At 38.6% G+C, this 144,179-nt stretch overlaps 5 protein-coding genes and 1 long non-coding RNA gene across 7 annotated transcripts; 2 read left to right on the forward strand and 4 right to left on the reverse strand.

Annotated features, from left to right (window-relative positions):
* Positions 1 to 25,036: 25,036 nt before the first annotated feature.
* Positions 25,037 to 62,822, reverse strand: scml4 (Scm polycomb group protein like 4). Of its 2 annotated transcripts, XM_053647200.1 has the most exons (9): positions 62,655 to 62,822; positions 51,949 to 52,189; positions 40,231 to 40,457; positions 38,679 to 38,808; positions 34,949 to 35,149; positions 34,476 to 34,676; positions 29,837 to 30,043; positions 29,505 to 29,650; positions 25,037 to 28,777 (listed from the first exon to the last, which is right to left on the reverse strand). In XM_053647200.1, the coding sequence occupies exons 2-9, from the start codon at positions 52,151 to 52,153 to the stop codon at positions 28,652 to 28,654; spliced, it is 1,443 nt and encodes a 480-aa protein (XP_053503175.1). In that variant the 5' UTR covers positions 52,154 to 52,189; positions 62,655 to 62,822; the 3' UTR covers positions 25,037 to 28,651. The 2 variants fall into 2 exon arrangements, with proteins under 2 accessions (XP_053503175.1, XP_053503184.1); XM_053647209.1 differs by lacking the exons at positions 51,949 to 52,189; positions 62,655 to 62,822 and adding an exon at positions 43,065 to 43,202.
* LOC128621442 (uncharacterized) lies at positions 43,865 to 45,167 on the forward strand. Its single transcript, XR_008388277.1, has 3 exons — positions 43,865 to 44,002; positions 44,266 to 44,437; positions 44,559 to 45,167. It is a non-coding gene; the product is annotated as an uncharacterized LOC128621442 (long non-coding RNA).
* A 2,384-nt stretch (positions 62,823 to 65,206) lies between the features above and the next one.
* Positions 65,207 to 80,643, reverse strand: sec63 (SEC63 homolog, protein translocation regulator). The gene is made up of 20 exons (XM_053647229.1): positions 80,354 to 80,643; positions 78,013 to 78,112; positions 77,248 to 77,362; positions 76,987 to 77,099; positions 75,666 to 75,727; positions 75,515 to 75,573; positions 74,621 to 74,671; positions 74,389 to 74,497; positions 73,938 to 74,032; positions 72,940 to 73,072; positions 71,952 to 72,044; positions 71,690 to 71,835; positions 71,400 to 71,547; positions 71,203 to 71,285; positions 68,938 to 69,000; positions 68,668 to 68,835; positions 68,419 to 68,580; positions 68,113 to 68,313; positions 67,552 to 67,656; positions 65,207 to 67,355 (listed from the first exon to the last, which is right to left on the reverse strand). The coding sequence occupies exons 1-20, from the start codon at positions 80,580 to 80,582 to the stop codon at positions 67,218 to 67,220; spliced, it is 2,373 nt and encodes a 790-aa protein (XP_053503204.1). The 5' UTR covers positions 80,583 to 80,643; the 3' UTR covers positions 65,207 to 67,217.
* A 2,525-nt stretch (positions 80,644 to 83,168) lies between these two features.
* On the reverse strand, positions 83,169 to 90,648 carry si:ch73-257c13.2 (putative nuclease HARBI1). Its single transcript, XM_053647239.1, has 3 exons — positions 90,429 to 90,648; positions 90,090 to 90,240; positions 83,169 to 86,019 (listed from the first exon to the last, which is right to left on the reverse strand). The coding sequence occupies exons 1-3, from the start codon at positions 90,524 to 90,526 to the stop codon at positions 85,084 to 85,086; spliced, it is 1,185 nt and encodes a 394-aa protein (XP_053503214.1). The 5' UTR covers positions 90,527 to 90,648; the 3' UTR covers positions 83,169 to 85,083.
* Positions 90,649 to 102,220: 11,572 nt separating this feature from the next.
* Positions 102,221 to 112,514, reverse strand: ostm1 (osteoclastogenesis associated transmembrane protein 1). Its single transcript, XM_053647252.1, has 6 exons — positions 111,104 to 112,514; positions 108,991 to 109,105; positions 108,125 to 108,219; positions 107,929 to 108,039; positions 107,553 to 107,718; positions 102,221 to 106,073 (listed from the first exon to the last, which is right to left on the reverse strand). The coding sequence occupies exons 1-6, from the start codon at positions 111,539 to 111,541 to the stop codon at positions 106,018 to 106,020; spliced, it is 981 nt and encodes a 326-aa protein (XP_053503227.1). The 5' UTR covers positions 111,542 to 112,514; the 3' UTR covers positions 102,221 to 106,017.
* A 22,871-nt stretch (positions 112,515 to 135,385) lies between these two features.
* nr2e1 (nuclear receptor subfamily 2, group E, member 1) lies at positions 135,386 to 142,984 on the forward strand. Its single transcript, XM_053647265.1, has 9 exons — positions 135,386 to 135,443; positions 138,574 to 138,719; positions 139,192 to 139,279; positions 139,430 to 139,665; positions 139,919 to 140,065; positions 140,148 to 140,244; positions 141,070 to 141,219; positions 141,698 to 141,803; positions 142,213 to 142,984. The coding sequence occupies exons 1-9, from the start codon at positions 135,386 to 135,388 to the stop codon at positions 142,373 to 142,375; spliced, it is 1,191 nt and encodes a 396-aa protein (XP_053503240.1). The 3' UTR covers positions 142,376 to 142,984.
* The last annotated feature ends 1,195 nt before the right edge of the window (positions 142,985 to 144,179 follow it).

Below are 144,179 nucleotides of genomic sequence, written 5' to 3' on the forward strand. Positions count from 1 at the left end.
TGATTTAGTATCAGCTTCAACCCCAATAATGACCTGTAATCAATTGTCTTTCACAGAGGACACATTTTTTTTGTGTGTTTGGGTCAGCTAGAAACATTATGGTTTAACCTTAAATTCTTTTAAAAAAAGTTTTTTCTGCTTTTTTTTTAAAGCACTCATTTCTAACTCATTTCCAGTCTTGCCCAGTACTGTATTCCTTCCAGCAATTATACTTGTTTACGACTTCCCAGGATTAGTCCTAAAAAATCTAAATTGAAAGCAAATATGCAGCAATGACATCCTCCAGCCTCAATAAATGATTTGCTTACTTGTTACTGGGTGTTTGTCTCAAAGGTCTGTATCATTATCTGAACACTCGACAGCACCCTAATACTCATCAGCTAGCCATTTACATGAAATAACAAGCAGTATAACCACAGATTTTTTTAAATGATTATTTTATCCCAAATGCATGAGCAATCCTTTTCCTTTAAGGTGAACATCAATAGGGAGACCTCACACTAAGACAGGTGAGTGTTTTTTTTTTTTCTTGGTTAACACCAAGTGCTTGGCCAATTATCCCCAAGCAGATGAATCACACCATGAAAAACACATCACCGATAACACTCGGCTTCTACACTCTCCTCATTCACTACGCCCCCAACCACCTAACACCCCTTGTCTGCCCTCTGTGGCTGTACTTACTTTCTTGCCACCCCATTGTCTCTTGCTCGCCCACCTGTCTCAGCAATCATCCTCTATTCATTCTGTGGTGGGGTTTTTTTCATGTCTTTCCTCCCTCATGCCCTCCTCATCCTTACTCCTACACTCTTCTCCCATGCTAAGGATCATCATGTTTCTCACTATATCCCTCTTGTCAGCTCCTTTTTGTCTCCAGATACATCCTAGTAGCGCTTCCCACTGCGCCTGTTCCTGAGGCTGTTTATTATCCTTCTACAAGCATGGCGTGTGTGCGTGTGTGTGTGTGTGTGTGTGTGTGTGTGTGTGTGTGTGTGTGTGTGTGTGTGTGGAGACAAATATATTGCATTAACTTGGTAAAGAAAGTCTTAATGGCTTTGAAATGGCAGTTTAGACCAAATGAAGAAGCCACACATTAGTGACCATATGAAGTGCATTGTAGTGGGGCTGAGGTCATGCTAGTGTCATGCTTAGTGGCAGTCAGAATGGGTGAGGTTTTTCTCAGTTGAGTGAATAATACTTGCAAATTGGATGGAAAACAATTGCTGCAAAAGACAGTTTAATAATACAACAGGTACAGCTACAGCATCTACATGACCTTGTCTGAGTCACATCATATCAACAGGCTTTAGTTTTTGTTGCTTTTAAATGTACTAAAGTATTAAATGTGTCTCTTTTAAACTGATGAAATTAAAATAATGTTATGTTTCCAATTGAAATATGTTCCAGTTTTCAATTCACCACTAACTACAATTTGACTTGAACCCTAGCCAATTTATTAGCAGGGTTAAGAGGGTTACTTTAAAAATGTATTCCATTACAGTTACAAATTACTTCATAATTTGGTGGGTGGGGGTGGGGGGGGGTCTTAATAGTGTTCAAAAGAGTGTTATTATGAATGTAGACTTTAACACTCTGAAAAACACACACTATTAGCATCACATACAGTATCTCACAAAAGTGAGTACACCCCTCACATTTTTATAAATATTTGATTATAACTTTTCATGTGACAACACTGAAGAAATGACACTTTGCTACAATGTAAAGTAGTGAGTGTACAGTTTGTATAACAGTGTAAATTTGCTGTCCCCTCAAAATAACTCAACACACAGCCATTAATGTCTAAACCGCTGGCAACAAAAGTGAGTACACCCCTAAGTGAAAATGTCCAAATTGGGCCCAAAGTGTCAATATTTTGTGTGGCCACCATTATTTTCCAACACTGCCTTACCCTCTTGGGCATGGAGTTCACCAGAGCTTCATAGGTTGCCACTGGAGTCCTCTTCCACTCCTCCATGACAACATCACGGAGGTGGTGGATGTTAGAGACCTTGTGCTCCTCCACCTTCCGTTTGAGGATGCCCACAGATGGTCAATAGGGTTTAAGCCATCACCTTCACCCTCAGCTTCTTTAGCAAGGCAGTGGTCATCTTGGAGGTGCGTTTGGGGTCGTTATCATGCTGGAATACTGCCCTGTGGCCCAGTCTCCGAAGGGAGGGGATCATGCTCTGCTTCAGTATGTCACAGTAAATGTTGGCATTCATGGTTCCCTCAATGAACTGTAGCTCCCCAGTGCCGGCAGCATTCAACCAGCCCCAGACCATGACACTCCCACCACCATGCTTGACTGTAGGCAAGACACACTTGTTTTTGTACTCCTCACCTGGTTGCCGCCACACACGCTTGACACCATCTGAACCAAATAAGTTTATCTTGATTATTTGTATAAACACTTGTTTATCTACAGGACATGGTTCCAGTAATCCATGTCCTTAGTCTGCTTGTCTTCAGCAAACTGTTTGCGGGCTTTCTTGTGCATCATCTTTAGAAAAGGCTTCCTTTTGGGACGACAACTTCTTTGGTCGACCATGGCGAGGCCTGCTCTGAGTGGAACCTGTCCTGTTAAACTGCAGTATGGTCTTGGCCACCATGCTGTAGCTCAGTGTCAGGGTCTTGGCAATCTTCTTATAGCCTAGGCCATCTTTATGTAGAGCAACAATTCTTTTTTTCAGATCCTCAGAGAGTTCTTTGCCATGAGGTGCCATGTTGAACTTCCAGTGATCAGTATGAGGGAGTGTGAGAGCGATGACAGCAAATTTAACACACCTGCTCCCCATTCACACCTAAGACCTTGTAACACTAACAAGTCACATGACACCGGGGAGGGAAAATGGCTAATTGGGCCCAATTTGGACATTTTCACTTAGGGGTGTACTCACTTTTGTCGCCAGCAGTTTAGACATTAATGGCTGTGTGTTCAGTTATTTTGAGGGGACAGGAAATTTACACTGTTATACCAGCTGTACACTCACTACTTTACATTGTAGCAGTCATTTCTTCAGTGTTGTCACATGAAAAGTTATAATCAAATATTTAACAAAAATGTGAGGGGTGTACTCACTTTTGTGAGATATTGTAACTACATATAAATAAAACTGTTTTTTTCTACGTTCTTTTGAATGTCCATGGAATAAAATTAATTATCAGATGTCACGAGTGAACCTTCTGCCATCATTTACACTTTTGAATAACCATGTAATACGAAGCAATGAGATAACATGAAATTAAAAATGGGCATTGTTTCGACAGCTGTTATTTGCTGCTATTGTCAAGCAACTGTTTGATGCCGTACACAACAGCACTTCACCTTTGCGCATTCACTGAGAGTAGGCTAACGGTTGAGAGGCATGAATTTGGCCAGTAGTTGCTGCAAGCCTTTTAGAATTGATGAATTGTTGTGTGAAAAGGCGGGAATTACAGAGTGGTTAAAGCAATGCAAATATGCGCTGTCACGTAAAGGAGGCACAGACATAAGCAAGTGCAGGTTAGGTAGTTTAATCCAAAAAACAACAAGTCCAAAGGGTAATGCAAAAATCCACAACGTTTAACAGGCAATGGTCATACAATCAGGCAAACAGGTCAAAACAGGCAAGACAGAGAATCGAGGTCAATGGAGTTAACAAAGTCAAAACCATAATATCAACACTTAGTACGGCTCGGTAACCACAGAGCCAATAGCAACTGAGCATCTACTTCGCAAAGACATTGTGTTTTAACAGTCTCTATATACTGTGGAGTGAGTGTGTGTGAGATTGGTAACAGGTGTGTGTGTGATTGGGAAGTGTAGTCCTCTTCGGCCATGTTTGTAGTTGTTGGTGCATCCTGGGAAATGGAGTCACTGGATGCTGTGATATGACATGCGCACACATGTTGCAGTACTAGACCATAAGCACGTCATAAATCCGGACATTTTCTCAAATTTAGATGCTTTTTTAAGGTCTGAGAAAGAGTACATATGGTAACCCTAACCAAAATATTTTAGAGAACAATTAATTTCTACCATATTAATGAGCCACGACTGGCAAGAGAGAAACAGAACCATAATCAAGCACACAGAGAGGTAGCCATATGGAAATGTACTTCATTCCCACGGTTAAATATGGTGGTGGCTCTTTAATGTTTTGGGGCTGTTTTTCTGCCAGAGGATCTGGACATTTTGTTAGGATACATGGCATCATGCACTAAATGAAATATAAACAGATATTAAATGATTCCCTAACTGCCTGTGGCTGGAAACTTAAAATGGGTCAAGGTTGGATCTTCTAGCAGGACAATGATCCAAAACATACATCAAAATCAACACAAAAATGGTTTATTGACCACAAAATCAAGGTCCTGCCATAACCATCCCAGTCCCCTGACTTAAAACCCATGGAAAATCTGTGGAGTGAACTGAAGAGGAGAGTCCACCAGCGTGGACTTTGAAATTTGAAGGATCTGCTGAGATTCTGTACAGAGGAATGGTCTCAGATCCCTTGCCATGTATTCTCCAACCTCATGAGGCATTGTAGGAGAAGACTCAGAGCTGTTATCTTGGCAAAGGGAGGTAGCACAAAGACTGTATTGTGTTTAGAATTTTTTTTTTATATCCACGAGAGCAGAGTAGTTTTGTGATATTTTTTTTTTTTTTAACAAAAGATCAAAAGGTTAAACAATAAAGACAATTTTTCACAGCCTTCTTTGCTCATATTTACCAAGGGTGCCAATATTAGTGGAGGGCATGGTATAGGTTGAATTCAGGTGTATTGGGACATCAGGTAAATTGGGACAGTTTAACTTAATGGCATTTTTTTTCTGGCCTGGTAAGTAAAAGTCAAAACTTTTGTTACTAAGAGCTTGGAATGTAACTGCTCAAATAACATAAACTAATTAATATATAACATATAACATAACATAACATAACATATAACATAAACTAATTCATATGGTATCATATTAATGCATCATATGATGCAGTGTGGTCTGCATCAAATAAACAAATTAATCATAAGGTAAGTTTAAATCATGTACATATGTTTGAAATGTAATCCTTTTCAAAGATTAGGGGTACAAGAAACATCCCACAACAATGGCTAAATGAAGCATTGTTGGATCTTATGTGGATAAAATGGTATTTTATGAAACACCTTAATAATTAGTTAGAAGGTATGAAGTTAGAAGATAACCTGGAAACATAGAGAATGTTAATTGGCCTATTACTGAGTATGCATAAATTTCTGTTTAGTGTATTGTGTTCATATAATAAGAATAAGCACTTAAAGAGGGCTTGTTGAAGAGAAACATGTAATCTATGGGGGGGTTAACACGTTTGCCTCGCACCTCCATGGTTAGGGGTTCGAAACCCACCTCCACCCTTTGTGCATGGAGCTTGCATGTTCTCTCCGTGCTTCTGGGGTTTCCTCAGGATACTCCAGTTTCCTCCTCCAGTCCAAATGCATGCATTGTTGGCTGATTGGCATTTCCAAATTGTCCATAGTGTATGAATGTGTGTGCGATTGTGCCCTGCAATGGGTTGGCCCCCTCTACAGGTTGTCCCCAACTTGTGCCCTGAATTCCCTGTGATATACTCCTGGCTCTCCTGCAACCATGTGCAGGATAAACAGTACGGAAAATGCATGGATGGCTAGATGGATGGATGTAATCTATTATGGTCCAGAGACTGATGTTGACTTTTTGTTTTAATCAATTATAAAAATGTTACTTTTTTGTTGTGTTTTTACTTTGATTTCAATCTTAATCTGTTCTCAGGCCAACATCTTAATATGTAGTAATTTTCAGTGAGTCACCCATGTGTGTACAATATTGTGTATTGAATATGGTGATGATGAATCTGGAGAAGGCTTTTCAAGTCCTGTTATTGAAATGTGATTTATTGGTGCCATTAATAAGTATGCTATGAATAAATAAAAGGATGAAAAGGATGAAAGTAAAGGCCTAAATCAATAAAATCATGCATGCCAAATTCCCAGGCATGTCTTAGAAAATGGTTTTCAGTCTCCCTTGACAAAAAACAAACAAACAAACAAACAATAAGCCATGCCTCTTTAGAATATCGTATTTTCATTCATTTGCATATAGATAGTTAACACTTTAAGGATTTCAGAAATATATCATGCATTGTGGGGTATAGGCTATATAGAGTATGGATGGAATAACAATAAAATTGACTTGTAGTGAAGCTTAAAATAGAAGCAGGTGTACTAACTAAAACCTATCACAGCTAAATGGAATCAGGGAGAAAAGTTTACAACAGAGAAAATTGCTGGCTAGTCCATTAACAGAAGCCTTCTGTTTTTATGAGGATCGATAAGGAGATCTACTGCTTCTCCGAGCCCAGGATGAGAAATATCGGGTTCAGCAAGAAATAAAAGCATGCATAAAGTATGCAGATTCTCACACACATTTATAGAGTTTATATACTGGATTATTAATGGTACATGTCACAGAGTGTCTACTCCAAGACATGTCACAGGCCACAGCTAGATAAAGTAGCACATTTATTTACGGCTTGTGTAGCCTGGACCTTTTAAACTACCAAAGCACTTTTCATTTCTGTCCAGTAGCACAAATCCGCAGGAAGGCAGAATATCCATTATAGCTTGATGTTGTGCCATGAGCTGAAAGAAATTTAAACATTCCCTCTGCCCAAATAATCTTGAACATTTAACACACACACACACATACACACACACACACACACATACACACACACTATAAGATATGCTTCCTCTGCACTGAACGTTTTCTAATGTGCCTGATTAACTAACCAAAATCCTTCAAGTAGAGCAAGATAGAGAGAATGCAAGAGAGGCAGGGAGAGTTATAGAAAGAGTGTGTATAAGTTATAGAGGGATAAATGAGAGAGGTTGTGATAGAAAAAGAGAAAGTGTGTTTAAAACAAATGAAAAGAGAGTGATAGAAAGAGTATTCCATGAGAATATTTTAAATTGCACTTTAGATATACATGTATGTGTATGTGAGAGAGAGATAGAGAGCTACTTACAATAGAGTGAGATAAAGTTTGCAAACTTTTGCAGTATAGGATTTCATTTTAGGAGTAATATGGGGCATAAATTGGAGCATTTCTATCTAAAGGTGTCAAAAAAAACCAGATCATTATTTATGCAAATGCATACAAAGTGAACAAATCATTACGACCAAAAGGCAGGTATTAAATTTGCACTTTTCAGGAAAGTTCCTTGAAATGAAGACATTACAGTGCTAAAGATCATGTTTCATAACTAAATTGCATGAAGTCAGTGCAATTTTCTAGCTATATATAGCCCTTTTAACAATAGGCATTGTCACAAAGCAGCTTTACAGAAATCCAAATGTAGAATTAGATCCCAAATAAGTAAACCAAAAACTCCCTGAGACAACATGAGAAAGAAACTTTGAGAGAAACCAAAAGGGAACACATCCACTTCTGGGTGAAACCAGATAGTGCGATTATTAGCCATTACTTTTCTACAATTGTATGCTATAACGTCAAACAGTATGAGCACCATAGTCTTTATGATTATAGCAGCAATTCTTAGTGTCACGTATCCACGTAAAGGAGGTTTAGGACGGATGCAAGTGCAGTAAAAGATGTTTATTAGAGAGATAGGCAGACAAATCCAAAACGGTAATCCAAAGTGTGGTCTAATAACATGCAAAAGGTCAGGCGATATACAAACAGGCATAAACAGGGCGAGGCTAGAACCAAAACGAGAAACGAGAAACAAGGTCAATAACATGAATCAAAACGAGAAACAAAGAACAACTGCTTGGTAAAGAGATAAACTTAATACTACTACAATAATAATGCACAGAGACACGAGGGGTTTATATAACAAACGTAATCATGGGTTAAACACGGAACAGCTGAAAATGATGACACAGATCCGGGAAAACAACCAATGACAAAACAGGGGCGGCGACAGAACATAACCATGACAAAATCACGTGTCCAATGTAAACATAGTCATTGTCATTGAAGACCAAAAAGCATGCGTTCGCTAAGGGCTGGCTCGTGCACGAGCTTCCGCTTCGGTTTTCTGAGCACGCTGCAATATTGCAGTGCTGACTCAAGGGGAAATCGTGACACTTAGGTACAAATCTACAGTATCCAGTTGACATATTAGATATTCACCTCGGTTAGCAGCTTAAGACCTTTATATAAACATTATGAACATAACATAGACTCATGTCTATACTCTTGTTTTATGTTCAAATCATGTCTTTAAGTTTTACGTCATGTCTTGTGGCAGATATTCAGAACAAATAGTTCACTTAAGAACGTTGTTTCCTTCCACTAATTTGCACACAGTTCTTTGTAAATAACATCTAACCCTGACGATATCTGTGTGCATAATGTATCCACTTACGGGTGCAAGTTAGCACTTTTTATTTGCAATCATAGTAAATGAGGGCCCAAGAGTATCAAAGTGAGAGACTTTACAGTTTAAAAGAGATCATCAGAAAGAGTAAGTAACTCTTGGTAGGGTCATGTGTAAAGGAAATTATGTACCTGAGAGCCATCTGAGCTGACAGTTATAAATCCATGTCTCTAACACTGGAACAGATAGGCCATGACAACACACTTATTAAAGTCGCACATACACTCCAGATCCTGTCATTATCTATAGTAGCAGGCCTGTCTCAGCGCATAGTTAACACTTCTGAGAGCGAGTACTCTATTAGGACACGGACATAAATTATACACTCGGATATTAACGTTAATTCATTTTGCTCCCTGTCTGCAATATTAACAGGCTTTGGAGGCAACCCAAGCTGGCCTCCTTCACGCATCATAAAGACCAACCTTTTCACTTTTATTATTAATGTTTCTTCGACACAATAAATGCAGTGCCCTGAAATCCACATCTCAAATTACTTCCACTGTCTCAACCCAATCTCAATCAACGCCCATAAGATTTCTGATGATGGGGGCGTTTTTGTTGGACTTCATACAAGGTAAAGAGGCATTTATACTGAATGTAATGACCAGTAAGTGTTTGGTGTGTGTAGCCAGTGCAGTTTGCCCACTTGTGGATCACAAAGTACGAATAAATAGACCCTGTCACTGGTGCTACAATCTTAGTCATTTAGAACTTTTCCTGGGTAAAATTATGTTCTTTTACTGCTGAATGTAAACCCACTAGTGCTAAATGGCACCTAAATGACACCTAAAGGTTATTTGAAACCCCATGACAAGCTTAACCACTGTCACGTAATGGAGGCACAGACAGAAGCAAATGCAGGTATGGCAGTTTAATAAAATAACAAGTTCAAAGGATCAGGCAGAAATCAATAAACATAGACAGGCAGAGGTCAGGCGACCAGGCAAACAGTCCAAACAAGGCAAGGCAGAGAGACGAGGTCGTAAACAAACAAAGTCAAAAACCAGAATAAACAAACACAGTATCAAGGCTTGGTAACAGCAGAGACAGTATGCAACTGAGAGTGTACTTCGCAACTAGATGAGTGAATGAAAGACTCTTAAAAGGAGTAGTGTGAGAGTGTGTGTGTGTGTGTGTGTGTGTGTGTGTGATTGGAATCAGGTGTCTCTAATTAGAACTCTTAGGATGGTGAACATGTCAGTGTGTGTGTGTTTGGGAAGTGTAGTTGTCGTGGGCCATGTTTGTAGTTCGTGGTGCATTCTGGGAAATGGAGTTGCTGGTTTGCAGCGGTATGACAGCCACCAGTGTTAAGATGCATATGAATTATATTATTGGCACCCTTCATGAATATGGCCTATTCATGGCCTATTACGTCCGGCTTTTTATCAGTGCTCAGTTCAAAAGCCTGCATCTCTGATGGTATGAGGGTGCATTAGTGCCTATGGAATGGACAGCTTGCACATCTGGAAAGGCACCATCAATGCTGGAAGCTATATACAGGTTTTAGAGCAACATATGCTTCCAGCCAGATTCCATCCCATCTATACCCAATCATGTTACTGACCTGTTGCCAATTAACCTCCAGCTGTTTCTTTTTACTAACACTCACTTTTCCAGCCTGTTGTTGTCCCTGTCCCAACTTTTTTGACACGTATTGTGGCCATCAAATTAAAAATTACCTTATTTTTTTCTTAAAATGGTACATTTCCTCAGTTTAAACATTTGATATGTTCTCTATGCTCTATTGTGAATAACATACGGGTTTATGAGATTTGCAAATCATTGCATTGCTGTTTTTATTTACATTTTACACAGCGTCCCAACGTTTTTGGAATCGGGGTTGAATTATATATTAAGCACAATTACAGTGACTCTGAGAAGAATTTACTTTTCAATTTACTTTAGAAAAAAACTCTGGTGCTCCACATGTTTTAGACTCATCTTGGGACTAAGAGGACGATTTTGTTTAAAACTGAAGAGTGTGATAGAAATGTGCCTCTGCCTATCAGTACCAATTTTTGCTCCTTGCTGGGTTTTTTTCTTTGTTTGTTTGTTTTTTGTTTTCCATATTGACTCTAAGGGCACGCATCTTCTTCAGTCCAATAGCTAATTAGAACATGTTTTTCTAGTCACTTGAGTATGTTTTCAATTCTCTGCCATTCTCATGAATCACACACACACACACACACACACACACACACACACACACACACGAGTATCGTGACTTTACTTTACTCTGTCTTACAGATTCTACATCATTTTAATGTAACTGGAAACAATGTGTTCATTGGCCAGAGTATAATGTGCCAAAATCGAACTGGTCCACAGTGAAAAGTCTCGGCTCTCTCTATTAACACTCTGGCACTGACATTTTCTACTGCACAGTTATTGTAGAATAATTCTTTCAACTGTTGAATATAATCTCCCAGCTCAGGGACCAGGCACTGGGATTAAAATATGCCTTAGCTCATCCAAAATCACTTTGTGCTACTGTACACCCAAAGCCTCACAGGTGAGACTGGAGTCTGCAATGAGAATTGTACCTGTCATTTCCACATATGTAAAACAGCTCATTTTTTGGCATTTCAATTAAGCTGGAAGATTGGTCTTCTCACCTTAGCTGACTGTGTGATCAGTGCTTCCTCTGCGAGCCTGAGATTTCTTTGCTGGGTTTGTTAATGCATAGCTCCTCTGTAGCCTAGGCAGCACATGTCTGATAATTCACACATACACTTGTTTGTAGACCAGCTGTAGTGTCATCAGCAGTTATTTCTGTCAGCCTCTGCCCTTTTCGGCTCAATTCAGTCTTCACTCATGCACTCACAGAATTTTAAGCTTGAACATGTCTTACAGATCATTCTTATGGATTGGTTTAGGATTCAGTCAACCACTGAGGTTTAAAAAGCTGATCTATATTATCATCTGCCAGTTTTAGTCCTGATCATGTCTATTGGAATGTCACGTCTGATTGGTCAGAAGCTGTTGATTTTCTAGAACCACAGCTCAGACACCAAGACTGCAAGGCAAACCATAGGTTTATATTAATGCACTAAATTTCTTATGTACGAAGATGTTTATTTAAGATTTAAGGAAGCATGTCAGTGCTTTCTATTGTCATGTTAGAATCTTCATGGCAGAGGGCTTTGCCCTTTACTCTGTCTCAGTAACTTGACAAGGTGTGTTTTTTTTCTTATTAGTATTAACTTCAAGAGAAAGAAAAAAGGAGACTGGTGAGGGAATGACATTTTATAGCTGTTACAGAATAAGGTAAGTGAGAACAGGAACTAAATTGTCTTTTGGACTTTTCACAATGTTAAATGTAACTATACGTGGATAAAAAATACAATGTGTCATTCTTGAATTCATGCAAAATTTCCTTGTTGTGGTATAAGAGGAATAAAACAGATTAGGATGCGCTGTTATAGGAAAAAAATATCTAACTTTGTAAGAGTAACCCCACTTCACACCATGCTATCTTTGATTATTTTCCAATTTTTCCTTTCGCCTGATGGTGGCAGCAGACTGCATTAAGTTCAAGTTCAAGTTCAAGTGGCTTTATTGTCATTTCAACCATATACAGCTGGTACAGTACACAGAAATGGAACAACGTTCCTCCAGGAACCTGGTGCTACATAAAACAAGATACTAACCACATGAGACAACACAGAACTAAATAAGACCTGCACATTTTTACATAAAGTGCACATGCAAACGTGTGCTAACAACACAGGATAGTACAGTACTACTAAAACAGGACAATGGGCACAGTAAGTGACAGTGTAGCGCCAACCAGTTTTTGTGTGGAAGTGTCGGTATAACAGGTTGTGCAAAAGATAGGTGCCAAAAGTCACAATATCATTTAAAATTGTATAAATGTAAACATAACTCAGTTAGCTAAAATACAAGGGTTATTTTTCCCCTCTGACTACATCTGCAAATTAATTTACAGAATAACATTTTGTCGTGGCTACAGACAAAAAGCGCAAAGTTAACAGCGAGAAGAGAGGATTTCAAAGGATCTGGAAACCACTATGCATGGAAAAACTTTCATTAACACTTGAAAGAGTCCTTACCTAAAGTGGATTTTCAACCAAGTAAAAAAAAATAAATAAAAAAAAAGACAATTTAATTCATGATTATTTAAGTCCAATTACTTTTGGTTCCTGAAATAGAGAGAGGCACATATAAAAAGTGCTGTAATTCCTACACCGTACACCTGATTTGGATGTAAATCCCCTCAAATTAAATCTGAACGTCTGCACTTTGAGCTCATAATCATTATTAATTTCTACTCCAATTTACTATGGAAGACATAGTTGCAAGTCATAGATGGTCTAACCTGGCCCCCTTTGTTAAATATTTGGACACCCCTGATTTAGGATGAACTTTACACCCTGAATTACCGTCAAACTTTGTACCAGCTGGCAAAAATAGGCTAGCAGGCCTAAGCTATATCCTGCTCTTTCAAGTAAGAAAGATGTCACATTAAGGTTTCATTTTTGGCATTCAGATTTGTCAACTGCAGCCTTTTAAACCCATGCCATTGAGTTTGGGAAGGTGCATGTAAAATAGAGTAGCGATATAACAAAAATTAACAACACCTTTGGATCAGAAAGTAACGAGGCTAAGCGCACACATCGTCCAATCAAAGAACAAAATGACAAACATGAGTTTTGTGCTTTGAAAGGGTAACCATAAGCAAGAATGAACTATCATGCTTGAACTATTTAGGCAGAATGGAGCAGTGTGTAGTCTCCCTACTCCAGGGTTCCTGGTTTGATCCTGAGCTCAGGTTACTGTCTGTGCTGTGTTTCACACAGGACTGTTGAAAATATTAATGAGTCCTGCAAAAAGGGTTTTTATTAGTCACTCATGAGCAGACATGGAGACTGGAGCAGCAAGATGAAGACTTAATTTTCAGGCGGTTCAGAGTGCTGCAATTTTCTGCAGAAACATCTAGAAGAGAATACAATGATTACAGAGCTAAACTGGCTATCAGTCACTGAGCAGATGTTGTGTCAATGTGCAACCAAGAAAAAAAAGATTTATCAGCTTCTGTAGTTTCTATCACAACTTCACTACAGCCAATACTGAGCAGATCACCAAATACTCATTACACAAACTCATGTATCATCATACCCTGCCTTTTCTCTTGCCATTTCTTTTTAATTACATCCATTCTGAACAGCAATAAGGATTTCTTAGACTAAAACAATTTATCAAGGTATACCATAAGAATCAAAGGGAGTCAGAAATAATTATTCTGTCCAAGTTATGCTGTAGCAGTGTGAATCATGAAATGCTAAAAGTGTGTGGGATTTCTTCTTTTTCGTCTTTGTTTGTTAGAAAAATGAAAACAAAATATACAGGTGCAAATCAAAAAATTTGAATATCGTGGAAAAGTTTTTTTTTTTTTCTAACTTAATTCAAAACATGGAACTTTAATATATTCAAGATTCAATACACATAAAGTGAAATATTTCAAGCCTTTTTTTGTTTTAATCTTGATGATTACGACTTACAGCTCATGGAAATCAAAAATCCAGTATCTCTAAATGTTAGAATAAAGAATTTATAATAGAGAAATGTCAACCTGAGAAGATCTCTAATAAGCTAATTAACTCAAAACACCTGCAAAGGTTTCCTGAGCCTTTAATCTCTCAGTCTGGGGAATCCCACAATCATGGGGAAGATGAAAGTAAATTTTGCATATCATTTGGAAATCAAGGTCCCAGAGTCTGGAGGAAGAATGGAGAGGCACAGAATCCAAGTTGCTTGAAGTCCAGTGTGAAGTTTCCACAGTCAGTGATGATTTGGGGTGCCATGTCATCTGCTGGTGTTGGTCCACTGTGTTTTCTCAAGTCGAGAGTCAATGCAGCGTCTACCAGGAGATTTTAGAGCACTTCATGCTTCCATCTGCTGACGAGCTTTATGGAAATGCTGATTTCCTTTTCCAACAGGACTTGGACACTGCCCACAGTGCCAAAACTACTAGTAACTGGTTTGCTGACCATGGTATTACTGTGCTTGATTGGCCAGCCAACTCTCCTGACCTGAACTCCATAGAGAATCTGTGAGAGACACCAGACCCAACAATACAGACGAGGTGAAGGCCACTATCAAAGCAACCTGGGCTTCCAGAACACCTCAGCAGTGCCACAGGGTGATTGCCTCCATGCCACGCCGCACTGATGCAGTAATTCGTGCAAAAGGATTAAAGCCCTGACCAAGTATCGAGTGTATATATTGACATACTTTTCAGAAGGTCGACATTTCTGTATTATAAATTCTTTATTCTAATATGTTGAGATACTGGAGTTTTCATTTCCATGAGCTGTAAGCCGTAATCATCAAGATTAGAACAAAAAAAAGTGAAATATTTCACTTTACGTGTAATTAATCAAGAATATATGAAAAAAAAGAAAACGCTACCTCAAGTCAGAATTCCTACTCAGGAATTCGGGACTTTCTCCTCAACCCCAAGTTCAGCAAGTGACATCAAATCAACATGGCCTCTCACAGCACCAGAAGTAAACACAGCAGCACTTCTTCATTTTAAATAAGTTACACTGTATATAAAAGTATTTCCTTTAAATACAGACATACAGACCTACAGTATTTGTTTGTTAAATCTATAACACTGACTTTACAGTTTGCTGTTTTGAGGAGGAAAATATACATCACAGTTAGCTGGCTAGCACATTGCTATCAAGACAAACATTGAGGCGTGTGGCAAACATCAAGGCCAAAAAGTATACTGTGTAAACCTAGCTTTAATCCAACGCTTGTCACTTGTGTTCACAAACAAATTATGTCAGAGTTATAATAAATCCACGTTTACACTCCCACCTGTGCACAAATCAGGAGGATCCTCAAACACAGTCTGTTATAGCACAATTATAGCTGTTTTTGCACTGTAGCTACAATCGATTTGCTGTGAAATCAAGAGTCATGACTAGGGATATACAATGCTAAGTAGTGTAAAGAAAATAGCAGCTTCAAAAGATCTAACAATCTTCACTTCTCTTTCAGGAAAACTCACTCGTTATCACCACATCCCTCTTGGGTCCCACTGGCAGCTTGAATTAGAACAGATCAGCCTAACAGCTCTGCTCCTTTTTTATCTTCTTCTCTCTCTCTTTAACGTCTTGTCTGTAATTATCTCTGGAATCAGTTATTTAAGAGTTGGTGTGTGTAATCACTCAAACAAACCACCACTCTTTGGAGACAAGCAACATATGAGTACACATAGATGCTGTCAGGCCTCAGCCCAATTAGGCTCATCAGATCAATCAGTGTGATCTTGTACTAAAAGAACAGACATTTCACTTCTCCCTGCTCTTCATCTTCATCCTTTTTCATTTCATTCTGACATGTATCTGTTTTTTTGTTTGTTTGTTTGTTTTTTTTTTGTAACATCTACTGAACATGAATAGCCAATGTAGAGTTCTATTAAATTTTAAAAACTGAAATTTAATGAACTATGATATTTGGAAATTAATGTAGGCAATCAGTTACTTAATTTATGTAAATCTGAATAAATCTATACAGTCCCCTCCAAAACTATTATAGAAAAAGTATAGAAGTGGTCTTGAAGTAAATTAAAGTAAATAACTCTTAATATTATGGTTCACGGTGACTTAGTGGTTAGTGGTTTGCCTCACACCGCCAGGGTTGGGGGTTCAATTCCTGCCAAAGCCCTGTGTGTGCCGAGTCTGTGTGTGTTCTCTCTGTGCTGCAGGGGTTTCCTCCGGGTACTCCAGTTTCCTCCCCAGTCCAAAGACATGCATGGTAGGCTGAATGGCATGTCCAAATTGTCCTTAGTGTATGAATGGGTGTGTGAATGTGTATGTGGTTGTGCCCTGTGATGGCACCCTGTCCAGGGTGTACCCAACCTTGTGCCCGATGATCCGTGGGATAGGCTCCAGGTTCCCTGTGACCCTGAAGGATAAGTGGTATAGAAGATGGATGGAACACTTAATATTTGGTTGCATATCCCCTTGCTTGCAGCAACTGCCTCAAGCCTGCGACTCAATTACATCACCAAACTGTTGGTTTCTTCTTTTGCTTTTCCAGGCTTTTATCACAGCCTCTTTCTGTTGGTGTTTGTTTTGGGGGGTTTCTTCCTTCAGTCTCCTCTTCAGGAGATGAAACGCTGATTAACTGGGTTAAAGTATGGGGATTGACTTGGCCAGTCTAAAACCTTACATTTCCCCCTGTGGAGGTTGTTAGTGGGGTTTTTCTTCACACCTCTCACAATGTTTCTGTCATCAGCTGTTGTTTTAGTTGGCTGATCTGTTCCATGTCTGATTGTTAGTACACCAGTGGTTTCTTCCTTTTTCAGAACATTCAAAATTGTTGTATTGGCTATGCTCAATGCTCATGCAATGCCTCTGATAGATTTTCCCTTTTTTCTCAGCTTCAGAATGGCTTTCTGTTCTCTCATAGACAGCTTTCTGGTCTTCCTGTTGGTTTAGCCTTTTTAACAACAAATGCAGTCTTCACAGGCAAAACCTAGGGCTCCAACCAAGAGTCGATATTCAGAGCTATTAAAATTCTTTAAACAATCAATCTAATAGGACAAACATGGATAACAAGAAACACCTATCTGTCACATGGTCCAATATTTTTGATCACTTGGAAAAAATGGGTGGGTTCATACAAAAGGTGCCATGTTCTAAATTGTTTAAGATGTGTTCATCTAGATGTAAATATGAGGAAATGAAAGCTGAAATTCTGATCTGTCGTCTCATTCCTCTTTTGATCTCAAACCCAAATATCTTCAATGTATAGTGAAAACAATAGTATCGGCCTTGCTCTTCTAATACTTTTGGAAGGGACTGTGTAACTGTTATTATTATTATTATTATTATTATTATTATTATGATAATGAGTCATTATTAATCACATATACATTTCAGCACAGTGAAATTCTTTTCTTCGCATACCCCAGCATGTCAGGAAGTTGGGGTCAGAGCGCAGGGTCAGCTATGATACAGCGCCCGTGGAGCACAGAGGGTTAAGGGCCTTGCTCGAGGGCCCAACAGTGGCAGCCTGGCAGCGCAGGGACTTGAACCACTAACCCAGAGCCTTAACCGCCAAGCCACCACTGCCCCTTAATAATAATAATAATAATAATTATTATTATTATTATTATGATGATGATGATGATGATGATGATGATGATGATGATGAAGATGATGATGCATGGAGAAGGATAAACGGTCTCTATGTCTCCACTCTACAATAATCATGCTATCAAAAGCTGTGTGTTTTGTGACAGAACAGCTGTAATAGGGAAAATACTGTATGCATCAGAGGCTTGTTGGGAAGGTCTCATTCGTTCTTCTCAGAATCAACTCCCTTTTCCATCCCTGTACATATGTAAGCATGTGTACAAATGTGCATATGTACATATATATGTGCATAATGTTTGAGAGCGACATTTCAAGATTGCTTCATCTGGTGTAGAACACTTGAACAATTGTTTTATGAAGCAGTCTATACATAAGAAAACATCATAATGTCATGTTGATTAGGATACAAAAGTGGTTTTAATAATGGTTCTATAGTAAATGTCACCAAAATGCCTTTCTTACAAAACAAAGAAGGTTTGGGGGGGTTTTTTGTATAACATATAGCACCTTGTTTTGGCTAAAATTGTAAGTCATTTCCACAATGTCTTCCATGATCATTTCAATGATAATAACATTTCTCAAAGCTTCCCCAGTACAATTTACTTCATTTTAAACATATCACGTGAAATAATCAAATTGTAAAACATAGTTTACTATAAATCCCACCTTGAATGGTAGCTGTGAAAAAAAAACCCAGAAACATTACTATTACCTAAGGCAGGAGAAATGTCTTTGGAATTGTCTTTTGGGATACAATTATAAATGATTATTGCTCAAACAGGAGCACAAGCATAAGGAACGCTGCTGGGAGGGGATGACATATTTCCCCATTTCGCTCTCCGTCTGTCAAAGCCGATAAGCAACTTCCCCTTTCGCCGTCTCCGTCTGCCTTTCTCATTTAAAACATCTCCAGAAGCATTCTACATGAAGCACAAACTAATGTGGCAGAAAAGGCTGCTGTGCTGAGCCCATAAAGATGAAAGAGTTTCACCATGAGCAGAAAGCCAGACAGAGCTGTGTTAATGTCCTTAAGTGACGTACACATGTCAAATTCTGATTTCCTTAAAGCCATCTTGTCAGCATGAGATGGAGATATGTCCTTTCTCAAGTAGGAGTGGGAAGCGGTACCAGCATGATGATATACCATCATAAGGAAATCTGAAATAGTTCAGCAATAAATTTTATGCCATCCAGAAAAATTCTTTAAAAAACTGAATATAATTATAGAAAAGCATTATTTTTCCATAAGTCATTTCATGGACAGCATTATTTGGCCTTAGAAATTTGCATAAAAAGTATTTACAAATACATTCAGGGGCAAAATGGATAAGCAGGGCTAAGCCGACTTTCCCTGCAGTTAAAACAAATAAATAAATTTTTTGACTTCCATATCATCTTATACACATCAATGCAAGTAAATATGCAAGTAATGGAGTGAAGTAAAGACTGGGGCTGATTTATTCATGTAGATAAATTCAGTATATCGCCAACACTCATGTCAAGCTACATATTACAGATATTTGGTGTCCACTGAGCCTTTTTTCACATTTTCTCTGCTAATTTGGTCACCTGAAACCTCCCACCCACTAGCTAGCTCTACCTTATCACATGACACTTGGGTTAAGGCTAATATATGCTTCTTCCAGGACATGTTATGCAAGCCAACCACATCCTTTTGAATATCTGCTGCGTTATTCAGAGGAAAACGCTATCCGTCCTAATCGGCATACACGAGCTAACATGATTGGCTACTGTAGCTGTGATTAATAGGAGAGAGAGAGAGAGAGAGAGTACCCCAGCCCCATGATTTTTAAAACAAATATACAAAAATGCACAATTAACTATCATTTGGTGAAAAGGTTTATGTATCCGGCAGTCACAGGGCACCCCTTTGTGGTGTAAGAGTAATAGAAACTGAACTAAATAACAGTCCGTACAGGACTTTCGGAGTTTTTTGTGATTGTTGTGGCCAAAAATGCTTGATTTTGCTGTGGCGTTTTTCAAACTTTGCGATGCAACTTGCTGAGTCTTTTGTGCTTTTTTGTGGAAAACTGCTCGAACTGGCGAAATCACAATCTCATGAAATTGTTTTGCACACTCTTTCGCAGTGACGTTTATTGATAAATGAGACCTTTTAGTTGTACTCATGTTCGACGCATGTGAACTGAAGAGGGCTTCGACTGAATGCACATTGTGATGACATCACATGACGTCTTGGTCCAAATCTGCAGAAAATCTTTAAAAATTGCAAGCTCCTTCAAATATTGTAGAGTTTCTTCATTTTGCATAATGAATCTAGAATTTCTGTGATCGTAAAATCCTGAAGGGGCTGAAATTAGGTAAGTAATATGAGATCACAAAGAAGCAGCTATCATGAAGTGACAAAAATGAAAGCTGAGGAAAAATACCCAAATGAAAAAAGTAGTAAGAAATGGATGCAAATTAATTATTTAGTCAATCTGTCTGTGTTCCTGCTTCTGCTTGTTGATGTAATTGAAATAGAAAATGTACTTGCTAGCTAGTATCTAGAATTATAAGTGGGAGGCTAACACATGTCAAGTTGCTAGCTTATAACTATTAGCTATGACAACAGTATCCTTTTGACTTTAAAGATAAACACCGCTCCGGTGGTCGAAACATCAATCACCTACGGTTCTTTTCAGATCTACAGCAACTCACATGATCACAACCAGTGACGACATTACATTCCTCAGTTCAAGCTTTTCACTATGCTAAGTAGTCTGTGCTAAGTAGCTTAATAGCCAAAAATATTTTGGGGCATCATCAGTGTAAGAACTAAAAATAACAGACTTATATTTTTCCTTGTGTATATGGTGTATATGGTTGCTCCTGGATGGCTGTGGTATTTTGGGGAATTCTCAATCTTCCAGCAAAATGGTGAAAGCGTTTCTGTTTTTAAGCACCACCGTTTTTAAGGCCGCTTAGTAGTGACTCTTTTCGGTAGTGACTGAGATGGCATGTTTACAACACAATAGCTGATGAAATATTCAAAAATGATCTGGATCACTTTCTCCATTGTTGATGTTCTTTTACATAACTTTGAAACTAGAACTAAATAGACTTAACAAAGTCTCAACAAAGCACAAATTATATATATATATATATATATATATATATATATATATATATATATATATATATATATATATATATACAGTATCTCACAAAAGTGAGTACACCCCTCACATTTTTGTAATTATTTGATTATATCTTTTCGTTTGACAACAGTGAAGAAATAACACTCGCTACAATGTAAAGTAGTGAGTTTACAGCTTGTGTAACAGTGTAAATTTGCTGTCCCCTCAAAATAATTCAACACACAGCCATTAATGTCTAAACCGCTGGCAACAAAAGTGAATACACCCCTAAGTGAAAATGTCCAAATTGGGCCCAATTAGCCATTTTCCCTCCCCGGTGTCATGTGACTTGTTAGTGTTACAAGGTCTCAGGTGTAAATGGGGAGAAGGTGTGTTAAATTTGGCGTCATCGCTCTCACACTCCATCATACTGGTCACCTCATGGCAAAGAACTCTCTGAGGATCTGAAAAAAAGAATTGTTGCTCTACATAAAGATGGCCTAGGCTATAAGAAGATTGCCAAGACCCTGACACTGAGCTGCAGCATGGTGGCCAAGACCATACAGCGGTTTAACAGGATAGGTTCCACTCAGAACAGGACTCCCCATGGTCAACCAAAGAAGTTGAGTGCACGTGCTCAGTGTCATATCCATAGGTTGTCTTTGGGAAATAGACGTATGAGTGCTGCCAGCATTGCTGCAGAGGGTGAAGGGGTGGGGGGTCAGCCTGTCAGTGCTTAGACCATATGCCGCACATTACATCAAATTGGTCTGCAGGTCTGTCGTCCCAGAAGGAAACCTCTTCTAAAGATGATGCACAAGAAAGCCCGCAAACAGTTTGCTGAAGACAAGCAGACTAAGGACATGGATTACTGGAACCATGTCCTGTGGTCTGATGAGACCAAGATAAACTTATTTGGTTCAGATGGTGTCAAGCGTGTCTGGTGGCAACCAGGTGAGGAGTACAAAGACAAGTGTGTCTTGCCTACAGTCAAGCATGGTGGTGGGAGTGTCATGGTCTGGGGCTGCATGAGTGCTTCCGGCACTGAGGGTGAAGGTGATGGACTGGCCAAGCATGTCTCCAGACCTAAACCCTATTGAGCATCTGTGGGGCATCCTCAAACGGAAGGTGGAGGAGCACAAATTCTCTAACATCCACCAGCTCTGTGATGTCGTCATGGAGGAGTGGAAGAGAACTCCAGTGGCAACCTGTGAAGCTCTGGTGAACTCCATGCCCAAGAGAGTTAAGGCAGTGCTGGAAAATAATGGTGCCACACAAAATATTGACACTTTGGGCCCAATTTGGACATTTTCACTTAGGGGTGTACTCACTTTTGTTGCCAGCGGTTTAGACATTAATGGCTGTGTGTTGAGTTATTTTGAGGGGACAGCAAATTTACACTGTTATACAAGCTGTACACTCACTACTTTACATTGGTGCAAAGTGTCATTTCTTCAGTGTTGTCACATGAAAAGATATAATCAAATATTCACAAAAATGTGAGGGGTGTACTCACTTTTGTGAGATACTGTGTGTGTATATATATATATATATATATATATATATATATATATATATATATATATATATATATATATATATATTTGTACAAAATCATTCATTTTGTATTGACTGAAAGAGCTGACTAATGGCAAGGACAGCTTTTTCTTTCTTTTTTTTTTTTTGCATGCTTGCTATTCAGAAGAATCACAGCATGATTATGGACTTGAAATACCTCACTTAAAAAAATAATTATTATACTAGGAAGCGCAAATGGCGCTGCCTATCTGTCATTCAGTGAGTTTTCCTATTAATATGTGTAATAGTTTTATGCATTTGATGAGACCATAATGGTTTCATAATAGTAACATCAAGTTACTGACAGGTTCTTTAGCGTGGGCATTTAATATCAGGACAAGCGGTTAGCCACCAAGCACTTAAAACTATTTGATGCACTTTTAAGGTTAATACCCACAAGGTATAAGGCTAGAAATGATCTACTGACTGTACAAATGTGTTTTCTTGTATGTTCAATTGTTTCTCTTTCTCCAACATCCTCAGTTTATGGATTTTTGTCCACACCTTGAGGGGATTTATTGTGTATTCTTGACATGCATTAAAGCACCATCTCCTGTAAAAAATCCTTCAGTTCTATATTTGTTCACGCTTTCTCCCCCTCCACCTTTGTTTTGGCTTAAGGCACTCCTTCATGTGTTTACACCCTGGTAGATGTTTTTCTCTTTTTTTCTTTTCTTTTTTTTTTTTACTTTATTGCTTTATTGTGACAGATTTTGTTTTTTTGGTTTTTTTTGCTTTACTGCTCCTCTGTGAGGAAAATGCTGTCCACTAAGCTGCTTGAGTATCATTGCTGTTCAGAAAGCTTTGAGAATCCACACAGAACCGCTCTAATAATGAGGCGAGCCTCAAGAAGACTCAGAAGGACAAGAAATACACATCCATGGACTCTTATAAAGATTTGCACTCTTGATGATGTGTAAGTATTGTGTAAATATGCGTGAATGTATGGATATGTGTGCGTTAGTTGTATACGTCTGTGTTTTAATCGACTCAAATGTGTGCATCTCTATATTGTAAAATGTGAATGATTGCTTGTAATGAGTTTTGAAACCACTCAATAAAGTTGATTTAAAAAGGAGAGCAGCTGGAGAGTATCCTTGGGCAGCGTTTTAAAGCTTATGTGCTGTCCTTTCACTATACACTTTTTCTCTGCATGCAGTTTTGAAAGACTTCTATCATAGAATTGATTTTCAGCCGTCCCAGTAATACAGTGTTGAGCCTGACTGCATTCCCAGCAGGCCAGCTAATGTCTCAGACGCCATACTTTGAAGCCTTTTCATCAGTAGTGAACAAACATAGTACCTTTACTATAAATTTGCATCCCTGTTCTCTAGTGGACGATCTGATCTTGAAAGTAGTATGGAAAATGTAGGGAAATGTATTTTTAATTTTCACAAAATGGATAGAATATATCATATCTATTATAATGAAATGTTCATTTTACAGAATTGTTGTCATCTCTTGGAATCATTACTGTTACAAGTGGTTCAAGTTGTTTATGTAATACAGCAGTAATGGGTAGTAATGTGCTACATTTACTTTATTACACAAAGAAACTTTTTTGAATAAATGCTAGAAAAAATGTACGTAGTTACATTTAGCCAGGCTCCTCCCAATACATACATACATACATAATGACTTTTTTGATCTTGTGCTTGTTTTGTTCACAATGTATGCCCTACTTGCCTCGCATCTCTGGGAGGTCATGATAAGTGGAAAGATAATTAAATCCATGATTTAAAATGTGATTCTTTACCAAATTTACAAGTTAAGGGGGAAAAAACGTGGTTGACGTCATCATTTCAGTTTTATACCTCAATACTAGTGGTAGGTAAAGCCATGTGTGAAGCAAGGGCACCATCTATGTGTAAAAATCCACAATGGCACCATCCAGCAGCTCCAAATGCAATTCAATGCGAAAATAAATAAATTAATAAATAAATAGTCTGTAATAATGTTTTTACAGTACCCCCTTTCAATGAGCCAAGTACCCCATTCCTGTAAGAAAACACAAAGCATGTTATTTGATGCTATGGTGGGGGATTAGTGCAACAGCTACCCGTTAACTAGAAAACAGAGTGAATGTGGTATGATGTAAAACATAGTCATCCCAAAAGTGCTGTAATGTAGGAGTTCTGACTTTCATTTTGAGATTCTGTTTAATGTTATTTGTCTTAGTTATGCCATCTCTTCTTCTTCTTTTTGATTACTATGCTACTTTCACTTCAGCATCTCATTTGTAATGAGGTTCTACATATAACCCCCCCACACACACACCCCCCCCACACCCCCCACCCTTATGTAGCTTCTGAAAGGTGGTAATAAATGAATAAAAACAAGATCTTTAAACAAATTAATAACAATTTTAAATCGATCATCCTGTTCAAAAGTTTACATAGCCCCCTCAGTTGTCCTCGATGTGAAAAAATGGATATGAACATTATATAGCCACTGTTGGGAACGGGTCACTGCCGGAAAAGTAATGAACCTGCAGGACCTGGAGGATTTTTCTGAAGAGCAGTGGGCAGTTTAACTGCTCAGGACAAACAAGGGACTCATGAACAACTATCACAAAACATAAAAACAGTCGTGGATCATCCAGGTAACGACACACAGTATTAAGAATCAAACATATGTAAACTGGTTCATTTGTGTAAATTCAGCTATTATTGTGTCTTGTGGCATATATGTAAACAAAATGCAATTTTAATGATCTGTTTTTCATTATTAACATTTTGCAGATTCTGCAAGGGGTGTGTAAATTTATGAGCACAACTGTATATTAATGTATATGTATATGTATATTAATGGTGAGTCAGGGTGTCAGGTAAAATGGCTGTAGTGAAAGTACATTGCATGTACAACAATTTACTAAAGAAAATACTATAAACATGATGATTTTATAAATAGAAATGACTTAGTATGTGATGCAGAGACAAATTAGTAACAGAGAAGGTATTAAGTGCTCATTAATGCTTTATTCAGGTGCTTCTGTAATTCTTTGTATACTGTATATCATCTCACAAACAGACAGACGGACCACGGCCTGTCTGTGATCACAATATTTCACAACACTGAAGCCACACTGTTGAAATAAAGGGAAAACAGCTGTAAACTAATATGGATCAAATTAGTTATTAAATACAGTCATATTTTAGCACCAAAATGGATGGTCCTTGTTGCAGCCTCCAAAGATGTACACACACACACACACACACACACACACACACACAGCCTCTTCTTTGAGTTAATATATGAACAGTTGTTTCTCTAAACATCACTGGCTCAGACTGTCTATAGTAGCATTCATAAACATACATTTACGTTATGTATTATACAAAATATGACACCGAATGACACGGCACAGAGGCGAACATAGAAAAGTGACAAAAGGAGGTGATGAACTTCTCCTCCAGAGCTGTAGGAATTAACAGAAATACTTCCCTTTAAAATAACAAGGCTTATAAGCCAAACCTTTAACCAAACCTTTAACATCAAGGCATTACACACTATGCAATAATAGCATCATTTGTCATAAACTGGATTGACTATAAACCTATGCTATGATAACGTTGTAGTTAAGTGAAGTCCAAGCAGAGAAAACCGGACAGGTGCGATGCCACTACGATGCTTCGCTGATTAAATAAAAAGCACCTCGAGCTGTTTTATTTTTTAACTTCCCCTGTCTAAATATTTCAGGCAAGTGTCAGACATGTATTGACCACCTACTTACCCGCTAAAACAGAAAGTTTTCAATCTGAACACAGCAATTAACCATGAATTTGAAGACACGCAGGCTGCTGGACTAACAGTTTCTTTCCAGTTACAGTATGATGTACAGTACATGGGCTATGTTCATTCACCTGAATGTGCTACATGAAGAAAATTCCACAGAAAGAAAGAGAAAAGACTAAACAGCCTGAACCAATTCAGAAATGTAGAAAAGGATTCTGTACAAGTGAGATAGCAGAGCGGCTTACAGTAAAACTGAGCTGAAATGCAGATTATACATTTTGGGCTGACTGCTTACTCTAAAATAGTGACTTTTTTTTTTTCCTCTTGTGCAGTTGAAACTGTTGATCTGATAAAAACACGAAATGACTTTTTGAATTCAGCATCCTCCTGAATTATTGGCACCCTTCATAAAATTAGTTTAAAAATGGTTATATAAAATTAACATACAATAACACACAATAATTCAAAAACAATTTTCTTACAAAAATTTTTTTCTTATTTGAACAACATTTTTAAATAATAGTATTTTCTCTCCAAAAAAAAAAAAAAAATGCAAATTGTAATTCCTAAGAAGAAAAAAAAGATCACTTGCCAGGAACTGTTGTTGCCTTATCCTGTTTCCCTGGGGTACAGATATGAGGCTACACACATCCCTTTGTAAAATCTCTTTGTCATCCATTACCATGGGACAAATCAAACTTTCAACACAAAAAAGGGGCTCTTGTGAAGATTGATGACATCATGAATTATGTTAAGTACCAGAATATTTTAGCCCAAAACCTGGTTACCAGGAGGTTCAGGCTTGGCCACAAGTTTTGAGCAAGATGATGAAACAAAAGTACTTATTACACAACATCAACACGGGAATGTTTAAAGAAACACAAGCTCAATTATTTGCAGTGGCCATGTCAGTCTCTGGATTTAAACCCTACTGAAAACCCTTGGTTTGAATTTAAGTTCACACGCACAAACCTCAGAATATAAAAGAGCTTAAAACGTTCTGTCATGGAGGACTGGACCAACATGTTCAACATTACAAGAGATGTACAGCCATAAACTGCATAAACATTTTCATGAATGGTACTGATCATTCTGGAGGGCATGGTATGCATCTGTGACTTGAAAATGTTGTATTTACACAAAAAGTACACTTTTGACTTTACACTTGTGTCCCATCACCACAATTGCTCTCTGAAGAAAAAACAAACACAAAATTGAAAACTCAGACAGTTGGGTCACTTCACAAAGGGAAAAAGAAGGTACCCTTCAGAGAAAAAAACACTGAAATGAGGCAAAAACAATCTTCTGTTTAAAAAGAAAAAAGTGTTTCGGGATGAGTCGGCATGCTAGCATCCAAAAATAACACACTATTTATGTACTCCAGTATAATATTGGCACTCATCAGTATGTTTAATAGTAAAACATCTTGTAGGATGTCTCCATGTAATATATATCTTGAGATATGTTTTGTTAACAGAAGGACTAATCCATTTTCCAGTACCCTTTAGATTAATATCACTGTTACATATAATATGTGCACCTTACAGAACAGAGGCAAGTGTGTGTGGGATTCAGTAAAGCAACTTGCCATGGTTCTACCTGGGTTTGGTCCTTTTAGTTAAACCATGATTGTGCCAGTGTTTTTGGTGTGCTGCAATGCATGCTCTTAGTGCTACTTTGCAATACCAGTTATTGTGTATTTATTGTCCTGCACTCGTCTCACACTGTTAGGTATTGTACCCTACGCAGTCTTGCGTACTTTTCTGTGTTGCACCATGGTCTTGGAGAAACGACATTTCGTTCCAATGTATACAAGCAATATAGATAAATGACTATAAAAACCCACTTGACTTGATTTGTCTTAAGATGTTTAGGTGAGTAGCATGTAACGGTGATACTTAAACTTGTGCAAAAACCCAAACACATACTGAATTTCATGATTGGTCCACGGTTTTATCAGTGCCTGTATTTCGCTGGTTACGGAGGTAACGGTTTTTGAATCCAGTAGTAGCCCTGCTGTGTGTTAGAATTTCAGATGTGACTCTACTCTAAAGTCCTGTGTCTGTACAGTTCCGTATGAATATAGGCTCAAGTCTTGTTTAGCTGCTCTTGGAAAAATGGGATCCAGCGTCACAGGAAGCTACAATGTCTCAGTTTAACCACAAGGTGGCCAAAGACCATCTTTAGATGATCCGTACATTGTGTGAAATGTATAGAACCTGTATGGGTCTAGTCCATGATAAATCATCACCCATCCCACTATCCATACTGAGCAGGATTTTTTTTTACATCCTTATATTTTCTTATCTTTATCTATCTTTAGTATGCATAATTCCAGAAGCTCTGTGGAAGTCCCAGCAATAACTTTTACCATGGGTGGCTCATCACGCTCTCAACCCATGTTAAAACAAGCTCAAGGGAATTGTCAATTAGTGTCAAGTCCAAAATAATCACAGATATTTAAAAAGTTCACGGGCACTTGGTAGGTGAGGGTCAAAAATGCGTATGAAGAACACAAACGAAAACGAAGAAAATCACATCTTGATATTGTGAAGTAGTCCGTCTCGGTGTGTGAGACCATGTATGTTTGTGTTTGTGTGTATGTGTTTGTGGGTGGGAGATAAGCATGCGTGCACAAGTGTGTGTGTGTGTGCGTATAGGAGTGGTGGGGGTTGGGGTGGTTTTGGCCAAGAGCATGTCAGAACTTGGTCTGTTTTAACTTGTCGATGTGGTAGCAGAGTTTGAGTGCTGGGCCGAGTTTTAGTCCCAGGTACTTCATGATCATGTCACTCTTCAGCAGCAGGAGAGCGTCTCCATCAATCTCCTGAAAGACGAGTTACACAGTCACACAACAAGCAAATGCTCTTTCAGTGTTTCAAATGACTATTTTCACTAATTTCTCACCTTTTACAGAAACATTCTAGTGCTATATCATTACAAGATGAAAATTCATATTGAATTTATCATACGGTATTGCATATTATGTATATACTGTACTGATTATTATGGGTGTACAATAATGTACTGATTACGATGGGTGTATACTATACTGATTATTGTGTATATACTGTACTGATTATTGTGGGTGTACTATACTGTACTGATTACTATTGGTATATAATGTACTGATTATTATGTATATATACTGTACTGATTACTATGGTTGTACACTGTACTGATTATTATGTGTATTATACTGTACTGATTATTATGGGTGTACTATACTGTACTGATTACTATAGGTATATACAGTACTGATTATTATGGGTGTACTATACTGTACTCAGTATTATGGGTATACATTGTATCGTATATTCTCATAATTCATATATATTGTACTGATTATCATGGTATATGCTGTGCTAAATGTCATTTATGGATACCATACTGAATTTTATGGGCATACATGGTAATGACTGTACTGCTTACCATGGGTATTCATTAAAGGATTCTTATTATTAAAGGATTCCACTCAAACATACTTTTGGGTTTCACATTCTATGTTCTCTCATGGTTTATCATGCTGTAATAAAACTACAGCCAACACTTACATGTTTTCGAAAGAGTTCCACATGTGGACCAAGGGCCTGAGGGTCTGCATCTTTGATAAACCACACCACTTCCTCTACACTCCACCGGGATGGGTCTTTACTCGGAGGCGGCTTGGACTCACCTGCCTCTGGGGACGGACTGTAGGCTGGAGAGAGACAGAGAAAGACAAAAGGAGAGAGATAGATTGAGTGATTGAAGTCATTACAATAACTAAAAAGTGTATTACTTACTGTGCTCTGTGTACCTCTGTGTTTATGAATGTGTAAATATTTGGAAGCATGCTATGTTATCTTTAACATGTCTATACCATGGTAGCCTTGGTTTCTCTTACCACTTCTGTTTCCTTCCTGGAATGCACTGGGACTGGCTGCTGGTCTGCAAACGCCCCCAGAGTAGGCGGCACCAGAACGAAACCCATAGTTGGATTTCGAGGCTATGTATGGTGATGTCATCACACCAAAGGCTGTGTCACTATGATCGACAGAGTAACGCTTGGCCTCCATTGTTTCAGAGTGGTAATCATCCACCATAGAGTCTGCTGCACAAGAAAAGAAAACACATTTCAAACTCGTGTCAAAACTGCAATTTGTTTAGCTAAAATGTTGAAGTGCGTAAATTATATTTATACTTCCACTTATTTGTGATCTCATTAGCCATTATTATCAGGTCAAAATAAGCCATCATAGTTTTTGGCTTAAAAGAACAATAGCACTAAAAATATAGGGTTAGCATTAGGATTATAAGGTGAGAGTAACAAGGTAACAAGGTGTCATCTCAACATATTATCCATTAAGTTCCATGCTGTGACTATCGCCTCTCCAGTCAATCTTAGCATTATTGTTACGCATTGCCCCCCTGGCACACTTGGAACTGGAGATTTCTCTTACTGATGGCATCCATCTCACTCTCCTCAGAAACTTCAGCCTTTCACACTGTTTTGACCTGACGTTCAACAGCAGCCCCAAGGGAGGTAACATTTTGGACCGGTCTTCAGATGGCCCTCCCCAGCTGTAGACATTGCTCCACCTTTCAGATCATCACATTGTATCCTTCACATTTGCCGTCCCTGCCTTTCCTTTTACCAACTGTTCATACCTCCACCCAAGTTGCTGCAACCTCCACTCAATCTTTCCTTCCTCCTTGTCTGACTACAATCTAATAACCCTTCCATACCCTGACTCCTATTCCTATCTAGCTCTTCAATCTGCTGAGAAAAAGTGGCAGAAATCACAATTTGACACTGATCTCTTTTTATACTGCTCTCATACTGACAAAGAAAATTAGCAAAATCTGCCAACCCATCTCTCTTTCCATCCATCAACCCAAATTCCTACACTTCACTATCAATCTTCTCTTCCTCTTTCCATGTCATATTTTTTCTTCTTTCTGCAGAAGAGATCCTGCAATAATACTATCTGCCTGATGGATACCATTCCTTCCACAATGCACCAGGCTATTTTGCAAGATCACCTCCTTTCATGATTTTCATTATAAATGATTCCATAACAACTGGTCATGCGCTGACTGCTCGAATTATTCTCTTCTTGAAGAAGCCTGCTCTAGATACCTCAGGCATCAGCAACTACTGACCAGTACCACTGCTCTCTTTTCTTTCTGAAGTCCTTGAACATGCTGTATACAATTAGTTGTCTTTCAATCTTACCCAGGACACCATCAATATCCTAAAAGGTTTGGCTTCAAAACCATTACTGAGACGTTCCATGCCACTAGATCAGCAAACTGTCAACAGTCCTCATTCTCCTTTACCTTTCAGCAGCCTTCAACAAAGTCAATCACATCCTCATGTGTTTTGGAATTCGTGGCACAAGGTAGTGGTGGATTATTTCTTATCACATCTGCTCCACAGAGATTCCCTACTGGAGTCCCACAAGGCTCAGTGCTGGGTCCTCTTCTGTCCTCTTCTCCCTAGATCTCTCAGTGAAGTCATATCCTGACATGAGTTCTATACCACTGCTATGCTAATGACTCTCAACTCATCTTCTCCATAACTCTCACAGACATGTTTTTGCTCAGATCTCAGCATGTCTGGCAGTCTTGCTGGTGGCAAAACCGAGCTGCTGTACATCCCTGGAGATTTTGCAATCTTGTGATCTCACTGGACAACACTGAGATCACACCATCTGACAGTGTGCCCAGCCTTGGGGTAGTTCTGGACAAATAACTATTGTTTTCTCCTCACGCTGCTAACCTCACATGGTCATGCAGGTTTCTCCTTTACAACATCAGAAGGATCTGGCCTTTCCTGTGCACAGAGGCCACTCAGGTGTTTGTTCAGTCCCTTGTCATTTCAAGACTTGACTACTGTAACTCACTCATGGCAGGTCTGCCTCTGCATACCATCTGACCCTTGTTTTCAACCCTCCCCCAAGTTCTCAAACACCTTCACATTGCTGTGTTACCTCCAGCGGCTTTCTGTAGCTGCTTGCATCAGATATAAAACAGTAACCCCAGATACCAGAGCATGGGAAGGGATTTTGTATGTCTATTCCCATAAATAATGCTTATATTATTTATACTTCTAATGAATTTATGGGGTGAATATTCTAAAAAATAAATGTACAATTGTTTTGATATTGCATAAAAATGTAAAGAGATGGGCTGGGTTAATGAGACCCAATTGCTATTTTCACAATTGGTAAAAAAAATAAAAATAACAAAGGATATTTACAGTGAATCCCATTGCACAATGACTAATGGATGTTCTGGGTTAGGTGGTAAACATGTATGAACACACACATGAGGCTAAACACCTGTGACACTCCCAAGAGAACAGTCCACTTTTAAATCCAATAACTGCCAAGATGAGGCTTAATTATTATGGTAACATCTCCCCAGAAACCAAAATTTCTAAAGCACTTGCATCATCCTGAACTTCATAAAGCTGTTCCCCCTGCTGTTTTCAAATACACAGAGGCCACAACCATTACATCCATTTAACAGCAGAAAAGAACACTTGAGAAGTGATTAGCCCCTTTCTGACAGGCACTTACGAGGGCTCAGGCACGTCAAAAGATCTCCTCCACACACTTCTTGGTGTGGGAAAGGGCAGATAATGAGTCGAAGAATTATAGCCGTGCTGAAAACTATACTGACTGCAGACAAAAAAATGTCGCAACTATCAAATACAAGAACATTTGGCACTTTTATCCAAGTCAGGACACAACTGAAGTCTACAATTTAAGGCCTTGTCCATGAACCCAAAATTAGTTATCTGGCACCATTGGAATTTTGAACTCACAATTCTGGTTCCTATCCATGAATTTTCCTGAACAGATCCAATGTTGCCCAAAAGTAGGGGCAACAGTAAGACATTTTAGTGTAAACTGTATTTTTTATCGCCTGTTGCGTTTATCCAACACATAATGTGTAAGGTACTCATAATACCCCTTCCAACCAGTAGAGGTCTCCATCTCTGGAATAGCACAGTGCATTATTCATGCCCCCCTTCACGTCCTGTTTTTATTATATATAAATACATCAAAGTATCAGTGTCTTTGCAAAGTCTATCCTGTTTCTGTAATCTGATCTTATCTCCAGCTGCCTTGATGATTACTCTGACCCCTGCCATGTTTAACCATATCGATTTTGGATTGCTATTCTGTTAGCCGAGACTTTCTGCATACCTAAGTTGCTGACTTGCCTGAGTTTTGGGAAGACCTGTTAATAAACCACATGGATTTTAATTCTCCCTCAAAGTCTTTACTGATACAATCTGCTTTTTTGGTTTGTATTTTATATCCTCTAATATTTGTTGGGTAGGAAGTATTTGATTTAAAAATGTGTGGATGAGACACCTACCAAGAGGGCACTTAATAAACAACAAAAAAAAACAACTCTGAAAACCTCTATGGTGTGTCCTGTGTGCAGCTTCAATCATCTGGATGCTAAGCATCTGCAAAGCACAACTGAATAATGACTTTCCCTGCATAAATCCTGGTATACTTTTGAACATGGCCTGTTATGATTAAAATTAAATAAAGATTAATAAATGAATATTGTGGCCACATGGTGGCTTAGTGGTTAGCATGTTTGCCTTACATCTCCAGGGTTGGGGATTCTATTCCCGCCGCTGCCCTGTGTGTGTGCTGAGTTTGCATGTTCTCCGCATGCTACAGGGGTTTCCTCCAGGTACTCTGGTTTCCTCCCCCAGTCCAAAGACACGCATGGTAGGCTGACTGGCATGTCTAAAGTGTCCGTAGTGTGTGAATGTGTATGTGATTGTGCCCTGCGATGGATTGGCACCCCTTCCAGGGTGTACCCCGCCTTATGCACCATGCTCCCTGGGATAGGCTCCAGGTTCCCTGTGACCCTGTAGGATAAGCGGTATAGAAAATGTATGGATGGAAATAAATATTGTTATCTAACCAACCTTCTGTCTAATCAACTCTGCTTCCAAGTCCATTCCTTAAGTGAGATTCTTTTTTAATTTGAGGATGAACTAAGGAAACCCATAAGCAATTAATGACGCTGATGCCTTTATCCTGTCACAGAGCAACTTAATAGAGTCAGTTATTATGTCATTAAATGTGATTAGTCTAAGACAGACTTGCAGCACCTACAGCATCCAAATTATTAGGGATGTAATTAGGGAAGGAGATAAAGAAGATGTTCAACATCGTTGTTATTAACAAGCAGTCTTCACTGGATTGAATCACTTAGTGCCAGATAATGTTGATTGACTTCTGGGTGATGATTTTTTTTTTTAATTATAGAGAATAATTTTATACTTTCGAGAGAAATCAGGAGGAACAACTTAATGGAAATTTGTAGCCAGTCCCATTAGTGGTGTAATTATTATTACATTGCAAAGTTTGGCTAAAAAAACACATCAATTTCAATGAAACCTCAGTTAAAATGGTCCTAAAAACACACCAAACTCCAAAGCTACCGTATTCAGGAGGAAGACGGAAGGACACTAAATAGGGGAAAGAGAAAAGATGTGCACTCACTCGACTTGGATTGTCCATCTGAATGCTTGTCTGTGTGGGCCGAGGAAGAGGAGGAGGGAGAGGAGGAAGGTGCAATTGGCTGATCGCTGAAGAGGTTCTCACACAGAAGACTCCGGCAGAGCTTTTTTAGGAAGCGGAGGACATAACCAACACTGTTCACCACTGGCAGACTCAAAAGGTGCTGCTTGCCGTCAAAGGTGGCTGCAGGGAAGAGACAGAAAGAAATGATTGGCCGTAATCAGAGTTGAGTTATAGTCACGTGCATAGAGTGAGGAGTTAACACCAAAATTGCACACACTGGTATTCGGACCTCAGACATAGTGTGTAGTCTGTAGTGATAACAGTGACCACAGCAGCGACACTCAAACATTGGAAGAAATCGGATAATATTTTGTTAAAAGAGGATGTTGATGTTGATTTCTCGCATTCTATTAGCATGCTTTTGTGTGCGAGTGTGTGTGAATGTTTGTAACCTGATATTTTCTCTCCTCCGTAGCCCTGCGTGAGCAGGGTGAAGACTGTTTTCTGCTGGTAAGCACTATCGATGCAACCCTGCACAGCCTGCTGCAGAACCACGGAGGGCCGTGCTGGGCCGAGGTGATCGGGAAGCTGCATGACTTTCTGTCTGTCCAGGTTAGGGCCAGTGTTCACCTGTTTATTCACATAGATACACACTAGAGAGAGAGAGAGAGCGAGAGAGAGAGAGAGAGAGAGAGAGAGAGAGAGAGAGAGAGAGAGAAATGACTATCTGACAAGCTTTCAAACAAAATTGTGATTGTGTTCTGTCTTTCTCTCATTCTTTTGCTTTAATGCTGTAAGTAGCATTAACACTAATGGCTAGACAACCCAAATAGCCACTCTTTACAACCATGGTGAGCAGAAAAGCATCTTAGAAAGCATAACATGCTTCAACAGCAGAAAACCACATCGTGTTCCACTCCTTTTAATGGTGTGAATATTTCCTAAATACATAGATATACACAAGAAATTATCACATTGTTTATTTATTCATTTATTTTTGCACATAATAATCCTTCAATAATGAGGGCAAAGTGAAATAATATTGTATATTTATTTTTCAGAACAGCCCAATAGGAGACTTTAGTGTTGCCTTTGGGCTGCATCAGCCAGCACTATCCTTCCATTTGTAATGATAACGTGAAACACTGATGGAGCCAGACGAAGCAATAAACGCTCCGAATTAATGTCTTCAAACACACAGGACGATGATGTAATGGAAAAGAAGTAATGTTTGGCTACAAAGCCTGTAGATATGGTGGTGGGGGGTTGGGGTAATGGAAAAGCGAGCCTGAAGGAGTGTGTGCAGGAATCCTCCAATCACTCAGCATCCCTCTCCTAACACACACACACACACACACACACACATACACTCATTCCGCCCCACTCGTCTGTGCCGCACCGCTGCTTCCATGCAACATGCTCTGGGATTTCCTTTGGCGTCTGTCAGACAAGCAGCCCGATGGCCAGACGTTGCGCGCACGCGCACACATACACACACACGTGAAGTAATAAAGTGCTACAGGAAGTCCTTCTGCCAGGTTCTATTAAGATGTACAGAGCATCCACTGTTTTATTACAATTATTGGCACTCCTTGTAAAAAAAATTATTAGAAATTAGAAATGTACAATGGATACCACGGATACGAAATACTTAAAATATTGGGATGCTGTGTAGTTTTGATTCAACACAATAATTTCTCAAACATAGTATGTTTCCTAAGTAGAGCAAATTTTTTGGTATCAAAATTAATGCCAATATTAATATTTGTAGAACTCTCTTCTTGAGAGAACAATAGATGATGAGCCTCTTCCTGAGAGAGATCATTTCTGATTCATTTATGATCATTTCATTCTTATTTGAATGTTACGTATACATTTGGGACCATTATCAGATTTTAACCTATGAGCAGAAGCAACCAGATATTTTAAGCTGAAATATCCTGGTATGTAGATCTAGAATGAATAAAGATTCAAATTGCCATTCCATGGATCCATCCATCCACGGATATGTGCATGATTTCAAACAGATTCAATGTCAAAGAATGATATGCAGGTGTGAGAAGGATGAATAAGCACACAAGTGGACACATTATATCCCATGACAATGACCTCAGGTCAGCAGGGTCATGACCTCCACCACCAGCAGCAGCTACAACTCCCTCTGCAACGCCCATCGCATTAAAAACCCTCCACAGAATACATACACAGCACAACACCAGTGAAGCGGTGTGTAAGTAAGTGCGTGTGTGTGTGTGTGTGTGTGTCCGTCCGCATACTAAAACCTGATGTTCTGGTGCTAAAATGGAAAAAAGAGCACGACTTTCCCACAGTCAGCTGACTCCACACTTAACCCTGATGCTCAAACCTGAGACGCACATGGCATCTTGTTTACCTCTCTGTGGCTCAAGAAAGCCCTGGAATTGAGTTTTATGACTCCGGAGCTCAAATTTAACACCCCTTGATCTCAAGTTTAAAGGAAACGTGGGCCATTCACAACAGGTTAAACATCTCAGGCGTCTAACTGTAGCAGCCAGGGTAACACTTGAGCCTGTTCTTCAACCCAATTTGGCTGTCACGAATCGATTTTCCGAATCAGCTCAACTGCAGCTGCTCCAGAAGTCGTCTGCTTTGGGTGAGGAGAGCAGTGATGTTTGATTCTCAAATCACTGAACCGATTTTTTCCAAATACATGCATAAAAAGAGAGCGTGCTGCATGGAGAAGAAAAAAAAAACACACACGGATGCTAGTTTGGTCAGTTTGTGGGAACATATACATACAGTACATTTCTTCATTATCCTACCATTATGGGCAAGATCAGGGGGAAGAAAACGTCATTATATCCCAACGTCATTATATTTAGTGTGAGTAAAAGCATCTCAAAGGTGTCCAATGCTACCATGCCTATTAGAACGATTAGACTTTCCTATTTGGTTTGGTTTATTTTCACACTGCACATGTTCAAAGGATCCAAAAAGCAAAAAAACTACGAAAAAAAAATAGTATATATGTACTTGAGGTGCATGTACTCATAAAACACTTTCATTCACTGGTCTGACAGAAAAGGGTCTACAAGTAGGTGTAGGAATCACAGACGGAACCAAAACAAGACCCCTACAGAACCAGAACCAGACAAAGGTTCTGGAAACAGTTGTTTTGGTGTGACGGTTGTGTTCTTTGCATGAACGAACTGCAGCAAGTGTGAAAACCCACCAGGGCTCGGATTTAACGGAAGCACAAACGCAACATGAAAGCACATTACAGATCCAAAGGTAGATTTACAACATAAATCATAGGCTTTCATCATAAATGATGGGTGGATCCGGAAATGCGATGTGAGTTGTCAGCAAAGAACAAAATTATCAAAGTTATACAGCGTATACCTGATTTTAAAGACATCTATACTTTCGTTTACTCAAAAAAACTACATTAAATAGCAACAACTGGAATGTGTACATGTTGTGTGATTAATTAGGAGATGAAGGCCATATTGGACAATACCCGATAATGCCCTCTGAGGCCCTTAAGACTGTTAAGCTTTAAAATAATAATTATGCTCACTCACACCTTGTACTGCTCTCTGTGATATTTTCACTTCTGTATTGTTACCTTCAAGAATCCCGGAGTCATGACCTCTAAGATAATGAGTGTGTGTGGGTATGTGTGTGAGGGGGGTGGGTCCACAGGGACTCAACATTATTCAGGAATCACACTCCTACACCTCATGCAATTACATAGCACTATAAAATACAGAGGAAAATATACAGCATGATCAGACTCTTCAAATATCATGCCATTAATACAGAGAAAGAACTAACAAGTTGCCAGCACTAAGGTCACGCCAGGCTCACGTCTCGCCTGATTACGTCTGAAATTTATATTACCAGTGAAACGTTTACTTCTACTGATTTATTACGCACATGACTGGCTGAAACTCAGAAATACAGCATCTCAGTCTGCTGAGCGACATGCACACCAGTGCACATCTGTACTGCACTTCTGAGCCTCACACGTCTGATTATTAACAATTCACAGCAATCATAATCACAGTACTGTAAGTCCCAGGTGGACAGTAAAGAGTACGATTTATGCAGGTAACAGGGACAGAGTCACTGAATGCACATTATTTAGACTTCATCAGAGAACTGTGTGTGTATGTGTGTGTGCGTGCGTGTGTGTTTTACCTGTAAGGACCTCCGGTGTGGCAGAGTGGGGAACAGTGGCAGCGTCCTGAGGGATGGAGCTCATGTCTGGTTCTGGAGTGCTGCTGGGAGGGGAGATGGCCAATGGAGTCATTGCCAACCGGGACTTCAGCTATACACACACACACACACACGCACACACAACACATAATGACTCATTGAGCTCTACGTACATATACCAATCTCAGAGCCTTGAGTCCCAGCTCTTTTTTATTACCACGTTGAAAAAAGTTCACGAATATCTCCAGCACGAGTGGATGAATATGATTGTTGTTGTTTTTTTCAAACTAACAAGGACAAGTGATGTACGTGTTTAATTATGTACTTGAAGTCATCAGTGCATGCCAGATTGGACAAGTTCTGTCCAAGGCAACCCACCTGTCCTCCAATCACCTAGTCAGGTGTTTTCCTTGCCTGACCCATTCTGTGTCTGTTGCTCAGTACACCAATGGTTTCTTTCTTCTTTATTTTCAGGACATTCCAAATTGTTGTATAGGCTATGCGCAAGCTTTGTGCAATGCCTCTGACTGATTTTCCCTCTTTTCTCAGCTTCAAAATGGCTCGCTTTTGCTTTTCTACCATAGACAGCTCTCTGATCTTCATGTTGGCTTATCCTTTTTTAACAACAAACGCACTCTTCACAAGTGAAACTGAAGGCTAAAACCAAGAGTAGACTATCAGAGCTGTGTATTGTTTAAAAAAATCAATCGAACAGGACACACCTGGGTAATAAGAAACACCTGTCAGTCACATGTTCCAGTATTTTCTGCTCACCTAAAAACTGGGTGATAAGATAAAGCTTGTATGTTTTATGTTGTTTAACACGTCTACATGTAAATACCAATATAATCTCATATCCATCTTTTGATCTCAAACCCAAATGTCTTTGGGGACAGTGGCACCCTGAGATGACATGAGGAAGAAACCTTGAGAGGAGCCAGTACACTTCTGAGTGAAACCGGATGGTTGTAATTTTTTTAAATAAACATTTGTATAAAAACAGTATACAATATGTATATATGTAATATACAACATGACGGTTTAAATTCAGAGTATTATTGCTTAGCTGACATACTTACAAACATATACACACCCACACACACACAGATCATAGAGGTGTGTATCTCTTATTTTTTCTCTTTAGACTCAGAAAAGATCTGCAGCAGTAGTATGAGGCTTGCAGACATGCAGCTAAAAATAACTCACTACAGCAGCAGACTGCAGATACATCAGTCACTGGGAAGCCACACACGTACACACACACACACACACACACACACACACACACGTCCCTTTCTTTCAATCTTGAGTGGGAAACACAAATGTGTTTCATTATAAGCGTCTGGATATTACCAAAAAAAAAGGAAAATTGGTCACAAATATATGAACCATATATAAAAACTGATTCATCTGCTTACAAGGGAATTATAGTTACTCAGCACACACACACACACACACAAACACACACACACACACACAAACACACACACACACACACACACACACATAGTGATATACAGACACTCATGCTGACCTTGAATCCAGGCTTCCTCCCTCTCTTCTTAGGCACTTTGATGGGAGGGAGGGATTCTGGGTAGCGATTCTGATACTCCGGATGCCTTTTGAGCGGCGGCCGTCCCCTCTTGCGACCTGGAACCTTTCCAGTTGGGGGTGGGAGGAAGGAGGGGCTTATTGCCCCAGGTGACTGCATGTCTCCACCCCCTGTCTGTCCAGATGCTGCTGTAGGAATACTCATCAGACCTGCAACCAAGTGATAGAGAGATTTGCATAAGAGAGGAGGGACGCATAGACTAAGCACAGCAATCGATAAAATATCCATCATGTTAAAGGGCCAGGAAGGACAACAGATTTCATTTTTAATGGTTTATGGGACAGGTAATGATGTTTCCATGGTCCTTCGTAGATAAATAAAATAAAATAAAGGCTGTACGCTGCAAGGTGAGATCAATACAATAGATGATCAATATGTATAAGGAATAAAACACAACATGGAGGGCTGTTATAGGAAAATAATCAACAATAGGGTGGTGTAACGTGACCTAATGCAAAGAACTTACTGTTACCTCCACCCTGAATTTGGTTATTTGTCTATAACAGCATGTGCTTTAGTATTTTATTCCTCTTACACCACAGCGCTTTGTCAATACTTTCACATTTTTAATTTATTAATTAATAATTAATCACACTTTACCCTTTAAAGCTGTTGTGAAACCTCTGCAAAACAAGTTCCTCTTATCATTTATAATATAACAGCTTCAAACTGCTCAGTCATTCCCTAACCATTCTCTTGTATCTCTCTCTTGAAGTGAATAACACAAAATAATGCTGTTTGTTTGTTTGCTTGTTTACTGCTAAGAAACTGGAAAGTTCACTGTAACCGCTATGACGTTGTAACTGCTGACACTGGAGACTCCTTCCATAAATGTTAAATAAACATCTCCTTACTTCACCCTATCAACAATTCGACATTTTTCTTTGCTAATTAACAACAAAATCTGTTTATTATTCTCCTTAGATTATATGGCAAGTCCACACATATGAGTTATTTCTATAGAAATGATAGTACGCTGTATTAGAGCAGGAGGATTCATATAAACCTGTCAGACAACACTAATGTCCAGAACCACAGAGTTGTAGAAAATGAATCAACCTTCTGACCAATCAGAATCGAGAATTTAAAAAAAAATCTTTAGAAAAAAAGGAATATAAATGACTTGTACCACTACAAACCCAGCCACACAAATGACTGTAAGATAGAATGCCAACCGCACTAAAGTTCGAGCACGATTATTCTGTGATCTCTTTCAATAAGAACAAAAAAAAACAAAAAAAAACCCACAAATTAAATCATGCTGCTTCAAACTATGCAGCTTGTTAAAGGTATGACCGACGACCCACTTTCTAAAGGAATCAGCAAACCACAGTCACTTGGCAGGAAAGCAGGTACACACAAGGCTTGTCTTCACACCCTGAAACCACAGCATAACACCATCACCTACCCGCCTGCATCACCTATGTACACCATTAGCAAGGCAGTGTGTTAAACTTATAGACACAACATTAAACCAAGCCAAAGAAGGGAACAAAAATGTTCACGAGAATTCTTTATTTTGCTCACTATATATCTTCTGTTCACCACATTATACACCTGACACTTACTTTTATAGAACAGAGTTAACATTTCACATCGTCTTCAATCCAAATGCTCCAGAGCATGAACAAAGTGTAGTGAAAGTAGAAATACTATGGTGTCTAGAAGCCACATAAAGCATCTCTCTCTCTCTCTCTCTCTCTCTCTCTCTCTCTCTCTCGTCCCCCTCCCCCATCCCTCGCTTTTTTTTCCACCCCTCCCCCTCCAGCTGCGGTGCCTGCTGGCCTATGGATCCCTGATGGACGGCTTCCCTTTTCTCCTTCTCCTCCATCTCTCTCTTCCTGTCTGTCTCTCCTCACTCTGTCTTTCCATCACTCTCAACTAGGTGTTCCTCATGCAGGGAACTCATAAGAGTGCCAAGAATATTTAGGATGTGAAAGTGGCATTTTACACACACAAAAAAAGAAAGGTTTTATCGTGTGCACATTCGAGTTTCACCAATAAACTGAAATGGTTTTGGACCTGGCCACATTACTATAGTGTTGTTGTTGTTTTTTGGTAATATAGGCTTCTATAGAGCATATAATAATCACAGTATGCCTAATAATAATAATAATAATAATAATAATAATAATAATAATAATAATAACAATAACAAGATATTCGTCATGCAATCACTATGTCACGCACATTTCATATTGATGTACATAAAAATGTTTTGAAAAATGCTGAGTAGACTAGTGCACGTTTTTAACATGTTATATATTCTTTAAAAGCAGTGATTTGGAAAAGATTATATATATATATATATATATATATATATATATATATATATATATATATATATATATATATATATATATATATATATTTTTTTTTTTTTTTTTTTTTTTCATTACAATCAAGTTCCATCCTGGCACATTTTTATACTCAGCATCCTGGCAAAAGCACTGCTAAGACAATAATAATAATAATAATAATAATAATAATAATAATAATAAATCAGATCAATCATGTGTAGCTATTAGAAGACATGTACAAGCTGACCAATGGATACATTGTAAATATCTCATGCATAGAAGGAAAAAAAATCCCACCTGAGCCCTGAATTATACCAAAACAATAAATACATCCCACACAACTCAAGATTAAATATTAAATTAGGCTACTAAAATGAAATGTAGTCTATATCCTAGGACGTGATAAGCGAATAAGTGATAAGTTTGGGAACAACCTGTGCGTCATTTCTACTTCACCTTTCACACGCTGCCTCTGTCTTTCCCAGTCCATGTCACCGATTATTAATTTTTTTATTTTTTTTCTAATGTATTTCTTTAATCACGATGCGGTTTAGATCATCCACAGTTCTCATTCAGATGCCACTCAGATCCCAGAAAATAATCAAAGCACGTTCGGGAACCTAAAGCACATCACGGGAATGTTATAGACAGGCCAATGATAATAGAGCGTCGAGAGAGAGAGAGAGAGAGAGAGAGAGCAGCGTGACGCGTCTTCCTTCCTTCCTTCCTTCCTCCTCTCTCTAAAAAAAATAGATATCCAAAGGATATTTTGAGACGCACATACCAGACAGGCGAGGTTAAAGCGCAGTCATATCCACATCTACAAAAGCAAAAAAAAACAACAACAACAAACAAACAAACAAAAAAATACAACAACTGTCGTTTAATTTCTATCTCTATTCTGCGTCCTTCGTCGACCGGCCTCGATTCCACCGGCAGTCAAGCAAGTCGAGTCTCCGGTGCGCGCTCCCGAGCGCTCAGGTTCCGATACCGCTCGCTTGGCTGAGGCTTTGCTGCTGCTGCGCGCTCCCGTGCGCACGAAATCGCTGCTCGTGTCTCTGGTGCGCGCTCCCGACTCCACCGCCGCCGCGACGCGCCACGCGCTACAAACTACTGTCCCTCTTTGGTAGTCATGGCAACTAAACTCCTAACATCCTTCCACTGCTGCGAAGCCACAATCTACAGCACCTAATGCAACCCAATCTCCAAATATAAAGCACTGCGATCAAAAACATATAGAAAAGAACAGGTTTGAGCTTAAGACTGGGTGTGTTTTTTATTATTATTTTATTTTTTTGATTTATTGTCGATTAATGTTCCCTGTTTGAGTCTGAACTGCAGCCTGGAATTATCATCCAGAATATCTGAGAAATGTGCAAGCATATAGCCTCCAGGTAGGTTATTTATTTCATTAACACGGCCATCTGACTGCTGTCGCAATTGCCAACTGTTAGAAACAGACCTATTAATTGTATAAAATATAGACATGGATGTGTCGGTCTATATATTTCGAACTAATTACTTGGTAGTTAATGGTCTCTGGTCGAGTGTTCTCAATAATCCTATTAATTAAGCACTGATTTCCCATCTCCACACTACACAGCTTATCTGATTAATCAGACTAATCCTCATCTATCTATCTATCTATCTATCTAAGTACACTGCATGGCCAAAAGTATGTGGACGGGTTGTCCACTAATCATAGGATTGGCGGTTCGATTCCTGGCCCACATGACTCCACATACCGACGTGTCCTTGGGCAAGACACTGAACTCCAAGTTGCTCCCGATGGCAAGTTAGCACCTTGCATGGCAGCTCTGCTACCCTTGGTGTGTGAGTGTGTGTGTGAATGGGTGAATGAGACACAGTGTAAAGCACTTTGGATAAAAGCACCATATAAGTTCAGACCATTTACCTTCACACCTCTATGTGATATATATTCTTCTGTAGCAAGCACATAATCGTCCAGAAAGTCTTTGTGTGCTGTAGCATTACAATTTCCCTTCGCTGGAGCCTGTTCCAGTATGACAGTGTGTCCCTGTGCCCAAAGCAAGCTCCATGAAGAAGGACATGGTGTGGTAAGGTTGGAGTGGAAGAACTCGAGTGTCCTGAACAGAGAGCCCTGACCAAAAGCCCACTGACTCAACACCTTCAGGATGAATTGGAACACAGACTGCACCACAGGACTCCTTTACATCCCAACATCAGTTCCTGACCTCACAAATCCTCACAAAGCGCATTATAACAGTAAAGGGGGAATATATCTGGACTGGGACGTTCAACAAGCACATATGGGAGTGATGGTCAGGTGTCCACAAACTTTTGGCAATGTATTCTATCTCTCTATCTATTTACTTATTTTATTTTTTCAATATTTCTTGGAGTGACGTAAGCATATGTGAGTATCCCTAGAGGATAAAAAATAGGCCTACATTTTTGATATTAGACCTACACTGTTACGCATTGTGATTCTGATATTATGTGATGTGAAAAATCGGTCTGCATTATTATTTTGGTGATAAATAACATCAGTTTAAATAAATGAAATAAAGTATCCAACTGAAATCTGGAGTGTTTGTGAAATAAAATATAAATTAAAAAAAATTATTAATTTAATAGACCTAAACAAATAAATAAATGCATAAGGTAGATCATTTGCATATCGCACCCTCAGAAAATCGATATGTATCGCTATAACAATTTTAGGCGTAACAAACGATATATTGTACCGCCCGCATGGGAGGTGAACCGGATTAAGAAAACGCACGGTAGTAAAAGGTTAGAAATGTGAACACGGGCTAAAACCTGAATGAACTATAGCCCTTAAGTCATTCTGAACTATTCCTCAGATTAATTACACACACGGGAGAACAGCTGCCGGTAAATACCAACATGGCAGCACATCCAATAAGGCGTGTTTGCTTTAGTAAGCTTGAGCAATAAAACCTCACTCATTCCCCGTCGCCTACATAACAACCAATTTTTTTTTAAATCCTCGGTTATAAAAACAGATGCTAATTAATAATCTGATGGCCAAAATTCACTATTCACAATGCTCGTTCTTGCCAAGAATGTTTTCATAATAGTGCTTTTAATAACAAAGGATCATATACGACACACACACACAGTGTGTTGTGTGTGTGTGAGAGAGAGAGAGACACAGAGAGTAAAAGACCAGCTGTCCTTGGCATGGTAAAGTAATGGTAATTTGCAGCATAAATTTGTCTTCCTAAAGAAAACATTTTCACTGCATAAATTAGCAAGCTGTTGAGCTATCCAAAAAATAAAAAAATAGATAAATAAAATAAAAACATTACTGAAATATAGACTACTATAAAGCCAGACGAACACTAATCGTGGCTTAAACGTTATTCTTGACATTATTCTTAAAGAAAGCAGGTCAGCGTTTATTTTCTGAAACATATGCTACTAAGCCCTTGGAGTGGAAATAACCCCTTAATAGAAATAACATGACTTAATTGATAAAAGGGCGTGGTCAGCATCAAATAGGAAGTTGGCTCCAAATAACTTGTGGTAGAAAACAAAAACACTATGCACGCTTTAGCTAGTTTTTCATTCAGAATGTTATAAAAGTGTCATAACTAATACTGTATATTCCACCTGTTTATGATGCATATACAGTGTGTAGAAAATGTACTGTAACATAAAAAAGCATAACGTTAGTTCAAAGTTTTAAAATGTAATCATTTTCATGATGCATCATATGAGGTAAGAACATCTGAGCTAAACTACAAGGCTCCATCCCTCCATTCACCATGGAAGTAGGTTTTCCTTCACTCTCCATCCACACCACGCTGAAACCCATGTTTTCAGGAGAAACCAGAGAACTGGAGAAGAAAACACATGGACCTTCTGTAGGTTTGCATATGAAGACTCGAACAATTCAGATTTTTTTCATTTGTTTGAGCTTTTGTGCTTAGATCTATACGATAACGTTTTTGGGCTACTGTTAATTTTTTTAAAAAGCAATATTTTGAGAATAAATTGTTAATATTTTGAGAATAAAGTCGTAACATTTCAAGGATAAAGTCATCATATTAAAACAGAATGCTCCAAATCAGAGCAAATAATACAAATAATAATAAAAAAAAATCATATTTTGTTTCCTTTATTCATGAAATATTATGACTTTTTTTTATCTCAACATTACAACTTTATTCTCAAAATATTACAGTTTTGTTTTCAAAATATTATGAATTTATTCTCAAAATATTGCAACTTTAATCTAAAAAAAATTAGGAATTTATTCTCTAAATCTTTTTATTTATTTTATAAATAGTGGCCCTAAAACACTGTGTAATTCTAGGATCTGCCTAATCATCAGATCTGTCTAATCAGTGAATTCAGCCATTTTTAGAGCAATATTTTATCACACACACACACACACACACACACATATATATATATAATATATACATTGCTGATGTTTACTATAACGTCCATGTTTTGTTTAGTTAAATATACATTTGTAATATTTTACACAATATTATCTGGGACTGTGATGGCCAAACAGGACACGGCTTGCCTCCTAGTGAAAGGGTTTACCATGCAGGCTGAGGTGAGTGTGTGTGGCTGTGGGGAGGGGGATGATAAATTACACTTTCCCTTTTTTTTCCACATTACCACAAGCACTGTAACACACAGATGGCCCTGTTTCCCAAACAGAGCATATAATCACATATAAACACTCACATTCCACACAAACACTGCCTCTCACACGCAGACCTGACCCTGACCTCCCACGGGGACCCTTGCATTTGACAAACTACTTCCAGGTCAACTGAAGGTCAGGCCAGTGGTCTAAAATAAACACACACACACATACAGAGAGAAAGAGAGAGAGAGAAAGAGAGACAGACTGATGACAACAAAGAGGTGAGTTCAAGTTCAGTGTCCTCTTTCCATAGCTGATGCAAGTACCATTTGAAAACTTAAATTTAACTGATGCAGAATCAAGAGCAATCTGGAGAAAAACACAACGTGAAATGAAATGTAATGAACAAACAATTAATGCAGAAACTAAATCACAATACATACTGCATTGGGCATATACTGATAGACTCCATAACATACATTATACATGCAGAACCACATGGGCACTGCACTCACTCTCTCTCTCTCTCTCTCACACACACACACACACACACACACACACACAACCTAAACAAATATGGCAAAGGAAAACGAAGTCAAATAGGTCATCAGCAAGATCGATAACCCTCCCACAAGGGGTTGCCATGACAACAGCCATTGCTAACTACCAAAAGAAAACGAGATAGAAAAGAGCACATGTCCTACAGTCCAAAAAAAAGCCTTCACTAAGCTCATCTCTTGTAGTGCTCTGTTCCGCTTTTATATCAAATTCATTTCATATCTCCTAACGGCAGACAGGAGGAGAGCTCATCTGCGTCACGTCCAGCATAAGGTGCGCTTATTTACGCTCAGTCAAACACTAGCTTCCCGGTTTAGAGCAATGTAACAAAGATAAATGAACCCCTTATTTAAACTCCTAACCTATTAGTCAGTTATTCATCTAGGCATATAATCTATTATACATGAACTACTATAAATGAATCAGTAACTACTGCTTAACTACTGTTTAGTGACTAATACTAGTAAAATAAAGTATGTGCTTACAAAATATCTGCAGCTACTGAAATATCATGTAAAGTAATGCTTTACTTTATTAAAATACTTAAAAAATTATATATTTTTTTGCATGCATTGAACAGCTCATGCTTGAAACATCCTTTTCCACGAGTCATCCATTATAGGCCATGAAAAGCATACATTTAGTTATGTACAACGTTCACTCAACCCTGTTTCCTGAATGTATTCACCCTTACAAAATATCTGGAATATTCCACACGTCATTCCACATGTCATTCCACACGTCTTTCCACATGTCATTCCACACGCTCAACCGGGAGAAAAATGAGGTTTTCAGTGATATCGTGATATTAACTTCTGAGATCACTACTGAACGTCCTGAACGCCTGTTACTCAAAGTAGAATAATGTCCACACTCTATTAGAATCAATGGTAAACACGTTTTGTGTATTTTCAAATCCTTTTGCAAAAACACACACACACACACACACACACACACACACACACACACAAAAAAAAAAAACCACAACCATTTTATTCATTTAAGAGCAAAATGCCACAATTGTCAGCAAACAAACCTTGTAGAAAAATGAAGTGACTGGATGCTAAACCGAGCCCATTCAGCTGATTATATAGAGTCATATAGGGCTGGTTGAGAGAAGAAAAGATGTTTGAGATTTGTAATGAGTAATCTGAAGGTCTAAATAAAAACATGAGGAATAAAAAGGTTTTGTATAGTATAGGATTATTCAATTTCAAGTCCTCAATTTCAATAACGTTATTCAAATAAAGTGTAAATACGGCAACTGTAGTGATGAAGTACAATTGTTCAAGTATTTTCCAGCTCTGTCCCTATTACAGTTTATTTTTTTTTCCTTTTTCACTACCATATGGTTGAGAGATGGGAGCCAATCAATTGCAGAGTTAATTAAACACATAGATTCATCTACAGAGGCAACTCAATCATCTCAAGCCCATTAACGATATTGGGGGAGATGACCCGCTTAGACCTGACAGTCACTGTGTGTGTTAGTGTGTGTGTGTGTGTGTGTGTGTGTGTGTGTGTATGGTTGTGTGTGAGAGAGAGAAAGAGAGTGAGAGAGAGAGAGAGAGAGAGAGAGAGAGAAGGAAATAGCCCTGAGGCATGGTACATCCATTCCTTTTTTTTTTTTTAGTGTGTAGTGTGTAATTTAAGCACTTTTAATTAAATGCTTACAATCCAGAGCATTTCTGCTGAAACAAAAGTTCTATAAACTCCACACACGCTCTATAAACAGCACCCAAATTACATCGTTTTATTAAAACTCCTTCATATAAAAACTCCCCGTTCAGCCAATTCAACCAAAATTAAAGCACCAACTTAAAACCTGATTGCTATTTCCAAAACATATTATATTCACCATTATCCGCTGTTATTGCTGGCCCTACAAAAGGCATTCATCAAGCTGCCCAAACACACAAACACACACACACAGCTCTGCTATGGCTTTAGCAGAGATTGCTAAGCAGTAAAAATGAGCTTCATGCCAAGCCTAAGATCTTATCCACCTTAATTTCAACCCCAATTCCAAAAAAGTTGGGACACTGTGTAAAATGTAAATAAACGTAAATAAGAGCGGAATGCAATGATGTGCAAATCTCATAAATCCATTTGTTGTTCACAATAGAACATAGAAAACATATCCGGCTTTTTATCAGTGCTCAGTTCAAAAGCCTGCATGTCTGATGGTATGGGCTGCATTAGTGCCTATAGAATGGGCAGCTTGCACATCTGGAAAGGCACCATCAGTGCTGAAAGGTATATACAGGTTTTAGAGCAACATATACTTCCATCCCATCTTTACTCGTGAGAGACTCCACTTCTCTAAGACACTCTTTTTATACCCAATCATATTACTGACCTGTTGCCAATTAACCTCCAGCTGTTTCTTTTTACTAACACTCACTTTTCCAGACTTTTGTTGCCCCCGTCCCAACTTTTTTGAGAAGTGTCGCGGCCATCAAATACAAAAGTAGCTTATTTTTATTCCTTAAAATGGTACATTTCCTCAGTTTAAACATTTGATATGTTTTCTATGTTCTATTGTGAATAACATATATATGTTATTCACAATAGGTTTATGAGATTTGCAAATCATTGCATTCATTTTCATTTTACACAGCGTCCCAAATTTTTGGGAATTGGGGTTGTACACACAATTTTTACTGACTGCAATTTTGTCCTGAAACACAGCCACACACACATACACACACACACACACACACACACACACACGCACACACACACATGCACATACACACACACACACATACAAACTCATACCAAAAGAGTAGGTCATGGAAATTGGCATCTTTTGGCAAACCATCCAGCCAACGCCTACAGTCAGCGGCAAGCGGGATGACGGGAAAATATTCTAATAAATGCATCATGTGAGAAGTTATTTACTATGCTACCATGTTGCCATGGCAACAGGGCAGGAAAATCTGATACCGCAATAAAACCATGTGACAAGGTAAGGCAAAAAATATCCGCAATGTATGCAGACACGTGCATAGGTGCTTCAAGGTGAGATACACACATTTAGTATATTTTCAGAACTCAGACACTTCAGAGGTAAAAATGTGGGGATTAAATCTTTCTGTGTCAGTCTCTTTTTTTCTCTCTCTCACACCCCCTCTGTGATCTCAGAGACAAAGGTAATTAAGAACAGCACACGCTAAATGTCACCTTTTCAAAGCTCACTAACCCCCTCAATCCCAGGGCGGTGTTAAATGAAGAGAAGATTTCTCTTCCTTCTAATTTCTGACATTTTTCTGTCATTTTTTCCCCCTCCTTCACACAACACCACAAACCATTTAACATTCTGCCATTTCCATGTATCTAATACATAAATATCTTTAAAGGTTTCTCTCTAAGCTTTGACACATCATCTTTTTTTTTTTTTAAAGTAATTATTTCTGTCACTGGATCCAGAGCAAGGATGATATATGAAAGATGTTACTGTGCTCATCTGTGTGATCAGACGTTTAGAGCAAAAAACGTATAAACCACACAGCATTTAAGGCAAAATAGCATGAATTTGTCAGCACCGAGGAAAAAATAAAAAAAATAAGAATCAGAAGTATTAAATCCATAAACGCCATAGCATTTACAAGGGGGGAGAAAACATCATTAAAGCAGTGGTTCTCAATCTTTAAAATTCCCCACAGATTTTTAAAAATGAACATAATCTAACATAAACTAGTTCAATATTAGGCTTATTGTTTACAATAAGCTGGAGCTTTTTATTCCTTTAAACTCACAGATTTTAAGTTGATGCTATTTATAGACCTATTTTTATCTATAGATATTGAGATTGAAAGGCTAATAATTATAACAGCTCAGTAAGAAATAGAATAACTTGTTTTGCAATTGTCACCACTGTAATATAACAACAACAACAACAACAACAACAACAAAAACAACAACAACAACAACAAAACCTCTAGGATTCCCAGTAATGGTTCGCGGACCAACTTGATCTAGAACCGCTGATCTAGAGCATAAAATGCATGAACTTCAGAGCATTTGAAGCAAATAAATAAATAAATAAATAAAAAAGCTTGAATCAACTGCATCCGGTGCAAATAAAAAAAATTACATAAACTGCAGAAAAGAGCAAAAGCTTTACATATATAAACTATAAAGATGTAATTACACCGTTCTTACTCTGTGAACAAGTGGGTGGTGTCCTATCCCATAAGCCCCGCCCACTGGGCACCGCCTCTCCGTTCAGGTCGACCAGTTGCCAGAGGCTCCTCCCCCTGTCGGTGCGACGATCGAGGCGAAGGCGAAGCCTGACACTCTGCACGCCCAGGACGCTTGGTATCCAGGAGCCGGTGGAATCCTCCAGATCCCTGCCACGCAGTCTCATTCCCTCGGCAACACACACTCCAGTCCTAACATTACACTGAGGGAAATGAAAGAAACAAACACTTAGGCAGAAGCTACACCTTCGACAATGACAACGAGAGAATCGCAGTATGTAAAATTCAATACTGCAGTACTGCAAGATGTGTATCATTGAATGTACACTGTTAAATGTAACTGTAGCTGGACGTGTCATTTTTTAATTATTAAAAGATGTAATCCGTTGCGAATTGCTGTGGTATAGGAGGAATAAAACCCTTCAGGATGTGCTGTTATGGGAAAATAATCAATGCTGGGGTGTTAACAACATCACACCACCTGTCATTGATTATTTTCCCATAACAGCACATGCTGTTGTGTTTATTCCTTATGTCCATGTATACAATGACAACTTTGTTGTTGCGTTAAGTCGGCCCTAAATCTTCCCACCACTGGATATACTGTATGTATAAAACATTTTAAATAGAATATAATCATTATTCATCTTTAACCCAAAGCTGAAACACTTAATAGCTTCAGAAAACTTGCCAGAGTCTCCAAGCCATTCATCTCCATCATCTCCTAACCTTTTAATTAGGCATTTCTTAAAACGAATCATTTCTACCATTTTCTCCAGCACAACAAAAGCCCTGAAACAAGCGCTGATGTGCCCGACTCTAATGGAACAACGTTTTCAACCGAATGACCAACGGATCCAAAAATTGCATGTAAATTAGGAAACCGTGTTGCACAAAGGAGCCATTGTGGAACAAGGTCTAAATAGTTTGGCCCGTGAGGCAGAGCTCATTTTTCTGCGGATTAAAAAAGAAAAAGTGAACAAAGTTCTTCCTTTTCAGTCTCGCCCTCTTTCAAGCGCTTTCTCCCCCATTGAAAGTCTTTATTGAGTGGCTCTGTGCTAAAGACTGAGCCAGACCTGCACTCAAGTGCCATATATTTTCCCAATTTAGAGAATAAAAGTCTTTCTGGAAAAACAATGAATAGATCTTAAACTTAAACGTGAACGCATTTTCTCTCTTGGGGGAAAAATAAAGGGGTTTTAACCCTTACAGGATTGTCAACTCTTCAAATCCTTACGCAGGGTTTCCCTATCAGGAAAGAAAATACAAGTAGAATCCTTTTAGGACGCTAAAAATTCCTAAACTTTCCAAAGAACCATTGAGGAACCCTGAACAATTATATAAAATTACAAAGTATATAAGGTTATGCTTTTCTTTTTTTCTTCTTTTTTTTAAAAGCAATAATGCAAAAGCAATAATGACTTACAAATACTGTAAGGAGGTTGTTTATTCAAAAGCACAAAGAGACGACATTTAAAAATACTATAAATCTGTCAACACCTGACATGCTGAAAGACTGAAAAAAGTCTTGAAAACTAATAAAGACAGGCACGCAGGGATGTGAGTTCATGAAACGGTCCAGAGCTCTGTGACAAGGTTCAGATTATTTTCTCCTAAGTACAAAACAGCCACAAAATAGCATACATTTAATATTGGAGAGAGGGCAAGTGGGACGCACATGAACGTTTTTGTGAGAAGATATGGCATGAACCTTGTGGGAAAACAAACCAAATTTTCATACAAAAAAGACTGAGAGCGAGTTTATATGAAGTCAAAAAAGAAACGCAAACCCCACTGCTCATCTTAACCTTTACCATTTGCTGTTTTAATATCAGTTAGGTGACAGGAATGAGTACAAATTTGGGAAAAGTGTGAAATGAAAAGGATACTTAAACCAACACACACATACACACACACACACCTCCTGGACTGAGATAATAGAAAACTATTGAAGTGTGACACTATTATTACATATAAGCATGTATCATCATTTATAATGCAGATGAAACTTCGTAAAACGTAACCACAATCAAATTCTTCACCTTTTTCAATAGTACAAATTTTTGTAGCTATCCCATTGCCATAAATTTTTCTTATAATTATTTTATTTTCATTTGGAGCTAAGTACATAGGCGACAAGATAGTTTAAAGATAAAATATCTTTAACATTATACTACAAATAGGAATAAAACACAACGGGGTTATATGCTGTTTTACAAAAATACGTATGGTATTGGGGTGGCTGTGTCTCAGGTGGTAGAGCGGGTTGTCCACTAATCGTAAGATTCCCGGCCCACATGACTCTGCCCAAGAGTCCTTGGGCAAGTCACTGAACCCTGAGTTGCTCCCGATGGCAAGTTAGCGCCTTGCATAGCAGCTCTGCTACCATTGGTGTGTGTGTGATTGTGTGTGTGAATGGGTGAAGCAGTGTAAAGCACTTTGTAGAACCGTTAAAGTTAAAAAAACATGAAGCCCAACACCTCCAGAAGCATTTTATTCTGCTTATACCACTTTAAATGACGTTTAATCCCTTTTAGTTACATTTAATGTACTATAATATAACGTAATGTGCATGTGAACACTCTTTAACTTTAATAAGAAAGTGCAAACTCTTCTGTCCTGAACACTCTCCCATGGGGAAAAACTTACTGACCGTTACAAAGCGCTGACACTGGAGACTCCTTCCATAACATATTCTTACACAAAGCTTCATCATATCAACAATTATCCACTTTTTGCTAATTAATAGAACATTTTTTCAAACTATTCACTATTAGCTTCCTTAGTCCCTGTGTACGTTCTTGCTACAGAAACAATAACCTATTATACTTTTTTAAAAAGCAAAAATGAGAGAATATTTCTACATTCTTCTGATAAAAGAATCTAAACCTAATAACCGAACACATGCCCGGCCACTGCAAGGTTATGAGGCTTAACATCATTCTCTTAGACGATATTAAGTTTATATCTTCAGTTATTAATATATAAAATGAGATACACTAAATAGTTTCTGGATTTTTCCCAATGTTCTGCATTCTTAAGATCAACACAAAATGGGTACAATTGTGAATGTAAAGAAATTTTACTCCACAATTTTAATAACAGATAACACAATGGTTCCTGTACAATAATAAAAAAAATGTAAAAACATAAAGCAAGCCATTTTTTTTTCTAGTTAGTCTAAAAGGAAATGCTGCAGGCTGCACTGTGCTTTTATAATACAAGCATGTCCTCTGGAATAATTTCCACAAAGGCCACTTTTATCATTGTATTAACATTCACGCATATTTGATTATATATATATATATATATTATATATATATATATATATTCGGCTTATAGGCAGAGTGGCGCGTGGCTCCTCCCTCGAGACCCACTTCAGGGGCAACTGAGGGAATCAAAGGCAGTGACATTCTCAAAATTTAGATATTCAAATCGAGCGCGGTTCAGCATCCACTTACACTTGACACATAAAGGCGCACACACACACGCACACAAACACACGCACACACATAACACTGATTTTGATCCAGGGTTCACAATGCAAATATACAGTGCCTTCCACTAATATTGGCACCCTTGGTAAATACAAGCAAAAAAGGCTGTGACAAAATTGTCTTTATTGGTTAACCTTTTGATCGTTTGTTAAAAAAATATTCACAAAAAATACTCTGCTCTCATGGATATCAAACAATTGCAAACACAACACAGGTTTATCACAAAAAATATCTTTGTTAAATATAAGTGTGCAACAATTATTGGCACCCTTTTAGTCAATACTTTGTGCTACCTCCCTTTGCCAAAATAACAGCTCTGAGTCTTCTCCTATAATGCCTGATGAGGTTGGAGAATACATGGCAAGGGATCTGAGACCGTTCCTACATACAGAATCTCTCCAGATCCTTCAAATTTCGAGGTCTAGCCTGGTGGACTCTCCACTTCAGTTCACCCCATATGTTTTCCCCATTATGTATTTCAAGTCAGGGGACTGGGATGGCCATGGCAGGACCTTGATTTTGTGGTCAGTAAACCATTTCTGTGTTGATTTTGATGCATGTTTTGGATCACTGTCCTGCTGGAAGATCCAACCACGGCCCATTTTAAGTTTTCAGCCAGAGGGAGTTAGGATTTCATTTAATATCTGTTGATATTTGATAGAGTCCATGATGCCATGTATCCTAACAAAATGTCCAGGTCCTCTGGCACAAAAACAGCCCCAAAACATTAAAGAGCCACCATCATATTTAACCGTGGGCATGAGGTACTTTTCCATATGGCGACCTCTCTGTGTGCGCCAAAACCACCTCTGGTGTTTATTGCCAAAAAGCTCTATTTTGGTTTCATCTGACCATAGAACCCGATCCCATTTGAAGTTCCAGTAGTGTCTGGCAAACTGAAGACACTCAAGTTTGTTTTTGGGTGAGAGTAGAGGCTTTTTTCTTGAAACTCTGTTTCATTGTTATGAATGACTAAGGGAATTTGGCCTATGTGTTACCTCATATTTATACCCCTGTGAAACAGAAAGTCATGGTTGAACAATTTCCTGTTCCTAGTCACCCAGGTGTGCTAAAAAAAATTTTTAATAATTGCCAATAATTGTTGCACACTTATATTTAACAAAGATATTGTTTTTGGATAAACCTGTGTTGTGTTTGCAATTGTTTGATATCCATGAAAGCAGAGTATTTTTTGTGTATTTTTTTTAACAAAAGATCAAAAGGTTAAACAATAAAGACAAATTTTCACAGCCTTTTTTGCTCATATTTACCAAGGGTGCCAATATAAGTGGAGGGCACTGTATATCATTTCTTTATGCAACTTGATTATATCTACATGGGTCAGTCCCTCTCAATTGCTCCAAAAATTGTAACATTGATTCCTGACTGTTTTTAATTTTCTTAATTTTTTTTAGCGATTACCTCCATGTATTAGCATTACAAAACCACCAGTTGCTTTTTTTGTTTGTTTGTTTGTTTGTTTTGTTTTGTTTTTTACTTGGTTTAACCAACGTTCATCTTTGTTGGGTCATGGCATCCAACAAATTTTGGTTATACAGCTGTTTACGGAAAATATCGGCTCAGGATGGGCCTAGCTCCTTGGAACAAAACTGATCTCTAGAGAACATTACAAGGTACATATACAAATATAAACATTTGACACATACTTGTTCCTTGTAATGCTCAAGATTGCTCACAATGGATTGCAGACCACTTTTAGGGTCAATTTATAGTGGGAAAGGTTCAAGTCTATAGCTAGAAGTTTCCCTAAACAGCTGTATAACCAAAATTTGTTGTGTGCCATGACACAAAGACAGCCATCGTAATAAAATCAAGTAAAATAAAATATTTTTTTAATGTAAAAAAAACTGGTGGTTTGCAATGCCAATATGTAGAGGTAATCATAAAAAAACAATTTGGAAAATAAAAAATGTTTGCGTAACCTGCATTGGACCACTTGAGATGGAATGACCCACATTAAAGCGGTGGGTATGGGTACATTAAAGGTATGACAAAAATAGCATATCAGGATACTTGTGAATATACGAGACCAAATATTTATCACAAAATCTAATATAGCTAACAAAATGCCAGCAAAAACAAAGTTGTGCTGAATTAAAAGTGTATAAACGAAAAACAAAACCGTTAAACTGTGTTTGAATACCTAAAACAAATAAAATTCTAACTGAAAAGAGGGAAAAATAAAAAGAAATTTGTAAAAAAACAAAAAAACAAAAAACAAATAAAAGACAATATCAAAGATTATATAAATGAAATGACATTTAACCAGCTGCTTTCCTTACAGTTTTTAATGATTATAGATATAAGATATATCTGATATTGTAAGATATCAGTGATATCTCAGAAACGTATATCATTAAAGAATATCAAAATATAAATATTATATCAGCATATCTCCCAGCTCTAAAACATTATAACTTGCTGTTTTTAAAATATGACATTATTTGTATATTTTCAAAAATTTTCAATATAATTTTTATTCTTTCTGGTTGATGTGACAAATATTATAATGGCATTTAAATAAATATTTCTCTGAGACATTGTGTGATTTGTCAGTTTCCGATTCGTTTTAATATTCACACACAAAAAAAAATTGCGTATTGGATATAAAAATCCTTCCCCCTCCCTTTTATTTCATTTTCCCACATTCTTTGTCAATAGCTTTCATCTAAATAAAAACCTTATAGTTTTATATCTAAGCTTAAATTAAAGGATGCTCTAAACCTTACCCAAATTAAATATTATAACACGTACTGTATCACGTACTGGTTTTTTTTTTCATCTCTAAGCTGAATGTTTTTATGTTTCTATTATATCTGTGAAAACATCCAATGAAGACGCTCAAGAAAGAATCCCGATGTATTAATGAATTAATTATCTTTCTCATGCCTACCGTATACACACTAGTACGAAACATAAAATGTGTTTACTTGTGAAGGAATTCCCAGTAGAGATGTTCACCTGAAGAACACGGTGCAGATCTTCACACTGTATTGAGCAGAACTGAAGGCTTCAGGTGGCTAGGCTTATTTACTATCATTCTTAAAAGCCTGAAGGACATAAATGTCCTTGAATGTGATCTTTGCTATGTTTTGGTTCTTTGTTTTTTGGGGGGAGGGAGGTCTTCGGAGAGGAACCAAGCACCATGCACAGCAGAGCGTTAATCCCTATTCATATCAATAGGCCACTTTTGAAGGTTCATTTCGATTTTCCTTATTTGCTAAAAATAAATGACAGATCTGTGTGGAAGAAGAAGAAGAAGAAGAAGAAGAAGAAGAAGAAGGCCTGTTTCTTGATTCCCCTCTTCATAATGTGGATAAGGAGGCTAAGCAAAAGGTTGGAAAGAATCGATTCGGCACAGCGTGGCCCGTGACACGCTCTTTTTAGTCAAAGCCCACTTTGTCTATTACAACAGTTACTCCATTATAAAAACTAAAGCGCTCACTGACTTCAAAGTTCAAAGAGTACTGAAGCGCAGCTGACAAGGCTCCAGCCGAGCCCTTAAGTCATTTGTTTGTCTTTCCATTTACCTGCAACCACATACAAGGGCATTTGTTTTCATGACGTGCACCTTAACACTGGACAGAACAGGTGAAGCACAGTAAAGCTGCTAATAACTAGTCAAGTGTAACTGAGCCAAGAGGACATTATGATCAAATCAAAGCTTTTAGTAGTTTCATTAGATGAACAAGCTTTATTCCTTTACCTGCTGAAAGGATTGAGCTCATTGCAGGGTTTGTGTAGTGAAAACCTGTGGCTGGATATGGAAATGTACTGGCTATATCTAATAAAATGACCTGATTTGACTGCCAACCTAATCACAGTCAATGAGACGTCAAGACTTGTGACTCTGCAAACTAAATTGAGGAACGTTCATAATTAAAGCAGTAGTTAGTCAGCTAGGCAGGTTGGCCATCATTGGTCAAACTCAGTAGAGTTCCATCCACATGTGAACACTGATTCTGGTGGGGCAAGATGACATTAGTAATGACATAACCTCAAACAAAATGAAGTCGAGAGAATATCACAGTTGACTTACACTATAGGCTCTAGTGTATCGGGGGTAATTTTAGAGTAATCTCGTCAAATGCAGACAACATCCAGCCATCCAGCGTTTTATCCAATCAAACAGTTCGTTTTGAGCAATTTTAGTCCCTCTGCTCAACCATGTTCGATACAGCAGGTGCTATCCCGTCGCCTATGAGGCACGCACATACGAGTGAGTTAATGCTGTATCATTAACCAGGGTTGCCAGGTTTCATCTACATCTACTGTACATCTCAAAAACACACAATAGACCTAAAACCAGTCCCTCCAGGATTTCGCAATTTTTTGATCGCAGAAATGAACGCAAAATCAAGCAAGCGCTGCAATATTCGTTGGAGCTTGCCAGTTTTTTTTTTAAATGACCACAGAGTTTCCGCAGATTTGGGCCCAAGACTCATCGTGTGACATCATCACAACACACATTCAGCCAAAGTCCTCTTCGATTCACGTGCGTCGACCATGAGTACAGCTTAAAGGTCTCGTTTAGCAACAAACATCGCTGTAAAAGACTGTGCAAAACAATTTCATACAATTGTGATTTCTCCAATTCAAGTAGATTTCCACAAAACAATTCGCAAATTTTGAAATAATCGAGCAAAATCAAGCATTTTTGGCCACAACAATCACAAAAAAAAAAAACCTCTGCGAAATCCTATACGGACTGTTAAAAAAAAACACACACACACACACTGGAAAAGCCAGAGACACATTTTTGTTCTTCTTGTTCAGAGCATTTGTGTGGGAAACAAGGTCTCCATGGAGGTCACACGCATTTCTAAAGTATAGACATCATCCACACAATATAATGACCTCCACACCGTGATTCCAGCCTAATTCCTCCCCTTTCTCTCTCCAACACTTTGCAACATATCTTACACCAGAAATGTCTGTCTCTCTGAACTCACTTGTGGAAATTTATTTAATTGAATTCTGATTACTTGCTATCAAACAAGCTCTTGGTGGCCCGTGGAGTATTATACAATCCCAATTTTGATGTATAAACTGCAACCCTGGTACAGTAACTTTCAAAGTCCTGTCATCTGCTCCTCCCTTGAGAATGGGGCAGCATGATTCTTGCCCCAAAGGCATCTATTATCACTTGTTTACAGTTACATTTAAGTAGTGCTTTTCAAGACATTCAAAGCACACACTAATAATTGGGGGGGTCTCCTCAACCACCACTAGTATGTAGCATTCACCTGAATGATGTGACAGCAGCCATATTGCACCAGAACACCCATCACACAACAGCTATTAGTGGAGAGGAAAGAGTGATGTAGCCAATTCAGAGATGGGGATTATTAGGGGGCCATGATAAGTATCCTGGGATTTTTAATGACCACAGAGAGTCAGGACCTCAGTTTAACGTCTCATCCGAAAGACAGTGCTGTCCCCATCACTATACTGGGGCATTAGGCCCCACACAGACCACAGGGTGAGCACCCCCTGCTGGCCTCACTGATACCTCTTCCAGCAGCAACCTTAGTTTTCCCCCCCCAGGTGGTCTCCTATTCAGGTACTACCCTGCTTAGCTTCAGTGCAACACCAGGTGAGCACTGCAGGAAGATATGGCTCTGGTGACAGTAACCCTAGGTGATATGGTTCCCAAATTTGACCACTATTATTTGCAATAATAACTCTAGGGAGCTAAGTGGGGCAAGTGAGCACGGTAGCTCTTGAATCTAGGAAGGTGAGCAAATCGAAGTGTCATTGGCTTAAATTAGTCAAATTGCAACACTTTTCATATTGATGAGGACTTGAAGATTGAACATCCCCTATGAGTCCATAACATAAATGACCTTGAATTTCAACTCCAAATGTTGTCACATCCTTCAAGCAAAATTAGATACTCCCAAATAAACGTGAATATTTTTTACGCATACATCAGCAATCAGCCTTGTTCCACTGCTTTACCGTGCACTATATATAGACCTTGTCCAGGTTTGAGAAGAGTGCAGGATTCACTCGCTGTATTTCTTATTAGAGAACAGGCCTGAAGGTCAACGGGAATTAATTATTTACCCGTCTCTTTCCCACCAAAATTGTGTGAGCTTAATATTACTATAAAGATTTTTCTTTTCTTTTTTTTTTTTTGGATGGCTCCTTGGCAAGGATGGTTTATTTTTTCCAACTATGAAAACTCATACACATAGAGCCTATCTCTAGTGGCTTGTCTGATCCAATAATAAAGACTGTGTGTGTGTGTGTGTGTGTGTGTGTGTGTGTGTGTGTGTGTGTGTGTCTCCCTATTCAGGCTGGCAAGTTGCCTCAGGGTCCCATCACACACCCCAGTGCACAGTGCATTTGAGTGTGTGTGTGTGTGTGTGCATTTAAAAGGAGACAAAAAACAACAACACTAAATGCAGATCCCTGTCTAATGCACTTTCTCTTTCAGCATTCTCTTCACCATGCTCATCTTAAAACACATAACCACGTTTAATCATTAGATCCCTTGGTGATGAGCACGTGCCACTCCACAGAAACTATTAACGAGCTTGGGTCATTGTCACTTGCAAATATGCAAAGCATATTTATGGACCTGCAAATAGGACAGGATGCACAGGGAAGCCGCTCGGAAAGTAGGATGGTGTGTGTGATGGTTAATAGTAGCTGTGTGCACAGGCTTAAAAATAACATACTGAGATTTGTTGACAAGGCAAACGCAGAACGCGCAGGTGGGGCACATCCCAGGAGAATACACAGCTTTCTGTGCGAAAATAACAATCCCGGTGTAATGCGTTAAAACTTTATGTATTGTTTCGTATTCGTATCCAAACGGTTGAAAAAAGTAGATGATAAGATTGCTCCTGTCCTGTCTGTAGCCTACAACACATGGCAACATCCGCGTGCAAGTGCGAGTTCAATATACATCAGTGCATGATCGCATCGTAATAACAAACGCTGGTCTCCAAACATTACATTATTTGCAAACCATAAACATCCGAAACGTCGCCTGGAATCATCCAAAAACACGAGCTGTGTTTGGGAACTTGGCGCGCGCTCGAGGTTCTTACACGCTAAACACAAACACGCACACGCACGCGCGCGCGCGGGTCCAGCAATGCAAAAAAAAAATGTTAAGCCAAGCACATATCCACTTTACCTCTGCGTCTATGGATGTTATGGCTGTTAGTTAGCTAGTTGGTCCTCATGGGTCTGGAGCGTGCAGACCGAGCGGAGCGCCTCGCCCCGGAAGCCGCGAGCTCGGTTTGCTGATCCTCGCGCGCCGCTGATGCGGATGAAGCGTGTTTTTTTTTGTTTTTTTTTCGGGCTGCGGGAAGAGAGAAGAGACACCGCGCGGATTTCAGCTCGCGGGGGAGCTAATTACTAAATAGCACGAGGAATCTCGGGTTATTTATTTATTTATTTATATGTTTATCTAGGCTATTTGTAGACTACTTATATATATATATATATATATATATATATATATATATATATATATAATTTTTATTATTTGCTCACGTTGGCTTTGTGCAAAGGACGTAAAAAAAAGGCAGTACGGGATTTCCGATTATAGGCTACCCATTTGAGGGAAATTAAAAAAAACAAACATCTGCATCATTTCCCTTCCATCATCATCATCATCATCACTGAGCAGAGTCCTGCAGCTGGAAAGCTCTTCGGTTCGGTGTTTAAGGTTTGAACGGATTCCCAAATGTGTCCAGTTTGCCTCTGGGGCTTTTTTTTCTTCGTCATTGAGTGGTGCTTATGTAACACACCGCTCCAGAAAGCTTTTATTATTTACAATCCGTCATGAGTTTGATCCCCCCCCCCCCCTCCCACCACCACACACACACACACACAGAGCCATCACTACAACTGACATTTATCAAAAGTACCCAATGCATGCTCTGAAAAAAAAAGAAGGTTCCATCTGGAAAACTTTTCAAAACCTGCGCTAAATTATCAGCCTTCATTTAAACGGCTCCCTGAAACAAGCCGAGCAAACTGTAAGCTAATGTAGAACCCAAACCTCTTTCGTGTTATAGGCCTACTGAATTAATCGTCGGCTCCTGGAGGTCTGATAAATAAATAAATAGATTCATTAAACAAGTAAGTAAGTAAATAAATAAATAAGGATTCTTGACATTAATGCGCAAAAACGCGTAAAGGGTTTGACCCAAACCCAGGAGACGCCAAAATGCGCATTCCTCAGTTAATCAAATGTGGAAGTGGACTTTCCGTGTGGGCTAAATTTAATCCGAACTCTATTTAATAACCTTTACATCTATAAACTATCACAGCTTGTTTATTATGAAAGATATTTAAGGATGGATATTTAAGGAAAATTGCGCCCTCTCCTTTTTTTTATGGCCATTGTGATTATTATTTCCTCTTGGGTTATTTATTTATTTCTCGCTCAGGAAAATGAAACAGTAAACCGGTGAATCTGTGAAATAATGGGTCTGCACTGTGTGTAAAAAAAAAAAAAAAAAATTGCGGAAATGAATTCAAATGTGGATTAACAAATATATATATATATATATATATATATATATATATATATATATATATATATATATATATATATATAATGTTTAAATTAAACATTAAAATAAATAAATAAATAAAGCCTTAAAGTTTGCAGAGTAACGCAAGCGGTAAAACCTCTCCCGAAATTAGTGTTTCCGGCCATTGATGAAGAAGTCTATTTATAGCTGTGCACTTCAGTTGGGAAATAAAAGTAGCCTAACACATGAGCAAGAGAAGGTGTGGACATTCCCCTCCACCCACTTTTGAAAAATCCACTTTTACGCAGTATTCTTCGGAGTAAAAACTCAGTAATTGTCACTCATCACACGCAATAATGAATGTGTTGCGCTCAGTTTTGTTCCGAGTCTTTTAAAATGAAAATGATGTTCAATCCGAACAGAGAGAGAGAGAAAAAAAAAAATTGTGCATTTGGGAAATCCTAAATTCTTTGTACCAGAAAAACAGTAGGTGTGATAAATAGTGTCTGTGATTATCTGAGGTATCTCTCCACCCTCAAAAAAGGTAATTTTAAAAATTATTTTTATTTGAAATGACTTAAATACAAATAATATATATTTTCTTTTTTTTTTTTTTTTTTTTTTTTTTTTTTACAATGAGTATTCTTGTAAACAAAAGTGGCAGACATACTGGTTTTCTGGGCACTACACCTCCGCTCTGGCTTGTTTTGCTGGGCTATACATGTCAAGCCTTCATTAGCCTATAACAATGTGTGTGTGTGTGTGTGTGTGTGTGTGTGTGTGTGTGTGTGAATACAAAGGCTTATTTTCACCATATTTTCCATGTCACAGCTTCTCATACACACCGTTCTAAAGGACACTACATTTGTGGGGATCTGTAATACTAAACTGTCTACCCAACTGGAAAAATGTGTATCGTTTGGTACATCATTGAAAAGAGAGAGAGAGAGAGAGAGAGAGAGAGAGAGAGAGAGAGAGAGAGAGAATGTTAAACCAAGATACAATGCATTTCTTTAAAAGACACAAACAGCATTTTGTTTATGCTAATGTTAATTCAAAAGAGGGAAACAATAAGGGCTAAGACTGGCTACCAAAAATGAGATCAACCTTTAAAATACATACGTGCCACTGGGGTCCATCAAGTAATATATTATCAGTTTTTAAAAAAAAATCATAACAGAAGACATAAAAAAGGGGGAAATGAATTAAAGAGAGATTTTATACATATCCACAATTCATGCTTGCCTGCAGAACATCTTTCAGAGAGCGGTACTAAACAGATCTCACGGGCCACAATTACACGTTCATGCCGGACAGCCATCAATAATAATGATAATAATAATAATAATAATAATAATAATAATAATAATAATGTTGAAAAAAAAATCCCCACTGAGAAATACTTTGAGATGGAAATGAAAAATAACCACGTCCACAGGAAGGCTAAATCCATCCCCCTTTTATTAATATAGCAGGGGCCTGACGGCAGACTGGGGGCATCCAGGGCATTAGTAGTCTTCACATCATTACTATAGACATGTCAAAGCCTAAACAAAGAGCTTCTTGGGATGGAGAATAAAGCTGTAGTTTTCCCCTCTCTGCTCATCCGGCTGACATAAAACAGACCACACAATCGACTGTTTGAAACCGCAAGACAGTACGTCGCCTCGGCCTGGTCAATAACACCCCCGACCCCCTCCTTCTCCGTAACTACGCCAAAACACACCGATGAAATATATTTATATAAATCACAAAAATTAACAGATACAAAAATAGACAAAGTATCTTATCTAAATACTAGCAAAACCCTAAGGGTGGCGGGGGGTGCAGGGCCTGCCGTCAAGAGCCTACATTCACCACACCATTGACCGAATCATAGCCCTGTTATTTCAACCCACTGAAATGAAGGCAATAAAGTTTCACATCATATAAATAACCCATTGTGTACATAGCCTTTTTTAAAAATTAGTTTAAATAAGCTTATTATATGGATTAACTCGATTTGATTATTGGCGTCGAAACAATTAAAGCCGTCAAAGTAAATGCCAAAAAAAAAAAAAAAAAAAAAAAAGGTGTGCCAGCGGGAAACACGAATGAAAATCTTCCAAAACTTTAACGTATTCACAAGTGATGCTTTCTATACTGTCCAGTAAGAATAAAGCACATCATATAAGTGGAATGTGAGCTAAATGTGACAAGATTCAGATTTGAATCAATATGAGCAGAATGAAAATTTGTTGTGGGATGCCAATATGGATTCCCCGACCGTCCTGAACTCACGCTCCCATTAAAGTCGTTCACTGTCAAAGCCAACAAAATCCTAAAGAGACACAGTGCCACGGAGTAGTGTGGGGGTGGGGGGTTGGGAGGAGACACGAAGTCAACCCACACCTTCGGATGTTGCAGCGATCTTTAGCGTTAGAGGAAAGATATCCCTAAGAAAATATAGAAAAGGAAAAACAGCAGCTACATCTACCTGTGACTTCACGCAGGTCTGTATTAGGACCAAGACACACTAAACCGTACAGCTGGTCCGTTATCAAGGTTATAGCGCACGAAAAAGTCCCGGCTGTGGAATGTCGACCTCGTGAAATGGGCATGAGGAAGAGACGATGAGCGCCACGGGCAGAGCTGACGCAGAGCTTCCAAGGCCTCTGACTAGAATGAAAATGAGATGATTAATACGTACGCCTCCGGTTCCCTAGCAAGCCCTGCCACTCGACACCATGTGTACATATTAGCCTGTCCAGCTCACACGGCCCGCATCCTGATCAGTTAATCTAGTACACCATAAACGTGAAGAAAGAAAATACGCACAATGTCTAATCAATATATTTTTAAAAAAAAATTTTTAAACATGATCATGAGGTGTCTGTTTTAAGGGAAGCAGTCTGTTTATTTCTCTTAAATGGCAGTTGGTAAAACGCCTCATTGTGGACTTCAGAAAAGCGACCCGGCAGCCATTTTGGATTTCAAAGTGAACAAAGCATGATTGTTTTTTTGTTTGTTTTTTTTTTAAAAAGGAACCGTGGAGGGCCATCACATACCTCTTAAATGTCACGTTTGTGTTTACATTATGTATGGCGGCGCTTTTGAGCTGCAAAGTTGTGTGTGTGTGTGTGTGTGTGTGTGTGTGTGTGTGCGTGTGCGTGTGAGTGAGAACATGACAGGGCACATGGGTGTGTGAGTCAGTTCATATAGGGTTGGCTGGATTAGTCATTGTCTTCGTCGTCTTCTTCCGACTCCTCGATTCCGTCGCTGTCCTCCTGGTCCTCCTCCTCTTCCTCAGTCTCGGGGATGTCCCACTGTGGATGGTTGTCCAACACGGCCTTCGCTTCATGCACCTCCAACTGGGAACAGCAGAAACGCACACTGTGTGTATGGCCTCCAAACTAGAAAGCATTTTACTCATACAACCATGTGACCTCTGCCTAGAACTGACAAATGTTTTTCCCCCACACGCTACATATACTGAAATAGCGACCAAAATGTTTCCCGGACACTAGAGACGAACTTTACAGTACACACACACGCAAAGAAACTGACCTTCAGCGGCTTAATCTGATCCAGTCCCATATACGAGTCTGACCTCAGAATCACTGAAAACTGATAGTTCCCTGTTTTGGATGGAGCAGGGAATTTCAACTCGACCTGCACAAAAGGAAGATAAAGAACGTTAATGATTTGAATAAGTCTAATGAAACAAACAGGATGCTGATTTAGTTATAAAACCTGATGAAACACGTTTGTGTCACTCGGTGAATTATGGCGCACCGATCGGTCTGCTCAGTAACTGTCTCTTTAAATGTACAGACACTGCAGCATGGATGTTGCCTGGCAACAAGCTGCTGTGGAAAAGATGCAGCTAGTCTCTCTTTCACACACATACACTCTCCTTCTCCCGCAATACATGCAAACTAATTCCATTTATACAACATTTATTTATTTATGCAGCCATGAGCACTGGCTTGAGCAAATCTTGGGCCACGTTTGCTAAATGAGAAAAATGTCTAGAAGTACCTGGGCAATCTATCAGCTTTAAGTCGAATGAAAGAAAACCAAACCACACTAAATTAGTGTTCGTATGACATTCGAGCGCTCCCTCACCTCCTCCGTGTCTTTCAGAGTACAGACGTGGTAGGGCATGGACACCAGCGTCTGATCCTTGCGGTCAGCGATGTACAGCCACCACCACTCGTGCTTCTCCTCTGGGAAGTACAAACTGTACACAGGATGCGTGATCTTTGACTTGGTCTCTAGCAAGGCCCGCTCTCGCCGCTGGATGCTCTGCTGAAGGGCCTCCCACTCCTACAGGCCGCATTACAAAATATTATTTACGTTCGCAAAGCTTTGCATTCAAGCGAGCAACCTTTAATTTGACCAAAAAAAAAAAAAAAAAAAAAGCGCGCACACCTCCTCATCATCTCCTGTGACCTCGTCCGCCTCGGTGTCGCTCTGTTTGTCACTCTCGTCATCCCTCTCACTGGGCGAGTCCTTGGTCGCCTCCGCTTCGTCCGATTCGCTGCCCTTGTCAGAGACCTCCTCGTCTTCCTCTTTGGCTGCTGCAGCCATTTCCTGGAAGAGCCACAACAGCGATCGAAGGTCATTTTGGACAGTAGAAGGAAAACCCGCCTCTAATCAGAGCTGTGATTGGACACTTACATTTCCTGCCACATTGCCATTAGCCTGTTTGGCCTTGTCTCCTTTGACCTGCTGCTGAGAGACCGGCTTTTTCTTCGTCAGTTTTTTCTTTTTGGACTTGGATGCTTTCTTAGCACCTTTACTCTTGTTCTGCCAGACTTTCATTTTGTTCTTAGTGCCGTCAGCTTGCTGAAAATAATTTAGGAAAACCGCTTGAATCGCTTGCCGCTGAAATACGAACAATGAGTATTAAACCAAAGCCGAAATATTTGACTGTTATTAAAGACGTACCGCCTCCTCCGTGTTGGCCTCCTCCACAGGCGCCGTAGTCTCCTGCGCCTTCTCAAAAACCTCCTGAAAGGGCAGACAAGCAGAAGTATATAATTACAAACAAGACAAAAGGAGAAAAAAAGTATTCGGCAGTGTATTATAGTAATGTTTCTCTGCTAATGCTCCGGTTACGTGAATGAGCTACATAACTCGGTTCAAGAACAGCATTAACTTTGTAGCATTTGTACTCGGGTTCTCGTTTAATGGGTGAAACAGAGCACCAGCATTCCCCTTTAAATCACTGTGACCATGGACTACAGGAGAAAAAGGGAAAAAACAACGTCGGAAAACAATCCAAATGCCCACTTGAGGCAAGAAGAGACAGACTTTTTATTATGTAACGAATAATTCATGATTACTAAACAACCAGCTCAATCGTAATAATGTATAAATGTACAACAAGTTGCAAAAGTAAAGACATTTGAACAGCTACGTTTTATGACCAAGTAAATAGAAATACTGATACGATGCATAACAGTATGGGTTTCTATATTGTAAATCTAAACTTTACTGTAAAGTTTAAATCAGAACAAATTCGCTATTATTTATGCAAACTGACAAATAAAAAAAAAATAAATCAAACCCTGAGTTTTCTGAAATTCAGCCTTAATTCTCCTTTTTACGTGCATCAACACTGAAAACATTACATTACACTGACCTCTTGTGGATGCCCCCTGTAACTACACACAATCCAGAAAACGACACACTGAAAAGACTGGAGTTTGAGGCACAATTTTGAAGGACGATCGCCTGATCGCTCATCTCCTCGGGCAGATTAAAAACGAGCCGTACACGGTGGCTCATTTTACGCATTTTTACTGGGTGAAAAAGTTGGTTTATAGATCATCATTTAATGTGATAAAGGGTGATTAGAAGATATTGTGAATAAATTATTTAGCAATAACACTTTGCAGTCTCTCCATGGCTATGTCCACATATACGCCATTCTACAGCAGGGGGCATCATTCTAGGTAAAGAGCCTCAGACCAACATTTCAAAAAAATAAAAAATAGTTTAATGACCAACAACACAAACACTGTGTAATCCGCATTTATCTGAAAAGTGTGTTCTGAATACACAGATGGGTTGAACATATAACAACAAAGCTGATGAAAAGATTCCTATTCATTAGCAAAAAAAAAAACTTCTTTTTTTTTTTTTTAGCATACATCTACTGATGAGACAAGTTACAGATCTGATCAGTTCAGACTTAATCTACTTTTCAGATGTGCAGTACATACACTGCAATGCAAGTGTATCCTTAGGGCAAGATTTGTTTAGGTAATAAATATGTTTAAAACTTTTTTTAACATCAGTATTTTTTATTTCATTATGAATACACTTCATGGCCAAAAGTATGCAGACACCTCTCTCACTATAGCTTCTGCGAGACGGTCCAGCAACCACCCTGTGCAGCAACAAATCCAACTCACCAAACTCATCAAGTGGTGGTCAGTGGACAGCTCTGCTTCTCTCTGTACCCAAGTGTTCACACATATGGCTTGAAGTCTGATGACACGGTTATAAAATCGCTCACTTACATTTGACTTGGGTTCCAAGTACACAAACTGGTGATCAAACGAGGCTTGCACAGGAGTATAATGACATCTAACCGCTCGGGTTCAGAACCAGGAGACCATTTCTGGCCAGCAGTCCGCTCACAACCGTCAAGTATCACAGTCATTCTCAAAATGAGCACTTGATATACACGGGTACCCTTTGAAGCACCTGCTCGACCTTCTCCAAGAAACTGATATTTGGTGCAAACAGTAGTTTTCCTTCCCGAGACTTGAAAGCTCATGGAGCCAACCCCTAATGTCCACTGAAACAGGGCCTTCAACTGCAAAGCGTGATACTGGTGAGTATTCCTACATCCACCTGAAGCCAATATATCCTGTGGGAACTCTGGAGGAAGACGTTTGGTACCAGAGCCTTTACTATGTGGGGATCTAAGGCCAAATATACTGTACCTAGTCCATACCTTTCCATCTCACATACTAACCTAGGCTCCTCCCCACCTGCATGTACTTGCCTGGTGGACTAGTTGATGAATTTATGATTTGCAGTACTGTACACTACACAGCAGTCTTATAGTCACATCATCCAACTGCTTTTCTCTTCTAAATACACACACTATAGTTACAGATGGAAACACACAACAATTTACATTTACCCTGCTGGCAAATCACCAAGCAGGTCAACTACACATGTAAACGCATTACTTACAGACATCCTCTTCCGTGTCAAGGTGACCGTAACCGTGACGATGGATCCTGCTGTGATGTTATTACTGTCTTCATCGTCCAGCACTTAATGGTAACGAGAAAAGAAAAAGAAACACACGAAAAGACAAAGCGATTTAAAGCATCACTTGGAATACCAGATGTCGACATGGCCACTGAAGCAAAGCCTCCGCTCCCTACCTTGAAGTTTGGTTTCCATGGTAATGTGCGGGAAGCTTCCGAGGACCGCTATAACCTCGTCATACTTCTCCTCTCCCAGAAACCTCAACATGTTCCTCCTGTCCGAGTCCTTCAGACTCACCAGGTCCTGGATGCTCCGTACTTTATACTGATGGAGAACGCGAGCGAACGAGTTAACAGATATGTAGAAATTAATATGCTTTGGGAAGACAATACGTAATATATAATATGCTAATCTCGGACTATCAACCTTACTGAAGCTTTGAAACATACAAGACGGATCTGTGTACCTTTTTGGAGATGCAGTATCTGAGGTTCTCTTCCTCAAAGTGAGGCAGCTGCAGTAAAGGAGACTTGGCCTCCTGTAGCCCCTGCACCACCATCTGAGTCAGCTTCATACAGTTCTCGATGGAGGACAGTCTGGGAGCGCGGAATCCTGTGTATATCAATCATATAAACCATTCAGCGTGCGGGAAGAAGAAAAAAGAAAAAAAAACACCTGATCTACAACAGTGTTGTACTTCTAAATCCTAAAACAATGAATTTGTATACCTCCTCTGCTGGTAGCCATCATCGTAAGCTGGCAACCGACGTTGATCATCTCCTGAAGCAAAGCCGGGCACTTTTTTACCACAAACCGCTGGTCTGAGAGAGAGAGAGAGAGAGAGAGAGAGAGAGCAAGCAAGCGAGAAAGAGAAAGCCACAAACAAGCGGCAGTTAAATGTATGTCACCTCAATTGTAATTTAAGAACAAATTTTGGGGTGATGTACAAAATATTAAAACCTGACATTTTCAGGAATTTCGAGGCTAACAAATAATCCTTAAAACTCCATTAATATGCAAAACAGCTACTGGCTTGTCCTACTAGAGGTTGACCGATAGTGGATTTTACCGATAACGATAACCAAGTTGGGCAGTACCAATTAATCAACCGATAATTTTTAAAATTGATACTGAATGAAAATAGTCAAATCAAAAGGAAAATATTGTTAAATGTAATTCCAAAAATAAACAGTACTGAATGCACCAATAAAAATTTACTGTACTTTTTAAAATGATTTTATATATATATTAATTTTATATCTATTAATAAATATTAAAGTAAAAAGATATGCATCCAAACTGAACCAAAAAGTAACACTACAAATAACAAATAAAAATAGAAACATCCAAAATGAATCAAAAACCACTTCAAATAACACAGCAAAATTTGTCAGTGATAGTTTTTATTTCGCCTCCAGAGGCCGCTCTCGTGCTGTATAATGACGACGACAGGTAGCGTCGCTTCCTCTGACTAATGTCCTGTTACCTCTTTGTGTTGTACTGTTGCACATCAAAACTGAAAAGAATCACTGAGGTGGAGTTCCTGTATACGTCTCAAGATAACAGCTGATATTTCAGACTAGCGGTCATTCAAATATCCACCAGGAAAACGCAGCTACTAAGTTTTGCTATTTATCGGACAATCGGGACGCTCATTACATGTCATAATCGGACAATCAGGACACTCATTACCGCGTTACATTTAGAGAGGGTTACCTTCTTCGATATTCTCAGACACCTCCATCCGGGCAAGGTGTGTGAGGACGAGCACGCGAGCTTTCAGACTGTAGGGGTAACAAAATGGAGGCTCTTTCTTCTTCACGTTGATGTTCCCCAGCTCCCGAATCAGCTACAAACACATCAAGACAGCATGACTTCCCAACAACACTAGGCTAGCACGCCGCAGCACACGTGATTCCTCAGAAAACGTTATTCCTCATCAGAACATTTACAGCAGGGAAGAAAAATACAATACAGTGCGATACAGTCATGGTTGAACAACTTCCTGTTCCTAGTCACCCAGGTGTACTAAAAAATTAAAAAATATAAATGGGAATATACTTCAAATAGATTTCTCCTATGAATTCATAGGGGTGCCAATAATTGTTGCACCTACCTATATTTAACTTAGTTTTTTTTCATTTTGGGAGGAGTGGGGAGATAAACCTGTTATTTTTACACTGTCATTTAAAAAAAAAGATTTATTGTTATTTCTTTATGCTTACATTTTGCCTTGTGCTCTCCCACACAAATAAAGGGACTGTTAAGTGGGTTCAGGGATCTGCTGCACGTGAGAGAAGATAACTTAGATTTCCTCCTGGATTCTCGTGATAGTCTCGCTGCGCTTGTCAACTAGTTGAAGTTTCATACTACGAGAAAATCAAACCGGCAGGAAGTCTCCGTGATCTCTCACAGACGGAGAAAATCCTGTCGCTGAACGGTTAACGTTACACGAGAGACTTTAAATCATATAGTGTGCACTACTTTTAATTCAAGACCGTTATTTATAAAACTCCGGGACAAACATGAAAGGAGCTGTGTGTATTTTTTAGAGCCTTCTTCCCCCAACTTTTCTGCAAATTTAAGGTGATTTCCATGTATAGAGGTCACTAACGCTAGCAAATCATACTGCAAATCAGATATATTCGTGACATTTAACACTAGAAAATGTTATCACCACATCAGTGTATAGCATTAGCATGAACAGTCCATACCTGTGGAACCTCAATGTTGTCCGTTGGTCTTATAATAGCTTCTTTGTTGCTACGTGGGTCGAATTCGAAGGCCGCCGTTAGCACCATCACCAGTCCTGCGGATAAGCACGTAAGCCGAAATTCAGCCAGAACGTGGCATTCAGTTCTCATCAAAACAGACAGACAGACAGTTCCAAAGCTGTGTGCTAGTTCATCAGCCCAGGTCACCTCTATACACACAAATCTTTAAATATCTTTCTCATGGTGGGTTAGTAGATGACTATTTACAATAAATTCATCTCAATAAGATATGAGGTTACCACGGCGACGGTGTTGTGTGTATGCACAGAAGAGGACGCAGAGCGTTTTACTGAGATCAACTAAAGAAGTTTGATTGATTTGTATATTTAAAAGAGGCTTATGCTTGCTATTTCCTTATGTGCAGGTTTTACTCCACAGACCTCAAACTTACGTTTCATGTTCATAGTGGGCGTTTTGTACATAAAGTGCATGAAGAGCTGGGTTGTGTTAATAAGGATCTGATCGCCGCTGTAACGAATGGAACGGTACCACCATGTACCCTTAAAACACAAAGGCACAAACACACACATATATTAAATCGTGCAGTATCATTACACAACTCCTATCTGTAAATCCATAAGGTTTGAAGTATCAGAAATTAGGTATTAAAACAGTTCTCTTACCACAACCACGGGAAGAATGACCATGAAGGCCAAACCATACACCAGCAGCACCTGCAAACAGTGTACAGACACGAACACACACACAGAGTTCATGCACAAGATCAGTTTGCCTCAGATCTGTGAAAATCAATATTACACTATAATATGGTATAGTTTTAATACACCAACACAGCCATAAGTGAGATATTAGGTGTAAATTATGTGCCGCGTCCATCTTGGGCCAGTAAATGATATGAGATGTTACTAGAGAAACCCATAACACATTAGAGAAACCTGTGATTTGCCTTAAGGCTGAATTATACATGCCGTTAACTACGCGTACGCAAGATGGCCGCCGAATATCCTGTGGTCGTTTGGCACGTCTTCAGTAATTCCCAGCGCACATACTGGATACGCATAGTACACAGCACACACTGTGTACCCAACTGACTAAACAAACTAACACACAACGTCTCAAATCACAGAGAACTAACACGAGCCGGTTTTCCTACTAGTGTGTTTTTACATTTTTAAAAACCTTTTAAGCCTGTTAAAACAAGGCCATTTAGGGAAACCAAGCTTCTGGATTTTGCAGATTAGTAAACACTTGAGTGTACGGTGAAGGATTCTGATTTGAGACGCAGGATCATGACGACGGTCCCATCAACAGCAGAACGTTTTAAAGAGAAACGGAGCTTTAAGTATGTTTAACGTCACTGTGAACGAACTCTAATGGACTATTTAATCCTCCAGATGTGCATGAGATATACGGTAGCGAGTGCTTACATAACAACTGTCCGAGCCATTACGGGAAATTAAAACCACACCCTCTGACCAATCCGATTTGAGAATTAAACGCCACTGTGGTACAAATCTAAATAACTGAAATGGTTTAATAAGTCTCAAACAGCCTACCAGCATGGAGTTCTTCTGATCAACAATCCATGCAGGAAGTGCAATTCCAAAATTTGCGACTGCATGAGGAAAGAGACACAAAGACAAAAGATTGAGATGGTAAAGTACTAAACAAAGCGTGAAAGCGCTTGTGCTGAACTGGTTCATTTACCTCTAGGGCCGTCTGGGTTGCCGTAGGTTTCCCAGTTTTTCCTTGATTCATCGTTGGTTAAACTGTCAACAACAGGAACAATATACAGACGGTCACTTGATATTCAACAACAAAGCTCCGCATACACGCGCCATATTGTCAACAGAACATGTCTTTCACTAGTGCAACCCAACATCTGTGTGGGTTACACAAACACACACACACACACACACACACACACACACACACACACACATACATACACACATACAGTCACACATCGTGTCTGTAGCATAGAGTTAAAATAGAGAGAGAGAGCGAGCATCCTGGTCATGTGCTTGTGTTCTTTCATGGGGAGTCCATGCCATTACCAAAACAGGAATCATCTGCACTTGAGAACTGACAGATAGTGCAATAGCTCCAGTGTGCCACATTCTGCCCATAAAAAAAAAAATCCCCCCAAAAAAACTTTCATACGACATTTGCCATGTGCCTCGTTGCCTGAGAAAGAGGCAGCAGAAGTGCGTCATTTTAACCAACTCTGGAGCTCTGGTTTCAATTGATGTTTCAAACGATCATTTTTACATTTACATTTATTCACGTAGCAGACACTTTTATCCGAAGCGACTTACAAATGAGGAAATACAAGCAAAGCGATATGTCAAGTGGAGAACAATACAAGTAGTGCAACCATACAAAATCTTTAAGTTCTATAGAAGAAAAGTGTGCAGAGTAGAGGTGTAAGAGTTTTTTTTTGTATTTTTATTTAATAATGTGTGTGTGTGTTGGGGGGGTTGCATTTTACGGGTTAGTTATGTGCTCTCGGAAGAGGCTGTACATGTTTTTTGAAGATAGTGACAGACTCTGTGGTCCGGATTGAGGTTGAAAGTTCGTTCCACCACTGAAGGACAGTTACTTTGAAGGTTCTGGACAGGGACCTTGAGCCACGCTGAGTAGGCACTACTAAGTGTCGGTCATTAACCGATCGCAGATTGCCTGAGGGAACGTAAACCTCAAGGAGAGCGTGTTGAGGTAGGGGGGGTGCTGTTCCAGACAAGGTCTAGTATGTGAGCATTTTTAAAGTCTCCAGGTTATAGACTTTGTTTATTCAGCAGTAGCTACCACTCCTAGTGCTAGTTTGAAGTTGTTACAACATATACAGTACAATCACATAAAACTAAAAATAAATAAATAAATGTTTTTTTTAAAAGCATATAAAGTTTTCAAAATAGCGTGTACTGTACACCGCCATATTCGTAACTCCAAGCAAATAAAAACAGAAGTAAATAAAAGTAAATAAAAACAGAAGGATGAAGCCCAGATGCAGTGTGTCGGTCCTTACGCTGAATAAGCTTTAGCGATCTTCATGAACATGGCCTCATCACCTCCTTTGTCAGGGTGGAATTTTAGCGACAGCACTCTGTACTGCTTCTTGATTTCTGACACAGATGCACCCTACATGCAAAAACACACACACACAAAGACAGACTCTCCTCAGGGAAATTCGGACAGTACAGAACCATTAGAATAAACAAATATGAAAAAAAGCACGATACAATACAAAACAAATCCTGTTTTTGATTTGAAAATTAAGAAATCTTACCGGATCAAGATTTAGGACCTCATAGGGGTTATACTCCTGGTACTCACGATCTAATTTAGACACCTTATAAGCCAGGAAGATAAATATTGCCCAACCAAACAGCAGGGCTGCTTTTCTGTTGAGACAACGAACAAGCAAAGGAAATGAAAACGTTTACAACTATCTTTTTAATATGCAATTTTAATCAATTTTAATTTTAATATTTTAAAAGACTGCATTTTCACTTCTGATATTCATGTCAGTCATGCACGTTCTTAAGTGTATAAATCAGATTACGGTTACAGTTCCCACGGCAACACGGACAGAAATATAAAACTATCAAGCTGTAACCTAAAGCTGTAAAAAAAAAAAATTGAGATAAGTGTCATTTTTTGTATGCTTTTTTTTTTCTTTCCCTTCTTCATAACTAAACATACATATGTAGGGCACCAAACATTCTTCGTTCTTTCTGACTCCGTACAATTCTTTCTTTATTTTTTTTGGAGGGGGACTCATCGGTGTAACGAGCGCGGTGTAATGCCGAAGTTGATTATTCTCCGATAACAGTAAGTTAAGAGCTTTAGAAGAAAAGAAAAAAAAGGTACTGGGGAAAAAATATATAGTTTTGGTGTCTGTATCGAAGACTTGAAATAACACCCTATAGTAATTATTCTTCACGCTCCTAATCTGCCAGGTTGTCAGGTATGACCATTGACATAAGTGAGTTTTAATGCGAAAAAAACGTGACCTCCTCGGTCTCACTCTCACTCTCACTCACACACTTACTTTAGTGTCGGGACAATGCTCTGCTGTGATTTCATAAGCCTGAGGCGATACCACAGACATCTTCCATGAACTCTTCTCAAGCTCTTCAACCGCAACTGCTCTGTAAGAAAACAAAATTTAAAAAAAGGTTATTAAAACAACCTAATCACAGTCCTACGGAGCTTTTGCTGCATTCACTTGAAGGTCATAAATGGTCATTTCCGATCTCCGACCAGGAAAATAAAAACAAAGGAAAAAAAGAAAACGCCACCAGAATTCCTACTCGGGAACATGAGAAGTGAAGTTCAGCAAGTGATTTCAAATCAAAATGTCTGCTCACAGCATGAACTGTAAACAAAGCAACAGTTATCTTATCTTTAAGTGAGTTGTACTGTATATACACATATTTGCCATGGAATCAGACAATACACTGAAGCCATGATACGAGACATATCCCCAGACGAGACGATACGGACACAAACAGAACATAAAATTTCGATACGTTTATTTTGTAATAACAAATTGAATACTGAAATATCCATGCACTGTGTTGTAAGAAAAGTAGATCAGGACTTGATATAAAGACTAATATAAGGTGTAATTTCCCCTTGTTATTAACATGTAATTGTAATCTTTTTCAGTGTCAGTTATTTTATGGCAAAATTATTGTATGTTGTTATTACTATGGAAAGACAGTAGACAGAACTATGTTTGACAGTAGATTGTGCCTTAAATGATTAGGCTTAATAACAACAGTTTCATCACCGCTCATCCTGCTGTCTGATATCCACCTGAAACGCACAAGACCACAATTGAGTATTTTTATCCCCCAAGTTCACGTGGGCCGAATTAACTGATTGCCACTGATCCCAATGATCGCTACTGATCCCATCAATCCCTGATCACCAATGATCCCAACCATCACTGATCCCAACCATCACCGATCCAAATGATCCCAACCATCACCGATCCAAACGATCCCAACTATCACTGATCCCAACCATCGCCACTGATATCAACAATCCCTGATCACCAACGAACCTAACCATCACTGATCCCAACCATCACTGATCCAAACGATCCCAACTATCACCAATTCAAACGATCCCAACTATCACTGATCCCAACGATCGACACTGATCCCAACAATCCCTGATCACCAACAAACCCAACCATCACTGATCCCAACAATCCCAACTATCACTGATCCAAACGATCCCAACTATCACTGATCCCAACCATCGCCAGTGATCCCAACGATCCTTGATCACCAACGATCCCAACTATCACTGATCCAAACGATCCCAACAATCACTGATCCCAATAATCCCTGATCACCAACGATCCCAACTATAACTGATCCCAACAATCGCCATTGATCACGACCATCCCTGATCACCAACAATCCCATCCGTCACTGATCCCAACAAGTCACTGATATCACTAATCCCAACAATCACCACTGATCCCAATGATCCCTGATCACAAACGATCCCAACAATCACTGATCCCAACAATCCCAACTATCACTGATCCCAACAAATCACTGCCATCACTGATAGCCAATGATCCAAACTATCACTAATCCCAACGATTGCCACTGTTCCCAACAACCAATCACTCATTCCCACTGTTCCCAACGACCAATGTTCTTTAAAATAACGAAAATGTTATTTCATTTTGCATTCCGATAAAACTACTTTCTATTCTAGCTTTATGTAGTCTAACTGGATCACGATGAATCAATGACTATGCAAATGAGGCCGTGATATCACGTGGCGACTTCTCTCGAGTGTGTTTCAGCTACTTTCCCCCTGAAGAGAGTAGGCAGCGACACTGGCTCCGTATCGACACGTCAGACTGCAGACGTGACTGCGTTATTCCAGATGTGCGATGTATAAACACTGGTATACCATTAGCTACAGCGCACGCAGGGGTCTGGTTCGGTGTTAAGCGACTAATAAACAACTTCAGCTTTAGCAAAAATAACATGATTATGATTAGCATCCGTTTTGCATTGCGTAACACAACGTAACGCGGTTGACGTTACGTAAATTACGCCAGTGACGTTAGATACGCGTTTGCGTCTACAGCAACATAAGTTAGCTAGCAATCCTCCTATGCTAAGCGTTAGCAAATTAGCGTTGACATTTTACGCAAATCGCTATTCTTTTACATATATAGTTTACATATACAAAATGCTAAAAAATAAAAATAAAAATAAAAATAAAAAAGAACATGGAGAGGTCATATTAGCTAACTAACTAACTAACTAGCTAACTAGCTAGCTAGCTAGCTTAGAGGCTTATTCGCGTTAATGCATGCTAACACGGTTTCCAGCACATCCTCCCCTCCTCCTCACCTGCGTTCTGATCCCGCGGCCAGAGGTAGTAGGTGGCCGGGATGACGATTAAACCGACGAAGGACGTAAGAAAGTAGAAAAACGTATTGCCGCTGTCGTCGTACTGGAACTGTTGTCCGGCCATGTCGGAGCGGGCGAGAAAAATCCCTCCGCTGCCCGCTAGTTCTCCGCCGCTACCGCTGCTACTGCTGCTTATCCGCCCCTCAGTCCACAGTTCGGCAACGCGCATGCGTTCTATTCCCACCCGTATTTCGACAAACCCCGCCTCCTGCTTTTTGATTCGTTGGAATGTCCTGGCCCACCAATTACTCCCTGCATTTAATGGCTAGCGAGTATAAAATGCTTCCGCGAGCCAATCATATACAAGAGACGAACTCTATCCGAATGCAGGTGGGGAGAAAGAAACGACATTTTGAATTTTGAAGCCGGCTTTTACAAATCAACGGAAAAAATATATATATATTTTTTTTTTTCTTTGTAGAATAAAAGTCTTAGTTCTAACAGCGTTTATATGCATTAAGTTGTATACGTAATGTTTTAATTCATAACCTAAATGATGGATTTTTGGAACAGTAGTGACAAATAACAATAAAGAAGATATCCTTTTCAATAATTTTAGTACTTTTATTCGCTATAAAAATCTTATCGTGTCCAGTGTTCACTCATCACTGACACGGAGTATTGGGATACGTGTTCTACGCATGCGCACTGTAGGTTTTTTTTTTTAACTGATTTGTTTATTTATGTATTTAAATTAAGCCATGACACTGCAGGTGACTGTGGTAATTTGATAAAAGAACAGATCTGAAATTCTTACAAGACTTTTACCCAAAATATACATTTATTTTTGCAAATGAAGCTAAAACTGCATACTTTATATATAAAGTCTTTTGATGCTGTTAGAATTCAACTATTTTATTTGTTTTAATTTATTGTTTAATCAAGATATCATGCAGGGATATAGGGAAAAAGCTGTTAGAATAAATACTGTAAAAAAAAATTTAAAAAAAGTATTAAACACTTTTCATCGCAACGGTTGCCTCTGGCTTATTAATTAGGGATAAATTCATACAACCATCATAGCAAAATGTTAAGTTATTTCTTCTTAAAACATTATTAGTTATGTAATTAATGTTATCTGAAAAAAAACTTATTATTTTAGGAAAGCTAGAGTTAATTTGCATATAGTGGCAAATGAAAATCTATACTTTTCTTTAATACAAATTGCAGCTTTTATACCAAGTACAGTCCACACTTAAAAGCTTATTTACCATCCTTTGATTCTGGTATCATTTAGTTTTCAGTCATTTCAAGTGAACATTGTGTTCTATTTATATGGTGACCCCAAAATATTATATATTTTGAATATTAAAAATATATAATATATATTATATAATATATATATATATATTAAATATTATAAAATAATTGAAGTAAACCCATAGTCATTCAAACTTCAAAAAAAAAAATATATATATATATATATATTATTTGTCTTTCAATACAAAAGTAGCTAGAGACCTTGGTCTCGGTATGACCCCCTGTCAAAATAAATGCTGAATAATTGTAATTCAAATTGAGATTTTTCAATTTGTACATAATGTAAAATGAATGGTGTTTACATTGAACTATAAACACCACATGCTACAGGCAGTTTGGTGTAGCATGACGTGGCTCATGCAATGCTCAGGGCATACTGGCATGTGATAGGAGGAGCAAACATTTGCTACCTTCCTGTCTATGTTTCAGGAGCAAAGGCTACACCTTTTTCGAGTAGATTTTCCAGCCTATCGTTGGACGTCCACAACAGTAGGTGGAGTTTTCCTCACTCCCGTTGATGGTTATTGCTGCTCGGATTAGGGTTTGGAGCATGGCAGTGTCAGCTCTCCTCTTCATAGGTGGCATGACCAGGACACACCCCAGCTGTCTTGGGTAGATCCGGTGACGTCAGCCACATTCTGAAAACGTCAGATCTGGGACGTTCCCCATCCAGATGATGAAGGCATCTGTGTCTGTCTCCTTCAGAATGACTGACAGAGTGCCCCTACCCTCTCTGATAGTTTGTGATACTTTAAATTATGACCTATGGGAAACATGAACTCAATAAATAGTTTCATTTATTAAAACTGCATCGGAAGAATTGAGTACTTTTGAATGAGGTCCCCCAGAAAAAGCACTAATTAAAACTGAAACTGAAAACAATGATATGAAGTTATTAGGAAGAAACTGATTGACAAAGTCATGAAAAATTGTAATGATAGAAAAAAAAAAAAAACTGTGAGATATGACTAAAAGTACACCCCTCAGGACTCGGCGGGTTGCCCAGTCGGTAGGATGAGGGCTAAACTCGATATCCGAAATGTATAGATTTCTGTAAAGCTGCTTTGGGACAAAAGCGCTATACAAATAAAACAATTGAATTCAATTGAATCTTCAGTATAAAATCGAATGTAAATCCAACAATAAACAACATTTTAGAGAGATTTTTTCCATAATATCCTCTCATTAGGGAGACGAATGAACAAATTCCCTGATTGTACGACATCAAGAAACTGAGATATACTGATTTTGAATACAGAAAAAATATATATTTAGAAAAATTTAAATAAATACAATGTGATTTCATATGTTTAGATTTTAGTTAGTGTAGTTTAAAAGCATATATATATATATATATATATATATATATATATATATATATATATATATATATAAACTGAATAAATGACATAAAATAAACAATTTATTGCAATTTATCCAACAATCTGAAAAAATGAAGTGGCCAAAATTGTCCTTACTACCTGTGGGGCCTTAAACACCAAGTACATGCAAGATTACATATTCTTATGCTGTAGAGGGTTATACATTTTATATAAAAAGAAAGCACTGCAATAAATTCCACATCGTTATATTTTTAATTATGTTTCGCTTTAAATGAGGGCCAAATGAGTCAGCGTGATGTCATATTTAATGAAAATGGCAGATTTATTTATTAATTTTTTTTGGTAACACACTAAATAAAGTTACCTATTAATGCTATTTATATTATATTTATATTATATTTCTACGCTAGACTGCAGCTCAGGACAGTTACAAAGATTTCAGCCTTTATTCATTCATGAACAAATAAGCCATACCTTTTCAAGCATTTTACAAATATTGTTATTTATATTTTTTGTAGTTTTTTTTTTAATTATTTTTTTTTTTTTACAATTTTCAGATTGCCCAACTTTAGTTTTCATTAGTTGTAAACATCACTAACTGTGTTATAAACTGTCGTTCGAGAAGCTGCATTAATTAATAATAATAATTAAATAAAAAAAACTCTGTAAGGGAATGCTGACGTGCAGCAGGACATCCACAACGTTCCTTTCTTCCACAAAGGTTTTCTGGGATTTGTAAAATTCCATACTATTCCAGACATTCCAAGAAGCCTGAATAAAGAGACGGACATGTTGGCAACAGCTAAACTCCTGTCATGAGTTTTGAAAAGAACATTTGCACATGGTCCCTAGAAAATCCTAGTGTAAAACTTAGGAACTGTCTGATAATCAAAGTAAATATAACTTTTAAAAAATATGACCTAACAGTATTCTTTTGTTAAAAGTATCTGTTTGCTGTTAATGTTAAACTGTAATGAAAATAAAACGTTAAAAGATGTATTTAATGTATTGTTAAGGTGATTGCCAGTGATGGATGATGACCCATAGGGTGTTTTCACATTTTGCCACAGGAGGGTAGCAATGCATTTATTATTCTTCATTTATTTCACATCAACAGATCGTCTAGCCTGGGAGCACAAGCATTTAGATTTATTTTCTTTAAAAATAGAAAAAAATTTTAAAAAATATCCATAATCTCCAACTTGCATGTGTAATCAATAATTACAATCCTGTCTCGTATCAGTTTACGGTACATTTATTTACAGGATCTCATACAATTTAAAGAGCATTTACAACATCTCTGCTTTGTTTATGTTTATTAATATATTTACATGCAAATATATAGTATGCATCTATGCATATGATTACAAAAGTTTTGCATCGCCCATAATTTTAAGGTGGAAGAATACATAGAAATGTTTTTAGTTTTTTTAAAAGGGAGGATTTCGAGAAGTTGTGTTCTGCAACAAAAACAATCCAACAGAGCCAAAGATGTTCATGTTTCCCCTTTTGGCTCTCAATGAAACTGGAGGGTTGAAGATTGGAAAGATCTCTGCTCACCACGGTTGTAAAGAGTGATTGTTAGAGTTACTGCAGCCTTCCTGTCAGCACAAAACCAGTCCTCTGGTCTTTCTCGTCAAGAAGGTGTTTCTGGACGTACCATTTTGAGAACGTACAACTCTAGAGAATGTAGTGTGTGGAAATCTCAAGCAGTTTCTGAAATACTCAAACCAACCCGTCTGTCTTTATATCGGACATATACTTTATTCAATTAAAGCCACACATTCCTATGCCATAACACTGCCTCCGCCATGTTTGACAGATGATGTGGTACGCTTTGGATCATGAGACCATGAAACTGCTTATCAGTCAACTGTCCAATTACTTTTCAGCCTTTGAAATTGGAGGGACTCTAAAGCAAGAAACTGCTGTAATTCCTAATCAGTTAATGCAATATTTTTTGTTAAACCCCTTGAATTAAAGCAAAAAAATCTTCAATCACATCTTGATTGCTTATACCATATATATATATAAAATCTTTTTAAATGTTCCCTTTGTATCGTTCCTTCACCTTTTTTTACTCTTTCGTCCAAGTGAAGCGGCGATGTCCTGTCTTTTAGAGATTCCACCAAGACTGCCCGAGTGGCCATGGGGGAGTTTGTGAAAAGGTGGCTGAACAGTCACCTGTTCCTCTAAACTTTCAGCTGTAGCAGCATTATCAGTCTCTAAATACATGTTATATAAGATACAGCAAGTCCTCACAGCCAGATGGGTTTGGCTTACAGAATTCACTTCCAAACACCTCAGCCGCTGAAACCTGCATCTCAGACTACTTAAGGATCCTCGGACCACCCGAAGAGCCGCCTGAACTCTTAAATTGTAACGCAGCTTCTTCTCTCCTAGCATCCCGTAGTCTGGAAAAGGCGTGAGAAGATGTTCGGACAGCGGGAAGGTGCCGTCTCCTATTACATGCTTGCCGTGTAGCAGGTTCAGCGGATCCTCTTGCAACGCTTTTCCAACTTCGGTCTCTTGAAGGACTCTGGAGTTATGCCAGTTTCCTGGGTGCTCTGCGTTTACAAAAGTGAAGCAACCCTGATGGTTGCAGAAAGCCAAGAGAGTTACAGAGTATGCGTTTTCTACAGAGTCCCGATACACCTCTGGATCTGGCACGTCAGAAGGCCTGTCAATGGGAATCGAGCAGGAACCAAGCACACAAACGGTACCAGGAAGACCGACGTTAGTTAAGAATCCAGCCACAGAAGTTTCGGCTTCTTTCCACTTGGGCCAGCAGATCCGATCGGCAAAGTTGTTTGTAATCAAGGTGCAGAAATCATTCAGGTGGAGGCGAATTAGAGACTCGCTGGTGTGAAAACGGGCTGCGACGCTGCTGTGAGCCTCCAGAGTGGAAAGAGCCCATAGACTGGCAAGCACCGCATGCATCACAGTCCATCCTTCAAGTTTAAGAGTCGTCCATTCGCAAGGTGACAACAAGTTTACCAACTCCTGTAAATCACCATAAAAAATATTAGACTCAGGGTACGTTTACACGACAACGATGTACTAAAAACGGAAAAGGTTTTCTTCTGCGTTTTTGAAACGTTTCGCGTTCGGACGACAACGTTGTCAAAACGATACCTGTTCACACGGATAATGATTAAAAATGCTGTATTGTGCAGGCCAGTAGTCAACGATATCACTTTGTAAAGAAACACTATGCGTCTGCGCACGTAAGCATTCACGTCAACGTGTCCGCCATATTGATCCGTGCCCTATTAACAATTACAAGTAAACTTGGCAGCTGTGGTTATTCTGGATAAAAAGCACAATAACGTTTACATTTCTCAAACGATTTATTTATGGTTTATGATCTACATGGAGTATAAAAAAAGTTCTATCTCCAGTTACTTAGAATCTCGATAGTTAGATTTGGAAAATGATTCATTATCATAAGGAATTGTGAAAACTCACGCTTGCCAAGCACAGATTCGGCTTAATTTTCTTGGCTAATTTTTCATTGCGGAAAAAAAAATTTCTGTCTTCAACCCCATCTTTTAGCTTTTCTTGTGCTCCAGGTCAGAATTCTGTTAACAAAGCTTGGTCATTTTTAAATATTGAAAAAAAATCGAAATAGTGTATCTTTAAGTACTAATAATTGACCATCACTGTACCAAAATGGAACAAAATCGGCAAATACAAATCAAATAGTGAGACACTGGCAGTCAGTCTGCTTTCTATATTTTATTAGCAATAAAAGGATACAGATATGCTCCAAAACAAACTTTTACAAAGAAAAGTATTTTGAATACCCTTCGTCGGTGTAGACGTGGAATAATTTGGCGTATGTAACAAATGCATCTCCACTGGTCGTAGTACTCATGCAGTAAATCTACACTTTGTTGGAGAAGCGTTAATAAACTCAAAATCTTGAGCAGCACAAACAGTCCTGTACTCCGCCATTAGCTTTGAATGTCTCGCGTGCATGCCTATAGACTGAACACATAATACGCGTGCGCATGACGTCATCGTTTTCACAGATTCTCATTTTTGTACGTTTACACGGAGACGATAACGGCATCATTTTCAAAACCTTGCACTTTCAAATCCATTTTCAAAAGTTTGCGCTTTCAGGCCACGAAATACCGTCGTCGTGTAAACGAAGAGCCAAACCACATAAAAAGTTTTCCGTTTTTAGTTGAAAACCTTGTCGTGTAAACGGTCCCTCGGTTATAAAAATGAAGGACGGATGAACACTAAAATGATTAGCTAGCCCATTGGGCAAGTGAAAGATCCAATGTTCTGCTTAGTCCCATGTTTCAGTTGCCCAGAAACTAACTGTCTAATTGGGCGCAATGGCCAAAACTTTAGCTAGTTAAGTGCATTAATACAGACTAAACCAAACAAAAAAGTGCATGATCATCGTGTTTGTGCCTTTGACAAAAAGTCAGCAATTCACTGGCCAATATTTTGGCTATGACGTGTTGTCCTGTCCTCATATTCAAATATTATTCTCTCGACATGTTTTACTAAGTTGAGACTGCATGTTGTGCTGGCAAGACAGATACGTGACTGTTTTTGCTCAGTTTTCATCAGAACCGCCTCATTTCCTCATTCTGAAAATATCGTCTGTCGTCCATGCAAGCTAATGAATAAAAACTGGTCTACTACTACTGAAGTACATTAAGTTTAAACATACACTTTATACCACCACCACCATCATCTTCCCTATCATACAACAGCTAACAACCCAGAAGGGTGAAGGCTAGCATGTGGCTGTTGCTCATGCAGCGTCACCGGGCAGCATAACACACTCGACGTGAAGCACTATCGGCCCTCTCCCGCATACAGTGGATATCAAAAAAAAGTCTACACACCCCTGTTAAAATGGCAGGTTTTTGTGATGTAAAAAAATATGAATAAGTTAAATCCCGTTGGAACCTTTTTCACGTTTCTTTTAGTTAAATTGCAACATATAAATATCAAGTGACAAACACCCAGAAAAATTTTGGGGGGAAAAAAGGAAAATGAAAAACTTCCAATACTCAGCTTGCGTAAGTGTGCACACCCTTTTATAATTGGGAATGTGGCAGTGTTCAGAATTAACCAATCACATTCAAACTCATGTTAAATACTAAATTAGTATACACCTGCCATCAATTACAGTGACCGATTAACCCCAGCTGTTCCGATAGGATTTTCCTGACATCTTCTTGGTAACATCCAACTAGAAAAGCCATGGGCCACAAAGAGTTTACAAAGCAGATATGGGATCTCATTGCTGAAAAATATCAAGCAGGAAAGGGTTCCAAAAAAATTTCCAGGGCATTGGATATACCATGGAACACTAAAGACAATCATCAACAAGTGGAGAAAATATGGCATGGCAGTGACACTATTAAGAACAGGACGTCCCTCTAAAACTGATGAGAAGATCAGGAGAGAACTGGTCAGGGAGGCTGCCAAGAGGACTACAGCAACATTAAAAGAATTGCAGCAAATTTCTGACAAGTACTGGTTGCTCCCTACATGTGACTACAATCTCCTGAATTCTTCATATGTCTGGGTTTTGGGATATGGGCTAGGGTGGAAAGACGGAAGCCTTTTTTAACATAAAAAAAATAAATAAATAAACATCCAATCTCCCAAAACCATGTGGAATAATGTTTAATGATCTGATGAGACCAAAGTTGAACTTTTTGGATATAATGCCAAAAGATATGTTTCGCACAACAACAACAAAAAAAACCCCAGCACATCACTAAAAGAACACCATCCCCATGGGGAAACATGGTGGTGTCAGCATCATACTTTAGGGCTGCTTTTCTTCAGCTGGAACTGGGGCTTTAATCAGGGTGGAAAGAAATAATGAATAGCTCCAAATACCAGTCAATTCTGGCACCAAACCTTAAGGTTTCTGCTAAAAAAGACTTTAGATGAAGAGGATTTTCACCTTTCAGCATGACAACAACCCGAAGCGAACCTCCAGATCAACAAAGGAATGGCTTCATCAAAACAAGTTTAAGGTTTCGGAATGGCCCAGCTAGAGTCCAGACCTAAATCCAATCAATAATCTGTGTGGTGATCTGAAGAGGACTGTGCACAGGAGATGCCCAGCCAATCTGTGGCAATCGTTTGCAAGGAAGAATGACAAAATATTGCTAAATCAAGATGTACTAAACTGACTGACTGGTTGATTAATCTTGGTTTCATTTTTTTTGACATCACAAAAACCTGTCATTTTAACAGGGGTGTGTAGACTTTTTATATCTACTATATACTGTACCATCTGCCCAAGTGCTATCTATCCTATTCCGCACACATTAGCTCACAGATGCCTATGACAGGTCACGAGAGAGTTTGCCCCTCCCACCAAGAGAGCACGGACAATTTTGATCTCCCGGCAACAGACGGCTGTGGCATCGTCGGGATTCGAACCTGAGATCTCCGGATAACATGGCACGAGGATGTGAAAGAGGTTGGAAGCGTCCTCTCTACACTTCACTTGTAGAAGTTTAATGGTACTTTTACTTATTGTGTGCAAAACTACAGAAGGCAGTAAAATCTGTTGCGTCAAAGAAATTTATTTTAAAAAGATGTCGTGGCACCGACAGTGGACCTCGTTTATCAATCTGCTAGTAAAGTTGTGTGTAAAGTTATACATAGTCAGGAGCACGAGTAGGATTTTTCTGAACTCATGGGTTTTTCATGAGTACCAATTTTCTTGTGTAAACACCCGTACGAACGATTTATAAATGAATACATTCGTGTCCGGCTTGATAAATGAGGCCTGTTATCTCGGAAAAGTGTCTTGTGACAGAATATATCACGATATTGATATTTATATTATCATATCGCTCAACCCTAGAAGGAACACCCTTTAAAATAATAATTTAAAAATACATTATTAATAATAATAATTCAATAAATGTACTGTTGATGTAAATTTGGTTTCTTTCACGTCTTCATGTCACAGATTTGGATAGAGACATGTTTATGATTTGTGTAATCATTCAGATGTAATGGATTAAAATGCAAAAACCTGACTGAATAAGAAGAACAACACTGAGTAGACCTACTTCAACTTGGGGTTGTGTGAGCTGAAAGCATTTCTGGAAATCCAGGACAGAGAGGCTGGGAACTGTAGCACTGAAGTAGCTCTTTTTGTCTTCATCGTCATCTTCATCATCTTCATCATCATCATCATCATCATCATCATCATCACCTCCTCTGTGCAGAGTTGGAATAAACCCAGTGTGAATATTCTGGAAGGATCAAATGTAAATGCAAGGCTTTGTGTACTAAACTACATGACAGCTTATCATGCTAGTTAGCTAGCCACATAGCTTTCATATCAACTGTTCTGCTTCACAGGGTCACTCACAAATAAGAATTACTTTATAAAGAGCATAACTTACCTAATTCCTCGTGTTGTGAGAGGCTTTTTTAAGTGGGCGTATTCTTCAGCGTCTAACTCATCTGCTAATAAAAAAGCTATACACGTCTCCAGCTCCATAATATTTCTGTGGTTACATCAGGGTTGCCAAGTACCTCATACCAAATCCCCTAAACTAGCAGCAAGACCATGATTTAATTATATTTTTCTCTGCCGTTATCTTGTTACCACGATTTATTGTTCTCCTGATCTCAAGATAACAAAGGCTGTTTTTGACATGACATAAAAGTTTTATTCTTGAGATTAAAAAAAGTTGTTGTCTTTTTAGCTAAGTTTTATTTGTGAGATAATTTTTCTTTAGATAACAAAAGTTGTTTTTTGAGATAAAAGTTGTATTCTTGAGATAACAAAAGTTGTTTTTGAGATAACAAAAGTTGTTTTTTGAGATAAAAGTTGTATTCTTGAGATTTAAAAATTGTTTTTTGAGATAAAAGTTTTATTCTTGAGATAACAAAAGTTGTTTCTTAATATAACAAAAGTTGTTTTTTGAGATAAAAGTTTTATTCTTGAGATTAAAAAATTGTTTTTTGAGATCAAAGTTTTATTCTTGTGATTACAAAATAGTTTTTTGAGAAGTTTTATTCTTAATATAAAAAAGTTGTTTTTTGATATAAGTTTTATTCTTGAGATAATAAAAGTTGTTTCTTAATATAACAAAAGTTATTTTTTGAGATAAAAAGTTGAATTCTTGAGATAAAAGTTGTTTCTTGAGATAAATTGTTTTTGAGATGTTTTATTCTTGAGATAAAAGTATTATTCTCATGATCTCAAGATAATAAAAATTGTTTTCTCAAAATCACAATGTCTTCTTCTCATGACATCAAAATGCATGATTAGGTGTATATGCTGGACATCATGGATGAGTGCATCTGTTTTTACTTTAATTACTTTTTTAAATGAAACAAGGAGTTGTATGTTTGTCAGAACTAGACAATTTGAAAATTAGTGTCCAACTCAAAAATCTGCAGCTCTATGTCTTGAACACTATAGTGATCCTGAGCAGGTGATGAGTGTCATTGCCAGCTGATTTGAGGGACCAAGATGCCTCCATGGTTATCATATGATGTATGAGAGATGCCATCTAAAATGTTTGTACCTCACAAGACGAATGGTGATTAAAATATTCAGAAATATGATGTAATTACTGTAGAATTGCCATAAAACCAATACAGTGCCCTCCACTAATATTGGCACCCTTGGTAAATATGAGCAAAGAAGGCTGTGAAAAAACTGTCCTTATTTTAAAAAATATATATATTTTATTTTTGTTCAAAACATTCACAAAAATATTCTGCTCTCATAGATATCAAACAAGTGCAAACACAACACAGGTTTATCAAAAAAAAAAAAACCTTTGTTAAATATAGGTGTGCAACAATTATTGGCACCCTTTTAGTCAATACTTTGTGCTGCCTCCCTTTGCCAAGATAACAGCTCTGGGTCTTCTCCTATAATGCCTGATGAGGTTGGAGAATACATGGCAAGGGAACTGAAACCATTCCTCCATACAGAATCTCTCCAGATAATTCAAATTTCAAGGTGCACTCTCTATTCAATTTACCCCACAGGTTTTCTATGGGTTTCAATTCAGGGGACTGGGAAGGCCATGGCAGGACCTAGTTTTTGTGGTCAGTAAACCATTTCTGTGTTGATTGTGATGTATGTTTTGGATCATTGTCCTGCTGGTAGATTCAACCACAGCCCATTTTAAGCTTTCTGGCAGAGGCAGTCAGGTTTTCATTTAATATCTGTTTATATTTCATGACCATGGTAGTCCATGATGCCATGTATCCTAACAAAATGTCCAGGTCCTCTGGCAGAAAAACAGCCCCAAAACATTAAATGGTAAATTGTTTGTACTTATATAGTGCTTTTATCCAAAGCTGTGTCTCTTTCACCCATTCACACACCAATGGTAGCAGAGCTGCCATGCAAGGCACTAACTTGCTATCGGGAGCAATTTGGGGTTCAGTGTCCTGCCCAAGGACACTTCGGCAGTGGAGTCATGTAGGCCGGGAATCGAATAACCAACCCTACGATTGGTGGACAACCCACTCTAACACCTGAGCCACAGCCGCCCATTAAAAAGCCACCACCATATTTAACCGTATGGCTAAATCTCTGTGTGCACCAGAACCACCTCTGGTGTTTATTACCAAAATGTTCTATTTTGGTTTCATCTGACCATAGAACCCGATCCCATTTGAAGTTCCAGTAGTGTCTGGCAAACTGAATATGCTTGAGTTTGTTTTTGGATGAAAGTAGAGGCTTTTTTCTTGAAACCCTTCCGAACAACTTGTGGTGATGTAGGTGACTTCGGATTGTAGTTTTGGAGACTTTCTGACCCCAAAATGCAACTAACTTCTGCAATTCTCCAGCTGTGATCCTTGGAGATTTTTTGGTCACTCGAACCATCCTCTTCACAGTGCGTTGAGACAATATAGACACACGTCCAATTCAAGGTTGATTCATAACATTTCCAGTTGACTGGAACTTCTTAATTATTGCCCTGATGGTGGAAATGGACATTTTCAATGCTTGTGCTATTTTCTTATAGCCATTTCCCATTTTATGAAGCTCAACAACCTTTTACTATATTCCTTGGTCTTACACATTGTTATGAATGACTAATGGAATTTGGCCTATGTGTTACCTCATATTTATACCCCTCTGAAAAAGGAAGTCATGGTTGAACAATTTCTTGTTCCTAGTCACCCAGGTGTACTAAAATTGTAAAATATATATGGGAATATACTTCAAATATATTTTTCTTATATGAATTCATAGGGGTGCCAATAATTGTTGCACGCCTATATTTAACAAAGATATGTTTGGGCATAAACCTGTGTTGTGTTTGCAATTGTTTGATATCCATGAGAACAGAGTATTTTTGTGATTTTTTTGAGAACAGAGTATTTTTGTGAACTGTTGTCAAAGCTGCTATTATAGAAAATTAATCAACATCTTTTCACAAATCAGAATCAGGAATTCAACAGCGCTGTAATATGAACACGTTTAATGATTTTTATTATTTTTATCATAGCTGGTGCACAAATGGTACATAAATGGTAAATCAAAAATAAGAACTATGACAGTGATAAAGTTAATAGTTAATGATGATTATTAGACTATGGGGCATTGGAATGATATTTTCCAATATGGTACTTATAACACATCTCATGTAAAGTATTTTTGTAAGGGACTTGAAATCAGTAGATTAAGTGACTGATTCTGATTGGACATTAAGTTGACGTCTCATCATCAGGAGGCATCAATGCAGCATTAACAGTCCTGTAATTCAGTGCATAGATAGCGTTAATAAGCGTCAAATAAAATCAAGATATAAAAAAAAATTGTAATCAATTCTATGCCACTACAGAATCAAGTATTCTATAATGAACTAAGGCAAGCATCAGATACAGTGATAACAAATGCAGTTGACGGAGAGAGGAGAAGGTGAGGTGGGGGTGGAGAGAGAGAGAGAGAGAGAGAGAGAGAGAGAGAGAGAGAGAGAGAGAGAGAAACCCTGCTCAGTAACCTTTGTAACTCTCTCTTCAATCCTATTGACCCTTGTGTAGACAGGAATATCGAATGATGAGAGCCTGATGATGAGCTCTGCCTTCTTCAAACTGAAGAGGAGCTCTCACCCTTGTACCCTAATCAAAGTTAAATATGCAGGAAGAAATTACACGGGTCATAACCCCTCTTCTTAATTTACTTTTCCTGACATGATTAGAAAACTGTGGCATTTTATCAGTGCGAAAACATGTGGAAGTAAAATCGTTTACAGCTATCAGAGTTAAACCCTTTAAACTCCCGGTTTATCATTTAGTTACTTGTCTTAAAGCATGTCACAATGGGCAGAACTACTGAATTATTCAAAAACTGTGCTGAAACATATTTAAAAAACGATCTAAATGTCGATATGTGAGGAGTGTAAGCATGGAATCACCCATTGTAATAGGGTTAAAGGGAGGTAATAATACTTAATAATTACTAATATACTTATGAATACATCAACCTATAGCAGAGTAAATCTGCATGTTTATTGGAGTAGTCCTTTCAAGAGTATAAGAGATCCAGCTTCCAGCAGACCCTAGAGCAGTGGTTACTAACCTTCTTCCTTGAGATCTGCCTTCCTGAAGGTTTCATCTCCATCCAAAATCTAACACGCCTGTTTTAGCTGATCAAGAACTTCTTAAGGAAAGGATTAGATGGTCAGGTGGGCACGATTATGGTTGGAGTTAAAATCTTCAGGAAGGCAGATCTCCAGGAACAGGGTTGATGCTCACTGCTCTAGAGCATAGAAATGTTCAGTTGGTACAAAATTTAATGTATGTACCTGATGTATTCTTGTCAACTAAAAATCTTTATCAAGACCTTCTCATAGGCAGCAGGTTAACAAATTAATGTCACAATACAAAACCGTTCCTTAAGGGATTGTTAATAGATCCAGCTTTTTAAAGGGCTTCCACTTGAAACTATAAATCTGTTCATTATCATAAGATAATATGGAGTTTTTCATGCGTGTTTTATTAACATTAATTAACCCTGCTAAATGTGTGGCATCCTGGGAAAAACCTTTAACATGGTGAAATTTGGACACTTCTGAAAACTACAAACTTTCCTGAACTGAAATATGTTGATCTTTCGCATATATACTCTGGTTTTCCATCAAAAGTGAAAAAGGAAAAGAGGAGAATGGAAAATAAAGAGTCCATTCCAGTTCCACAGAAAGCGGAAAGACCTAGAACATGTCCAAAATGTGATGAAAGCATGACATGTTAGCAATTAAAACATCTTTAAGCTGACTGTTATATATATATATATATATATATATATATATATATATATATACATATATATATATATATATATATATATATATATATATATATATATAGCTGCATTTGTTAAACTGGCTCCTTATCAGCAGGTGAAAAAGTACATGGAGGCTGTATTTAAGAAAAGTATGGCTACTGTGTCAAAATGCTACTCAATTAAAAGTAGACGTTTGGAGCGAAATATCTACTTGAGTGAAAATCAAAGTACATTTAAACACACTCAAGTGTTCAAGAGTAAAAAGTCAATATTTTTAACTGATGAAAAGAGCTGACAAGTTGATCCCGCCTGATCCTGCATGACTAGCTAGTTTGCTAAGTGATCAATGCTGAGGAAAATATTATGCTAACTCAGATCAATCTAGAATTTGGCTTGCTGGTTAGCTAATGATTAATAAGCCTTTTAGAAAGAATGCCAAGGCACATTAGCAACAAAAATAAAACTTAACTAGCTAGCTAATTTAAGATGCTCAGTTACAAAACAAAACTAGCTAGCTCATTTAACATACAGTGCCCTCCACTAATCTTGGCACCCTTGGTAAATATGAGCAAAAAAAAAGACTGTGAAAATTTGTCATTATTGTTTAACATTTAAACAAAAAAAAATTAACAAAAGTCCTCTGCTCTCATGGATATCAAACAATTGCAAACACAGCACAGGTTTAAAAAAAAAAAAAATCTGTGTTATATATAGGTGTGCAACAACAAGTATATTCCCATTGATATTTACATTTTCTTGTACACCTGGGTGACTAGGAACAGGACATTGTTCAACCATGACTTCCTGTTTCACAGGGGTATAAATATGAGGTAACACATAGGCCAAATTCCCTTAGTCATTCATAACAATGGGTAAGAGCAAGGAATATAGCTGTGATGTGCAGCAAAAGGTTGTTGACCTTCATAAAATGGGAAGCGTCTATTAGAAAATAGCACAAGCATTGAAAATGCCCATTTCCACCATCAGGGAAATAATTAATAATTTCCAGTCAAGTGGAAATGTTATGAATCAACCTTGAATTGGACATGTGTCTATGTAACAGGTATGGAAAGTATTCCATAAATTTACTATATAGAATTACACAATAGGAAATGTATACCTGATGTAGCTGTCTACTTGTGTGAGTACTTTCCCCTTTAATTGTCATGATGTCATTGGTCTATGTAATTTCCTGTTTTGGCTCCTCCTCTTCCCTTTCACAGTGTAATTGAATGGGAGAGGTAGGTTTAATTTTGAGTTCTCAATAATCTTGTTTCATCTTTATTTAAATCATCATTTATATACATATATACTCATTTTAATTTGTGTGTATAATATTATTTTACTTACCTGTGTGATTATTTTTGTTGTTTTACCCTCCTTTTTGAGTAATTTTTTTTATATTTTGTTTTAAAATGTGGAAATGAGAGCACATGGTGACCATCGTACATCATGTTTATTTTATAGAGCACATTATAAGGGTGATTCACTCAAAGAGGCTGCTTATTTGTGTTATCAGTGAATAAATGAAGATTCAACCCAGTTGCCGTCTGCATATTTATTTGGTCAGAAGAAAACACACAACGCAGACTACAACCAGTTACATCTATATTGTCTCAATGCACTGTGAAGAGGTTGGTTTGAGTGGCCAAAAAATCTCCAAGAATCACAGCTGGAGAATTGCAGAATTTAGTTGTATCTTGGGGTCAGAAAGTCTCCAAAACTACAATCCGAAGTCACCTACATCACCACAAGTTGTTTAGAAGCTTTTCAAGAAAAAAGTCTTTAGTGTCATCCAAAAAAAACCTGAAACATCTTCAGTTTGCCAGACACTAATGGAACTTCAAATGGGATCGGGTTCTATGGTCAGATGAAACCAAAAAAGAGCTTTTGGGCAATAAACACCAGAGGTGGCTTTGGCGCACACAGAAAGGTAGCCATATGGAAAAGTACCTTATGCCCACGGTTAAATATGGTGGAGGCTCTTAAATGTTTTGGGGCTGTTTTTGTGCCAGAGGACCTGGACATTTTGTTAGGATACATGGCATAACGGACTCTATCAAATATTAACAGATATTAAATGAAAACCTGACTGCCAGAAAGCTTAAAATGGGCCGTGGTTGGATCTTCCAGCAGGACAATGATCCAAAACATGCATCAAAATCAACACAGAAATGGTTTACTGACCACAAAATCAAGGTCCTGCCTTGGCCAAGTCAGTCCCCTGACTAGAAATCCATAGAAAATCTGTGGGGGAACTACCTGTTTGAGAGTCTACCAATGTGGACCTCAAAATTTGCAGGATCTGGAGAGATTCTGTATGGAGGAACAGTCTCAGACCCCTTGCCATGTATTCTCCAACCTCATCAGGCATTATAAGAGAAGACCCAGAGCTGTTATTTTGGCAAAGGGAGGTAGCACAAAGTATTTACTAGAAGGGTGCCAATAATTGTTGCACACCTATATTTAACAAATATTTTTTTGTGATAAACCTGTGTTTTGTTTGCAATTGTTTGATATCCATGAGAGCAGAATATTTTTGTCTTTTTTTTTTTAAACAAAAGATCAGGTTAAACAATAAAGGCAAATTTTCACAGCCTTTTTTAGCTCATATTTACCAAGGGTGCCAATATTAGTAGAGGGCACTGTACATTTTACATACTGATGTGCAAAATTTAATTTGCTAGCTAATTTCTAATTCTACTGTCTAAAATTAACTAGCTAATGTACCAAATCTAAATTTAACACACTTCTTTAGCTTTGATGGCAAATTGTACAGGCTGATATTTCATTTTTATCCATCCATCCATTTTCTATACCTATTATCCTACAGGGTCACAGGGAACCTGGAGACTATCCCAGGGAGCATCAGGCACAAGGCTGGGTACACCGTGGACAGGGTGCCAATCCATCAAAGGGCACACTCACACACACATTCACACACTATGGACACTTTGGGCATGCCAATCAGTCTACCATGCATGTCTTTGGATTGGGGGAGGAAACCGAAGTACCCGTAGGAAACCCCCGCAGCACGGGGAGAACATGCAAACTCCACACACGCAGGTCAGTGGCGGGAATCAAACAACGCTGGAAGTGTGAGGCGAACATGCTAACCACTAGGCCACCACTTAGGGGGTGGATAGAGATTTGTATTTTTATAATATATTTGGTCAAAATGAAAATGTAAGTAGTGAAAAGCATGTTTTTTTCTCTCTCTCTTGCAAATTTACTACATAAAGAGTCCAAGTTTTCAAGTTCAATAATACTTGAGTATTATTGTACAGTACAGTGCAACAATAAAGTCCAATTATTCAAGTATTTTCCACTGCTGCTCCTTAATTACTTCTCGTGGTTTCTGCAGGCTGAAAGCATAGGTAGGGTTATAACATAAATAGAACCTTTTTAAATATTAACCTGTACACAAATCAAAACAAAACATTGTTGTGGATGCTGTTATTATGTACATTCAGTTTCTTCATTACCACCATATGGGCTAAGGGGCATGTGTACACTGGTGTAAATTTTCAATCAGTATAAACAAATTCATTATTTTAGCGCCACAAGTCTGTAATAATATTAGTCATGACACTGTTGGGTTTCTGTGTGTAGAGTATCATGAGTCTGTGTTTAGCTGCTGGTGAGAAGGGCGATGGGAAAGGGGATGGGTGCGACAGCACAATTAAAGCTTTTTTGAGAGTAAAACAATGTGTACAAATGCTACAATAAAATAACATTTAAACCTAGTAGGCTAGGTAAAAAAAAATACAAAAAACTGCAAATTATTAAAGCTCTGAGTGTCTACTTTCATATGAGCCATTAACCTCTACTGTAGAGTGTGACATCACAAATTAATTCAATGCTGAACATGCGCACCCCCAAAACAGGCGCAAATTAGATTTTTTGGCCTCCGGTAAAAAGAGTTCAATGTGTGCAGGTGAAGTACAGGGCCGAGTTGCTCAAAAACATCACAGCACAAAGACAGTCATTAAATGGTAGAGCGTGCATCACACTGAACACTCTCACTCTCTCTCTCTCTCTCTCTCTCTCTCTCTCTCTCTCTCTCTCTTTTCTAGTTAAGAGCTTAACTCTGTGATGTTTTGGGGAAACCCATTTTAAAAAAGGAACAATGTGCCGTACTTCAGTTTCTTTTCTCCACTAACATTTACAGTTCAACATCCAGTAGGTCACAAACGTGTTCTAAAAATAACAGCTGTTTTAATTTAAAAAAAAAAAAAAAAACTTTTATACAGGTTTCTCAGTAACATGATACGCTGCATTTCTTTTGTCAAGAATAACTGATGAGGGAATGACATTTTGTTTTGTGAAAATAGGAACTAAATTCATTCAAGAAAATGTAACGTGGCTATAAATGGATAAAAAAAAAGTATGATGCCCCATTCACTAATTAATTTAAAATTTTAATCTTTTGGTATATAAGGAATAAAACACTTCAAGACATGCTGTTAAAGGAAAACAATTAATGTCAAAGTGATTGTTTTTACTCTTCATAATTTATAGGGAAGTGGTAGCTCAGCGGCTAATATGTTGTACGTTTGATCGGCAGGTTATGAGTTCAAATCCCAGCACTGCCAAGCTGCCACTGTTGGGCCCTTGAGCAAGGCCCTTAACCCTCAACTGCTCAGGTGTATAAATGAAATAACTGTAAGTTGCTCTGGATAAGGGCATCTGCCAAAATGCTGTAATGTAATGTATTTATTAAAGAACAGATTGGAGTGCAAGCTGTTTTGTCATCAGAAGATTCCACTATTCAAAATGAATACACTTCAGATTTTATTGGCACCCATTTCCTCTATAGACCCCCATCTATTTCCCCCTCGTTGAGGCTCTGAGGATGTCTCTTCCAGCTGATGTATCCAAAAAAAAGGGGCAGGAAGCGGTGCAAAAAAGGGTCAGATGTTCCTGCCCTTATGTTATGCCCCCTTGCAGAGATGCTTTCATTGAAGAGAAGTCACCTACCAAAGGTTTCTGGGTTTGTCTACCATTCAGCATCTAAGATGTCACTGCCAGCTGACCTGTCATAAGAGTGTGTGTGTGTGTTTTGATATACGGGGGTTGGGGGTGGAGGGTAGAGGGTGATTAGGAGACTGTGGAGAGCACAGCCAGTGCTAAGCCATTGTATGACTGCCATAATGAAGGGATTGTAAAATCTCTCATAATATTATAAACCCATGATTTCGAGACTTTGACCTCCGGTAATAATACCCTCCTTTCATACAGCTGAATGTCTTTGTAGAATCACTTCTAATCATGACCTCCTGGCCTGCGTTTTTTGCCCTTCCTGTGACAAAGCACCGTATTCAGCACTCACTCAGAGTTTTCAGCATTACCGAGTCAGTTAACTAACAAATGGCTTGCATAACCAGCAAGTTCCAAAACATTCTTAATATTGGCTTAATAGGAATAGCTCACGTGTGTAAGACCTAGAGAATGCCAGTGAGATGTAGAGCAAGGATTACTGGAATCATCTGAAGAGAAAAGACATACTGTACATAACGTGCCACAAGAATTAATGAATAAACAGAAAAGATTTACGGAACGTGTGATGGATTAGAGCCACCATTTAGTTTGACTGATGTGCTACATGTCATGTGCTATGTTTAACCCTCTAGTGTATGAATTATTACACTTACATCAATTAACGAATTAGTTCCAGGAATAAAAACAAAGATTTTTAAAAATGTGAAAAAAACTTATAGCTTTCCAGTAATGGAAAGTATCATATAGTCAACAAAAATAATACAAAATGTATGAGATTACATTCCAATTACTGCATTTTCCAGATTATAAATTGCAGAGGTTTTTTTTTTTTTTTTTTGCCACCTAGTAAGAATGTAAAAGTTATATCTTCTAGAAAAGGGTATTACAGTTGTAAACAGTATGTAGATGGATTTACTCACTCAAAATACACACAAAACTTAGATCGAAACATGTTTTGGGTGAAGTATCTTTTTAATTCTTTCTTTCGAATTCTTAATTCTTTCTCTTGAATCATAAAAAGGAGAAAATAAGGTACAAAATGTCTAAAATTACAACAGTTTTTCTTACTTTCAATGCGGAAAAAATGTAGATATACTATTAGAGAAGCCTTGTGTCTTTTTCGCTATGTAAGCCTTTTTCAGGTCATGAATGCGCATACTGTTCCATACCACAGATCTATTATCGCATGTTGTTGCCATATGGCAACAATTACATTTAACCATTTAACAGAATACTCAAAATAATATAAACTTGTTTAAATGATAAAAAATAAATGTTAACTAATCTAAGATAGTATTTAAATTTTATTTCCTTTAATTAGTTTTGCCTAAATATTGAAAAATTAATTACATTTTGAGATCCCTCCAATGATGAACTAAATCTGTATTTAAACGCATATTCCTGGTCATGTGACATGGCTTTTTTTTATGCCATGTCAAAGTTTAAGCCCCCTTTCTTCAGTTAAATAGGAAAATAGTAGTTTTGTATGATCAGGAAATCAGAAATAAATTAACAGTATGCCATATGGATATATGGATATTCAGCAGTTGTAATGCATTCAGTAAATAAAAACTATATACTAAAATAACTACACTTTAATATAATATTCCTTGGTGCCAAAATCCACCATTCCTGAAGGTTTAACTTTTTGTAAACTCCTGATTATCCATATTAAGCTGCACCATTTTTTAAATACAGAAAATAGAGCAGATCAGACCAGTTACAGCTAAAGCAAGTTTGATATGACCTGTGCATTGAGAATTTGTGCTGTTAGGCCATATAATATTCTTATAAACACCTCTTAACAGTCTTTTTGGATTAATACAAATAATAAAAAAAAAACAGAAATGAGGGAAAAATATTGTCTTCTCTCAGAAATGATTATACATCAATGCACAGATCTCCATAATTAGGATTTTTTTAAAAAAAAAAAAAAACAGTTCAAATACAGTGTGAATTAAAGGTGCATAGGTAAGATTTGATTTTTAACAGTTAAGTTTGTGAAGTTGAATAAGGTTTGAATGATTTTTTAACTCATTGAGCCCACCCCCATTTCCATCCATGGACACATAGCCCCAATACCAAAACTTACTTTAATGTAATATTCAACTAGGGTTACCATTAGCAAGAAATGTCATGACATCACTTTCACACGAACTCAGACATTCGGCTGCTTGAAAGCTGAGTTGCAAATCTGTAAACATGTAACTTCTCATCATAATAATTGCTAAGGATGAGGGCGTTGGGGGCGTGTCTATCAAATGATTGACAAGAGGCCAATCCAAATACAAAAACAAACATTCCGGACCAGTCAGGTTTCCAAACTGGGTTTTTTCAGCTATGTATTAAACACTTGTTCTTAGACAGTATTATTATTATATATTATATAGTACATATTATGAATACATATAGTTATTAATTGTTCCACATTATTTGTACAAATAAGAAATGAAAAATATTGACTATTGCACCTTTAAGTAATTTTTACCAACAATAATAATAATAAAAATAATAATTACATTTTTAAACAATATGTAGGTCTAGATCGACTGGGCAGTGAAGCTAACGCATGAGCTTTGTGTACATTAGAAAGTAGCTATGCTAGTTTACGCTTTAAAGTAATACCCCTAATATCCTCTTATACTTTCCCAAGCATTTACATTAAATTAAAGTTTACCAAATTTAATCTGTAACACTGACACTAAGGTATGAAGCTGTAGGACAATGAATAAGTGAAAAAATAGTAACTCAAGGGTTTATTATTGATATTCATATAAAGGTAGTCCATGTGACATCCTCCTAAAATGAGTTAAGCACTGGCTGGTTTGATCTCATGTTGCTATTCTTGGCAATAAGAAAAGGATTGGCATTTGAATTATTACTTTATTATTTCACATTTTTAAAAATAAATAGATTGTGAAAAGCCAAGCTAGGTACTTACTATAAAACACACACACGATGCTTTGCTTACAGGCCTGCCTTTATATGAGCCCTGAGTACCAGCTGAGTTCAAGGCATTTCATAATACTCTCAAGTACTAAAAGGTCCAAAGTCACTGCTCTAATCCTAACCCAGGCTATGAAAGATAATCTCCCATTTCCCCTCATCCTCTCTAGGGGTCGATTTAGGTGATACACCACTGCATGGAACATTTTTCACTCACATGGAGATGAAGTTAGTCAGCAATAGTGACTTGTTAAACATGGTTAGGAAATCCAGACGGCTTACGAAATCAAGCCGCAAGGCATGTAAGAATGAAATCCGCAATTCTCTGTACATCACACGTTTACGAAACGTGTATACGAAAGATTATTTTCCACCTATGGCACCCGCTCAGGTTCTCTAAGCAATCATATGATTGAACAAATCAGGCGCAATGCGCTTACAGTGGGGGAAATAAGTATTGGATGCGTCAACATTTTTTTCAGTAAATATATTTCGAATGAGCTTATTCACATGAAATTTTCACCAGACATCAGTATTAACTCAAGATATAAAGAAATCCAAACATTAAAGTCCATAACTGAAGTTATGTGTAATCAAGTGGAATGATACAGGAAAAAAGTATTGAACACACTAACTGAAATTTATTTAATGCTTAGTGGAGAAGCCTTTGTTTGTAATGACGGCTTCAAGACGCTTCCTGTATGAAGAAATTAATGGGCCGCAGAATTCAGGTGTGATTTTGGCCCATTCTTCTAAACATATTGTCTTTAAATCTTGTTCAATTGGATTCAAGTCAGGAGATTGACTGGGCCATTCTAACACCTTGATTTATTTGGTGTAGTGTTTTAGAGTGATGTGCAGTATTTCTTCTCCAAACATGGTGTGTAGTATGACAGCCAGAAAGTTCAATTTTGCTCTCGTCTGACCAGATGACACTCTCCCAATATTTCATAGGCTTGTTCAAATGAGTTGTAGCAAACTTTAAATGAGCTTCGACATGCCTTTTCTTTAGTAATGGAGTCTTGCGTGGTGAGCGTGAGCAGTGGAGTGCATTGACTATTGTTTTCTCTGTGACGATGACACCTGCTGCCTCCAAGTGTTTCTGGAGCTCTTTCCGAGTGGTCCTTGGCTCTTGGGCTACTCTTCTGACTATTCTTCTGACTCCCTGGTCAGAAATCTTGCGAAGAGCTCCTGTGCGTGGATGGTTGATGATGGAGTGATGTTGCTTCCACTTGTGGATAATGGCCCCAATGGTGCTTACTGGAAGATTCAGAAGTTTTGAAATACGTCTGTTTCCGATTCCAACAATTCGTTTCGCAACAATAAGGTTGTGAAGGTCTTGGGAGAGCTCTTTGCTTTTACCCATCATGAGATGTTTCTTGTGTGACACCTTGGTAACAAAAAGCCTTTTTATAGACGTTCAATTTACTAACCCAGCTGATATTAACTTGAACAGATAGAGGGTATAATTACTTACGGATTTCAGCTGGTTCCTTGCCTTACCTTGCCTTGGAGAACTGCTTTTTCTTAGTGTGTTCAGTACTTTTTTCCTGTGTCATTCCACTTTATTACACATAACATTATTTATGGGCTTTAATGTTGTAAATTCTTTATATTTCAGTATTTCTTGAGTAAATACTGATGTCTGGTGAAAATTTCATGTGAAAAGCCACATTGGAAATATATTTACTGAAAAAAAATGTTGACATGTCCAATACTTATTTCCCCCACTGTAAATGCCAGTGTTATAAGTAATGGCACAGCACCATGAGACCAAAAAGCCAATGGATATGTTGCTGCACGTTGTTTCGGCCAAGTAACTTTATCCTACATTTAGATTAGCTGCTAATGATGTGGAGAAAATATTCCTGTGAATGCCAAGTAACCTGAAAACAACAGAGCATGGCTTTTCAACTACTTGCAAATCTTTAGCAAATCATATGAAACATGCAAAGCCGTTCGAATCGTTATTTAGGTCACTGCTGCAGTAATTAGCCTCTCACGAGTAGAACATTTACGTTTGGAAATCACAAACGTGTAACAGCGCAGTTAACTCTTCCAGTCTTTATGCACATTATATCTCTCTTCTGTTCTTGATCAGAAAACCAGTCAGACTGCTACATCATGACCTTATAGTGACTCAAAAAAAAAAAACACACATTAGTAGCACAAAGGGTAGAGATGGTTGCTTCGTATACAAAAAAAAAAAAAAAACAAGAAAAGGCTCGGCCAAAGCGTCACGTGCCCTGCATAGTTCTTTAGTGCATTCTCCTTTCATTTCATCCATTGCTTTTACCTCTTCACTCCACACATGCACCATGTATTTATTAATGGATCACTAATGGACATCAAGTGCTTGCAACAGCGCTACTGCTGCTATGTTATATGTACAAGTCCCGCTACCCCGAAAGAAATAAATAATAAAAGCTTTTAGCAGGCAAGATGATGTTCTCTTGGTTGCAGCGGGATGACGGCATAACCAGTCTCACCTAGAGCTCGTCAGCGCGCCATCTCGCAAGGCAAAAGACACAGATCTTTACGGAGTAGTCCATCCTGTCATCAACATACTGCATTCGTTCACATGATCAGCAAAACACCGGGGCTTGGGGGGGTTAAATCAGCACAAAAAATTTGACAAATATGTTCAGAATAAGTGATGTTTACTTTAACAATTATCATAAAGTCCGTGGATATTTTACAATCCAGCTCACATCCACCAGGCACGTTCCTTTCGGAAGAATGTAAAGGTTCTCCTCGCTTCCTCCTCTTCCTGTCTCCTGCATTCAGCTGTACTTGTCTTGGATATTCATCAGGCTGTGGCTGGACTTGGCTCTTTTGGCTGAACAGGAATAATCAGATAGGTACATTAGGTAATGTGCTTTATAAGAAAATGGTCTAACACTAATACTAACAATAACAACCTTATTAAACTTCAGGTAAGGAGTCAAACCTGCAGCCATTGTAGGAACCAGTGCAAAGTCTCCAACTAAGCATAATGTACGATCACGTGACAGTTAAATGTATCGAGGGAAGAAAATTAAAGACGCTAGCCAGACTCAAAGAATAATCATTACTTGCCATGCGAGAACAGAACACCAAACCTCATAGCTGAAAATATGGCTTGTCGCAAGCACGCTTTACTACATTTCAACCTTTATTGACGATAATAATCATAACTAGTTGCTTGACCAAAGTCTGTATTAACTAGCTAACTGATCGCTATACGTTATTCATATTATGTATTATAGCTTCCGTGTTTTTAGCCTAATTTCAGGATAATAGTACCATTCTGTCCACCCTTGGTAAGTCCATAATATATATCATCTTCCTGAGATAAGGTTATGGTCGAAGTTCCCATTACGCATACGATGCCTTCACCCATTACTATCTTTGATTATTTTATCCCCATGCCTATTTAGTAATTAGTCTGTGTTCTTTAAAAAGTGCTGGTAATGATAACTGCTTTCTTTTCGCCATGACGCACTCTACATGACTGTAGGCTTCGCTTCATGACAACGAATTCAGGTGAACTTTGAACGTGAAATGATTACATTATGTGGAAGAGGCGACTGATTGGCTACTGGCTATTTTTCTAGTACGCAATTAAAAGATCTTGTATGGTTGCACTACTTGTATTGTTCTCCACTTGATATATCGCTTTGCTTGTATTTCCTCATTTGTAAGACACCTTGGATAAAGCGTCTGCTAAGGGAATAAATGTAAATGTAGCAATATTTGAGCATTTCTATTGCCGTTGTTTTTTTGTTGTTGTTGTTTTACTTTTGGTGAATTAAAAACGAAAACTACTTGCTTTGATAACATTGCTGTGGGAGACTTGACATCCAGCTGCAGAAGTGCTTGATCCACATAAAAAGGTGTGCTATATTTTAGAGGTGCCGGATCTGGTTCCGGAAGGATCCGGCTCAAATTAAGCTCTGGTTGTCACCCACTGGTTCGTTCTCTCCTAGTGCTTGACAGCTACCTACCTGACATGCTGAAGGCTAACATGAGTGTCCTCCGAGACACATGAACGCAGAACACGAAAAAACACACAAATATCCCCACATTTCCGTATAGATGATTGACAGAAAGCAAACCTCACAAATTCCGGTTCCAGTTACTCTTCCTCAGACTCCGACCAAGAATGGCTTCGGTATCAATGTAGAGCAAACGCTTTGAAATATTCCTACTTCCTCTCTTATGTTTCTGCTTGTTGCCCTGATGGACAGCGAACAACCTCTGTAATGCTGTTCGGAAACACACCTCTCTATCTCCTCTACCGCGGGCACTGCCGAGTTGAGCTGAGAGAGATACTTACGGTGCATCAGCTTGCGTTTCTTTTGTTCCGAGTGCAGGTAGTTGCTCAAGTAGAAGATGAGCGGAAGGAAGAGCATGAAGCTGGACACGGCGATGACTGGCACGTTCTCCTCACGCGTCAACGAACAGTTGTATATCTTGCTCCACGAATACCGCGTCGAGTTCATCTAGGAAAGGGCGGAGCAAAGCGAAAAGTTAGACTGCTTCCGAAATCTCGAGGACGAAACCAAATGACCTGCGGCGCTCTGTGTGGCATTTTAAAGTTTTCCGGGCTGATCGGCAGGAAAACATTCCAACGTACGGGACAGGAAAACAGGAAACACACACAGGAAATGCCTTGTATGTATTCAGAATGTGTACTTTAAATCAGCACTCACCGCGTCTTCCACATCAATACACAGAGTCTTGTTTTTTGACATGTTACTATACAGATCATTGAGTACTTTATAGGAAGTCTTGCACTCTACACACAGCTCCGAGTAGTTCCCCTGTGGAATACACACACACCAAACTTTAGTCATTGTCTTACGACCCACAATATTAACATCTATTTATATTACTACGCGACGTTACCTGCGAGTATTTCTCAAAGCAGGTCAGCGACTGGTTGTGTCGATCTATGAAGTAAAGTGTGGTATTCGACATGCTTTTCCGGTCGATCAGACAACCTGAGGAGAACACAAAAACAAAGCGATATTATAGTACAGGCATTCTTAAAATCAGTCAAAAAACCCTACAAAAAAAAAAAAAAACATCCCTTTTTACTAGAGATGCACCGACGTATCTGCTAATAATCGGTAGCCGCCAGTAACGGCAATTTTTCACGCTATCGGCCGATAGTTTAAAAACATCCGATGATCAGGGCCGATTATATCCTGTCAACGTTAATGTTAATATGAATTAATAACATTTAATAAGTGAAGAAATCTTACTTTAATCTTCAGAATTTAGTTCATGTGTTAATGTTAATTAGAGTAATGTGTTTTCTGTTTATGAGACCCGTTACTGTGAAACAACTTGTTGAAATGGAGAGAATAAAGTTTTTATTTGCATTTCCTTCAGAATTGTGGACTTTATTATTATTAATTTATAAGAAGGCATAAAAGGCAGAACTATCGGTTATCGGTATCGGCCGATATCACTGTGAATAATCAGTTATCGGTATCGGCTGAGAAATTTAGTATCGGTGCATCTCTACTTTTTACATTTCGTCTACAACAACCCCCAATACAAGATGGATGTCTATTCACAAATTCAAGACGAACAACCAATCACAGCACACAGACACGGCAGACAGATGCTACAAAACCAGGATGCACACACATCCAATATCAGGTTTAATACACACATATACTGCTTATGTTGTGTGAGGTGTTCTTGAACAAAACTACACTTTATATTTTATTAAATATATATGCAGACACAGCTACACTACTCACTGGTACATTCAGCCGATTCCCAGGTGTCATTTAAGCCTTTGTAAAGGTTGTACAGGAGCATCAGCCTATCTGCACGCAGCAGCAGCTCTTCACAGCTCTTGTTCCCAGAACCCACCTGAGTGAAGAAAAGTTTTCGCAAAACACTGATTCATTTTTGTTTTTTTGGCTTGTTCTATTCGATAATCAGACGACTTCTTAAGAAGAATACGGACTCATCTTTTGATACAACGTGGGGATCAGAGGTCTAACCCTAATCTGATCCGATCCCGAAAATCATCACAGTCAAGTCGACTCTCTGGAAAATGACTGTTGCTATGGGAGCGTGGTGTAAGACAAGTTGCGTTCACAGAGTCTCGTTGCGTTTACGCCATCGGAAATCCAAATCAAATCTCAAAGCAATCCAGTGTTACAAGCCAATTTCGGCCTTGTGATTGATTTGTTACTACTGAATTTTATTTATTTATATATATATATATATATATATATATATATATATATATATATATATATATATATATACATACATACATACATATATATATATATATATATATGTATGTATGTATGTATGTATGTATGTATGTATATATGTATGTATGTATGTATGTATGTATATATAAAATACACCATATTACCAAAAGTATGTGGCTACCTGATTAATCACACCTATATGTACTGGCTGAACGTCCCAATCCAGATTTATTCCCTGTTATAATGCGCTCCACTCTTCTGGGAAGGCTTTCCACTAGATTTTGGGGCGTGGCTGTGGGGATTTGTGTTCATTCAGCTACAAGAGCATTAGTGAGGTTGGGGTCAGGCGGTGACGTTGGGATTTCCATGAGGTTCGGTGCACAAACATCCCAAAGGTGTTGAGTCAGTGGGGTTGAGGTCAGAGCTCGGTGCAGGACACTCGACTTCTTCCACCTTCTTCCAACCCTAACACACTCTGTCCTTCTTCATAAAGATCGCTTTGTGCACAGGGCCATCATCATGCTAGAACAGGTTTGGGCCTCTTAGTTCCAAATCGTAATGCTACAGCATATAAAGACATTCTACACAATGTTGTGCTTCCAAATTCGTGTCATCAGTTAGGGGAAGAACCACGTATGGGTGTGATGGTCAAGTGTCCATATACGTTTGATACGATAAGTGAAATAATAACTGGAAGCATTCTGGTTGCCACCTCACAGCTCGATCCAGGGTTCGAGTTTCACATGTGTCCACTGGTTCTCAAAACACGCCGGTACTTGCATGTATGAACACGTGCGCTGACATACTGGTGACGGTGTATAGCTCTCTTTCCAGAACCTTCACACTAACTGTCCCTCAGTGGTGGAATGAACTTCCAACCTCAATCCGGACTGCACAATCCGTCTCTATCTTCAAAAAAACAGCTAAAGACCCATCTCTTCCATGAGCACATAACTAACCCCTAAAATGCCAACCCCACATTATCCTACTCTGCGCACTTTGCTTTTCTAGAACTCGATGAAAGATCTACTTGTATTGTTCTCCGCATGACATATCGCTTTGCATGTATTTCCTCATTTGTAAGTCCCTTTGGATAAACGCGTCTGCTAAATGAATAAATGTAAATGTATTATTATTCCCACCGTGCCTGATTCATCACAATCCTGACCTGGATAAAGTGCTTATGAATGAATGAATGAATGAATGAATGATGAGTGAAATAACATGTAATGAATCTGTCTTGCTTAAAAAAAAAAAAAAACAAGCACGAAGATACTCTATAACTTTTATTTCCTCCCCCCCATCTTATTATTAAAGAATAATAAGATAGATTATATCAAGTGATCTGTGGGATGATGTCTTGGTAGTGCTCAGAGAAATATTCTAAATAGAAATGGAGATTAAACCGAATGAGCAGGATTGGTTGTTTGTGATTGGTGAAATGTTCAGTGAGTGATGGTGTGATGCACATCACGAGTTTGTCCTGCATGTGACCAGACTGGGAACTTCTGCAAAACAAGGGCTGTAGTGCACATATAGTTCACACCCTATATAGGGACACTTATAGAGCAATTTAGAGACGCACCTAAAATTTCAGGAAACCAAATATTAAGTCTTTAAAAAGCCATGAAAATACACTTACCTGTGTTGATATGTTTGCATACATGTCCAGGAAATCGTTATAACCGCTATAACAGTTCTGACACATTTTAACAGGACGTGCGTTGGACACCAGACAGCTCGATAAGCTTGTATATCTCTGACTGAAATCATGCAGCAATTTCAAGCAATGATCAATCATTTCCACATCCTCCGGGAAGGAAGAGGACAGACGGAGAGAAGGAAAGTAGCTGTCCTCGTTCAACCCAGGCGCTTTTAGATCTTCATCTCCACTCGGTTCTGCGGCATGAACAGAGATCTCGCCTAACATCAAATTCCCACAGAAGAAAACAAACAACGCACAGCTGTAACTTGTAAAACCCCCCATATTTTTTTTTTCTTTTGACGTGATTAAAACCTCAACTCTCTCCAACTCTTTCTTTCTGCTCCGTTTCTGTTGCACACTACTTCCTGTTTTCATTTTCTGCCACGGATCACGTGATTCCAAATCTCGCGAGAATACACAAACGGAGGATTTGAGGAACTTGTCGATAGTTCCAGCTGCTGTAGCGTCTAAGCTACACTATGTACACACACTGTATGACAAAAGGTTTGTGGACACCTGACCCTTACACTTGAATGTACTGTTGCCACAAAGTTGGAAGCATGGAATTATCTAGAAAGTCGTTGTACAGTGTAGCATTACAATTTCCCTTGGGCATGACAAGGCCCTTGTGCACAAAGCGAGCCCCATGAAGATATGGGCTGCGTCCGAAATCATATACTATGACAGTACATACTGCATTGCCATACTAATCAGTATGTGTGTGTGTAAGTCCAGACATACTGGACATACAAGTCCAGACATACTACATCCGCCATGTTAGCATTGTCATGTGACCTTCGACATCATCATAAACACAAAAATCTTAAACAAGTTAGCAATTTATTAAATAAGTCGTGTTTAACCAAGGTTTAACACTTAAAAAGAGCTTCCACGTCTGTCTTCCACGTTTTTTTTTTCTTTTCTTTCTGAGCTCGTCTGCACCAGTCCCGTTGCATTGTGGCATTGTTTGACTCGCGTAGTGTGCATCGGTTGCATATTGCAAAATCTCGCCGGAAGCAGTACACCATCCGGGTATTTCTCACCTACTATTTCTCGCATGTTTAGAATTCGGACATAGTACCCCTCTGGCATATTGCTTTTCACCTACTATATAGTAGGTAAGTATGCAGTTTCGGACGCAGCCATGGTGTGTTGCGAGTAGAAGAACTCGAGTGTCCTGCACAGAGCACTGACTTCAATCCCACTGAACAGCTTTGGGATGAACTGGAACCGGAACCTCCTCACACAACATCAGTACCTGATCTCAACCTCACTAATGCTCTTGTAGCTGAATGAACACAAATCCACTTCCTAGATATCTCCCCAAGAAATGTTAGTTCATTTAGGTGCTCTAGAATCATAGCATAAATAAATAAATAAATAAATCCTCTCAGAAAATGTAACCACATCAACAATGACACTTTTTAAAAGTCATTTATGTGGAGCATCTGACCTACAAGTCCCCGTAGGTCATTGTTACTACACATAACCAATCAGAGCGTTTAACTGCATTGTATAAACTGCAGTGCACAATTTATTATTACTGCATATTTTTATTTGCTGCAGTTGTCACTTATTTTAGTTAAAACGATAAGATTTTTCGTTCCAGAACTTTCCAGCTACAAAACCCAAACCAGCTGTGTTTTTATCATGTAGGCTAAACAGCAGTAGCAGTTTTCCTAATTCTATTAATATTGCAAGGTCATGCTATTTATGTTTCGTTGAAAGTTGAAGAGTTGAAGGTTATGAAACGAACAACATCCTATACGAAATATTAATTCCTGCTTATATGAAATGCTCCATCTAACTGACCATTCAGTTAGGCTTAAATTCATATAGCATAAAGAAAAAAATACCTTTAACAACTCTCATAACAAGTAGATACCACTTAATGGACATATCCATGGTCACGTCATTAACAATAGCAATCTTTAGACATAATAATAAGAAAAGAAAAAGAATAATGATTATATCGCAGAACCCCTGGCTTATGGAATCTGACTCTAAGAACTACTGATTTTTAATGATGTTTAGAAATAGTAAAAAATCTAAACATCTCGATTGAATAGAGGGTGTGCATGTGACGTCACGGTAGCCGGAACTCTCCACGGTCACGCCCACTGAGTGGCAAAAAGACTGAGCGGCAGCGTTAGTGTACAGTGTGAATTCTGTGAAAACACAGACAAAAACGCATCTAAAATGGGAAAAAGTTGTTGTGAGATCGACTGTGCTAACAGATTCATCAAGAATTCTGAGCTATTTTTTACAGAGTGCTAAAAAAAAACATCCAGTCCTTTTTACTAAGTGGAGCATTGTAAGTGTAAGTTCTTTTGGCACGTGGTATTCATGTTGTACAATGATGAATAATTTGCTACATATTTCTTTTTAAACGCTGCCTATTTCCAGTAATGAATAACGGGGGCTCCTTCATTGTCTGACTGTGTTTTACCTTCACAAATATATAACGTTATAAGTGGACGCAGTGTTAGCTACAAACAAACTAGGACTAGTAAGCTTATGGTTTACCAGATAAAATGATAGAATAAAATAAAAATATTGGTACATACGTGTCCACATACAACCAGAATGTTTATTGGTGTCACTTTAATTTCTCCAACAAATCCCACCTTGAAGTAGGACCAATGCTTTTGTATGCCTTCAGGCTTTGCTTAGTGTATTTCCCCGGCGTCGAAGTCAAGGACATATAAACATTAGGAAAACCAATTTCTGGCCACATGCCAATGTCCATGGACGACAGGTTCTTGGGCAAGTTGTAAAGGTCACTGTTGAGTCCAACTGCCTTTAATTTAAGCAGATAATCATGTTATACTAGCGTTTTCGCAGCTTCCTGTATTAAAACCAGCCATGTTGGTGGATGTGTTGCCCTCCGTCCGGCCAAGGAGGGCATGTTCTTGCGGGAAAGTGACGTCAATGCATACCCTCTATTTGTCTATCAGTTAATAACTGATTCATGAAGGCTACATTATTAACCTGCGAAACCACAGAGGTGACAGTCAGTACGTTTACATGGACAACAATAATTCGATATTAACCTGATTAAGACAATACTCTGATTAAGAAACTAGCATGTAAACAGCGATTATTGATGACCTTAATCCGGCTAAAGTCATTCTCGAAGTAAACACAAATGGAATTAAGACATGTGGAGTATTTCTGTTTTATTTATTTATTTCGCATTATGGAAGTGCATTACAGACATGCACACACCTTAATCACACTATTAACGTCATGTGGGAGTTTTCACTGCATTTTGCGACAGGACACGTACACACACGGTAGTGCTCAACCGTTTTACGGCAAACAAGAGAGCACGGCTGCGTCCGAAACCGTGTACTTACCTACTATATAGTAGGAGATATTCATGTATTTCAGCTGCTATATCGTAGGTAAGTACGCGGTTTGGGACGCAGCCCATGGCTTCAAGCAGTCGTCTGTTTGCACGTATAGCATGACAAATAATTAACCACACTTGAACCTTTCGTAAAATTAAAATTGAAACACCCAAAGCTGTATATGGTCAACAGGAACATGTGGGGAATAGTCTAAAAGCAACTCATGTAAACACCTTAATCAGAACTTTGTCTTATTCAGAATAAGGTCAATAATTAGATTATTGCTGTCCATGTAAACATAGCTAGTGAGGGTTATTTTTAATAAAGTGTGGCCACAAATTAAGCTTATTGAGATATATATTTCGTAGCCAATAAATATTTCATTTGTGTGGCAGCTGGTGCATTTTAAAGTGAGCGAAACACAAAGAATTCTGTTGAATTATTTAACGATTACAGGAATCTAAACAAGATGGAGATGACTGATAATATTACACTTTGCTTCTTGGAATGTTGCATATTCATTCATATCTCGACCATGTAATATATATGATGATCTCACAAGATACTAAGTCGGAGGCTCAAGTTACACAGAAAATGGTCACAACTTTGATATCTCTTGGCCACTACATAATCATTCATGGCCACTAGATACTTTGTAGAATCCCTGGCAAGTAAATTGGCTATGCAGTCTCCTACTACAGTGCCCATTGTTTTAAGGACAGAATGAAGATCTGAGCAAAGTGTCTACACCACGTAGTTGTATTTATTCTCCAAAGGCTCATGTTTTGACACTAGAGAGCTGCAATTTAAATAAGCATTCAGCATATAGCTCTGAGTGTCCGGTGCCAGATGATTATCAGCAGCGATGGCGTAGTGATTGAAATGTCTAGTAGTAACCAAAAGGTTGTGAGCTCACTTCCTAAGACTGCGAAGAGAGCCACTATTGGGTCCTTGAACAAGACCCTTAATCTCCAGCTTCTCAGCTCAAAGCTTCAATTGGATTTTGCCTCTCTTGTAAGTCATGTTGGATAAAAGCATTGACCAAGCGAATAATTGCAAATGATTAATGATGATAGCCTCGGATTTGACGAGTGCTACTTACAGTAGAGCCCGAGCATGTTGGTCGGGTTATAGAAAGTGTGATTGATATGTGTGCAAGGATAAGGAGAACAAAATAAAAAGGAACGTATACAAGATGCAGTCAGGTCAAAGATAAAGTTCCTGTACATATCCTGTGGGCCGCTCTAAGTTAAGTCAGAGTGTTTTTTAATGCAGACGAACAACAGTCATGCTTGAGGCTCCAATACAGTATATTCATATTCACACAGCCCTTTTATAACATTTCCTTTTTTATTTAGAGGACAAAAAATCTGGTCAGCATTAATGTTTTAGTAAATAGAATTGACCAGGGTATCTCATTCAGATTTGTTCCTGAATGACATTCAATATGTTTACATGGACAACAATAATCCAATATTAACCCGATTAAGACAATACTCTGATTAAGAAACTAGCATGTAAACAGCAATTTTTTATTCCCTTAATCTGACTAAACTCATTCTCGAAGTAAACACAAATCGAATTAAGACATGTGGAGTATTCCTGTTTTAGTCGTGTTATCGACGTGTATTACAGACATGTACACACCTTAATCACACTATTAACATCGTGTGGGAGTTTTCACCGCATTTTCCGACAGGACACGTACACACACGGCAGTGCGCAACCGTTTTACGGCAAACAAGAGAGCACGGGTGCGTCCGAAACCGCGTACTTACCTACTATATAGTAGGAGAAATACATGTATTTAGGCTACTATATAGACGGTAAGTGCGCAGTTTCGGACGCAGCCCACGGCTTCAAGCAGTCGTCTATTTGCACATACAGCATGACAAATTATTAACTGCACTTGAAGCTTTCATAAAATAAAACATTAAACACCAAAACTGTATATGGTACCATAACGAAGACGAACTGTATGTTGATACATGAAATTCTGGAGGGAACGTTGGACGGCGTGGCGTGGGGACGTAATGACATGTGACGTTAATCGATCTGTGTTCTATAACATGTAAAACGGGCACATGAAATGAATATTCTAAAAGCGACTCAACCTTAATCACAATATTGTCTTATTCAGAATAAGGTCAATAATTAAGATTACTGCTGTCCATGTAAACGTAGTCCATGTTCATTTTAAAATTCATCAGAGACTATTTGTACACGTACAGAACATATGAAAGCACTGGAATGTCAGTGAGCATCAAAACCTCTTAGTGATGACAGGCTGGTCAACACATCTTCAAAAGCTGTTTCTTTGGCTCGCCTCAGGCCTGGAGAGGGGGGTTACACATGGAGTGTGAGCTGCTCTGCTCCTCAGCTTGCAGCTGGAACATTAGAGATGACTGGGGTCACCACGCTTTACAGACACACACACACACACACACACACACAATCTGCATGACTCCACTTCTGAAGTCTGGGATATGGGGGTATGGGAATGCCATATGATATTTCCCACAATGCTTTGTCTGAAAGCATACAATAAACCAACTGAAATCTTTCTGATTTCTCAGTCCTCTCCTACGTCCTCCTACTTTCCGTGCATATTTGTTCCTCTCTGTTTAAGTCATTTGAGTTTGCAAGTTTCCTTCATCACAGTATTACCAAATCAGCCAGTGACAGAAAAAACATACTGCAAATATACACCCCTCCCCCCTTTCCTCTTTCATGTTGAGACTACATGAAAGCTTCTGTCGCAGCGATCCACGCGCTGCCCGCTTTTTTGACACTGTGCAATTTCCGAGCGCGTGCGGCCACAAAAAAATAATTACGGAGTCAAGGTAAACGATCCAGGGCCCCCGATTCTGATTGTGGTAATTGTCATACACCCTCGAATCAAGCCACTGCAGTCAATGGTCTTTAATGTGAAATTAGTGCCTCTTGATAACTTGCAGTCCGCGGCAATTCCGCAGTCATCAGAACTAATGGAGACGCGCAGCGCAGAATGCCGCGTATTAAGGCCTATTCTCGTGTCTCATGCGTAGCAAGAGCTGCAAGGCTGGCCGTAAAAGCGCTGGGTTTTTTTCCTCTCTGAGTGGAATGTGGCTTAAGCTCGCCAACACTGTGCCGTTAAATGTGTAAAAAGCCTCAAATGTTTGATCAAAGTCATTCAAAGTCATATTGAGTGCTCAGTTCATGACAAGAGTTCACCAAATGTCTTTCAATGACACATAGGCATGGAGAAATTATTTGTCATTAATGCAGACTGGGGTATAACACATAACATTATTCATAACAGGAAATACTACTACTATTATTACTACTACTACTACTACTACTAGCTTATATATTCTCTCTCTCTCTCTCTCTCTCTCTCTATGTGTATGTGTATGCGTGTGCGTGTGTCTGTCGTGTGAGTCCATGATCTACAAATCCTCCTCCGATTTCCCTCAGTGTCTGACACGAATGACAAAAAAAAAAAAATAATAAAAACAATCCACGTCTACAGTAGTAGATCAGTGGTTAAGACATTGAGCTACTAATTGTAAGGTTGTGGGTTCAAATCCCAGCACTACCAAGCCACCACTGTTGGGCCCTTGAGCAAGGCCCTTAACCCTCAATTGCTCAGATGTATAAATAAAATGTAAGTTGCTCTGGATAAATGTGTCTGCCAAATGTACTACTACTAATAATAATAATCAGTCTACTCTGTGACATTATTTGGTAAAGGTTTTATACCTGTGGTTTAACTTGCCTTGCTTGTTTCTATAACCTTTTATAACGTTATGCCAACCAACGTCATGTTAGGGTTTAATTAAGTGCACAGCAATAAGTTATACATGAATGCACTAATTTCTGGAAATTTTTGTCTGACATTGAAAATGTCTGGAGGGTTTTTGTCTGTTTGTTTGTTTTGTTTTGTTTTGTTTTAGATGAGATGTTCAGTTTTAATTTATTTGCTGCTAGGTTTTCCTAGTGTGTGGTGTGCCTGGAATATACAACAGAGAGTGAAAACTGTGCCATCCAACCCCGCTCTCTACAAAATGAAAACAATATTAAAAGCTCATGAATGAAGACAGTTAGCAATAACACAAGAGCTGCTGTTCCAAACAAAATCGCAGAAGTTATTATTATTAGTAGTAGTAGTAGTAATAGTAGTAGGAGTAGGAGTAGAATGGGGACATGCATAATTTGCGTCATTATTCCCCCATGCATCCTCAGGCACTTGTGGATATTAAGGGTTAACCATTGCCTGTGTGCTTGACCTGCTTCTCTAAACTTGGCCTTTGGGACAGAGGAGCTGTAAAGTTATGCAGTTATTCTGTCTGTCTTTTCGGCCCGGCCCTAATCCTCCAAAACCGGGTTTCTTTGGGTGAGCACTGTGCTTCTGTTCTTGTTTCAGACTGGCTATACAACATAAAGTCACACCGCATTTAATGCTTACGGCAGGATGGGACATGGGACTGGGGATTTTGCAAATGCGTAGCCTATTCTCTCTCTCTCTCTCTCTCTCTCTCTGTCTCTCTCTCTCTCTCTCTCTCTCTCTCTCTCTGTCCGTCGTGTGAGTCCATGATCCAGAAATCCTCCTCCTCCTCCTCCTCCTCTTTCCCTCAGTGTCTGACCCGAATGACAAAAAAAACCAGCCCGCGTCTCTGGGAAATGCCGGAGCCGATAATAGAGATTTCGTTTCCATCTTTTACGCACGACTTGGTTATTGTCGCTTCCCCTTAGTCGCAATTCCTCTCGGAGATTAAGCCTGACTTCCCCAGTCACACCGGCCAAAGTGGCCCGAGCTGAGGGGATGAGATGACAGCAGATGAGGATCAAGGTTTTGGCTCTTCTGGCTGATGGGTTGCCAAAGTGGTCAAGTTTCCAGCGCAAACACTTAAAGGTGCATTACGTAAGATTAGGCTAGATTTTTTTGTTTGTTTGTTTAAAAATAACATTAGGTAATTAATATTTCGGTGGGTTTGACATTTGAATGATTCCCGAATGGTTAGAAAAATGTGAATGATTTTGCATTATAGCCATGAATGAACATTTTTTACATTTATGTACTGTATATTCTTTTTTTATAGATTATAATAAAAATTATTGTATATCATTCTGTTATATATAAGATGAATGCATCTTTGTTCTACTGAACTTCAGAGTAGTACAAAGCAGAGGTAGCACTCCCAGTGGATGATAATGAGGATGAGATTTAGTGGCATTAAGTGATGAGGAAGATGATGAGTAACCCTGTAGGGAGCAAGTGAGAGTGAGGATGAAGATGATGAGGAGGGTAAAGATGGGTTTACAGTGATGGGATGAAGTCTACAGGGAGAAAGTGAAAGAAAGAGGACGAGGATGATGATGGTGGTGGTGGTGAGTAAAAAAGTAGAGGTGCAAGCATGATTTTAAAAAAGGGATGATTGTGCATTTGTAATGCATTTAAATTTCATATATTTACTGCTGCTTTAAAGAACCCAGAAATGGTTCTTCACAGCAGTGCCACAAGAAACCATGTTATCATAAGTTCTCTTTTTAAAGATAATAATAATAATAAACCTTTATTATTGCTTTAAGGAACCAATGTAAGGTTCTTAAGAGTGATGCCAGGAGAACTTTTTCCTGTCCCACAAAGAACCTTATAGGGTTCACTTTAACCTGTCAAGTTAGGCTACTTTGAAGAACCAATACACTGCTCTGAAGAACCTATATTGAGCCTTAAATAACTTCTTTAATCTCCAAAGAACCATATAGCTCAACTCAAGAACCCTATAGCAATGGAAAAATGGTTCTTGACAAGAAGAAGGTCCCCGTGACCTTGAAGGATAAGCAGTATAGAAAATGGATGGATGGATGAAAAAGAAGAAGGTTCTTTGCAGAACCTATAGGTGCTGTAAAGAACCATTAAATAACCTTTAAAAGTGAATGGTATCCTAATGCATGGCATAATGGATTAAAAGCCTGAAAATCAAACAAAAATATCTTTACGCAAATCTAAAAATAACCTCCAACATAAACAATACAAAATATAAAAGATAGAGATAATTATATAAATATGACCAAAGATGAAATGATAGGCAGGCCTACAGTGTAATTTAAGGCTTGGCAGATCTCATACTGATAAGATTAGATTGTTATACATGTGCAATGTGCAATATGTTAAGCCTTAAGTCTGAACAAATTGCACGTTGCACATACTTATCCTTTCACCATTGATGATTGGTTGCAATTACACTATTTAAGAGGATAGTAATTACACTAGGTTCAAGTCTAAATACATTCTACTAACTTTTGTAATCACACCCTCCAGACACTATGCCATTTCTGCTATTTGTTAGATTGCATATAATGTGTGCGGTGTATGTGCTGTGTCCTTGCCCTCAAGAATTTATGGAATTGAATTCCTTTAAGCTAAAATTTTTTTGAAGTTATTGGTTAAAGTGTTTTTGATTCGGTCGACTGGTGATTTTTATTAGCTTAAATGATCAAGTCAGGCTGTCCCAGTTTGATTATATCAAAAAGCCATCTCTTCCAATAGACTATGCTTAAAAATGATAATCTCATAGGTATGGAGAAAAAAAAAAAAGACCACACTCAAGAGGGGACCTATCCAATCTGGCAACAGTGTAGGAGGGGAGCTTGGAGAAGAGAAACCTTTGCTTTGCAGTGAATGTTTCTTAAAAGCCACCAAAGAGAGTCATGCAAGCTAATTAATTGCTCCTAACTTGCTCATTAGAGGCAGGAATATCAGGACACTCGCTGGTGGCCATTAGGAGTTACTCCTTTTATTATGGAAATCATTGTTCCCAGCTTAACATTTTCATTGTGGTATATAAGTTATATAAATATAAATGTATATTTGCAGTATAGGTCTAAGATTACTGTGAAATACCCAAGAACTACTTTTGGTGTATGTAGGGTGAATTCGGAAATATCTTTGCCACGAATAAAACAAAAATACCCAAAAGATTTCTGAAATCCTCCTCCTTATCATCACTATATTCTAATATAATATGGACACTGTAGACTAAATGTCTGCATATGCAGATGTTGCCCTGAGTTACAATCTGTAATTCATTTCTTACAGCAATAACAACAACAGTGTTTAGAAAATCTTTAACATTCTCCAAATTCAATGCTTATTATAAATTCAATGCTTATTATATTATACATCATGTACATACTGTATAGCCTATGTATCATAAATATGTAGAATATTTATGATGCATGGCAGTTTTATAATCTTATGGAGGAAAAAAAAAATCTCCATGTGCCATTATTCCCAACTCAAGACATTTAGGGTGAGCTTCCTGTTAGGTTTTGGCCACACCCCCTTTTATGATGTCACAAGAATTGTCAGGTTATTTCAAGAGTTTTCAAGGGCTTAGTAATAAAAGTTTTAACTTTCAGTCGTCAGGCCAGAAAATATATTTATATTTTTAAAAACTGTCTCGAGCAACGTGGTAAAATTATTGGCACCCCCAATGGTATGTTAATAGTATTGTTCTTCTGGTGTCCATATTGTTTCTGAAAAGTTTTCCTGGATCAAACTGAGCGATGCGACTGGAACAAATCGCCATGAAGAAGTTAATCTCTGTTGACGGTGTTGTTCTCGGCTCTCGCCTTTGAGCTCCAGTGAGTCTCCAAACGCAAACTGGATGATTACCAAAGTGCATGGTGAGAGCACAAAGACCTCATTGACTTCATATGCAGTGGCTCAGCTGAAAACCGGGACAGACGCCGTGTTTCATAACAACTCAGAGCCCTGACTCGGTCCTGCAGCAGAGAACTGGACATGAAAACAACTTCAGCTGTTTGTTAGTTCAGTAGCTTCTGTCACACAACTACTTGGCATGAAACAATAGCTTCCTCTATCTACACTATAGTGTAAGGAATCATACATGGTACTCCTATGACTTTTATTCATTATAATGGTTGGGCTAAAACATGGCAGATGGGAACAGAACATAAACACACATTGGAAATCCAATGCACAGATTAATACAATATATTAATACTATATCTCATTATATGTAAAGAAACATGCAAAGATATGCTGTGAAGCAAACTTGCCTTCAGAAATAATTAGAAATTAAACGTTGACATTAAAAAAAAAAACATTATAAAGTGCTGTAAACAGTTCTAAGCCAACCAAAGTCAATATTTGGTGAGAGAACTCTTTGCTTAAAAAAACAACAACATTTATCTCAGGTACACATTGAGTTATTTTATAAAGAAATTAGTTGGTAAGTTTTAAGCATTGTGGAGATTTTGCAGCAGTTCTTCTGGAAAATTTTTTTTCCTACATGCAAATCCTAACAGAATTCATTCTCAGCCTCAATAAAACACATTCCAATAAGGACTTTAATTATTTGTTGTTTTTTTTTGCCAAACATCATCATCATCATCACTATATTCTAATATAGGCAGGCTACAGTAACATGATCACTGTAGCTTACACTAAGTAAAAATGTCTGCATATTAAGATGTTGGCCTGAGTTACATTCTGTAATGAATTTCTTACAGCAGTTACAACAACAGGGTTTAGAAGATCTTTATAACTCTAATATTCATAAAAAATTCATAATCTTTTTAATTAAGTAAATACAGAATAAGATTCTTTGCTTGCAAATCCCAGCATCTATTCTGTTTGTGTGTGTGTGTGTACGAGTGTGTGTGTGTGTGTGTGTGTGTGTGTGTGTGTGTGTGTGATGTCTGTTGTGTAATATGCTGCCTTCTTATTTAATAATGTAATATTACATTTTAATAATAATGTTGATTAATTATTAATAAACATTTATTGTTAATAATTAAATAAAAAAATATTTAATAATGTAATATTAAATGTTTTGTTGGGGGAGAGGTTATGTTTGGAAATATAAAGATAAAGAGACTTTTGCACAGAGTATTACTGTAGCTATATAAATATTGCCCTACCTGTTAAGTGTTACAAAGCACGCGCACTTTAATTGTGCACGCGCATATATTCATGCTTCTTCGTATTTCGGTGATCCTGTGCAAATATGCGAATATAGCTTTCTGTTGGATGCATTTTCAGATAAGGTCAGAGTAATAAAAGCAGACAAAACAGCATAAACGATTCCAGGGTACATATAAATGCGCACTATAGGACAGAATGATAAAAAAAATTGATTGAAAAAAATGAGTTCATCTCCTGTTTTTATCTGATACAAATTATAACATGCAACAACATTTCTCTTCTGTGATATGCTCATAAAAGTACTCCTTCATTATATGTAGTCTATATATATTTGAAACTTTTATTATTATTATTATTATTTAAATCTATATTTTTTTTCTCCTGCCGCGCGTTCACGTGAAGTCCGCCAGCGCGCGCACTCTGCTTTGCGCCAATTAAAGCAGAACGTGCAGCGACCGTAATGGGGCCCAGGGCTGATTGTTTTGGACGAACAACAACAAAAAAACACACACACATAGGATCCACCCCTCCGATTAACGGACCAGGGGAGGTAAGAGGGTCTATGAGTTGTAAAAGTGAGGACGAGAGAGAGAGAGAGAGAGAGAGCGAGAGAGAGAGAGAGAGAGAGTGTGTGTGTGTGTGAGTGTGTGTGTGTGTGTGTGTGTGAGGAACCTTGACTTGAGAAGCTGAGGGACGTCTCATGTCAAAAGGGCAGCCAGAATGGTCCACCAACTCAAAGCCTTCCACAGTTTACTGTGAGTCAGAGTCACATATAGCCTAGTGCTTTTATATTTTTGTTAAATGCATCAAAACTAATTATACACTGGCCTTTAATGATAATGAAGTGCTAAACGGTTAAATCAGATTTTTTAAAAATGTCAGTGTAACTCTGGAGAGGTACAGATGACTATGAAAAGTATAGTTTCCAAGCATTTGACTATTCTTTAAGTCGAAAATGTTTTGTTGTTGTTGTTGCAAGTCCACTGTGGAAAAAATATCCTGATTTCTTCTGTTTTCCGTGTATATCTCATACTAAATTGTTTCAGAAATGAAAACAAAATCAAGATAAAACAAAGGCAACCTGCGTAAACACGAAATACAGTTTTTAAACGATAATGTTATTTAGTGACGCAAAAACCTTATCCAGTGTTGTATTGTAGCCTATTTCGTTTGATGAGCTAAAACTATTTAGTATGAGATATATACAAAAACTGAAGAAATCAAAACTTGGGGGCAAATACGTTTCTCATAGCAGTGTAAATATTAAAATACGGATTTGCAAAAACGTATTTTAAAGGATTTTTTTTTTTAATTCTACATACGCACAAAAAAAATCTTCTGAAGGTCAACTGCAATGGAAATATTAATAATTAATGTACGTGCTTATACCTGAGTCATCATGTTGAATTTATTTTTGAAACATCTAGAAAATACAAGAGGGTGCTGTGATAGATAAGGTAAGCTCATGGACAAAGTGATTTATGCAACTGTCTAGAGCAACACATAAGTAAAGACAACTAAACGAACCAAAAAATCTATGTTGCTGCATGCAAGGAGCTTTGGCATATAGAAAGCCATTTAATCAAACTCTCTGTGAGTGGACGCTCTAAATCACAGACACCAGAGCCTACATTTTACAAACTAGTTCAATTCAAATTTCACAATGAAAAGATCTTATGACCTGGATCTTGTGGATTTATTTATTTATTTTAATTATTATTTTACCTTTGTGTGGCAGTGGTGGCTTAACGGTTAAGGCTCTGGGTTACTGAATGGAAGGTCGGGGGTTCAAGCCCCAGCACTGCCAAGCTGCTACTGTTGGGCCCTTGAGCAAGGCCCTTAACCCTCTCTGCTCCAGGGGCTCTGTATCAGGGCTGACCCCAGCTTCCTGACATGCTGGGATATGTGAAGAAAAAAAATTTGCTGTAATGTATATATGATCAATAAGGACTTGTTATCATTAATCCACAGAGAGATCTGCTATCGTAAAGGCCAATGATATTTACTTGAAATGGCTTTTATTACATCAAACGATTCATATACACGGCATGGTAGTGGTGTACTAAACTGTATGTGAAATGTCTTAGCTACTGTAGTTTATAGCCTATTGATTAAGTATATTTTACCCAAGTTAAGAGGTGGTGAAAGTGTAAGTGCACGAGTGTGTGAGCATTTCATTTGTGTATATGGGATGTAAAAGGTGGCAGCACAATTGAGTTTCACATAAGAGGACCGAAACCTTGATTAATAAAGTACTTATTAACTATTTAAAAAGGTCTTGGATATACTTGCAGCAAAACACACAAATGGCTCCATGTTGCTCTTAAGGTCTGAATAGTTCAAAATGAATATAACTGGCATAGAAAATATCTAACTTTTTTATTTCATTGTTTAGCACTAAACACCCCCTAACTTACTTTTCAGAAGAAGACAAACGTTAGGACTAATTAAGAATAAGATGTGATGATGATGAGGAGGATGATGATGATGTCAAAGCCATCAATGTGATGTGACTTTTCTAAATACGCTAATGATGCTGATCGTAAAAGAACAAAAGCTAGGTGACCAGTAAAAGAGTGTGTGTGTGTGTGTAAGTGTGAGAGAGTGTGTATGGGTGTGTATGAGGCAAGGGTCCTTTATTGAAAAGGCTTTGGCCTAGATGTAGTAATGTTAACTTCAAGTGGCCTCCATGGCTCCCTCTTTCCCTCCTCTCTTCCCAAGGCCCCAGGTTGCCTTTGCATGACATCATCGCCGAAGCATGCCTCCCTAAACCCCCCGTGAATCTCCCCATCGTCACTCCAATTGAGACTTGCTGCTCTGCAACCCATACGTTTTTTTCTCTCCCTCTCTTTTCTTCCCCTCCTTCTTCCCTTTCTCTTCCTCCTCTTCTCTGACAATCCCCTCCCCTTTTCCTTAACCAGGAGAAGGCATTGTCTTGGGCGAGGGCCTGATCAAAAAAAATGCAGCCCGCCCAAACCGCTCCCTTTCTGTAAATTCAATAAGCCCACCTTAAAGATTTGCCTAATTAATGGATGACATCTTTGGCTGGAGCAGAGGCGAGGTATTTTGCTCAGGCTCGGTCATTGTTGGCCTCCTAATTAACTTTCCCAGGTCAGCCTGGGTCTCAGCAACCTGAGAGTGAAGAGCTCCATTGTGCTAGGAGTTGTAAACTTACTTTTTTTTTTTTTTCGCTTCGGCACTTAAAAGGGAAAGCAACTATAGGGAACAGAAAATATCCCATTTAAGGCCTTTGTGAGTGAACTGCCTGCACATGGTCCAATAAAGGAAATCTTTTTAAATAAGCGTTAGTGGTCCTCCCCACAATCCTCCCCTCCCTCTCCTCTCCTCTCTTTCCTTCTACTTTGTCGGAGCAACGCAGAAAGGTTATGAATGATAGCTCGGCGTCTGAGGAGTGAGGGGCAAGGGCCAGGTTTCTGTGTACCATTTGTGTTTGAGGCTTTTGAAGGAATTGGGGTACAAAGGGGGAAAAAAGTCTACGCTCTGTCTGGCAACTGTATAATTATGATTTCCCCTGTGTGAAGAATAGAAAATAAAAGTTGCTACTGTAAGGGAAGTGACACTTATTGGCTCAGACAGTTGCTCTGCCCTTCTGTTTATACAGTCCACCTGTTCTGCTACTCCCTTTTCACGATCAGTGATCAACCAATTAAAAGGAGGGAGGTCGCAGGCTGGTTAATGACTATTATTCAAAAATAAGCATAACGCTTGAATATTATTAATCCACTTATCTAACAAGTCATGGAAAAAAAGGGCATGACAACAACCCAGACTGATCTTTTAGAAAACAATGGAATCCCTCATTAACACCTACCCCCTCTTATTTCCTACACACACACACACAGACACACACACACACACACACACACACACACCGTCCATCTGTCCCCTGGTCTAATCCCCCCAAAAAATGAAGCTTCCTCACTTAATGAGTGGGGTGTGATCTTCCCACAGTCAGAAAGGACAACGTCACACAGTCATAGCTGCTCTATTCACCATTCATTTGACAGTGCAAATTAAGCCAGTTACACAAGTAATTCTTTCTTTAAACATGCACCAGATCCCAAGTGTAGACATAGACATTGTATCAATCAGCAGCCAAATATCCAGCACATAACATATAACGACAAATGTTTTTAATGTTGTTAACACGCACAACTTTACTTAGTTACTAGCTGCATTTCCTATTTATGGGCACAACATGGAAGCAAAAAACTTCTAACCACGGTTTCATCTTATCCTTATCATATTATGACCTCGCATTAAATGCATATAGAGACATTATTCAGAAAAATTAAGCTTGGAAGCACGTAGGAGAGACTGATGGTGCTTCTAGTGAGTGTATACAGCTAGTACAGTTAGATGGATTTGTTAATGTTTGTTAAGCTAGATTCCTGAAATAGTTCACGCTGGATTTTGAGGTATGTTTTGGATCAATGTCCTGTTCTCTCTTTTCAATTTCAGGTTCTTGACTGACTGCATCACATTTGCTTCCATTTTGCTGATTTATCATTTACTGGAATCCAATCTTCCATCTAACTGTGCAATGTTTTCCTTGCCTCTGACTGCCACACAACACCAAAGCATAATAGCTCCATCCCCATGCTTAATAGTTCAAAAGGTGTTCTTTTCATCAAATTCTCCAATTCTCCAATCAAACATTTGGCGATTGTGAACAAAGGGTTTCATTTTTACATCATCAGTCCACAGTCCTTGTTTCCAAAGTCCCTCCAGATATTGTTTTACATATTTCAGACATTGACTTCTGTGATGAGGTTTGCAGATAAGATTTCCTTCTGATGACTCTTCCATGCAGATTGTGTATGTACAAGCAACACTGCCGACTAGAACAGTGCACCGCCACTCTTGTGTTAGCTAAACAGTCCTGCAGGTCCTTGGTGTCATATGTGGGTTTTGCTTTGCTTTTCTATTTGATATATTTTCTATTTGATAGCCTTCCCCTGCTTTGTAGGTGTCATTTAGCTTCATTTTAGATCCTCAGTCATCTGTTTTGAGCAGCCCATGGTTGTTGAGTGTTAGCACAAGGTTTAAAGAGTCAGGAGATGTTATTCCTAATGACAATTTGTGACCTGTCTAATGAGTCCTAATGAGCCAATTAAAGCCTAACAAATTAATTAATTTGGGAGACTTGACAACTGGAAGGGTGCCCAAACTTTTGCACATGCCATAATTACATCCATCCATCCATCCATTTTCTATGCCGCTTACCCTTCAGGGTCACAGAGAACCTGGAGCCTATCCCAGGGAGCATTAGGCACAAGGCAGGGTACACCCTGGACAGGGTACTAATCCATTGCAGGGCTCAATGTCAATCCCACACCCATTCATACACTATCGATACTCTGGACATGCCAATCAGCCTACCATGCATGTCTTTGGACTGGGGAAGGAAACCAAAGTACCTGGAGGAAACAGCCGCAGCACGGGGCAGCAGCGGGAATCAAACCCACAACCTTGACAGTGTGAGGCAAACGTGCTAACCACTAAGCCACCGTGCTCCCACCATACTTACAATTCTATTTTTTTTTTTTAAGTTTGTCACATATAAAGCAACTGTGAATAACATTTGCAGAAAAATTTTATTTATAAAAAAAAGGTTTTTTCTTAGTTGTGTTTACTTCTTTTCACTTCAAAATCAACAAAATATCTAATTTGGCCAGGGTGCCAAGAAGTTTGAATACAACTGTATGACTGCATTAAAAAAAAAATCAGCTGTTAAATAAATAAATAAATAAATAAATTAAAAGCTTGACTAGATCTATCATTAGAAGAGGCCAACTGTTATTTACATAAAATAATTAATTTGGCAGACACAGTTGAGGGTTCAGGGCCTTACTCAATGGCCAGAAAGTGATAGCTTTGGGGTGCCAGGATTTTAACTGTCAACCTTCCAACTGTCAATCAGCAGCTCCAAGCCATGGAGCTGAGCGTCTACTGACTGTGTTCCTCTCAAAAAAACCTTTGATCACGATGTCTTGTTTCCACACCTAGAAGCCCAAAATCCCAACCGGTCTGGCTTCAAATTAGCACTCTGCAGTCATGTCCATGCCTTAATTTTTTAACAATTCTGTGATCTGAATATAAACAAGAATCTTATACAGTCATACAAGTTTCCTCTGAACATCATCAAAAGGATTGAACAATTTCTCTCCAGGGAAATCTACATCTATATACTCATCTACATGCTCATCTGCTCAACTAGATACTTGACATCTTGATACTTTGGGCTTGGGTGTGCCACAGTTGTCTGGACTCTGTGGATCTGTTCCTCATTTTTTCAGTCCAGATCCCTTGAAAACCCCCTCATAGTATAGGATAGTCAGTTCTATTACTCCTCGCTCATTGACACCTCTGCTCTTGGCTGGTCTTCTTGCCCTTGCCATTAGGTCCTTGAAATTCCCACCAGCTATGTCTTCCGTACCATATGACAGCTAGAAATGTGGGATGGAGAAGGCTAATACGTGCTTCCTCTGGGGCAAGTGAAACCAGCCAACCGGTTCTTTTCGAACTGCTGTTTGTACTGTGTCATGGAGCGGCATAAGAAAAGTACTATCTGCCCTCTTCTGCATGCTCACAGATGCCTATAATTTGTTAGTGTTGCTGTAGATGACAAGGAGAAGAAAGTATGCCATCCCACACATCCAAAGATCATGGGTAGTTTTCTTCTCCTTGGATTCTTGTTTCTGGCTGACAGCAGACGAACCTGATGTGGTCTTCAGCTGTTGTATAATGATAATGAGTCTTTATTGGTAACATATACATTACAGTACAGTGAAATTGTTTTCTTCACATACCCCAGCATGTCAGGAAGCTGGGGTCAGAGTGCAGGGGCAACCATGATACAGTGCCCCTGGAGCAGAGAGGGTTAAGGGCTTTGCTCAAGGGCCCAACAGTGGCAGCTTGGCAGTGCTGTGGCTTGAATCCCAGACTTTCTGATCAGTAAACCAAGCCACCACTGCCGCCATCCACCTCAAGGTTTGATGTTCTATGCATGCTGAGATGCTTTTCTGCTCACCATGGTTGTAAAGAGTGACTATTTGAGTTACTATAGACTTCCTGGCAGTTCTAACCAATCTGGCCATTTTTCTCTGACCTCTCTTATCAGCAAGGTGTTTCCACTCACAGAACTCTTGCTCACTCAATGTTCTTTGTTTTTCACACCATTCTGTGTAAACTGTAGATACGCAATACTCTAACTACTCAAATCAGCCCATCTAGTACCAACAACCCTGCCATGGTTAAAGTCACAGAGATCACACTTTTTCTTCATTCTGATGTTTGATGTGAACATTAACTGAAGTTCTTGACCTATTTTATTTGCAGCAGTAATCAGTGAATAATCAAAATCAATATTTTTGCATGACCACACTTTGCCTTTCAAAACCATTATAAACTTATGGGCAACTGTGGTGTAGTTTAGAAAGGAAATTGGCTGGACGGTTATTTCAGTCATCTTGGAGATCTTGCCACAGTTCTTTTGGAGACAGCCTCAATGATGTATTTATCTGAAAAATGCTCTATTACTTAATATGCTCCTTAAATGGCCTAGAATTTTAATGGCCTAAAAACTTAATGCTTGAAAATCTAAAATCTGGTTTCTTTTACCAACACATGAATACAGAATAAATAAAATAAGCATTCAAGACAACATTTATTATTATTATTATTATTATTTAATGTGTCTATGACTAAAAAACTTTAGCAGAAGTTGTGAATTTATGTAACTCTGTGTATTTACTGTATGTACCTCTATTCTTTCAGGGTTTGTGATAGAGCACCGCTGAGAACGAATGGTGGTGAAAATCCAGCATTGCATCACACTGCTATTATTTCAGGATTATTATAATCACAATGTGATTGGATAACTTTTGGCAGGCAAATCGTTTCTCTAGAATGTTCCATTCATCAACTGTCAGCTGAGGACATCAATAAGCCGTAGCAGATATACAGAATAAAGTTACAGTAAAATAAAGTCCGATTATATTGGGCTTTTGAACTGTTTGGTGTGAACAGCCAACCCTTCTCTAGCCAGCTGTCATAATTTATTAACGTGGCTTTTCAAAAATGAGAATGATAATGAGAGGACAGAAAAAAGTGGGAGCAAGAGAAATGTCAGGGTTTGGAAACAGGGGGGACATGAGTGACCTGAAGCAGAGAGCACGGTCCCCAGGGAGTCCTGGGGCCGACATCAGACCGATTTCAGTGCAGCAACATGATGGCATCTCTGATATTTTAATATTAATGAGTGGGTTCTTCAGCTCAACAGGTGCCACGGCAGCACGCTACACAATACTAAAGCCTCTCCAGTGTCCTCTATACACATGACCAGCCTGGTTAGGGCCACTGTGACTTAAAGAAAGAAGGACACGTACAGCGAGCGAAAGAGAAAGCAAGAAAGAGAGTTAAGTCAGCCATTTGAAAAACTAAGATGAAGACGAAAGAAAAGCGACCCTTTTTGAGTCACCTCTCGCGAAGCCGAAAACACGAGGGCCAGATATTTCTCCTCTTCTTTCTCAAGGGGGTTTGGGAAGAAATTGACTTTTGTTTGGAGTTTGTGAAAAGTGGGAATCAGGAGCAGGACAATGGGGCTCCCCATGGAGAGGACCCGAGTGAAGCCATCTCAAATCAGTCAGCCAAGGGACCAATTAATCCGGCCATTGTCAGGCCCAAGCCACTGCCAGCACATCAACACATTCACGGCCCATTGTCCCGACCCTCCTGCAGCAGGATTTAGTCCGTCCAACAGCCAGTTTTGTCCGAGCCAGCTCAGGCGGAAGTTTCTCACTGACAATTTGCCCCAAATAGATTTGTCAGAAGGCGTCCATCAACCTGCCAGTTAGAGTGGGTGAGGTGGGTCTGCACAAGCTTGTCTAGGATGATGTTCCGTGCCATGGGTAGAGAGTAAAACTGCAGGTGTTTAAGTGTATCTGACAAATACTTGTTGCTAATGATGATGATGATGATGATGATGATGATGACGGATATGCCTGATTGCTAACTGTCTACAATTTCCTGGTTAATTTCTAATTTGTATCTTTCCGAGAATAATTTTTACACAGCATCTTAGACACAACCTACAAGGTGGTAACTGTTTACATTTTTAGGGAGGAAAAAGTTCTTTAAGCGTGAACCCTTGGAAATCTTTTTGAGAGGGAAAGTTTCTACATCTATCCTTTAAGCTTCCCCCCTATAAAATAAAGAGAGTAGGCCTGAAGTCAGTCTAGCAATGCACAGTCACTAAAAACAAATATGAAGACATGCAACACAAAATAAGATGTTATGTGAAAAAAAAAAAATACACACACACACCTTGATCATTTTCGAGGGCCTTCGATCCGCATCACAACCCTTTAAACATTATAAACAGCAGCAGTGATGTTAGGTGTTCCTTTAACACTGGTGATTTAACTGTTACTTCTTGTCTCAGATCATTTTCAGACAGATGTATAGCTTAATCCTTTTCCATCTACAGCCTGCCGTTACAACAATGGACGCTGGAATACGTTCACCACTCAACTTTAAGGACTACGTGAGTAGCTGCATACCAACAACTAGATACACAATCTGATGGTTCTTTGTCAAAGATTTTCATTGACTGTTATTGAGAAGAGAGTTCCCCCCCCCCCCCCCCAAAAAAAGTGAAAGCAAGCAGCCAGGGCAACCATGATGTTGGTTATGTTTGTGTAAAGACTATCTCTGAATGACAGGATTAGAGAGAGTTAAGGAGATTACTACCAGCGGACCACCCCACCCCAACACACACACACACACACACACACACACACACACACACACACATGCACAGTTGTGTTACCATCCTCATAAGGACCTTTCATTGACATAATCATTAATGCAGCTAATTAATGCCTACTCCTACTCCTAAATGTAACCCTAAGTTTATCCTTAATAATAATAATAATAATAATAAAACATTATGATTATTTTTTAAAGAGCAAAAATGCAGTTTTCCATATGGGGACCAACCAAATGGTTCAAGAATGACAAACTGTCTGATATTCCTTTCCTCGTGGGGACATTTGGATAGAAAGCACATAGAGAGAGAGAGAGAGAGAGAGAGAGAGAGAGAGAATACTTCAGACATGAAGGTTATTATGTTCTGTCTAAAGCTTCATTGAGATCCCATTTATTTGACTGCTATGTTTTATCAAAAACTCCAATATGGCACCCAGCCCCATTCCCCCCAACCCCCCTTTCCGGAGGCAAACGCGTCATCGTGTAAAACAAACCTCTGCATACGCAGTCAGTCACCTGTCACAGAATGCTACTTTCTTTTACGGGCTCGTTAAAAAAGGCGCACACGACAATGCCTAATTGCGATTCGATACGCCCTAGGACGCGGCCGGCTTGGCCTAAACCTGAGACTTTACGGGCTCCCCATATGGCCCTAGGGGTCTAGCGTGGGAAGCTGCGTCATTCAAGCGCAACACACTGACGCGCGACGGCCTTCGCGTATGCGTTACTGCTGCGCGCAAATCGGGAGCCGCGCGGAGCGCACAGAGCAAGAACACCCGGGTCTCCAGTGGTGGATAAACTCACCCAATAATGAAGTCTGCTTTGAGAGAGAGAGAGAGAGAGAGAGAGAGAGAGAGAGCAGCGCGTTCACTCTTGTGGTGTCTGGATTGCGCACAGTTTGGTTAGGAGCAGGGTGTACACATCGCCATGTATCTAATACCTAATGCGCTCAACTTGTTAGTCTAGTGCGAATTCCAAAAGGAAGCCGGAAGTACTTAAGAGGAAAAAAGTTCATCCCTGTCGTGTATGTAGTAGGCTACAGCTCTGTTCAGCGGATACACAGCGCGCTCAACAGGTGCACACGCACCGTGCCAACGGCTGAACCGAAGATCAGCGTGGTGCGTGTGTCTGACTCAGATCATCAGCTCGTGATTAACTTTCACAGTTTACAAACAACAAACAAGTAATAGACTGTCTACAAACAAGATGTGAGATTAGTCTCAGCGTGATGCATGTGCAGTGAGCCCTTAAATCAATCCCCAAGCAGAAGCAGCAGCAAATCAAGTATCAAGTCCATGCCCGTGTCTCCGTGTGCCTCTGCCTCAGTCCATCTAACTAAGCAGAACACCACCCTTCCATCACCCTTCCACCACTACCACCCTTCCTCTAGGACACTGACGTCATGCGCAAGCGGGACGCAGAGTAGAAAGGCTAAGTGGGTAAAGGAAGTCGGGCTCTCCTCCCACCCGCCTTCTCTCTCTCTCTCTCTCTCACTCTCTCTCTCTCTCCCCCTCCCTCTCTCTCCCTCCTCCAATACTTCTCATACATATTACCAAAGCCTTTAATCTGACGGCACACATCACAAAGTCAGAGTCAGCGAGGCTTCAAGCTGCCGGGCATTTCTTACCTTGTGTGTGTATGTGTGTGTGTATGTGAACGTGTGTGTGTGTATATATGTGTGTGTGTGGGGTTTTTTTTTTTTCTTCTTCTTCTTCTTCCCACTTGGCTTTTGGTTTGGTTCCTGTGTGAGGTTTGGTAAGGTGCCTGGGCGCACATACACCGGTCCATGCAGCAGTTTTTTCACTGGAGAACCTGCCTCGGTATCCCTCGGATCTTAACCAGATCAATCGACAATCAACGCAAACTCAGATGAAGTCCAGATTCTGGAGAGAGAGAGAGAGAGAGAGAGAGAGAGAGAGAGAGAGAGAGAAGGATCTGAAACGAAAAAGCCTAAGAAGCCTTGAGTAAAAAAAAAATCAGAGACTGCTTGCATAATCAATCATCAATCATCAATCATCCAACACGTTTATAGACTGTTTCAATTAGTGGGGTGGGGGGAAAGTTTGTTTCTAATTAATTTATTTGAAATCTAAAAAGAGTTTCCGTGCAAAATCATTGCAAGTGAAAGAGAAGGCCAGGATGAGCAAAGCTGCCAGTTCAACAAGTGGTTGTTTGGATATTTTAAACGTCAAATCCAGTAAGTAATCTACTTTTAATCTCTTCATGCACATACACACACACACACACACTTCACAGTTCCAGTTATTCTAATAGCTTTCAATACTACAGATCTGTTCATAAAATATTCACTTAGGAAATTCATATAACAACCTATAACACATTTACATACTATTACTATGAACTGTAAAAATGAGGTGTTGGTGAGGGGTATCATTTTTGCGTTACTAATTTTGTTTATTTATTTATTTATTTTGGTTGAAATTGTAACCAGGCTATTCTGTATGATGATTGTAGCTCATTTCTCAGTTTCTCTGAGTATGTCAGAGAATGTACGAGGTGTACTGGGATGACTTCAGATTTCTATCATTTTGAAAAGTTCATCTCATCATAATGAACTAACTGTTTTTTTTTTTGGTTTGTTTTGTTTTAACATCATTGAATATGATACACTTATAATTGCCTATAAACTGGTGGTAGTTTGCTTAATTAGGCGTCTGTGTGCATGCTGGGTATTTGTGTGCACCTGTCAATTCACTTCAAGCCAATGAAAATGCACGTGCGATGCCGTTTTGCAAAAATAAATAAATAAAATAAATAAAATAAAATAAAAATAAAAAACAGAAAAGAAAGAAAAAGAATAAACACAACAACAACATAAAAAAACGGACAATGATTTAACTGCGCAATTAGCTTTCTACATACAGTAAATCAGTCTAAAACTATTTCTCTGAAGCTCAGTATAAAAGTATAGACTTTCACGGTGTGAATAAAAGTGGTAATTTTATTACCGAAATATAGCCTGTTTATGTGCATTATTGTTAGGAAATGATTTTCTTTTCTTTTCTTTTTTTAAATAAATGATAATAATAATAAAAAAAATAGTGCGCGTTATGGTGCAAAGAAGTGAATCGGAGCAGCCGTAAAACTTCCAAACAAAAGTTTTTGCATTTGAGCACTATTTCTTCATGAATCATTTGAATTAAAATCATTAAGACGGTTTAAAAAAAAAAAAAAACAGAATTCCCATAAATTAAGTTTACATTTATATTTTGTCTTGTAATAATTTCATTTGATTCTTTTTTTTTTTTTTTTGTCGTAAACTTTCTAAGCTTTTGGGAAATTTTCATAAGCTTCTTATTTGAGTTCACAATGCGTTACTTTTTTAAAAAACTAATAATAATAATAATAATAATAATAATAATAATAATAATAATAATAAGCAACCCCCTCAGACCTGTATGTTTCCCAACTCCACCCAAACTGCTGAATCCTGAAGCTGAGTACAGTAATAATATCTGAGCAAATGGCTTCGAGTGAATTCCCGCAACGTGTCGGGAAAGTTAGCGACCCTTTTCTTTCTTTCTTTCTTTCTTTTTTAACCCATCAAACAAACCCGTCTTCTGTAACACTGACTGGTAAATTATAGCCTTAAATGTACACTTTTCTTCAGTCATCTCAGATTATGATGACGTATGGTACTGATGACAGCGTAGCTATAACTATTATGTAAGATTTTAAAAAATAAATAAATAAATAAATAAAACCTGCAATCATCCTGTGCATTTCTGTAGATTTTTTTTTTTTTTTTAGATTTTGTTTGTAAAAATGTAAATTAAAAGATAAAACAAGGTAGGTAAGCTACATCTGATCCTCAAACCAAAAACAAACAAAAAAAAAAACTATATGCATTTCAGACTTCTGCAATAGATCCTAAAGCTTCAGTATAATAATAATAATAATAATAATAATAATAATAATAATTCAGCATAATTCCTGACTAATTCCAGAAACACATCATTTTTAGGATTTCTGATTTTTGGGTCAAGTAGTAAGTAAACTTTGTAGAATAATTATAGAATAATTGTATTCTCGCTTGAATTTAAATAAAATTATAACAAAGGATTAAGTCGTTCTTGTAGTTATTATGGCTATTATGGTTATTATAGTGGTTATAGTTACATAATAGATTCAATTTGTAAAAACAATTTTGATTTAAAACATGGAAATAATTACCTAGAACAAGGTTTTTTGTTGTTGTTGTTGTTGTTTTTTCTTTTTCTTTCTTTTCCTCACCATCACGCCCTAAATAGCAGAAAGCAGAAAGTCATTGTTTTGCACTAAATGCTTGCTGAGCTTTATCTGAATTCCCATGCTACCGTTTTAGGACGGGTCAGTGCGAAATCAATGAGCAGGTGGACATATGTCAGTAATTACACGGCCGTTTCTCTAAACGACAACCCACACCTCCTCCCCATATACATGCAAATATACCTCCATTAACGGATTTAAATAAGGGGGGGTGGGTCGGGGTGGGGTGGGGTTGGGGGGTGGGGGAGTTTTACACACACATACACACACACACACACACACACACACAAGAAAAGAAGAAAAAAAAAACATCACAATTTTCATTTACTTCATCCTCATTTGCATACACTTCATTGGAGGCTCGTATTGACTCCCGGTCCGCTGTGTCACTCCTCTAATCCGCGGGGCCCGGAGACGGCGTGCAGAAAAGCAGCTGTCGAGCTTCATTATGAAGCAGCACTGGCAGCTTGTTCAGATTGGTCCAGTCAGACGAGGCTCAATGGGGGGAAATCATTAAGTTAACACTTTCCCTAATGTCGCCTTTGTGAGCGCGCCATTGTTTTATTGGAAACCTGCGGCACGGCGTTTTCCCTCGACAAAACGCACCATCAGCGCGAGGCCTGGACTGGATTCCCACAGACACTGAGATGCTCATCAGAGGGCTTGAGTGAACGTGGGTTTAGTCAGGTCTCACATGGGAACATCATATCATCTTCATATAGACGGTTTAAAATAATAATAATAATAATAATAACAACAACAACAACAATAATAATAATAATAATAATAATAATAATAATAATAATAATAATAATCAGGTGAGATTATAATTATTAATACTTTACGCACTGGACTGAACCATGTGGATTGAAAGAAAAAATCTTTTTTTAAAAAAATCTCACCTGATGTTTTTCTAACATCTGCACTCGTAATATTAGTGAATTGTGGGGGCTTGCAAAAATCATCATTATTATTATTTTATTACTACTACTACTACTACTACTACTATTATTATTATTATTATTATTATTATTATTATTATTATTATTATTTCCAAGGTCGGATTCTGGACATCCCGTGCAAAGTGTGTGGTGACCGAAGTTCAGGGAAGCACTACGGAGTGTACGCATGTGATGGATGCTCTGGATTCTTCAAAAGGAGCATACGGAGAAACAGGACGTACGTGTGCAAATCAGGCACTCAGGTGAGTCTCGGGATCCTCATCGACTTCTTTTAAGCAGAGAGCGCATTAGCTAATTTGCGAAAGCCCCCCCCAAACCTCCCTCACCCTCCCACCCACCCCAAGGGTCGTAGAAGGAAAAGAGATCGCGTCTATTTTCATAATTGAAAGATTATCCAAGAAGTGAGCCTCCTCCCGTGCCTTTGAGGGCCCTTTGGTCCGTCTAGTGTAACAGGTGTAATCCAATCTAACTGGCTGGATTTGGAGAGCGGTAGGCGGGAATGAGATTATTGGCCAAGCGGCAGGGGAGCGAGTCAATGGTCGTCATTACTGCACCATTCCCCCCGTACCTGTGGAGTGTCCCCCTCCCCTCTTCGGAAGATGTCTCTCTGTGTTTCCTTCCTCTCTCTCTCTCTCTCTCTCTCTCTCTCTCTCTCTCTCGGATCGCTTACTTCTCTAATTCCTTTCTTGTTTGTTTTTTTTTGGATGGGTTTAGGGGGGCTGCCCGGTGGACAAGACGCACAGGAACCAGTGTCGCGCGTGTCGCTTGAAGAAGTGCCTGGAAGTGAACATGAATAAAGACGGTGAATGAACAGACTCTAAATAAAACGTGCATTTAAATCTTTGCTCATAAAACATTTTACATTCAACGCGCAGTTGAATTTTTTTTTTTTTTAAATAATAATAATTTACTTATTATTGTCCATCACGCGTGCTGAATTTGATCCAAACAGCCGTGCAGCACGAACGAGGCCCGAGGACGTCAACCATCCGCAAGCAAGTGGCGCTTTACTTTCGGGGCCACAAAGAGGTGAACGGATCCTCGTCGCACTTTCCCAACACGTCCATCCCGGGGCTGCACTTCTTCACCACAGTCACTCAACTCGAGACTCACAGTCTGGAATTAAACACGGTGCCAAGCACGCCGGAGCGCCAGGGCATGGTGGGGCTCGCGCAGCCTACTCCGAAAGTAAGCTAGGAATATAATACACTTGGGTGTGAATGAGTGTGTGTGTGTGTATGCATATGTATGTACCAATATATGATTGGTAAATGAGGACTATATCTACATATGTATATATTTCCAACAACACTGAATGAACGCGTAAAGTTGGCTTCTATGAGCGGTGTACTACAGGTTTGTAATCATTTCCTTATGGTTTCATAAGGAAATAAGCTTGCTTATTAGAAATTCTCAGCCTGGGATCTCGTCTCCTCTACAGTATCCACATGAGGTTAGCGGCACGCCCATGTATCTGTACGAAGTGGCTACGGAGTCTGTGTGTGAATCGGCCGCGCGCCTCCTGTTCATGAGCATCAAATGGGCCAAGAGCGTTCCGGCTTTCTCCACACTTCCTTTACAAGATCAGGTAGGCAAACGTAATAAACAAACAGAGCTAGGGTTGTTTTTGTGGAGAAATCTCACTTCATGATCACTATTTATTTTCGCAGTTGATCCTGTTAGAGGACGCCTGGAGAGAGCTGTTCGTCCTGGGTCTGGCGCAGTGGTCCATTCCTGTGGACTCAAACACTCTGCTTGCTGTTTCAGGTAAACTCGATGATCAGGTGAATGTAAACTATATTTTACTAAAGAAATAAAACTATCAGCATGGTAAGAAGCTACTCACAGCTCATAGGCCGTTGTCTTATACGTAACCTATTTTACGCACGAGATCTATCTATCTATCTATCTATCTATCTATATACAAAGTATCTATCTATCTATCTATCTATCTATCTATCTGTCTGTCTGTCTGTCTGTCTATCTATCTATCTATCTATCTATCTATATGTCTGTCTGTCTGTCTGACTGTCTGTCTATATATATAAAGTATCTATCTATCTATCTATCTATGTCTATCTATCTATCTATCTATCTAACTATCTATCTGTATATATATATATATATATATATATATATATATATATATATATATATATATATATATATAATCTATCTATCTATCTATCTATCTATCTATCTGTCTGTCTATCTATATCAAGTATTTATCTATCTATCTATCTATCTATCTATCTGTATATATATATATATATATATATATATATATATATATATATATATATATATATATATACAGATAGATCAGATACAGATATAAAGTATCTATCTATCTATATCAAGTATTTATCTATCTATCTATCTATCTATCTATCTATCTATCTATATAAAGTATTTAAAAGTATTTATCTATATATCTACATATAAAATATCTATCTATCTATCTATCTATCTATCTTTCTGTCTATATATATATAGATATAGAGATAGATAGATAGATAGATAGATAGATAGATACTTTTTGAACTAACCACCACATTGCTTACGTTTCCTTTGTATTCCGTGCTCCTTCAGGGATGACCACAGAAAACACGGAGTCCCAGAGGCTAAACAAGGTGGTCTCAGAGATCCAGGCTCTGCAGGAAGTGGTGACGCGTTTCCGGCAGCTGCGACTGGACGCGACGGAATTCGCATGCCTCAAGTGCATCGTTACCTTTAAAGCTGGTAGGCTGGAGCGCAAAGAAGTTCTCATGACTGGACGTTTGATTTCATGATGTCCTGGTATTGAAAGAACAGTATGCCAGAGTTCCTACAGTACAGTGCAAAAGAAATGCTTTAAAGAGACCTTTACAAATGATCAAATTAAATGTTTGTACGTAAAAAAAATAAACCCACACTATCTCAAGCAATAAACAGTAATAAACTAAACCGAGTCAATATTTGGTGTGACAATACTGTGCTTTCTTACAAAAACTTTAGTAGTCTCAGGATCTGCAGCAGTTCTTCTGGAGACTCTGTCTGATTTTTTTTGCTGTTGTTGTTTTTTTTTTGCTGACTCAATAAAGCAGATGCAATAAAAATAAACATGTATAACACAATTTCTTCTCAGAAATGTATCTGCATGGTACTCTACATGTCCAGTATATTTGCATAAACAGCCTGCATGACCTATTAAAGGTGCTTTGTTGGTTTGTTACCGCAGTTCCGACACACAGTGGAGCTGAACTGAGGAGTTTTCGAAATGCAAGCGCCATCGCAGCACTCCAGGACGAAGCACAGCTCACACTCAACAGCTACATCCACACCAGGTACAACACAACAAGGTCCTGAGTAAGGAAGAAATTTTACACAAAGGGGGGCGTGCTTTGAAAGGAAACTAATCAACGGAGGGTTGGTGTGATGTGGCACTAGGGGAAGCAGAGTTTATTTACTGGTAGCTGACACTGGAGACTCCTTCCAGAAATGCTAAATAAATGTCACCATATCAACAGTTAAGTAAAAGTCCCTGTGTAAACCGTTACTATAGAAATGATAATGTATTAGAACGAGTGCGTTGATATAAACCTTGCAGTCAGAGCTGCTCTGTTCTAGAAAAACTAATCAACACCTTCTGACCAATCATCACCAATGCCATCATATGAATCAGCGACTGGGAACGAAGTGCAAGTGCTTGGCGTACTTTTCGTGTCCACTGATCTGCATCTTTTATCATTCTAGGTACCCGACTCAGCCGTGCCGCTTCGGGAAGCTGCTGCTGCTTCTGCCAGCGCTGCGTTCAGTCAGCGCGTCGACAATCGAAGAAGTGTTCTTCAGGAAGACGATTGGAAACGTTCCCATCACACGGCTTCTCTCTGACATGTACAAATCGAGTGACATATGAGCTTTTTTCCCCTCAAGAGGACTCTGGAACAAGAAAAAAACGAAAAAAAGAAAAAAAGAAAAGAAAAAAAAAGCTGGCCTGGGAAAGTGACGCACTGTTTCAGGCCAAGTGACTTACGATACGAGAAAATGGTTCTGGAAACATCTCTGTGCCACCTCGAAAGCAGACGGCATAAAAGAAAGCATTTCTAGTGGGAGAAACTCAAAACTATAAAGACTGTGGTGGCTGAACAAGTTCCGTTCATTGGTAAAAAAAAAAAAAAAATGTTACACTGTGGTCTAAAGGATACTTCGTGACTAATTTTCATCTAATCTTTTTTTTTTTTTTTAAATCTACGTATTGAGATAATGTTCATGATTTATTTCCCCCAAAAATTTAGACAGCAGAGGCTTTATTTTTCCTTGTTGCTTTTATTTTATTTTTATTTTATTTTATTTTTTTTTTAGCTATGTGGCTGAATTCAGAAAGATGTACAATCATGTAATGATGACTTCTTAATAGGACATTTTACCTTTACTAGAAGACCAATGAGCTTTCCTACCAATGTTGGGTTTTCTTTCTTTCTTTTTATTAAATTTTTTTTGGTATCAGTTTTGTCATTCTATCAGAGAGCTATGGCAGAAACCAAAAAAAGATTAATAATAATAATAATAATAATAATAATTTTAAAAAATGAAGGAAAAAAAAAAGACAGAGAGACATTGAATCCCAAATGGCTTGGCAGAATTCTATACAGAAGGTCAGAAGGTCCATTTCAGACACAGCTCGAGACATGAGACAGGCCGTGAGGTGTTGTGGATTATAGTAGAAGATCTCTGTTCTTTTGACGCAGTGTTGAAAACCAAAGGCTCATGCACCCAAACTCATCAGAACACGACTCGCACTGAAGTACGGGAGGGCGATAATGCTACTTCTCTTTTCCAGTCAAAGCCAAGCACTAGCCAGACTCATGTCAAGGTCGTTCTTGGAAGAGGCCATCAAGGGTGCTGGACTTTAAATAAATTAAAAAAATAAATAATAAATAAAAAATTACATTACAAATCACATTTGCACAGAAAATTGTGGGTCGTCTGTAATCACAATACTAGTGAGGTAGAGAGACTTTAACAAGTCTTCTAGTGTGGATAAAGTGTGGACCTTTGTGATTTCAAGAAAAATTAACATGTGTAGCATGAATTTAAATCCCAGGGCTGCTAAATAAGGACCCCTGAACTGCTTAGCTCTATGGTTGGATTAGATCGGGTCTCCTTTTGGATAAAAGAATCAGCCAGATGTGCATCCCTACTAGGCAGTGCACTCCCGTCTCGTCTCTACTCCACCGGCACATGTGGAACTATTCTTTTACCTGGATGATGTGAACGCAAAAGCTACATCCCAACTTGGATACATAGCGTATACTGCACCATTTAGTACTATAGTATACCGTTTCAGATGTAGCTAACAATTCCGCTAACGATGGCCGCAGCGTGACCCCGCTCTTCACTCTTCAGGAACAGTTTAAAAACAGAACTGCTGAGTTGTTTCTTTGTTGTTGTTTTTGTTTGGGTTTTTTTTTTTTTTTTGCAGCCTTTGAATCTTACTTTTGAGTAGTTACTAACACACATCCAGAAACATGTTCAGCACTTGTATTTTTTTTTTTTTTTTGTAGTTTGTAAATACATTCCTTGTTGTAAAAAGTAATAATTTTGTGGGAAAAAAAGTTGTCTAAATATTAGAATAAATACTGAATATTAACCTGTCGCATCCCAGCTTTGTTAAATCTTTAACTCTGCAGTATTTGATCTCTGAATCCTGGAATTGGGGT

Source organism: Ictalurus furcatus, chromosome 2 (genome assembly GCF_023375685.1).
Source record: "Ictalurus furcatus strain D&B chromosome 2, Billie_1.0, whole genome shotgun sequence".
Lineage (NCBI taxonomy): Eukaryota > Metazoa > Chordata > Actinopteri > Siluriformes > Ictaluridae > Ictalurus > Ictalurus furcatus.

What these genes read in the sequence shown, in the direction of transcription:
- scml4 (XM_053647200.1), bottom strand. Translation starts at nt 52,153, where the DNA reads ATGAGACTGCGTGGCAGGGATCTGGAGGATTCCACCGGCTCCTGGATA. An exon ending in GGAGGAAGCCTGGATTCAAG is followed by an intron (nt 38,809 to 40,230) that starts GTCAGCATGAGT and finishes GTGTGTGTATAG; the next exon opens with CTGAAGTCCCGGTTGGCAAT. An exon ending in CCAGGAAGGAAACAGAAGTG is followed by an intron (nt 29,651 to 29,836) that starts GTAAGAGAAACC and finishes GTCTCTCTCCAG; the next exon opens with CCTACAGTCCGTCCCCAGAG.
- sec63 (XM_053647229.1), bottom strand. Translation starts at nt 80,582, where the DNA reads ATGCGCGTTGCCGAACTGTGGACTGAGGGGCGGATAAGCAGCAGTAGC. An exon ending in TGACACGGAAGAGGATGTCT is followed by an intron (nt 69,001 to 71,202) that starts GTAAGTAATGCG and finishes CTGCCCTTTCAG; the next exon opens with GAGGTTTTTGAGAAGGCGCA. An exon ending in ATCAGATTAAGCCGCTGAAG is followed by an intron (nt 67,356 to 67,551) that starts GTCAGTTTCTTT and finishes TGCTGTTCCCAG; the next exon opens with TTGGAGGTGCATGAAGCGAA.
- si:ch73-257c13.2 (XM_053647239.1), bottom strand. Translation starts at nt 90,526, where the DNA reads ATGGAGCTGGAGACGTGTATAGCTTTTTTATTAGCAGATGAGTTAGAC. An exon ending in CTCACAACACGAGGAATTAG is followed by an intron (nt 90,241 to 90,428) that starts GTAAGTTATGCT and finishes AACTCTGCACAG; the next exon opens with AGGAGGTGATGATGATGATG. An exon ending in TCACACAACCCCAAGTTGAA is followed by an intron (nt 86,020 to 90,089) that starts GTAGGTCTACTC and finishes GGTGATTTACAG; the next exon opens with GAGTTGGTAAACTTGTTGTC.
- ostm1 (XM_053647252.1), bottom strand. Translation starts at nt 111,541, where the DNA reads ATGAAAACAGGAAGTAGTGTGCAACAGAAACGGAGCAGAAAGAAAGAG. An exon ending in ATGCAAACATATCAACACAG is followed by an intron (nt 109,106 to 111,103) that starts GTAAGTGTATTT and finishes TTCTTCACTCAG; the next exon opens with GTGGGTTCTGGGAACAAGAG. An exon ending in GAAACGCAAGCTGATGCACC is followed by an intron (nt 106,074 to 107,552) that starts GTAAGTATCTCT and finishes ATTCCTGTTCAG; the next exon opens with CCAAAAGAGCCAAGTCCAGC.
- nr2e1 (XM_053647265.1), top strand. Translation starts at nt 135,386, where the DNA reads ATGAGCAAAGCTGCCAGTTCAACAAGTGGTTGTTTGGATATTTTAAAC. An exon ending in TGTGCAAATCAGGCACTCAG is followed by an intron (nt 138,720 to 139,191) that starts GTGAGTCTCGGG and finishes GGATGGGTTTAG; the next exon opens with GGGGGCTGCCCGGTGGACAA. An exon ending in AACAGCTACATCCACACCAG is followed by an intron (nt 141,804 to 142,212) that starts GTACAACACAAC and finishes TTATCATTCTAG; the next exon opens with GTACCCGACTCAGCCGTGCC.